The 121,896-nt window shown below is 52.5% G+C and overlaps 2 protein-coding genes across 6 annotated transcripts; both read left to right on the top strand.

Annotated features, from left to right (window-relative positions):
- The first annotated feature begins 12,036 nt into the window (after nucleotides 1–12,036).
- On the top strand, nucleotides 12,037–69,450 carry DNAJB6 (DnaJ heat shock protein family (Hsp40) member B6). Of its 4 annotated transcripts, none has more exons than XM_057549489.1 (10): nucleotides 12,037–12,196; nucleotides 29,939–30,030; nucleotides 32,168–32,277; nucleotides 34,189–34,248; nucleotides 35,075–35,185; nucleotides 45,880–46,011; nucleotides 47,325–47,466; nucleotides 47,951–48,021; nucleotides 63,810–63,953; nucleotides 68,217–69,450. In XM_057549489.1, exons 2-10 carry the CDS (start codon nucleotides 29,966–29,968, stop codon nucleotides 68,297–68,299), a joined length of 918 nt encoding a protein of 305 aa, XP_057405472.1. In that variant the 5' UTR covers nucleotides 12,037–12,196; nucleotides 29,939–29,965; the 3' UTR covers nucleotides 68,300–69,450. The 4 variants fall into 4 exon arrangements, with proteins under 4 accessions (XP_057405472.1, XP_057405470.1, XP_057405471.1 ...); XM_057549487.1 differs by having other exon boundaries at nucleotides 63,810–64,025; XM_057549488.1 differs by lacking the exon at nucleotides 12,037–12,196 and adding an exon at nucleotides 12,526–12,547 and having other exon boundaries at nucleotides 63,810–64,025.
- Nucleotides 69,451–73,431: 3,981 nt separating this feature from the next.
- On the top strand, nucleotides 73,432–88,645 carry LOC130708551 (uncharacterized). Of its 2 annotated transcripts, none has more exons than XM_057549485.1 (2): nucleotides 73,432–82,951; nucleotides 88,498–88,645. In XM_057549485.1, the coding sequence occupies exon 1, from the start codon at nucleotides 75,707–75,709 to the stop codon at nucleotides 76,775–76,777; it is 1,071 nt and encodes a 356-aa protein (XP_057405468.1). In that variant the 5' UTR covers nucleotides 73,432–75,706; the 3' UTR covers nucleotides 76,778–82,951; nucleotides 88,498–88,645. The 2 variants fall into 2 exon arrangements, with proteins under 2 accessions (XP_057405468.1, XP_057405469.1); XM_057549486.1 differs by having other exon boundaries at nucleotides 86,094–88,645.
- The last annotated feature ends 33,251 nt before the right edge of the window (nucleotides 88,646–121,896 follow it).

Below are 121,896 nucleotides of genomic sequence, written 5' to 3'. Positions count from 1 at the left end.
GGAGTGGTAAATACATTCACCACCATCATCTCCATAACTCACCTTGTAAAATGGAAACTCTGTCCCCATTAAACACTCACTCCCCCTCCCCCTCCCCCAGCCCCCGGCCCCCACCATCTACTTTCTGTCTATGAATTTGACGACCCCAGGGACCTCATATAAGCGAATCATATAGTGTTTGTCTTTTGGGACTGGCTCATTTCCCTGAGCATAATGTCCTCAAGGTCCATCCCTGTTGTAGCAGGTGACAGAATGTCCTTCCTTTTTAAGGCTGAATCATATTCCATTGTGTGGATGGACCACATTTTGTTTATCCATTCATCTATCGATGGATACTGGGTTGCTTCCACCTCTGGGCTAGTGTGAATAATGCTGCACAAACATGGTGTACAAATATCTCCTGAGACCCTGCTTTCCAGTCTTTTTTTTAAATTTAATTTTATTTATTTATTTTTATATAGCGGGTTCTTATTAGTTATCTATTTTATACATATTAGTGTATATATGTCAATCCCAATCTCCCAATTCATCCCACCACCACCACCCCATTTCCCCCCCTTGGTGTCCATATGTTTGTTCTTTACATCTGTGTCTCTATTTCTGCCTTGCAAACCGGTTCATCTGTACCATTTTTCTAGGTTCCACATATATGTGTTAATATATGGTATTTGTTTTTCTCTTTCTGACTTACTTCACTCTGTATGACAGTCTCTAGGTCCATTCACGTCTCTACAAATGACCCAATTTCATTCCTTTTTAATAGCTGAGTAATATTCCATTGTATATATGTACCACACCTTCTTTATCCATTCATCTGTTGATGGGCATTCCAGTTGCTTCCGTGACCTGGCTATTATAAATAGTGCTGCAATGAACGTTGTGGTACATGACTCTTTTTGAATTATGGTTTTCTCTGGGTATATGCCCAGGAGTGGTATTGCTGGGTCATATGGTAATTCTATTTTTAGTTTTTTAAGGAACCTCCAAACTGTTCTCCATAGTGACTGTATCAACTTACATTCCCACCAACAGTGCAAGAGGGTTCCCTTTTCTCCACACCCTCTCCAGTATTTGTTGTTTGTAGATTTTCTGTTGATGCCCATTCTAACCGGTGTGTGCTTTCCATTCTTTTGTGTATATACCCACAAGTTAGAGTTGCTGGATCACATGGTAGTTCTGTTTTTAATTTTTTGAGGACCTAGAATACCATTTTCCCCAGTGGCTACTTAGCCATCCCAAAGGGTGTGAGGTGGTAAACAGAGAACAGGGGATTTTTGTCCCAGAGCTGGAGTCCTCTCACTCTGGCTTGTCTTTTCACTTTCATAACTGTGTGTTTTGAAAAACAAAATTTTTTACTTGTAATGAATCCAATTTATCAGTTTTTTTCTTTTATGGCAAATGCTTTTTGTGTCTGTACAAATCATCTCTGCCTATGAAAGTCTCAAAGATTTTCACCTGTGTTTTCTTCTAGAAGTTTTATAGTTTTAGATTGACATTTGGGTCTGTGATGTCTTTTGGGTTCATTTTTGTGTTTGGTGTGAAATAAGTTTTGGTTGTTTTCAGTGCCTATCCAGTTGTTCCAATATTTGTTAAAAAGTCTCTCCTCTGCCTATTGATTTATCCCGGCACCTTTGTAGAAAATAAATTGACCATATATCACATCACTATTTCAAATTCACATAATTCAAGTGGGCTTAAAGTGTGGTTACTCTGTTTATTGCTCTGTGTAGTTGGCTGCATTGATTTTAGAGAAATCCACTTGCAAACTACAAACACAGAAGGAGCTAATTTATATATAAGGTATAGTTTATCTGTAAAGCGTACCCTTCAGGGCTTGAGGAAGGGGAGTGGATTCCTACAACGAATCATGGAGCCTACTGTGCGTTAGCTCAGAAGTCTACAAATAGTGACAGTTCTGAACTTGTAAGTAGTGGCGGGGGATGAGTCTGACTGTTCCTGCAGCTCCAGCTGCATCTCACCTCAGGGTTGAAGCCCTTTAGGACCGCCCCCTCCGCCCTACCCCCCACCCCCCACCCCGCCCCAGAACTCCGGGATTCGCTAACCGGTGGCTATTTATTGAGCACCTGCCAAGCATGTCACTGGAGCTGCGAACGACATGCGGGTCAGTTGCTGAGCAAGATGAACTAAATAACAAACCACTTATGGATATTTTGTCACTTAAATTACTCTAATGCATCATTTCTGACTGCCATGATAATTGGTCAGCCAGATAGGGATGAAAGAAAAGCCTTTTTTTTTTTTTTAATATTTAAAAAAAAATTTGTAGTATAGCTGATTTACAATGTTTCAGGTGTACAGAAAAGTGATTCAGTTATACATATATATATATATATATATATGCATATATATACTTTTCAGATTCTTTTCCATTATAGGCTATTACAAGATATTGAGTATAGGGACTTCCCTGGCGGTCCGGTGGTGCAGACTTTGCCTTCCAATGCAGGGGGTGCGGGTTCGATCTCTGGTTGGGGAGCTAAGATCCCACATGCCTCGTGGCCAAAAAACCAAAACATAAAACAGAAGCAATATTGTAACAAATTCAATAAAGACTTAAAAAAAAAGATATTGAGTATAGTTCCCTGTGCTATATAGTAGGTCCTTGTTGTTTACCTATTTTATATACAGTAGTGTTTATCTGTTAATCCCGAATTCCTAATTTATCTCCCCCTTTCCCCTTTGGTAACCATAAGTTTGTTTTCTATGTCTGTGAGTCTGTTTCCGCCTTGTAAATAAGCTCATTTGTGTTGTATTTTAGATTCCACATGTAAGTGATATCATATGGTATTTGTCTTTCTCTGTCTGACTTACTTTGCTTAGTGTATGATAATATCTAGGTCCAGGGAATTCCCTGGTGGTCCAGTGGTTAGGACTCGGTGCGACCACTGCCAAGGGCCCGGGTTCAGTCCCTGTCAGGGAACTAAGATCCCACAAGCCTCGCGGTGCGGCAAAAAACAAACAAAACAAAAACCAAAACTTTAGGTCCATCCATGTTGCTGAAAATGGCATTATTTCATTTCTTTTTACGGCTGAGTGATGTTGCATTGTGTGTATGTACCACGTCTTCAGCCATTGGTGTTAATAACAGCCTAAAGAGAATGTTTAGCGTCGGCTGGCTTTTGTTTCTAGGTTTGGGGTGTAGTGTCTTTCTGTGGCTCTTCACAGCGATGCTGAGTGACGCCTGGAGTGAGTGGAAGACGTTTCCAGGGCAGCATGGAATCGCTTTGTGAAGGCATCACTTACTATCATCCTCACCGGATAGCACCTGGTCTCCATTGCTGGGCAGGTGTTCTGAGCTGAGGGGCAGACCCTGGGGAGTCCTGGGACATAGGCCCGGTGGCTCCTTCCTGGCAGGAGCTCCAGTTTCTCCATGAGTGTGGGAGGGGGGCGTTACCTGCCACAGGGCCTGAGCGTGGATGTGGGGTCCTGGTTCACGGGAGCTGGCCCTCTGCGTGTTTCATATTCAAGGAAACCTGCTCAGGTGGGACAGGCCTGTCTGTGAGGATGTCAGGGAAGGCAAGGCCTGAGAAGCAACGTCACGGCTCATGGCTTATCTGGTTTAAAGAGCCCTGAGTCAGCGCAAAGCTGCACAGCACGGCGCCGCGAGCGGGCCTGGCCCACTTTCAAGGTCGGCAGACAAAGCACACTTTGTCGCCTGAATCAGGAAGTACGTCACCCCTGACGGCAGACATTTCGCGAGTGAGACATGTGCGGTCGCGGGGCCCGGTAGTTACAGGGACTCCTCTTTTCCCAAGTCTGTTTATCCTCGACGTGGGTCCATTCTCACTGCCCAAGATTCAGACAACCAGGTGGACGGATTGCCTCTCAGGTCTTCTGCTTCCCAGGGCCAACCTCCAGTAGTTTCCTCCTCCTGTGCACCCCTCCCCCGCCCTCGCCTCCCCCGCACCCTGATCTTGTGCAAAATTTATAAGCTACAGAAAAGTTAAAAAAAAAACAGTAGAGGGCTTCCCTGGTGGCGCAGTGGTTGAGAATCTGCCTGCTAATGCAGAGGACATGGGTTCGAGCCCTGGTCTGGGAAGATCCCACATGCCGCGGAGCGACTGGGCCCGTGAGCCACAATTACTGAGCCTGCGCGTCTGGAGCCTGTGCTCCGCAACAAGAGAGGCCGCGACAGTGAGAGGCCCGTGCACCGCGATGAAGAGTGGCCCCCACTTGCCGCAGCTAGAGAAAGCCCTCGCACAGAAACGAAGACCCAACACAGCCATAAATAAATAAATAAAAATTAAAAAAAAAAACAGTAGAAGGAACATTTTATACTTTTCACTTAGATGCATCAGTTCTTACCATTTCCCCACGGTTCCTTTGCCTCTCTCCATATGTACGGACACACGTGTGCTGAGTCTGCAGCTCACTTCATGGACCTCCTCTGCTCTCCTTTCCTCCGTAGAACCAAAGGCGACCACTAGGCGACCACTAGGCGGCCAGTGTTGCCACCTGCAAGGAGAGCATGCTACTTAAGAGGCTGGGTTCACCTTCTTAATCCTTTTTTAAAGAAAAACAAAATACACACAAAAACTCAAACAGTATTTAAGTACAGAAATGCCAGCCAGCCCCAGCACTCCTCTCTCCAGGAGTCCGCACGTATTAGTTTTACAAATAAATATGCTCATTACGTTCTGAGCTGACAGTACCTGTGGACTCGTTCCTTGTTGTTTCCTACAGATCTACCTCTTTAGTGTTTTATTTTATTTTTAAAATTTATTTATTTATTTATTTATTTTTGGCTGTGTTGGGTCTTCGTTTCTGTGCGAGGGCTTTCTCTAGTTGCGGCAAGTGGGGGCCACTCTTCATCGCGGTGCGCGGGCCTCTCACTGTCGCGGCCTCTGTTGTTGCGGAGCACAGGCTCCAGACGCACAGGCTCAGTAGTTGTGGCTCACGGGCCCAGTCGCTCCGCGGCATGTGGGATCTTCCCAGACCAGGGCCCGAACCCATGACCCCTGCATTGGCAGGCAGATTCCCAACCACTGCGCCACCAGGGAAGCCCCTAGTGTTTTATTTTTAAATTAGTTTCGAAAAAGTTTCCATAAGCAATACATTCACATAGTTTAAAACTCTAAATAGAGAAAGTATTCAGGGAAAAGTCTCATTTTATCCCAGGCACCTCCCTCTGGGATCTCCTCCCCATGCCCAGTGTCCAGGGTGTGATTCTAGAGTTGCTTTTTTTGTTTTTAAAGATTTATTTTTAATTAAGTAATTTGCTTTTTATTTATTTTTGGCTGCGTCGGGTCTTAGTTGCGGCGTGCAGGCTCTTTGTTGTGGCGCAAGGGCTTCTCTCTAGTTGTGGCGTGCAGGGTCCAGAGTGTGCGAGCTCAGTAGTTGTGGCGCGCGGGCTTAGTTGCCCTGCGGCATGTGGGATCTTAGTTCCCTGACCAGGAATCGAACCCGCGTCCCCTGCATTGTAAGGCAGATTCTTTGTCACTGGACCACCAGGGAAGTCCCCGATTCTGGAGTTTCTAAGTACAAGCTGTTCTTGTTCTTCCCTTTTTACACAAAAAGCAGCACGCTCACACTGTCCCACAGTTTACTTCTTTTCCAATTAGCAACATGTCTTGATGTTAAGATAAAGTGATTTCTAAGGACATACATTTAGGTGGGACTGAATAGTTCTGTAATTCAGTGAAAGTTTCTGTTTAATGTGTTAGATGTACCAGAAATTAAGCTACTATTTCTAATACAAACTGTGGGTAACTTGTTTTGAAGGCAGGAAATCTAAAACACAAACCATTTATTTATGTAGGATTCTTTGAAGGTGATGAAATCTGGGGTACCCTTTGAGATTTTTTTTAATTGAAGTAGAGTTGATTTACAATATTGTGTTAGTTTCAGGTGTACCGCAAGTGATTTGGTTATACGTATATACCTGTATATATCTCTATTCTTTTTAAAAATTATTTTCCATTATAGTTTATTACAAGATATTGAATATAGTTCCCTTGTTTTTTATCTGTTTTAAATCAATATATAGTAGTGTGTATCTGGTAATCCCAAACTCCTAATTTATCCCTCCCCCACTTCCCCTTTGGTAACCATAAGTTTGTCTTCTATGTCTGTGAGTTTATTTCTGTTTTGTAATTAATTTGTATCATTTTAAAATACAAATGATATATACATATATCATATGGTATATCATACGATACCATATGATATTTGTCTTTCTCTCTCTGACTTACTTCACTTAGTATGATAATCTCTAGGTCCATCCATGTTGCTATAAATGGCATTATTTCATTCTTTTTATGGCCGAGTAGTATTCCATTGTATATATGTACCACATCTTCTTTATCCATTTATCTGTCAATGGATATCTAGGTTGCTTCCATGTCTTGGCTATTGTAAATAGTGCTGCTGTGAACATAGGGGCGCATGTATCTTTTTGAATTATAGCTTTGTCCAGATATATGCCCAGGAGTGGGATTGCTGGATCATATGGTGGCTCTATTTTTAGTTTTTAAAGGAACCTCCACACTGTTCTCCATAGTGACTGCACCAATTTACACAGTCCTACCAACAGTGCAGGAGGGTTCCCTTTTCTCCACATCCTCTCCAGCATTGGTTGCTTGTAGACTTTTTGATGGTGGCCATTCTGACCAGTGTGGAGATTTTTGATAGACACACGTTCCTGTGGGGCTTTGAAGGTGTTTTGATTAGAGAAACGTACACTAAAAATGTATGTGAAATAGCACATTTCTCATACAACACCTTGTGGTTTTGTGATACCTTTTATCTGGGGATCGCAAAGAACTAATTTTATAAGTTCTAACGCACATACAAGGTACAGCAGCTATCATTACTCCTATTTCACAGACAGGGAAACCAGCCTCGTGGTTAAGTCACAGCATGGTCAACATCGACGTTTTATTGGGCATCCTGGGGACGCAGGGCAGAAAGGTAAGTCTATGCATCACGTCCTCATGGTCCCAACGTAAAAGCAGCCGGTGTTCCTTCTCGGGCCTCGGTGCTGGCACTCTGTTCTCTTTCCACTCACCCAAAGACCCAAAGTGTCCTGAGGCTTGGCAGTGTGAAAGCTTTCAGAGTTCACAAGTTCCTCCCTATTCCTTTATCTTTCAAGATTAAGGACCTTCTCTATTGCTTGCCCTTTACACGTGTTAAATACGTCCTGGAATCCCAAACGCTCCCCACAATTGTCCCCAATCCATCTGTTTCCTCCTCTGTGGAGGCTGAGGAAGGGAGTCCCACATCTGAGTCCTCTGTCTCTGCCTCCTTTACTTCCCGTCTGTTTTTAAGGGAAGGTATAAATCCCTCCTATTCAAGGTGAGTTCCTCTACCTTTACGCTGGGTTCCAATCCTCCAGACTCCTTGAGAATGACTTTAACCTTCTCTTTATCTCCAGCATCATCAATTCCTTTTCTGTCCATGGGCTCTTTGATTAGAAACATGCAGGAGTGTCTTCAAGGTAACAACCAGAAACAAACACAACAAAACCAGATAAACGCCAAGGCTTCACTTGACTTTCCCTTGCTGGGTATTGTCTTTCTTCCCTTCTCTGTTGGGGACAAATCTTTCTGACTACTGCCTGGGTTCCCCATAAAGCACCCCTCTGTAATCCAGTCTCCTGCAATTACTCCATCAAAGGCCACCCACACTTGAACCATGAATGTTTCTCAGCTCTCATCCTTTTTCTTTTATCACTTGATGATGTTAACCAAGCTTTTTTCGGAGATTCCTCTTCTCTGAGTGCAGCACACACCATTTTCTAGGGCCCCCTACTGCCTGCTGTTCCCTCAGCTTCTCTTTCTTTTCCCACAGCAACGAGGCTCTTAAACCTTGATTTGCAGCTTTGATAGGTCTTTGAAGTCCCAGGTAGCCGGTGACAATGTCTGCTGGGTACTTTCAGCAGATCCCCACTGTCACCTTTCTCCCCATGGCCGGCATCCTCGCTCTCTCTTCCCCACCCAGACTGGCTCCTCCTCCTGGTTAAAACCTTCGCATGGTGGAATTGAGTTTTCCTTTCCCCTTTCCTTCACCCCCACCACACCTAGTCAAACACAGATGCTCAAGATTTTTCTTCTATAACCTGGAAACATTTCCAAGGTTTCACAGTCACCGTTTCCTTTCATTGTCCAATTAAATAATTTGAGTCTCCCTCTAAAGTGACCGCAAGAAGTCCAGAACCCATCCCCTCACAGGGCTCCACTTCTAGGGTCCCCAGGCTGAGACCCGTTCAGTGGTCACTGCACACAGGCCCTGCACACAGGGTCTCCTGCACACAGGCCCTGCCCCTCCTTCATTTCTCAAGGCTACCTTTCACACACACAAAGATACCACCAGACTGTAAAGGCTGATAAACATTTCTGAAGACCTGAGATGTTACAAAAGGAATGAAAACTCTTGGAAACAATGCTTTATAATTGGACATCAGCGATCACTGCTTCTCAGGTCCCTGGGCCCCCGGCTGGGCCCTTCCTGCAAGGCTGCACCTGCCAGCCGTCCTACCTTCTCAGGCCTCTACTCCCCCACCCCCAGGCCTTCGGTCTTGTCCAACTTCTTCAGTTAAAACTGTCACAACTTTTGCAAAGATGCTCTTCTCCACAAAGAAGTCTCACCCATCACACGGTCCTTCAGTCTGCCTCTCTCTCCTCTAGACCTTGTTGATATCCTTACCTTCGCATAACCAAAAAAGAGCTTTCCTTCTGAAATAAGAATCTTGTTGCCATTCCTACAATGTGGAACAGCTTTAGTTTTTAAAATAGCACTATTTACTTATTTATTTATTTATTCATTCATTTATGTTCTTGGCTACCCTTGGAAATGTTTCCTCTGTCTGGAACTCTCTCCATCCATGCAGGGCTTCAAATATTAATTCCTACTTATCTTTCAAAACTCACTCAAGATTGGCCTCTTCTGAGATGCTTTTCTTGATCTGTCCGCCCCTCCCCGCCGCCCTCATTCTCATCCTGGTTTGGATGTCTCTCCTCTGGGCCTGGAGGCTGTAATCTTAGATCTTAATAGCTCTGGCTACACAGCCCTGGAACCTCCGGTTTATGGACCTGTCTTCCTCACTGGACGGGAATGTCCTGGACGGAAAGAGTCCTGCCTTCTTTTATGTGCGCCTGGAGAACAGCATAGTGCTGGTATACAGTAGGTGTTCAACGTATGCGCACGAAATGGGGAAATGAAAATACACTCATGCTTATCTCACCGCTGTATTTCAATCTCTCACCACTTCACGCCACACTACTACGGAGTTCTGGAGGACTCATGGTTTCAACTTCATAAACGTCATTTTATTAGTTTTGAAAAGTAATAAATAAAAATGTTTTATATGTAACACAAAAGTTCAAACAATACTTAAAATCAGAAAGAAGACAGTGAGAATTATGTGAAATACTCATTATTGAGTATTCTTCCAGTTTTCTGTGCGTCTAGGTTGAAGTAGCAGAATATGCCATCACAGAATATGCCTCTTTGGCATAAGGATTACTTTGAGCCATTCTTTTTTTTTTTGAGAAACTGCAGAAGCAGGAGAAACTCTGAGAACAGAATAGAAATTTACCCTTTTGTAGGGAAATTTACATTTATAAGGGAAATCTCCATCTCTAACACATCTCCCCCTCTGTACCCGGAAAAGGAGGACGATTCGAAATCACAGAACCGCTTATCCAAGGAGAAGGCAGCAGAATGAAATCTGCATAACAACCTTACCCTTGTTTACTGTGCTTTTCCTTATAACCTCCCTTAACTGGCTCCCCTCCCCCCTTCCCCCTCCCCCTACCTCTTTGTCTTTATCTGAAGATGGTGTTTAAAATGATGGCTTGGATACCTCCTGGAGTTTACTAAATTTTCCTGGTGTCTCCCATGCATACCTGAGGTATACATGTTAATAAACTTGCATTTGTTTTTCTCCTGTATCTGTCTTTTATTATAGGGAGTCTTAGCTAAGAACTCAAAAGCAAAGAGGGAAAATTATATGTATATGTTCACACACACACACACACACACACACACACACATGAATACGATTTTACAAAAATGGGATCACTATATCAATAATGCATCTTGGATACATTTGATGTTAATAAGTATAACTACATTATTATTTTTATGGCCTGCAGAGTATTCCTGATAAGGAGGAACTGATTACCTGCAAAGTTGTGATCAATAGGGCTTCCCTGGTGGCGCAGTGGTTGAGAATCTGCCTGCCAGAGCAGGGAACACAGGTTCGAGCCCTGGTCTGGGAAGATCCCACATGCCGCGGAGCGACTAGGCCCTTGAGCCACAACTACTGAGCCTGCGCGTCTGGAGCCTGTGCTCTGCAACAAGAGAGGCCGCGATAGTGAGAGGCCTGTGCACCACGATGAAGAGTGGTCCCCGCTCGCCGCAACTAGAGAAAGCCCTCGCACAGAAACGAAGACCCAACACAGCTATAAATAAATTAAAAAAAAAAAAGTTATCAATAACCTTGCATGTACTTTTTTCTTTCATTCTCTGTTCTTGCATTTATTGCCTCAGGGCAAATTTTTACAAATGTTTTTCTTCGATCAAAGATAAATTTCTCAGTAGAGCAATAATTGCTAAACTGTCATTTGGGACCTTCACCTTTGGTTCCCGGACTCACAGGTGGGCTTGGCAGGATGTGTGTGCGTGCACGCCTGTGTCTACAAATTTCCTCCTATCACTTGCACGTTTTGCTGGGGAGAAGTCCATGCCTTTTAACAGTTTCTCCGAGAGGCCATGACACAGAAGAGCTGTGATTTACTGAGTATCTCTATGTGCCAAGCACAGAGCCAAGCACATACAATTAACCTTCACATGAAGCCTTTATCCCCATTTTACAGAGGAGGAAACAAAGTCACAGAGCCTCCCTCCTCTTCCAGACATTCTGCAAACCACAGATTCGTCGCCGCCTGGCTTCCCTTGCCTGTCAGGTAACAGCCCAAGGCCTTTCCAACTGTCTTCCGAGGCCAACCAGCCTCCCCACTTCTCTCCAAAGGCCTTCCACTCCAGATCAGATCCTTGCGGTCCCATGTTGAAGCGACTTCCAGCGGAGTAAGTTTCCAGCAGCACCGCTATCTGGGCTAACGCTAATTTTGGAATAAGTCTTTAATCTTTGAAGATCTCCTCTGTTGTCCGCAAAGAGCTCCTTAAATGTGGAGTATTATCTAATTTTCAGGGTGTTGGTTCCCCCGGAACGCCGAGAGACGCCCTGTTGGTACTGGTCGGTTTTTCTCCTGACACAGTTAACTCACTGCACTGACAGATGTTTTAATAAATAAATATTTATTTTTTGGAGGAAGACCAAGCTATTCGTGGCTGGCCTACTATCTAGACTCCACGTCTCTGTGCTGCCTGCTTTCCGAGGTTAGCTCCCACTTGCATTGAGTAGGGACTCATTTACATGTGAGCTGTCACACGCCAGCACTGCCAACCCCGGGAGGGAAAGAAAACCCCGGGGACCGGCCGGCAGGTAGGGCTGCGTGCGGCGGAGCCAGGTGCGCAGGCGCTGAAGGAAATTCCAGCCCCGCCGAGGTCATCTCAGCTTCCCCAGGAGTTGCTAACACCCAACACCGCTGTGCCTTCCCTGACCAGGGATTTCTATAACCTACCAAAGGAGGGAATGGAGAATTGACTCCGAGTAAAACAGTTTTCTTTTGCTAACTGGTCACCTGCTAAGAACTAGGTGCGTAACACAGGGAGGGTTTACACAAGAAACGGCTCCTCAAAATACGGTCTCTGATCTCAAGTGGGAAGAACAAGACCCACGGCCCCCCCGGCTCTCCAGGGGCCCAGGCGAAGGGCGGGTCAGCGGCCCACCCCTTGGGCCCCGGGGACACCCGCCGGCCGCGCAGACCCACCGACGGGACCCGACCAGAGCCGCCGTCGGGCGGCGGCGACGGGGCCCCGACTGCGCACGCGCGTTGCCCGCCGCGTCCCGGGCCGCGCAGAACCTTCGGGAAGGCGGGGGCGGAGGGGGCCGGGGCAGGGCGCATGCGCGGCGTCAGGGCCGGGCGGAAGTGTCGTCGCCGCGCCGCCGCCGCGTGACGCACTTCCTGTTTGTTGTTGGAGAAAGGAGAGAAAGGAAAGCGCGAGGACCGTCGCAGTCCAGCCGCTACCGCCAGCCGCGCCGCCGTGTCGGAGCCGAGGAGCCCCGGTCGCCGCCCCGCCGCGCCCTCCTCCGCCGGCTTCCGCGTCCTCGGTGAGGGCCGCCAGCGGCCGGGGGGGCGGGCCCGGCGGCCCACCTGACCCGGGCCCTGGCCGCGGCAGCCCGGGGGCCGGGCTTGTGTGAGACCGGGGTCGGGGGCGCGGGGGCGCCGGGGGCAGGCGGGGGGCAGGCCGGGGGCCGCGTGTGGGGCCGGGGTCCAGCTCGCCCCTCGCGGCCTCCTCCCCCGGGCCCCTCCTCCTGTCCTGGGGGTTCCCCTCCTCCCGGCGTCCTGGGGGCCGCGCGCCGGTTGTTGCGGGCGGGGGCGGGGGCGGCGCTGCCGCGTGGGAGGCTGCGTTTTCCCTCGGTTTTAAGGCCCTACATAGACGGCCTTGAAGCCAGGAGGAGGTAGGTGTGCAGGAAGAGTAGAGGCTCGTGGGAGGCCGCGCTGCCTAGTGCGGAGACCGGGAAGCGGGCGGGGGACGCGAGGCCGCGTGTCGGGAACTCCCCGCTGGCTTCTCCGAAGTGTGTCGGAGATGGAAATGAAACGCCTGGCTTTTCGGCTTACAAGGCCAGTTTGCTGGGTTTTGCTTCGGGGTGCACCGCAGTTTATGTAGCTGAAGTTTCTATCAACTTTTGCCCAAGTAAGGAAAGAACTGACGCAAGAAGTGGAAATTGCAAACTTGTGTTGTCTCGCGAAACGTTTTCACAGCGTGTGGGTCGCTTGTCGGACGCGTACCTCTCCCGGCTACGCGGGAAGGACACGGCGGTGGTGAAGAGATCTCACCACCACCCGGGGGGCTGCCTGGGAAGGGTGGACTGAGCGGCGCCCTTTGTATTCTCAGCGTTTTTAGTTCCGTTGTGGATTCGCAGTAAGACTTTATGGCTAGAATCTTTTAAGGCAGGTAATTGACTTAGTGGAAGAGTTCGGCCGAATGACCAAAAAAGGAAAGAGAAACAAACTCTTAGCATTTGAACTTGTGTGCTGCTCGTTCAGGTTTTACTCTTTTTCTAATAGTTACGCACATCCGAATGTTTTCATGGTGTCTGAAAAGCATTTTGTACTTCTTTTCTCCGCCCTCTCCCTATACCACACCCTCCCCGATTCCGTCTGGGAAGTTTAATCCAGAATATTCCTGTTTCCAGGAAACTTAGCTCCTGTGGGTTTAGGAGTTGAGTATTTGTACGGGCTGTAGTAGAAATATGAGTGCCCTTTGTGCACACTATCCAGGGAGCTGTGGAATTTTGGGGGTTATGCAGAGTCATGAATTTGGGGGTGAATTGTCTCGGTCTAGGTGTGGATGACTTGACAGGAAGTGGGAGGAGAACAAAAGGGGATGAGAAGTTGGTTTTTGCCTAAGCAGGCTTTGTGTGGTGCTGTGCGGGGCTAGGAAGTTGGGAATTTAAGGGCTTTCAAAGACTTTGACATGTGTCCAGCATCCTCTTCAAAATATCAGTGTTTTAAATTTTTCTTGTCCTCAAAGTGGTAGATTTGGAAAGTATTTCTGGCTGCAGGACCGAGACTCACCTGGAGGGCTGAGTGGAGAGTATTATTTGAGTAATACTCTGAATACTAAGTCAGCGTAGGGCATTGTGGTGTGATATCTGCAACCAGTGGCATGCAATCGCTTTCCTCTTCAAGCAAACCCATTTTTTTTTAGGTGGTAGAACCCAGGGTAGAACCATTTTCCCTTGTATCAGCTCTATTTTGGACAGTTCCAAACAAATATAATTATCCTCCTCACCAGCAACGACAGTTTTCAGCCTAGCAAACTCAAATACCGAGTTTGGGGTGGAATGGTCTGTGCCTTTTTTAGCTTTAAAGCGGGCACGGTTATTTTCAGTCCGGCTTTTCGGCATCACAGTGTAATCCTGAGCGTGTCATCTTAGTGACGTTGGTGTTACTTCTTGCCTTCCACTGGGGTGCCGTCTGTGTATGACTGCGTGTTCAAGGTCAGCTGCTACCATGGTTAACGCTTAAAGGATGATTAAATGTCACTTCTGGTGTCTGTTGGTAAGGATTGAGTGCAATCAGTCTTTTGATATTTTAAAGAATTTTTAGAAAACTTTTTTTTTTTTTTTTTGGCCTTTTCACTTCTTTGGAAATGATCTAGAATTTGGGACGGTGTTCTGTGTTAAAAATCTTTTTTGCTTAAAATTTGTCCAGGACACCACCCAGTGGCGAGAGCAGGTTAACTGCAGGCTTATTAGTGAATTAGGATGGGATCAGTGGCAAGATGTAAGAAGTGCTGTAGTTTCTCTTGGGTGAACAGAATTTGAGAGAACTTCAAACTTGAAAAAAGTGAGGTAAGTGAAGAAAAGTGAAGTTGGTGAGGGTAAGAATAGTGTATAGAAAGACAATTTTAAAGCCTCATTGGAGAAAATGGCTTCCTGGATATGTCAGCTAGAAAAAATTTGATGTTTTTATTGTAGATTATAATGTGTTTTTCAGACTTTTATATTCTTAGCGAGACATTTGATTCCTTTTGTTTCAATATCCTACTTAAGAGAGAAGTAAACTTTGGAGCGTGTGCTCTAGAGTGTGAGCTCGCGCCTGTCCATTCTTTGATCAGAGAGTAAAACTTTTGTTTCTGAACTGAGTAAATCTTTTAAAAACGTGGTTTTTAAGGTGGGGGAAATTTCTGAAGAAAACAATAAAAGTAGTTAGAAGGGTTGCAATGTACATCAAAGTAGAAAAGGTTCTGTCTAATTTATATCTCTCTCTTTACTTCAGAAGTTATGTTATTTAGGCATAGTTTGGCTTTCTCTTAAAATTGTTGTTCTATGTAAAATTTGTAAGGACTTAACGGCCATTTTGAGTAAAAAACACCAACCATTGCATATGGCCATGAGGCAGAACTACTAGTTGTATGTCAGAATACTCCAGGTATTTTAGGGTCCCTAAGCTCGTTTGCAAGGATCAGTTGTCCCTGGAATGGTGATTTCCTCGTGCAGCGTGTGATTCTGTGCGCTCTGAAATTGTCATCCTGCCTTTTACCAAGAAAGACATTAAGGGCTTGCCTTGTGCGTGTGATGGTGCACTGGGGCCCTCCTGTGAGGTCCTTTGGGCAGGCCTGGAATTGTAATTGTGTTCCTTTGTGACTATAGCATTGTCCTGGACCCAGAGTACTCAGAAAATGTTGGTTGAATTGGATCCTTTTTCCCGGTCTCTCTGTTCCCTGATTACTCTCTGTGGTTAATAATGGAATCCAGAGTTTAGGAAGGTTGGACAAAAAATACAGATAGCATACAAATTCAGTTCACAAGTACCAGGACTGAGTACTTCGCATGTATTTTTTTATTTTAATGAAATGAAGTTAGTCATGCCCTCACGTGTCTGATAGGTGATGATTGCCAGTTGAAAGAATGGTCTTGGATCCTGAGTTATAGAGGAAATAATTTCCCTTGTTTGTTATTTTTTATTTTTGGCTGCGTTGGGTCTTCGTTGCTGCGTGCAGGCTTCTCTAGTTGTGGTGAGTGGGGGCTACTCTTCGCTGCGGTGCACGGGCTTCTCTTGTTGCGGAGCATGGGCCCTGGGCGCGCGGGCTCAGTAGTTGCGGCAGGCAGGCTCAGCAGTTGTGGCTCGCGGACTCTAGAGCGCAGACTCAGTAGTTGTGGTGCACGAGCTTAGTAGTTGCTGCGTGGCATGTGGCATCTTCCTGGACCAGGGCTCGAACCCATGTCTCCTGCATTAGCAGGCGGCTTCTTAACCACTGCGCCACCAGGGAAGTCTCCCCTTGTTTCAGGAATGCTTTAAGGCATATTGAGTAAGAACAAACTATAAGTAGATGATCTGTGATAAGGATTGGTAGTTCATCTCTGTTTCTCCCCCTACCTCTGTGTGTGCTGGGAATTCATCAGATAATGAAATGATGTGTAGGAAACTTGGCCACGTTTATCCTTTATTTTTTTTTAAACTTGCCTATTTCCATTATATTAAGCAAGTAGTATTGCAGAAAATTAGTTTCATGTCATAACATGAATTCAACATTTAAACGAAGATGTTTAAGATTTGTCCTTTTCTAAGTTAGAAGTAGTGAGTATTTTGATTTTCTGGTTTTTTAAGCTAAAGACAAGGAATGTCTTCAATGGACAAATTGCATTATGTAAAACCATGTGCAATATAAATAGCAATCTATGGGGTGGAAAATAATGAAAAGCTTTCTGGAAGGAGGAAGGTGGATTTTCCCCCTTCAGCTCCATTTTCAATATGGAGTCTCTTGGATTGGGAAGGAATGAAGGAGGATTTTTATTGCAATCCGAGCAAGGTTTCTTAGACGTTAGATGGAGAGATAATTTGAGAACAGATTCTTGGGTGGAAAGATGGTTATTTTAAAAATTTTTTAATCTTTTTAAAATACTTATTTGGTTGCGCCGGGTCTTAGTTGTGGCTCGAGGGCTCCTTGGTTGCAGCAACTGGGCTCCGTGGTTGTGGCATGCGAACTCTTGGTTGCGGCATGCGTGTAGGATCTAGTTCCCTGACCAGGATCAAATCCGGGCCCCCTGCGTTGGGAGTGCGGAGTCTTCACTGCGCCACCAGGGAAGTCTCTATTTTTAAATCTTTTATTTGGCTGCACCGTGCGGCATGCGGGAATCTTAGTTCCTCCACCAGGGATCGAACCCACGTCCCCTGCAGTAGAAGAGTGGAGTCTTAACCACTGGACCACCAGGGAGGTCCCAAGGTGGTCAGTTTAGCCCAGTTACACACCTTACTTGTGTGGATGGCCAAGATTTGGGACAGAGTAGCCAGAGGTCTCAGAATCACAGCAATCATGTTGGGCACATATATTCTTTTTTTTTTTTTAATTTTTAAATTTTATTTATTTCTTTATACAGGGAACATACATTCTTTAAGTGTTGTTAAGAACATGGGGCATGTGTAATGACTTGGAAATTCTCCTTTAGATAACTCATTAAAGTCAAAATTTTATAACTTAAAAAAGGGGCCAGTTAAGCTGTTCAAAAAACTTGGGTTCTTAGAGCTGACTCATCGAGGAGCACCTCACACTCTAGATGGATATTTGTGTCTGTCACCTGAGGTGCTTCTTTAAAATCTTCTATGAATATTTCAGGAGGAGGGGAAGTAAATGCTTCTACTGAGTTGGCCATTTTAAGTTGACTTCACACGTCCATCCTGACATGCTCCTTAATCGTTGAGACGAGCAAGGCCGAGGAAAGAGAGAGTCTTGCACCTTGGAGGGGTTTACAGCTGCCGGCTCAAGTGTTTTGCAGTGTTCTGGTGCGTGTGCCCGTGTGTGGGCATTTCCAGATGATGGCACTTGGACTATTAGACTGAGACAGGTTCACCCACTCTGTGAAAGAAGAGTTTCTAGGTTTCCTAGGAAACCTCTCCTGAACTGAAATGGCATAAGGTGAAGAAGCAGTTACCTGAGGACCTGTCCTGCTCGTGGACGCACACGATCAATCGAGATGAAGCACAGGTGCTCACAGACACGGCTCACAGCTCACGTGGCGGCTGGATGCTGAGATGCGGAGCACGGTTCCGGGAAGGAGCTGGCGGGGCCGCTCTCACTGCTGCGGTGGGCGCCGCCTCGAATGCTTCCTTTTTCTGTAGAAGTGAAAATCCTGCTCGGATTTCTTGGGCTGGCAAAACCAAGGTGTTAATGTGGGTCTTTCTTAAAGGTGAAGTGTTGTAAAGAGAACTCTGGAAAAGCAGGGGACACCTGTGTGAGTAAACTGGTCACGGAGTAAAAGGCTATGCAGCGAGTGCACGCTGGAGATGATGTTTGCACGGAGCGACCACCTCTGTCAGTTGTGAAGGAGACTGTCTAGGCTCTCTCCTTCCAGTGAGCCTTGAGATGTTAGCTAATTATGATGTGAAACCGTAATGCTTGGTAAGTACATACAAGTATTCTTAGTTTCATCATTTATGATTTTCTTTTTGGTTTTGATGTACATAGTAGTAGTTCAGGTACAAGCAGACCTCGTTTTACAGCGCTTCCCTTTATTGCACTTTTCAGGTACTGCCTTTTTTACAAATTGAAGGTTTGTGGCAACCCTGCATCGATCAAGTCTATTGGCCCCATTTTTCCGACAGCTTTTGCTCACTTTGTATCTCTGGGTCACATTTTGGTAATTCTCGCAATATTTCAGATTTTTTCGTTATTACGTTATGGTGATCAGTCATCTTTGATGTTACTGTTGTAATTGTTTTGGGGCCCTAAAAACCCCACCCATCCAAGACAGCTCATGTTCTGACTGCTCCACCAACCCGCCATCTCTCTCGCCCTCCTCCGGCCTCCCTGTTCCTGAGACACAACAGTGTTGAAATTAGGCCAGTTAATAACCTTCAGTGGCCTCCAAGTGTTCAAGTGAGGGAAGAGTCGCATGTCTCTCAGTTTAAATCAAAAGCTAGAAATGCTGAAGCTGAGAGAGGAAGGCGTGTGGAAAGCTGACAGGCTGAAGGCTAGGCCTCTTGCTCCAAACAGCCAAGTCGTGAAGGCAAAGGAACGGTCTTTTTTTTTTTTTTTTTATATATATATATTTTTTATTTTTGGCTGTGTTGGGTCTTCGTTTCTGTGCGAGGGCTTTCTCTAGTTGCGGCGAGTGGGGGCCACTCTTCATCGCGGTGCGCGGGCCTCTCACTGTCGCGGCCTCTCTTGTTGCGGAGCACAGGCTCCAGACGCGCAGGCTCAGTAATTGTGGCTCACGGGCCTAGTTGCTCCGCGGCATGTGGGATCTTCCCAGACCAGGGCTCGAACCCGTGTCCCCTGCATTGGCAGGCAGACTCTCAACCACTGCGCCAGCAGGGAAGCCCCCAAAGGAACGTTCTTGAAGGAGATTAAGGTGCTGCTCCAGTGAGCACACGAATGGTAAGAAAGCAACACAACCTTATTGCTGTTGAGGAGAAAGTTTTAGTGGTCTGAACAGGTGATCAAACCAGCCATGACATTGCCTGAAGCCAAAGCCTAATGCAGGCAAGGCCCTAACTCTCTTCAAGTCTATGAAGGCCGAGACAGGTGAGGAAGCTGGAGAAGAAAAGCTTGAAGGCAGCAGAGGTTGGCTCGTGAGGTTTAAGGAAAGAAGCTGTCTCAGTAACATAAAAGTGCCAGGCGAAGCAGCACGTTATCCAGAAGATCTAGCTAAGATCATTAATGAAGGCGGCTACACGAAACAACAGGTTTTCATCGCAGGTGAAACAGCCTTAGGTTGGAAGAAGGTGCCACCTAGGACTTCCATGCTAGAGAGGAGACGTCGGTGCCTGGCTTCCGAGCTTCGAAGGTCAGGCTGACTCTCTTGTTAGGGGCCAATGCAGCTGGTGAGTTTAGTTGAAGCCAGTGCTGAGTTACCATCCAAAACTCCTAGGGCCCTTAGGATTATGCTCAGTCTGCTCTGCTTGTGCTCTGTACGTGGAACGACAAAGCCTGGATGACAGCATGTCTGGTGACAGCATGGTATACTGTGTATTTTAAGCCCACTGTTGAGACCCACTGTTCAGAAAAAAGATTCATTTCAAAAAACTACTCCTTGACAGTGACCCAAGAGCTCTGATGGAGATGTACAGTGAGATTCATGTTGTCTTCATGCTTGCTAACACAACGTCCATTCCACAGCCCACGGATCAAGGAATAATTTTGACTTTCAAGCCTTGTTATTTAAGAAATACATTTCGTAAGGCTGTAGTTGCCATATATGGCAATTCCTCTAACGATCTGGGCAAAGTCAGTTGAAAACCCTCTGGAAAGGACTTACCATTCTCAATGCCATTAAGAACATTTGTGATTCATGGGAAGAGGTAAAAATACCAACATTCACAGGAGTTTGGAAGACATTGATTCTAACCTTCATGGATGACTTTGAGGGCTTTAAGACTTCAGTGGAGGAAGTAAGAGCAGATGTGGTGGAAACAGCAGGAGAACTAGAATTAGAAGTGGAGCCTGAGATGTGACTGAATTGCTGTAATCTCAGGATAAACTTTCACAGAAAAGCATTGCTTCTTACGGAGAGCAAAAAAAAAAATGGTTTCTTGAGATGGAATCTACTGCTGTTGAAGACGCTGTGAAGATTGTGGAAATAACAAAGGATTTAGAATAGGACGTGAACTTAGCTGATGAGGCAGCAGCAGGGTCCACGAGGACTGAGTCCAATTCTGAAAGAAGTTCTACCATCGGTAAAACGCTACCAAACAGCATTCATTGCATGCTGCAGGGAATCAGTGTGACAGGAAGAGTCAGTTGATGCAGGAAACTTCATGGCTTCGTTTTAAGAAATTGCCACGGCCATGTGGCCACCAACATGGAGGCAAGATCCTCCACCAGCAGAAAGATACGAAGGGCTCAGATGATGCGTAGCATTTTTTTTAGCAATAAAGGTTTTTAAAAAATTAAGGTATGTACATTGTTATTTTCGACATAATGCTGTTGCACACTTAACAGGTGACAGTATAATGTAAAGTAACCTTTTATATGCACTGGGAAGCCAGAAAACTTTGTGTGACTCACTTAATTGGCTTTATTGTGGTCTGGAGCCGAACCTACAATATATCTCTGAGGTGCCTGTATATAAGTATGTGCACATGTCCTGGGAAGGTGTACACTTTTCTACTCAAGTGGTCCGCACATGAGTTTAGGTACCATGAGACTTAAGTGTGTGTTCTGAAACTCCTAACATTGAAGGCGAATAAGTTTATTGGAAGAGGCAGGGTTTGTTTTTGTTTTGTTTTGTTTTTTTGGCTGCGTTGCGTGGCTTGCGGGGATCTTCGGTCCCCGACCAGGGATTGAACCTGTGCCCTCGACAGTGGAAGCGTGGCGTCTCAACCGCTGGACCGCCAGGGAAGTCCCAAGAGGCAGTTATTTTTGGTTAATGGGTATTAGGCTAGTTAGTGGCTTTACTGAAGAGGCAGAGTTAACATTTTTTTACTTGATATTAGACCTGTTTTGTTGGAAATTGCATAGATTAACAAACTAGTCCTAAGAAACATTCTTTTTTTTTCTTAATTGAAAATCTAAAGCATTGGTTTTCTCTAGCTTCCTTAACATACAGATCGTGTCAGTGGGAATTTAAGAACTTTGATAATTGTAGTTAGAAATGAGCATCTTCCCACTCCTCACCCAGATTCCCCTTAAGCCTGAATCGATGTTTGTTAGGACCAGCCCTGTCTGTCTGAGAACTCCTGTTCCACACTGGTCCTCTGCAGGGTGGGTGCCAGTAGTCACACTGGGGGCTAAGCACTGGAAATGGGGCTCGTGCGACTGAGGGGCTGAGTTTCCAGTGCTGTTTAGTTTTAATGACTGTAGGTGTAAGTGACTTTGTTTGGCTTGCGGGTCAGGCAGCTCAGTTTGAGGTGGTGTTTGCCGGCAGCAGTTCCCACCTGCCTGAAGTCCTCGTGGACACTTGCTTTTAAAAAAGTCTGTGTCTGCGTTTCCACGCAGCGTTCTGTCACAGAAACCGTGCCTCATTTTCCGCGGCTGAGGGGGAGATGCGCTGACCCCCGGGTGCGGGGTGTGGAAGCACGCTGCTCCCTGCATCCAGGGCGATTGAGAAGGGAAGGCAGGTCGAGTGGTCTCAGTGCCCCAAGGGCCCGTGTGTTGTGGTGTTTCCTGTCTCCTGTAGTGCCAGCTGAGCACGGAGATGACGGGGATGGAGGTGGGCACTGGAAGTGTTTGGGGGGTCCAGGTTCTCACTCATCCTCCAGCCTTACAGTTTTCTCTGGGGAGGAGGACACTTGGCCAGTCTGAGGGGCTAGGTGACGGCCACTTAAAATATTTAGAAATACTGAATTCTGTAGAGAAATTCCTGATACAAGTGTGTAAGTGGCTGTTTTGTATTGTTGTTTTTCGCTTGTGGGATCTTAGTTCCTCGACAAGGGGTTGAACCCAGGCCACCAGTGAAAGCACGGAGTGCTAACCACTGGACCGCCAGGGAATTCCCATAAGTGGCTTTTTCTTTTGTGTAAAACTCCGGGGTTAGTCAATAGTAATTTGAATGCAATTAACCTTCTATGGATTTTGTCAAAACTTAGATTGTTTCTTTTATGCCTGATTATTCTGAAGCAGCAAGAAGTGAATTAATCTGTGGCTGACACTGCAGGGTGGTGGTTGTGGGATCAGTACTGAAGCCAACTTCTCAGGTTTCCGAGGAGGTGCCCTCGGGATAAGGGACCTCGTTTGGTCCTCTGTTTCTAGACCTTGGGGTATTGTCACTTTATTGTCTCTAGAGCACGTTTTAATTTGTTTGTGTTAAAATTTGTTAATCTTATTGGCACTGGTTGAATACTAAAAAGGTAGTGTTGATAAGAGAGCGTGTCCATAGCGTCAGGTACCTGAGCCCTGCACTCGCGGCACGGCCTGATGGCGCAGGCTGACTCCATAACCTCCTTCTTTGCCCCACTGTCTCCATAACCTCTCCCCAACGCTCTGTTCATGCTTTCTTAGTTGTATGTGCCTAACTTGTTTACAGGTCTGTCTTTTCCTAAACGTGGTGACTTGGTCCCAAGAGTATCATGACTGTTTTCAATATTAAATTTACATAGTGAAATTCACTCAGAATTACAGCGTTGTTTTTACTGAGAGTGAATGCGTTGATGGTGTAATTGGTATCCAAAAGGGTTGATCATTTGGGACGATGGGCCGCCATATCCAAGGTGGAATTTATGGGCAAAAGCTGTGAACTTCACTTGTCTGAAGAGCCACAGTCGTACAAAGTGAGTAATAGGAGGCAAGACAGTGACTGCAGGCTCAGAAAGACCACAGCTTAGCCAAGTCTGTGTTGGTCATCGGGTTCTGGTGTTTCCTAGGGGAGTTGAGAGGGAAGTGCGGCAACGGTGGTCTTACTTTTTGTTGGTGACGGCTGGAGCGTGTCCTCATTATCAGTGTTGGGTTCTGGGTACCAAGGAATTGCAGCTTTGGAGCTTGCTCTCGGCAGGGACCAGGGTAGTGTTCTTAGGCGTTAACTGCAAAGAAATGTGAGGCTGTATTAGCCTAGAGAGTGAAAACTGCATGAAGATAAAGCCCTTGAATGTTTGAGGACATCTGTGTGGAGGAGAAGTTCAAATGCCTTATGTAACCTGAACAAGGACCTAGAGGGCCAGTTCCCTGCAGGCTCCACTGTTCAGAAAGAAGAGGTAGCCGTCCAGAACTAAGGGCTGCTCCCAGAGTCTGTTGGGGCAGCGAGAGTGTGGACTCGTTAGTGTTTATTTTAGTGGGAAGGCTTTATGCGGTGGTTTGAACTCGGTTTCTTAAAAGGCCATTTTTGTTTGACAAGACCGGGTTGATGCTGCTGGGCCAAGTCTGTGCTTTGGGAATCGTTGTGTTGGGGGTTTCACGATAATAGTGTTTTCAAAATCCGGCATTTCTTCTGCATTTGTGTGCTGGAATTCATCTATAAAAAGAAGGTTGGCTCATCAGCTATTTGGTTTCACACGTAGTTTGCATAGGAAAGGCAGTGCAATAAGTGCTTAATTTTTTTTTTTTTATTGCTGTTATGTATGCTTTTAAAAAATTTTTTAATTTTTTTGGCTCCGCCTTGTGGCTATGCAGGATCTTAGTTCCCTGCAGTGGAAGCTCAGAGTCCTAATCACTGAACCCCCAGGGAAGTCCCTGGTATGTGTACTTTAAATGCACAACAGTCATTCCAGTTATAAGAGAAATAAGTAGTAGGGATTTGATGTACAATATGAGAAATATAATTAACACTGTTGTGTGTTATATGTGAGTTCTCATCACAAGGAAAAAATACTTTTCCTGTGTCTTTTATTTTGTATCTATATGAGGTGATAGATTGTCTCTAAACTGATTGTGATAAGCGTTTCATGATGTATGTAAGTCAAATTGTCATATTGTACACCATAAACATGCATAGTGCTCTATGTCAATTATATCTCAATAAAACTGGAGGAAAAAAATGCATGGCAGCCATTCTTTTTGATACTCAGAATCCCATCTGATCTGTGGATGTTTCCATTTTGCTCCGATGTCGTTTTGACATGGTTGTACTTTTTTCTCTTTTTGACTGACTTTTGAACTTTTTACCTTGAAACCATTGTATATTTACAAGAGTTGTGAAGATAGTACAGGAGTTTTCCTGTATACGTCTTAACCTAGCTTTCCTTAACATAACAAATGTAACCCTGGTGTTTATCAAAACTAAAAAATTATGTCGGTACAGTACTGTTAACTACAGACTTTATTCACATCCCACCAGTTTTCCCCCCGAAGTTCTTTTCTTGCCACAGACACCAGTCCTGGAGCCCAGATGGCACTTAGTTATCATTTATTCTTAGTCACCTCCAAGCTGGCACAGTTCCACAATTGTGTTTTTCTTGACCCGGCCTGTGCTTTCTGCTGGCATCTTTACTTTGATTGACAGCATATCCTAGGCTCATGTGGTACCTTTGCTGTCCCAGACCTAGCATTAGCTAGCGCAGTGAAGTGTCACTCCATGACTCCCCAGGGGAGCTGACAGTGTCCTTTAGAGCTGGCTTGTCTGGTGCTGGACAGTAGGTAGTGTCTGTTGCGATAGCATCTGCATATTTATAGCTCATCTTGGCTGTGAGAAGGAGGCTCCCACAGTATTTCAGAGTAGGATATCTGGTGCCACTGGAGATCAAGAGAAGTGAAGGGGTTTGAGGTATTTTGCAGGTAAGCCAGGCAGGACCGTGGATTAGTTTGTTGTGTGTCTGTGGCGGCGTAGCAGTGTTGGTGATGGGGAAGGTTTCCAGCCAAGCAGCTCGGGGTAGAATTAATAGGGAAAGGCCAGGTGTGGGAGTGGGGAGGACCGAGAGTTAAATTTGGTCATGTTCTATTTGGGATGTCTTGTCAGACGTCCAAGTGGCTACGTCAGTAGCCATCTGTCTGTTTGTGTCTGAATGCCAAAGTGAGATCTACGATTGGAGCTAACGTTAGGGAATCATTGCTACATAAATGGTATTTAAATAACATAGTGGATGAAAACACAGGAGTAGGGTGGGAAGGGGGCTTTGAGCCCCCGGCGTTCCCACTGTTTATTCACAGGCCGATTGCGGGGAGCAGGCGGGCAAGAGGTAGGCAGACCAGGAAACCCCACAGCCGGAAAGCCCGTGGGTGCTGAGGGCTTCGGGAGGTCAAACAGCGTGAGCCCTGAACGTGCGCGTTGGACGTTAATGGGGGAAGCTTTTCCTCTTGACGTTATATCAGAGTCAGCTTTGAGCGGTGGGCTGGAGCTGGACAGGACTGTAGTGAAGGCAGTGTTTGTGTCCAGAGTTGGCTGCAGACCGGGCGTCTGATGGGCGTCACTCAGTTCATCTGCATTTCCTTCTTGGGGTAGTCTCCATTTAGAAAGGAAGAAAACAGCCAGCATCCAAGCGTGGCTTGTGTCCCAGGCGCTGTTAATTGATGACGCTCATGTGCTCCTTCAGTCCCTGTGACGGTCCTGTGGGACAGATGAGTCTTCCCGGGGGGTGTGGTAGGTGGTTAGGCGGTCACAGCGTTCACCACTTGGCGGGCACGGCTGAGTCTAAGCCCATCTTGCCATGTCTGCGCCGACTGCCTTGAGGATCTTGCTCTTCCCCACCATTGTCTGCACAGACACTGGCACGTTCTTGCAAATACAGGACACATCGATTGGACTTAGGAGAACATGAGCTTTGAACTGGGAGCAAAGATGTCTAAGCAGTGGCATCTGACACACCGGTGACCTCTGGTCACATGTGGCTCAGGCAGTGGTTCAACTGTTAGGGGAGGGCAGGTTCATCCTGAGACTTCTCTCCTTGTCCCATTGGTGACAGTGGTCTGGTAGGGTTTCCCAGCATTTTTGTCATTGCTGGGCACTAAGATGTCCCCATGCAGCAGTAACTGGAGCTCGAAAGTGAAAATACCTACAGAGAGTTAATTAGTAGCCCTCTGAAGTACAGATGAAGGGATGCTGGCTTTCTGCTGCTTTGTGGATGTTCTTGCCAGTGGTCAGGTTTTTGGTTCCAGAGATGTGAGGTTGCTGTGCTCCTACTGGCCATCTATTCTGGGTAGTAATTTCCAGGTTAAATTTGCCTTGTGCATCTTGCCTGCCTCAGGAGTTTGAATTTTTTTTGGTCTCTCGAAAGAGTGTACAGTTGATCCTTGAGCAACGTGGGGCTTTAGGGGTGCTGACCCCTCGCAGTTGAAAATCTGTGTATGACTATTGACTCCCCCAAAGTTAACTAGTAGTCATTGTTGACCAGAGCCTTGCCGATAACAAAGTTGATTGGCATGTACTTTGTATGTTATATGTATTATATTGCTGTATTCTTACAGTAAACTAGAGAAAATATTAAGAAAATCATAAAAAAGAGGAATTGCATTCACAGTATTGTATTTATTGATAACGTAAGTTTACATCATATTTTTACAAGATGAATTGTCTGTTAGTATCTACGTGACAAAAATGAAAAGATAATGTGAATGAAATTCACGTTTGTTTATAGGTATGATAATTCGTACATCAGTAATGAAACAGCAGCAGTATGATTGCTTTATGGTAGCCTAGTGTAATCGATATGATTGCTTCACGATAGCCTAGCCTATACACTAATGAATGAATCATAATATTTTTGTGACATACAGTATTACACTCATTCATAATACAGTATTGGAAACGTTGTTACATTTTTAAAAAACCACTTGTGATAAGCTGATACTGGAGGGAGAGACATACTGTGTGGTTATGTAATTCTTTGAAAACAAAGTTATAGAACGAAAACTAAAATGTTACTAATTTTGTATTAAATATCACTCACCTTATATCTATGTAGGGATGGACTGGTATATATCTACATTACATCTTTTGCATTCCTGGTTTACCTAACTTTTTCTTAATTTTTTCAGTATTTCTAGGCTGCATGGTTCTTCTGTTTTTTCAGATTGTTTCAAATCTCCAAAAAATTTACCAATGCTTATTGAAAAAAATCTTCATACAAGTGGACTTGTGCAGCTCAAACCCATGTTATTCAAAGGTCATTTGTAGTTTTTTTAAAAAATGCAATTTTAATAAAATTAAGGTGCATGATGCACATCTTAAGCTTACACAAGGTTGTATGTCAGTTGCATCTGGATAAAGCTGGAAAACAAACCAGATTCAATTTTAGGATATCTTTGATCTTAATTTTCTTATTGTTTTACTAAAGTATTTGCATTAAATGAGTTAATGTTTATAGACTACTTAGAATTTAAACACTTAGAATTATGCCCACTATACCTGTTTTGTTAAATTTAAAAGAATTTTAAAGTCCTGTTTTGTGCTTTCTCACAAAGATGCCTGTGCACTCCTCCCTCTCATTGATAAGGTTACATTTTATTTTTAAATTTTTATTTTAAAAAATGACATATAATTGATTTGAGACATGTTGATTTGAATCATCTATGTCTTGCAGTGTGATTGCCACCTGAGTTAGCTAACACCTCTTGCATTATGAAATTAATTTTTTTTTTTTTGCGGTGAGAATGTTTAAGATCTAGTCTCTCAGCAGCTCTGGATATATGACACAGTATTGTTGGCGGTAGTCACCACGCTGGGCGTTAGATCTCCATAGCGCATTGAAAAATCTCCACAACGGTCAGACATACACAACGTGGGTTGTAGAGGTACTTGTTTCTCCAGCACAGCCCTATTTGCCTCCCCACCCTGGGATAGTATTTGGTGGTTTTGGAGAGCTTGGAGCATTGCGGGTTAATGAAGGTAATGGGATTCCATTCTGCAGTTCCAAGGCTTAAGCCTTCGATTCTCAGGGGTGCTCCCTTTCCTCTCCCTTGCAGTTCAGTGGACAGTTTTTCTCGTCTCTCTTTCTTGCAGTTACAGCCTTTTTTTTTTTTTCTTTTAATTTATTTATTTATATTTATTTTTGGCTGTGTTGGGTCTTCGTTTCTGTGCGCGGGCTTTCCCTAGTTGTGGCGAGCGGGGGCCACCCTTCATTGCGGTGCGCAGGCCTCTCCCGTTGCGGAGCACAGGCTCCAGACGCGCAGGCTCAGTAGTTGTGGCTCACGGGCCCAGTTGCTCCGCGGCATGTGGGATCTTCCCAGACCAGGGCTCGAACCCGTGTCCCCTGCATTGGCAGGCAGATTCTCAACCACTGCGCCACCAGGGAAGCCCAGTTACAGCCTTTTGAGGAGCCTAAATTATGGATTTTCATTGCAGCCATTAGTGCCACAAAACCAAGTCCCGTCCTGAAAGCACAGCAACAGCCCCGCCCCCTCGGGATCCCCATTCTTGGTGTAATTAATTCTCTGTTTCTGGCACTTTAACTGCTTCAGCTCAGCTGCCTCTTCCGATGTGTTTGTTGGATTTTTATCTAACATTTCTAGAGATTTTTGAGGTGGTAGGAGGGGTTTCTATTTTTGATTCTCCTGTGATATCTTTGAGTTATTTTTTGCACGAAGTCCGTGGACTGGTATGGAGGGGCTTTTCTCTGTGTGTGCTTCTTCCTGACCCTTGTACGTGGAGTGCTCTGTAAATGTCCGACGAGGGCTGCACAGGCTGATGTGCGCACCTACGTGCTGAGTCACGGTGCAACACGTTTTTTTTACCATGGGTTGCTCCCCAGTGTTGAAAAGTAGAAGTATGATACAAGTGTGCATCCTGTTTGAGATGGGGATATTTCCCAGTTGTGACATTATTTAGCCCCAGCAAAGGGGCCTCAGGGAGGTTGTGATCTCATGTATTTGTTTACAGTCAGAACATTTCATTTGAAAATCTGATCCTAGAATTTGGGGGTAGGCTACTGAAAGCCTAGTTTCAGTTTTTTTTTTTTTTAAACTACGCTAATATTTCTTTGTTTGGTTTTGTTTAATATTTATTTACTTAGGCTGTGCCAGGTCCTAGTTGCGGCATGCAGACTGCCAGTTGTGGCATGCGGGATCTAGTTCCCCGACCAGGGATCGAACCCGGGCCCCCTGCGTTGGGAGCACGGAGTCTTACCCACTGGACCGCCAGGGGAGTCCGCTAGCTTCAGTTTTGAGCACAGCTGCTTGACAGAAGAACTTTGCTTTATCGGGTCAAGTTACTTTGTACTCTTGTGTGGAATAGGCCTGTTTCATGTAGGTTTTTGGTCACTGGCTTAATGAGGTGACTTAGACTTCACATCTTGAGAGGGAGCAGATGTGTAGGTTGTGTTCGGTTTGTGGGACCTGAGGCTTGATCCTGGGGGGGGGGGGAGGGGGGGGCAGCAGGGATTCGTCATCCTGTGCCGTGTAGTGATGGGGAGAAGGCACTGCAGGTGTCCCCTGAAGGCCTGCGTTTTTGGGTGCCCTCTCACTAGGACTGCCAGCAGGGGGACAGTGTGTTTGTTTTCATGTCCGACGGATGGGCACGGGAGGCCGGAGGGGCAGCTACAGGAACAGCCCTGAGTCAGAGCTGGGGGCCGTGGGAGGGTGTTGGCTGGTCACTAGCGAGGGCTGCCCGGCTGTGGAAGGTGTCTGCCGTTCCTGTGTAGCGTCCCCAGGGCAGGGACAGCATGTTTGTCAGGTGGCCGCGGGCTTGCCCAGTGCCTGGCACGGGAGTGCAGGGCGTGAGGGGGGGGGGGGACCGATGCCCTGGGCTGCTCAACAGGGGCCTGGCAGCTGGTGGCCGGCGGGCCCCAAGGCTGGTGCAGAGTCACCTGTCGGTTTGATTTAGTTGAGACTATTCTTAGCTCATTTCAGAGCGTTTTTTCCTACGTCGGGAAGGGTCTTCGGGTGTGAGCCTTGGAATCAGCCCCCAGACGCGGCCCCGGCCCAGCAGGCTGGTGGTTAGCGCCCAGGCAAAGCGACACCCCTCACCCCTGCCCTGTCCGCCCCTGCCCCCAAGACGAGCCCAGCCTTGGCAGTCTTGTCACTGACCACGTATTTCTGGTTGCAGGACTCGTTTCCAACAGCCGGTTGAAACATGGTGGATTACTATGAAGTTCTAGGCGTGCACAGACATGCCTCAGCCGAGGATATTAAGAAGGCGTAAGTAATCGTATTTCTGAATGAGTAAGTCTGTGCACTCGTGTGCTGGTCATTTGCAGTGTAACTTTATATCGCCCCTAGAAACGGCACTTCAGCTGGTGTGAGTCTCTGCTGCAGTCTAGTTTGAATTTTAGACAGCATTTAACAGGTTAGCTTTTGCCTCAGACCTAGGCCCACCTTACCACCTGTCATTCAGGGAGAAGAGGGCACTTGGTTTCCTCTGTCACTTTGTCTTGGGACAGTGGATTCCATTTCTGCTGGAATTAGATCAAAAACTTACTGAGGATGTGAAATCAGCCCAAAGAACTTTGACGCTGGACTTGGAAGTGGAGCTGCCTTGGCGCTCGTAGGGTTGTCACCATAACATCCTTGGTGTAGCTGCTTAAAGATTCCCGTTGCATGACCCTGTCCTGGTCCATGTTCACACTTGAGCCTGGCACTATTGTCTGTCCTGGCTGAACCTTTGTGATCAGGGCCTGGCCCACGGGAGGCATCTGAGGCAAGTCTCAGGTCACGGGCAGCTCTCAAGGTAAACTGGGGTCAATTTAATTCAGTGTTAATGTACAGCAGAAGGTTGATAGATTTTTAGCCTAGCTCCAGACTAATGCGTAAGCCTGGAATAATAGGGAATCAGGTTCTGGTTTGTGTTGTAGGAGCTAGCTTTTCAAGGCTTCATGAAGTTGATACTACTAGACTCAGGTGTGCAGATGGAAATGAAGTATTTTTGAACCAGGTCGTTCTTTTAAAAATACTCAACTAATTCAGCAGGTTGACTGCCGTTGGGCATACCTGAAGCTGCTTGCAGAATATCCCTGTGTCAGACCTGGGCCAAGAAACAGTGGGGACCAGGCGGCCAAGGACGTACCTTAGAGCTGTGTCACCAGTGGGCTGTGGGGTTTCTCCCGCTCGCTCACGGTTACAAGCAAGAACACCTTGGTACAGTTGGAAGTAATTGTACTGTTCTTAAATAAACGTAATATGTGCACAGTACTTGTATTAACTGATGGAAAATCATGGCTGTATTGTGACAGACACGATTAGAGCACGGCGTCTCTGGGTGACGAAAGCAGTGGAGTGGAGAGGGGAACGCGTGGTACCCCTTAACTCACTGTGTTATACCTTGAATCTAAGGAAATCTAGCAGTCTTCACAAGGCATAGATAATTGAACCTTATCCTGGATGCTCATACGTTTCTTCACTGTCACACAAGCATGCTAGTGCAAACCAGTTCTTTCTCTCTTTAGCTGTTTGTATGGTTTGTCTTTTTTTAAATGGAGGGTTTGTAGCACTTGAGGGGTTTTGGTCTGCTACTGCATGGTTAGGTCCACAGTGATTTAATAATAAAGTACTGTTTTATCATTAGATTCCAGCTTTAATCCGACTTTAATAAGTTAAGCTGAGGTTTTTGATTAAAATGCTGAAATTAAATTGAACCACAGCAGCCTTACATTAATAACTTGCCAAGTGTTAGAAGGACTGTCGGTTTGTATTCTGGTCATAGATTTTTAAGGAGCACGCCCTCTCCCTGTCTCACGTCCCCCCCACCCCCCCTTTGAAATGTACACTGCTTATGTGTAGCTAATTAGAAAAGAGGATTTTTTTTTTGTTTTTTGGAAAGCATGTACTTGTTAATGTTAATTGGAACCACGGAGCAGACCGACCTTGGTCATGGAATCTTCAAGTGAATCTTGAATTCAAATCTCAAGTCGTGAAAGATGCTGGAATATTCCACCGTGCTGTAGCCAGTGGCCCACCTTCGCCCACTGATGCGAAAGTAATGGGCTGGTCAGGCGATGGGGACATAGGGATAGGGACAGTCACGTTGGCTCTTTTCTCTCAGGGAGGAAGGCCTTTGCACGTGCTCCATTTTCTCACCCTTAGCACCATTAGTGCACGCTGCCCGTACTTCGGTCCTCACACATTTTAAAAACGTTTTTTTTATCTCTAGAGGTGGGTTTGTGTTATGCTGTCGATTTTGGAATGTTTTTCTTTCACTCTGGCAGAAAGGGAGACGTTACAACAGAAACTAAGGTTAATCTCACTAGTTTGCAGCTGTCATTTTTTTGCTTAATTATGTTTCGAAGCCCACTGGCTTTCTGGGCATTGGATTGATCAGTACCCTTTTACTCCTTTTAAGATATAGGAAACTGGCACTGAAGTGGCATCCAGATAAAAATCCTGAGAATAAAGAAGAAGCGGAGAGAAAATTCAAACAAGTAGCTGAGGCGTATGAGGTGTTGTCAGATGGTGAGTAGCCCAGCATGGGGGCTGTGCCCTCCCCAGGGCCTGCAGACTGAGGGATGGCTGAGTGAGGTTTGGGACAATGAGAAGGAGGTTTTTCTTGTGCAGATTTGACATTCCTGTTCCTGGCAGCCACTCGGTAGGTTAGCCTGAGTGCTGTGAGGCACCCTGGCCTCCAGACTTCTCCTGGGGTGACTCTTTTAAAGCAGTCCTGACCCCTGGTCTGGGGACTGACGGGACAGGTCAGGTCGCGGCAATCTGTCTGGGTCACTGTGGGTGCGCTGGAGGCGAGCTGTGCAGTTGGTGTCGTGACCTCTCATCCCCGTTGCCCTACTGAACACCCTGTGTGAATGTGCTGGCTTCTGCTTGGAAGGATCTCCTGCATGTCAGGAAATCTGGCATCGCGCGTACAGCTGAGGTTCAGACTTCGCAGCTGGTAGGTTTCCCTCCCCAGGTCTAGAGCTTAGGTATTGAATGGAACTGAAAGTAAGATCTGCTGGCTTAGTTTCAGGGGTCACGCGGAAGGTAGCTGTCAGCCAGATAGATTCCCCGGGTTCTTGGTAAGAGAACCGTTGTGTGTGGGCCGTGTGGTAGGGAGAAGACTGTGGAACTTTGTGAGAAAACTGGAGAACTGCTGATGCCACCTTGCCAGGAAGCGGTACTCGAGGGCCTGGTGTGAGTCGAGGCGGAGACATGTAAAAGATGAGAGGCAGACTCACCGACCACAGGGAGTGGACCCTTTGCTCCAAGTGTTGCTACATGTGGCCAGGTTCACTGTTAAAAGAGAGTTTTGATTTTAGAACCAGCTCCATGTGACCGTCACCCGTGTTGACACCCGTGTTAACACGGGACCATCTTGCTTAGGTCCTAACAGCCCCTCCGCCTTTATTTTGAAGGAAGGCCTAGTCGTCCTATTTCACAAGTGACTTTTGTCCTTGTTACCGTCGTCATCGTCCTGGTGTGTGTGTGCTGGTCCAGCATGCCCAGATTTGTGGATTTCACGGACCAGGAGCATGAGAAAAATGGAGGACTAAAGTCAAGCTTGATTTTTGGTAGAAAGAGAACCTTTCAACTCCCATAAAAATGCTGTTTTTTTGTTTTTGTTTTTTTGGTGAGGGGGAGTGTATTTTTCACATTCTCTTACTCAGCCTTCAATCCCAGGAGTTACCTTCACAGATACACAGTGACTGTTCTTACAAGTCTCTGATTACCAGAAACTGGCTGTAAATGGTTTGCTTCTACACTTGTTTCCCCCATAAACCCCTGTTGTTTTACCACACGATTTTGTAGAACATGAGATTTTAGGGGAACACACATCGTGTATCAAAAGAACCTATATGTCTGAGCAGGGCTGCATCGTAGTTGTTTTTATTCTAGAACGTAAATGATAAGATGACCAGGGATAGTAGACCATCATCAAGGCTTGGGTGGGCTCTTGCCTTAAACCAGGGTGATTAAGCTGTAGGCTTTGGGTTGGCTCTTACTCTGGCTGTTATTTAGTTCATCTCTTTTCTGCCCTCACCAAGACCCTGTCCTGTTTCTCTTTGTGCCACAGATCTTATCCCCCAGTTGGACTTTGTAGTAAGAAGGTACATGTCTAGGGTTGGAATCGTTTTGCAACTTTCTATTGGGGTTTTGATGTAGTATGCATGGGCGCGGTGAGCAGTAGAGTGAAATAAATGTTTTAAACTTGACAGTACTTAAAAACGTTTCGAGTTGTTTTTAAGGGAGAGAAGCACTTAGATGTTCCGTCTTTCACCTTTTCATCTACAGTAAGGGAGGCCTAGCTCTTTAAAACTGATCGTGGAAATTGAGAACCACAGTGGGTCTTTGGTTTACAACTTTGGAAACACTTTATTGAATTTTGAGGAAAAAGAACAACTTGGTCTTTACTGACTTGTCTTTTTAAATTTATAGCTAAAAAACGGGACATCTATGACAAATACGGCAAAGAAGGATTAAACAGTGGTGGTGGAGGTATGTGTGTACATGTTGGTCTTTCTCTTGGCCTTGTAGTGACCAGAGGAGGTGGTCTGATGGCAAAGGGTCTTACGGGGGTTCAGTGTGTTATTTCTCTTGGACACTCATGTTTCAGTAAATACGGATGCAGTCTGGAGGGTGGGCTGGATGGGGGAAGGAAGGAGAAATTGATAACACGGAAAAAGCCTATTGAAAATCTCTTTGTTATACTAGGAAGTGTATATTGGTGTACATTTTGTAGATAGGAAATACTGTAAAACCTCGTGTCAAGAGTTTGTACCCTGAGAGCAGTACCTGATGTGTCAAAATATCCTTAGGGTTTAAAAAAAAAAAGATTCTTTCGAAAAACTAAATAACCACCTAAGTAACTGCCTCTGGTGGTGAGACCTAGACGTGTGTATTTTTGATGAAAAGTTCCTGCAGTGATCTGCTGTCCTGCCGGCTCCACAGTCGGCATTTGGACATTCACGCTCCAAACCGACCGTACACACGTATGAGTGAATGTTTATGTGCTTGGTTTACGTGAAGTTTCACAACAAAGAATAAAAGTAGTGTAATATTGTGTGCTGATGACACATTTAGAGATGGTGAGGAAGTCCTCGGGTGCTGTGTGCAGCTCAGGAACGCTGACGTCCAAGCACATTTCCCAGCTCTGGGCTCAGGTGGTTTTGATCTCGGTAGGGCTTGAGAGAGCCTCAGGTTTATGAAACATTTTCCTTTTTTAGATCATGGTTTGTATTGAAATATAATGTCCTGTAGACAAGTGATAGTGTGTCAGCTGCGAGCAGGAATCCATAACTGACAGCTGTGCTTGCTTCTGTAGGTGGAAGTCATTTCGACAGTGCGTGTGGGTTTGGCTTCACATTCCGAAACCCAGATGATGTCTTCAGGGAATTTTTTGGTGGAAGGGACCCATTTTCATTCGACTTCTTCGGTAAGTTCATCGTTCTGGGTCGTTGGTTACATAATGTGTCCGTGACTCTCGAAGACAGACATACCCATTCTGTTTAATCACAGTTGTAGCTTGTCCTTAAACTTGCTGTCTGAGCAGTGCAGGAGTTTAACTAAACCCCTTTTCCTTCTCCCTTCAGAATATTTTTCTGAATTTACACTTTGCGTGTTTACATAATAAAGGCTTTAATGTACTCATTTCCTTGGCTGTGTTTGCCTCTGATGAACTACCTATGCAATGGGAAGGATGTGGACACTGGGGGCTCAGAAATGCTGTTCCTGGTCGGACAATGCATTCTATGTGAATTTGCCGTGTAATAGTCTGGTTAAAAACACTAAGCATCGAGGCAGATGTTGTTCAGAAGACATTTGATCTATAAACTTGTTTTTGTTTTTCTAATTGTGGTGTTAGGACTCTTGAGTATGCAGTTTTTGGAAAGAAAGGACACCTCTAGAGCAAGGCATCACAGATGTTCATCTTTGAGAGAACAGCTTTGCCAGAGGAGACTGTGCTGCTCTAGCTGCTGTTTCATTGTAGGAGAGGGTTTCCCATCCGCTGCACCTTTGGTCCTGGTGCCCGACTAGTGGCAGAGTGTTGGGAACTCATGTTAGGGTCTGGTGTCGGGAACGTCCGGTGCGCTGGGCGGCTCGAGAGGTCAGGGTTCATTCAGCGTGTGCTGCTGAGGCCACTGTTGTCTTTGGCTCCTGGAGGGGGAGACATACCCTGTGTTTGCTCCCTTCATTGCCTGGAGCCTGGTTGAGAAGACTGAATGCCACCTGCAGCCCCTCAGGAGGGAGACAAGAACAGCAGTTCTGTCTACAGCTAACACAGGGGCACCAGTGGACCCTGCCCATGCAGGCATGACGAGGAGTAAGGCGCTACCGTGTCTGGTAGGTGGTGGGCCTTTTACATGGTGCAGTCAGTCCTTCAGTTTGTTTCAGCTGGGGATTCAGAGAGACTGTCCTTATTTATTTATTTTAACATCTTTATTGGAGTATAATTGGTTTACAACGGTGTGTTAGTTTCTGCGTTTCCTTATTTTTTACTATTTTATGGCTTTACTTTCTAAGGAAGTAGCTTATGGAGGAAAGGTGTGTATGTATACTAGTGTATATTAGCGTTTTTACGGACAAGTGTAACAACAAAAGCTAAGCAGGGGAGTGTTCCAGTGGGATGGGGCAGGAGACTATGTCTTTTTTGAAGACTTTATTTTTTGCATTAATTGCTGCTACCATAAGCAGAAATATGTATTGGGAAGGCTCCCTATAAATATGATATGAAATATAATTATGTCCTTTATTAATTTCCCCTTATATTGGTAAAATATCTTACTGTAAGAAAAATACAAACAGTTTTAATGATCTTTCCCGTCTTAAAATTACCTTGTGTCTCGTTACAACCTTCAGCGAGCTCCAGATGTGTTATTTTGGGGGAGCAGGGCAGGTGCTGGGTGAAATTGGCCCGGTCTCTGCCACCTCGAGCTGTGAGGGGGGTGGCAGAGAAGGCAGAGCAGGCTGCCCTCGCCAGGGCTGTGGCCGGTGGCGGCTCACACGTGCTGCTTCATCACTCACAGGGCCTCTCAAGGGAAGAGCCCCTTAGTGCTTGAACAGTAGCCAGGTTTTGTTTTCCTTGGGAAAAAATCTGACAGGCCAAGCTTTCTCATTAAAAATGATTTTCCTTGAGCCGCTCTTTCTAGAGTAGAGAAGGGATAGAGATGATAATCAGATGTGGATGAGTTAAGTAACATGTGGTTCTTACCCATTATGAGTACTGACTTCCACATCTTCTGAATTGAGGTTTGTGTATGTAAAGAAATCTTTATGTGCATCTGTAATTCACTTAGAAGAGTTACAGATTGCAGGATGTACGGTGGAAATTTCTTCCATTGGATTCAGAGTCCAGTTTAGGAGAGACCTAGTCTTCCTGTAGATCTAGACTCTCAGGCCCTCTGTTTGAGATACTGCGTTGCTCACATTTTAGCACGAGGCATTTCCCATATGTTTCTCGTGATTGGTGTGGCAGTGATAACTTGTCCAGCCCATTCTTGTAGGTGTTCTAGGTGACTTCCGTTTTCAGGCTCTCAGGGTTTGCACACAGGAAGAGGATCTGCGCCGCAGCTACTGCAGGTATGACGTGACAGTGCACCCCGATGGCGGTATGTTCAGTGCAGAGCTGAGTGAACGTAGGGTTGGGGGTTTTCTGCTTTGGCAGTGATTTAGTTGATGTTTCTCAGTATCCACATCAACCCGGTTATAGCGTCCATTTATAGTAGTGTGTTATTTTTTCATCTTAATTTTTCACACGACCAACTTTTTTGCGCTCCCGTTTTCCAAAAAAACCAAAAAGAGTAGCTCAAAACCTGTAAAAAGACATTCTGAGCTTCGCTTTGCGTTTATCAGAGTATAAAACCCTCTTGACTTCAGACTCCCCAGATGAAAGAGGAGGAGGCTTGAAGAACCAGAGCTGGTGGGAAGGACTGAGGCCTGAGGGGTGCTGCACGGACCGCCACACTGCAAGGACCGTTATGTGGCGGGAGGAGGACGTGGGCCTGCAGGCCTGCAGAGAGACGCAAGCCTCCTCGACAGACGCCTTCCCAGAGAGGGAGGGGAGAGCATTTCTAGGACGCCGAAGACTGGCTCTGCAGTGTAGGATGCAGGCCGACCTTTCAAGGCTGACTTTGCCGAATGTAGAGCACGCACAAAACTAGCCTTAGGAGCATGTTAATTGGAAAAAATTAATGAGTAGGGATTATACTAATGTGAATTAGGATGATCCCTTCATTTGTTTATTACTGAAGGATGCCGTTACTCGGTAGAATGATGTTCTAAGATAGGAAAGCTTTGACCATTACAGGCCTAGCAGGAAATGCTGTCTGGGAGACATTTCTCCCGACTTGCACCGTCTGGTTGGATAGCCAAAACCAAGCTCTGAAACCGAAAGCCTCTTCCCGAGAGCGAGAGTGAGAGTGAGTTCACTTCGGTCGTGTCCCCTCCGCGCACGGGCTCCGGTCGTGCATGCGCATGCACCCGGCGAGGAGGGGAGAGGAGGGGGCGTGGGTGCAGCACAGGCAGGCGGGGCTGCGGAGGGAGGGGCGCAGCCAGGCGTCGGGGGTCGAGAGCCGGTTGTTCCGGTTGTTCCCTCTTCCTCCAGGGCCGGGGAGGCGGCGCACGAGCAGCTGGCGCCTGCGGAGGAGGCGGTGCAGGAGGGCAGCGAGGCGCTCGAGCCCGGCCGGGCGGGGCGGGGGCGAGCTCCCCAGCAAGGGCCTGGAGGCCACCTCCAGTGAGGACGGGCCCCCGGGGGCCCGAGGGGTGTGAGGACACGGGCCCGAGCTCGAGGCCCCGCTCCTGCCCCGGCGGGCTGTGCGGTGAGCAGGGCGCTGACTCCCTGCCCACGGTGTGTCTGGAATAAAGACTTCCTGCTGCTAGTGCCTGACGGCCCTTGGGCAGCTCCCCGCGGCCGTTGTGGAGGTGAGTGGAGATGCACAGGGGCCTGGGACGCCCTGCAGGCCACCCTCCACGCGGAAGCCGTGTCACAGCCCGAGGCAGCGCCTGTGCTAGTGTCCAAGCGGCGGGAACAGCAGACCCCGAGGTTGGAGCCTGAGACAGGGTGCGGCCTGGCTGGGTCCCTCCCCAGGCCTCTCCCAGCTTCTGGTGGCCTCAGATGGTTCTTTCTGTGTCTTCACATCATGTTCCCTCTGCATGTCCAGATGTCCCTTTTTATAAGGACACTAGTGACATGGCATCAGGGCCACCCGAGAGAGCTCCTTGTAACTGGATCGTCTGCAGAGGCCCTACTTCCCGCATGAGGTCACGGTCACTGGCCTGGGGGTTAGGAAGGCCGCACCGATGGGGGTCCCGTTCACCCTATAACGTGTGAAGACCTGGTCTGTGGTTTAGGAGCAGCACATTTTGAAAGGGGAAGCCTTTGAAGTTAGACACGCCGAGAAGCCGGACGTGGGAGAAGCCGGACGTGGGAGAGTGTAGCCTGCGGCGGTGGGAGAGGCCCTTGGGAGAGGCAGGGCCCGGGTGGTGACCCCCCCGGGTGGGCCTGAGACCCGGCGGCCAGCGTGCCCCCGTCCCCGTGGGCCCAGGCTCCGCCTGCACTGACCTGCACGCGAGGAATTGGAAAGGCGGCAAGGAGTAAGGCTGTCCACACCAGACAGCGTGTGAAGTTTCCTGCTAAAGGAGTTAAAAGAAAAACACTTTCCACGAGACTTAAAACGACTATGAAGCCCCTGTTGAGCCCCTGGGCGCCCCCACGCTGGGGGAGGGGTGCTGGGGCCAGGAGGGCCGGAGGGTGGCTCTGTCCGTGTTTGGGAAGTCTTCCGTCGGAACGGGGAGCAGGCGTGTGAAGATAGCTGGGCGAGGGCAGGTGCCGTGCTGGTGGGCCTCGTGTTCCTCTGACCCAGACCCCGCCCCGGCCCAGCCCCAGCGGGAGGGGAGAGGGTTTCCTGAGAAGGTCGCGCTCGGTGGTTTTCTGGGCCACGAGAGCAGCAGCGCGAGGTTCGGATCATCTCCCCCGGGGAAGCCAGCACCTGCCGCGAGCTGGTTTTGAGGGTTTTAATGGAGCTCCCGGCGCCACCCAGGGCAGAGCTCCCCGAGTCCGCGTAGGGCTTGCTCTCCTTCCCTGCCTCCTGGAGTGGTGCTCCCCCGGCCTCAGGTGCAGGGCGAGGGCAGGGCGCTGGCTGGCTGGCTCCCTAGAGTGGTTTGGGAGGGGACGGGTGGCGCCAAGAGAGAAGGGACCCTGGCGAGACGGGCCACACGCTGACCCTCACAGACTCTGTGAGGGACGGAGAGTCTCAGGGAGCCCCAGACCTCTGCTGGCGTCTGAAGTGGGACGATTTGGGTCCAGTGTGTGTGTTTGGGATCCTTGGCTTGGACAGCGTTCTGTAATCATTAGAAACTACAGTGCTGCTACCAGACCTGTGATGTAACTAGAAACTGCATTTTGTAACAAAATAGTTGTATGCAGAGTTGAAAGTGTGATGTTCATTTGGCATATATTATCTGCTTACTGTTCAGTGCCAGGCACCACCAGATGCCGGTTCCGCCACGGAGAGGTGTCCCAAACCCATCCTCCCCAGGGTTCCAATCTTGTATCACGCTATGGCTGTGTTTCTGATTTGTTCCCGTTTCTGTTTCAGATTCTTTTCAAATATCTTATTTTCTACTTCTGAATATGTGAGAAAAAAACATTTTAAAGCTTGAAGTTGTCGTGAAAGGAGTGTTTTGGTTTTTGTTTGTGGTGTTGGGATTAGCTGGGAGATTATCACATTGAAATCTGTCTGCTCCCCTTTGCCTTTGAATTGCAAGTGTTTCCCCTTTCCTAAGGGTTGCTGTAGTTGAGCTTTGAAACTGTAGTACAGTGTGATTTTCCTTTGTTTGAAAGGCCCAGGATGCTTTTTCGAGTTTATGGTGTTTTCCTTTTTTGTGCGGTTTTCTGTGTGTGCCTGGGAACTTGATGGCGTGTGGCCATAGGAAGGGACTGGCGGCTGCCCTAAGTCACCAGTGCAGGCCTCTCCCTTGCTTGGGTTTTGTGTTCACTGAAATGTTTCCTTCAGGACAGAGGGAGGAGTGCTCATAATCATGGCACTTGGCTTTGCTTCTGTTGGCGTTTGGTGTGGACTTCAGTATTTGGCTTGAGTTGGTTTCAGCCAACTGTTGTGGTGTGGTTACTGTTCTATCAGATACTGAATTTTGGTAAAATTTAAGGAAATGCATGGGTCTCAACGTCTTTGCACTTAGCTTTTTCCTTAAGTCTTCCTCTGTGTATGTATGCGTGTAAACGTTTGTTCCATTTTGCGCTTAATTTTTTCACAGCATTCAGTGCAGTGTATTTTTTGTCGTAAGTTTGACATCGTTACTTAGGGTGTTGGTCAGTTTAGTGTTTTGCAAATGTCACCTTCAGGGACTGTTTAGTACTTCTGAGAGAAGAGCAGGATCTTACCAAGTTGTAGAGGTATGTTTGATCCAGGATGCCTAAGACACTGAAAAGAAAGAGTTAAATCATAGGATAGGTATGTGCCTGTTTCCTGTAATGTTTGTATCTCACAGCACAGCATTGTTACGGGATAAAGACCTGGCTAAAGACTCTCCTAAAATGACCAAGGATACAGAATTTAGAAAGTCTTTTATTAGGTAGTCCAGAGAGACAGATCCAACAGGGTGTGTATGTCTGTATCTCTCTCTGAAGAAATTTAGTATAAGGAATGGGCTCATTTGATTATGAAGATGGACACTTTGAAAATCTGCAGAGCTGATGCCCTAGTTTGACTCCATCAGGCTAGAAGTGCCGTCAGTGTTCTGGTTCAGAAGCCGTCAGGCAGGAGGATTCTCTTGTGTTTAGAGGGGTGGGGGTTGGCCTTCTGGTCTAGTCAGCCCTTTGGCTGATGGGATGGGGCCCGCCCACCTTGGGGAGGCCAGTCTGCTCTGCTCACTGGGCGGTCACCTCACCCGAGAACACCCTTGGAGACGCCCCCAGTAGCTGGGCGCTGTGGCCCCTTCAGGTTGACACACAGAAGCCGTCCACTCCTTCCCAGCTCGGCACCCACGCTCGTTATCTCCTTGAACCATGCTTTATCTCCAGATAGAGACAATAGCAAGATCATAATCGTGCCTAACGAGATGGCTGTCCTGCATGTAATCGAGAATGTGCTAACCTTTCTCCCAAATAGGAGGTCAGGTCCTGGAACTTACCTTTCTCCTTGGTGCCCTATAGCTGAAACACTGTGATACAAAGCCTGCACTTGATGTGATGTGATGTGATAAGGGGGTAAGAGAGGCAAGAAAACAAAGTTGTGCTTAGTATTTATGAATAACATGTATGCACAAAGTATTCATAACGAAATTAGGAGGAAATACACCCGGCAGTTCCAGCCTTTGTTTCTGTAACAGGGCCTGTGGTCGTAGCTGCTGTTTGTAACTACCTCCTTCTTCCACCTGGTCCATATTCCCTTTGCCCATCAGGCACCTCGGCTGGCTGTGTGGTTCTGTATCCCTGGGGGAGTGAAAGTAAAAAAGTACTTGGTAGAATATTTGGTTATGTTGACATGTCTTATTAAAACTTATTTCTAAAGTAAATGCAGTATTTGCCCCTTTTAACCTCAAAAATAATAATATAACACAGGCTCAACGTAAGAAATTGAACAACGTAAATGAGATAAAAGGAGGGAGGGGGGAATCAACCTTTGTCTTACCACCAATTGAAAGTCCACTGTCAACATTTTTCAGATATTACAGTTGGGATGTGTATATATATATATATATATATGTTCTCTTCTGCCTTTTTCTAAAGCGTAAACTTGATGACCATTCAAATACTTGCATTTAACATGCTCTCCATTCATTTACTCTTTTGGAAAATTAGGTAAGTTTCAGTTTTCACTATAAATGCTTTGGACTCCTTTAGTATAGTAAGTTATTTCCATGTTTGATGAGTTGATTTCCCTGAAGTAGAATTGAATTGCTGGATTGAAGGGTCTTTAAAAATTGTATTTAGCTTGGGGGGCTGAAGATCGTAAAAGCTCATGATCCATACTCCCCAAACCAGCAGCAGCCAGTGACGGGGAGCTCTTAATAAGGATTTGCCTGATCTCACAGTGGCACCTGTTAACAACACATCGCTGTAATCATGACTTTTTTTTTTTAATGTGTTTTTTGGTGTCACCATGACTATTACAAATGAGACTTTTCATTTTTAGGGTTAACTGTAGTATCTGAAATTACACGTTAAAATTCGGTGACTACTTGAATTGTAGAAAGTCATATTTAGGCTGTATAATAGAAAAATATGCAAGATAAAAGATTTTAAAAATAAAAGAATACAAAAGTACAAGAAAATGTAATTGAAAAGCTAGCTGGCCTTATTCTTACAACATACTACTCAACCATCTTTTGAAGTAGCTTCTGAAGAAGGTGATTTTATAATTATGAAAGGCTTAATTTAGCTTCATGTAAACAAATTAAAACCGTTTGTTTAGCGGTGGTATCACATGGACACTGGTTTAAGTTGGTCTCAAAAGCCCTGTGAACAACCTTTAAAGATTTAGTTGCTGTATGAACCTTAAATTGTAACATAACTAATTGTTACAGCAGTAATAAAAGGAACATTGCAGAAGGACACAAACAACATGATTCAGTGTAAGATAAAATTTTAGAGCATGCAGGACAACACATCGTTTAGGAATTCGTATATGGATAGTGAAAATCTAAAGCTGGTCCTGTAGATTCTTCTTAACGGCTACTTCTTGAAAGAGAAAATTACTGCGCTGTGAGTTTAAACTGTACTTGTTGCATTATGTTTCTGTGTCTTAACGTGGGTGGTTGTAACATAAGAATGTGAATTATCTGCCATCTTGTAGATCGAATCTATAGAGAATGTGTCACTGCAGGTGTGTAGGCCATGATAATAAGGTAAAAGGTGACTTAGTAAATAGAATGCTTGTATTTTATTTGAACAGGATAAAGTCTCTGAAGACATTTACAAAATGTCTCCAGCTCTAGATAAAGTTTATGGTTCATTTTTCTACTTGCACTTCTAAATATGGTAATAATGGGACTGTAAGCCCTGTTCACAAGGTAGCTGGTAAATGAATTTCTTAAAATTGTGTTTGAAAACGGTGGCGTCTACTGTGGAAGTGGGAATTAAGCCAAGACCAGCAGGCCCTGGGGCTTCCTTGTTCACAGCAGCAGCCCTTGCCCAGTACTGCCGGGGGCTCGGGTCCCCTGTGGGGCGGTGGACCTAGTCTCTGTGCGGACATGTTCACTCCTCCTCCCTCTAGCACTGCCTTCTTTCTAGATCTCTCAACAGGCCACCAGTGACCAGGTTTTCTAAATGTTTGCTTCTTCAGGCCTGTTTTCGTGTACTTTGCATAGCTTGCTTATTTAAGAGAGGCCTTGTAGGTTTTTTTTTTTTTTTTGCTTTTTAAAAAAATTTTATTTATTTTTGGCCGCGTTGGGTCTTCGTTGCTGAGTGCAGGCTTTCTGTAGCTGCGGCGAGCGGGGGCTGCTCTTCTTGCAGAGCGCGGGCTCTAGGCGAGTGTGGCCATGTCGTTTTGCCACCCCTTTCCTCGCCCCCATTCTGAGCGTTCCTTAAGCTGCCTTGGTCTTGCCTGGCCCTTGGTCATTCCTCGGGGTCTGTGACCAACAGCGCACGTAACCTCTCGCACATCCTTTCAGGTCACTGCCAGTTACCCTGGGGGTGTGGTACGCTGCTCAGGTCACGTTTGTCTGTAAGCATGAGTGCACCATGAATCTCAATTTCTACTTGGTTTCGTGCTCACTGTGTGTTAACTTTTCTATTTACTTTTATTTTCTTTTCATTTTACTACTCAAATGCATTAACTTCGTGCTTTGGTCACTCTTGCCTTGTCTTAAAAATATGCCGTGCTGATTCTGTAGTTTGTGTGTCATGGGTTGCTTTTCTCTTTCCCCGACATGCATTTCTACCTTACTCATCCATCAGGAGTCCTTGTTTTTATTTTTCTTTTTTCTTTTTTTTCTTTTTTTATTTAAAATTAGCTATCATTCTTAATGGACACTTTTTTGTTGTTGTTAATAAATTTATTTATTTATTTTTAGCTGCGTTGGGTCTTTGTTTCTGTGCGAGGGCTTTCTCCAGTTGCAGCGAGCGGGGGCCACTCTTCATCGCGGTGCGCGGGCCTCTCACTGTCGCGGCCTCTCTTGTTGCGGAGCAGAGGCTCCAGACGCGCAGGCTCAGTATTTGTGGCTCACGGGCCCAGTTGCTCCGCGGCATGTGGGATCTTCCCAGACCAAGGCTCGAACCCATGTCCCCTGCACCGGCAGGCAGACTCTCAACCACTGCGCCACCAGGAAAGCCCAGTGAATTTTTAAAAAAGTTTGCATAATTCATGTTTTCAGTAGGTGCTCACTGATTGATGATAATAACCAAAAAAAGCCCCTGAACTGTCAAGGCTAATCTTATTTTTATTTTCAGGAGCATTTTGGTATCTCCAGTAGTAATATGATGCCTATTCACGTTAGTAATTTTCTATTAAAGTATAATGTAGTGTCTGCCAATTAACATTTATTCAGATTTGACTTCAGCTAATCCTTTCTAAAATTTTTTTGAGATGTCAGGCTTACAGAAAAGTAAAAGGGATTCCTTAGCACTTGGCCCAGAATCACCAGCTGTTAAATTTTGCCTCACTTTGCTACAGCATTCTCTTGCGTTATAAGTAAATACGTTAGAAGAATCCATTTTTGTTTTTATTCCTGGATGACTTTGGAGAAGGCAGCCCAGACTCCATGCAGCACGACTACTTAGGTGTGAAATCATCCTAACCTTTTAAATGGTGTCAGCTGGGACAGTGTCTACCAGAACTTTCAGTAAAAAGCTGTGTTAAAACAGCTCTCTGTCCAAGTCTGTAGTGCAGATTAATGACCTTGAGTGTTATATTTATATATAGTGTTGTGTTTTTTTGTTTGTTTTAAATCCCCGATGTATTCTAGCTTTAGTTGCATTAAACAAGTAAGTAAAAGTGCTGGTTAGATGGACTTTTGGCTGCTCTGTCGATAGGCTACATTGTTGTAATTTCTTGGTAAGTTTTTTGTTCCTAATGGAACAGTGTATCATAAGGCATTAACCCTTATTGAAGCTCTCCTGTGAAAAAGCAAAATTGAATCAAGATTTCACAAAGCACTTCTGTTTGTTTTTAGAAGACCCGTTTGAGGACTTCTTTGGGAATCGAAGGGGCCCCCGCGGAAGCCGGAACCGAGGCACGGGGTCGTTTTTCTCCGCTTTCAGTGGATTTCCCTCTTTTGGAGGGGGATTTTCTTCTTTTGATACAGGTACTAACTAAACAAATCTGTGCTTAGTAACCTACATTTTTCCCCTAATCTTCCCAAGAATGTTATACTTGAAAACCTACTTCTGATCTTAACTGTTAAAGGCGGCCAGCATTTAATGAAATTGCTGGTTAGAAGGAGTAAGGTATTTTGAGATAAATAACTGTGAGATAACCCACTTAGACAATCTCACTAAATCCTTTTTTATCTAACCTCAGCAGTTAAAAAAATTCCAGTATATCTTAGGAGAGTCCAGGTTGATGGGGTCAGGAGGTGGGGCTTTAATGAGGTCTGTGTGTGACCAGAGCCAAGCTGAGTCCCCAGGTGAGGTGTGGTCACTTGTGTTCGCCCTGCCGCACGGAGCTTAGCTGTTGATGTAGAGGCCGTCCACCAGCTGCAGTCACATGCACACGGCCTGATGCAACCCTGTGTTTCACCTGAAGAATTGTAACCTTAGCTTTTCTTTGAAGCTCGCCCAGTTCCTCTTAACAGAGGAGCTGCCGTGTTTCTGGTGCTCAGTTTTGTTTAAATGCTCTGGGGTGAGCACTGGCTGTGCTCCTTGTACAGGTCCCCACACAGCGCACCTGCGAGGGCCCTTCTCCTCAAATGCCGGCTGGACTTGGTTACACAGGGCAGGTGTCTGTGCACTTCCGTCCAGCACATCCTTTCGTTAGAGGCCATGTAATGTGCTCAAGTGTAAGGGAGAGTAAAATAGAGCTGGTGAAAAATACCACAACAGTACTTCATGTAAGAAATGTGTGTGGGACGGGACGCAGTCCTTACCTTTAAGGAGCCGCAGGAAGAGTTGTTAGGGAGTGTGGGGCGTGTGCTGTGATGTGGACCTTTGGGAGTGGGACAGGTAGGTAAGTTCTTTCAGCAAGCAGGCAGTCGCAACGTCGAAGTTGGCTTGCTTTGGTGTGGCTGTGGAAGTCAGTGTCCGTAGTCGATCACCATGTAATTGAGAATTAGTCCGTGAACCGCAGACCCGTGCTATTCCAGATAATTCTTTGTGGTATTCTTTCTGAAGTTATTTCAGCTTTTTAATAATTCAGATTTTTATTCCCTGTGGTCACAATTACAGGGAGCAAGTCAGAAGCAAGTTGGGTTTGCCCATCTGTGGCGGGAAATTCGCTCCATTCCTGTGAGATGCAGGGCACCAAGTTGCTCCCCTTCAGTAGGGTGAAGTGCAGGGAAACCCAGCAGAACCCTTTGTAAAGGGGGGGGTTCCTCCTGCCCTGTGGCTCTGATGAAAATGTGTGCATTAAATCAACAGTGGACGTACTAGTCTCTAATCTTTCTTTCCTGTTTTCCTACAGGATTCACTTCCTTTGGTTCACTAGGTCACGGGGGCCTCACTTCATTCTCTTCCACGGCATTTGGTGGCGGTGGGATGGGCAACTACAAATCTATATCAACTTCTACTAAAGTGGTTAATGGCAGAAAAATCACTACAAAGAGGTACTGTGATCCTCTCTAGTTCATATTTCGAATAAGTGGGTGTGGTGTTTCATTGGTGCCACATTTTCTTTGCACACCCTCCAGTGTGTGACATATGGGTTGTATGTTAAGTCTGTCTGGTACCATGAGAATCTTAATCTCCGATTTAGAGCTTTTCCTTCTGAATTTTTGCTCAGTGTTACATATTAGACATCACCTTTATTTAGAGCCATGTTTATGGGTAATAGTGTGTTGGAATGGTAAAATGGAAACCGTTCATAGTGAAACCCTGACTGTTCTGACTGCTAGTGCCTGTGCCCGTGTCCAGTGTCAGATTTTAAGAAACGTCTGTCCTCAGCAGGTTGGCTTCAGCCACAAAATTAGTAATTGCATGTATATCTGTGGCAAGTCCTGTAAAAATATGCATGTATATTCACATATGTTTACTTATTTGATAACAAGATGTTAAAATGCCTCTTATTCGCCCCCCCCCCCCCCCCGCCAGGATTGTCGAGAATGGTCAAGAGAGAGTGGAAGTCGAAGAAGACGGCCAGCTGAAGTCCTTGACGATAAATGGTAAGGAGCAGCTGCTGCGCTTGGATAACAAGTAGCTCGCCGCACGTGCGCAGCAGAGCGTTCCCTCTGGCGCGCGCCGTGGGAGGATTGACAGGAACATTTTTTTGAAGATTTCACACGAACTCGACTTTCCGTATAACTGTACTTAATCTAAAGTATTTATACATAGCTCATTGGAGCCCTACTTGTCATAGACTTTTGAGTTTATTGTTGGGACCACATGATAGGACCATTTTTTTTTTTGTCTTTAAAATTGTTGTAAATCTCTGTATGCACTTTGCTTTTTTATTAAACGTAATCCAAGGTGGCCGTGACTCTTGCGTACACTAACACCAGCACGGACCTGCTTTTCCATTGTGTTTGAAACATGAGCCAAGTAGTGTCAGCCTGCTGTGAAGTTAACATCGCCAGGGCGAATCTTCCACAAAAGTAATTTGAATTTTTTTGAGTATTTAGTAGTGAAAGATATTAATGCATTAATGGTAATACATTTCTGGTTTAATATAAATTGAGGATGTTTTCTAGTTGTGCATGAATGCTGGCAACTTAGTAAGTTTTGACAATTGTTTAAATATGTAATGTGTTAAGCTTAGGTTTAAAAAGTTAAGCTGGTAAACTGGGTCTTTGTCATTTGCTTAAAAAAAAAAAAAGAAAATAAATGCAAATGTGTTTGGTGCATTCTTTCCTGAGTGGGGCGAGGCCTCCTGTGTGTGTGTGTGTGACTTTGTGCCTGGGCTCCCAGAGTCCTTTCATTCCTGCTGTGTCTGGTCACTAAGGCCGATGCTGGACATCAGTTACGTGTGTTCTTTGGTGTATTTGGAGTGTGTATGAAAATTTTCCTATCAGTGTTGGATAATGATTAGCAATTTATTGAACATTTCTTCGGTGAGGGAGGAAACGGCTGTCCAGTTTTCCATTCTTCAGAATATATTGTTGTTTTCTAGGTTATGTTTGATGCCAGCTCATTTAAAGATAATATGCATAGTAAAGTCATGGAATGATACAGGTGTGGGCAAATATAAAGGTGTTTCTTTTGTTTTTCAATCAGTATAATCTGTCACGATAACCATTGATAACTAGAATTCCAGCCAGAGGAATATGAAACAAGAGTTTGATTGTATTTATACTGCCCCACTCGAGTTTGTTTTGGAACTAAGCAGTGTGAAACTGCTAGAAGAAGGTGTTAAAAAAGACATTGCAAACTTGAATGTAAGTATTGGAAGACAGCTGGACCAGGGAAGACAAGGAAAGGGGCTTCCGTGCGCCTGCCGTCTTAGCTCGCAGAGCCTGCGGAGGAGGAGGTGTGGGCACACCGCACGCCGGGAAACCACAGTGCAGAATCTGCTTTCACAAACTGAAACCCTAGTACCAGAAAGTCTGCTTTCGTTGTTGCCGTCAGGATAGGTGGTTTCTCTGTTACTACGTGAGAAGCTCACAGGAACAGCTGCCAGTTCCCTGACTTGGAGATTATATATATATATATTTTTTTAAATTATTTATTTATTTATTTATTTATGGCTGTGTTGGGTCTTCGTTTCTGTGCGAGGGCTTTCTCTAGTTGCGGCAAGCGGGGGCCACTCTTCATCGCGGTGCGCAGGCCTCTCACTGTCGCGGCCTCTCTTGTTGCGGAGCACAGGCTCCAGACGCGCAGGCTCAGTAATTGCGGCTCATGGGCTTAGTTGCTCCGCGGCATGTGGGATCTTCCCAGACCAGGGCTTGAACCCGTGTCCCCTGCATTGGTAGGCGGATTCTCGACCACTGCGCCACCAGGGAAGCCCAGAGATTATATTTTTCATTGATGGGTGGAATGAACCGTTTGGTAGAACAGGCTCGATGGCCCCCTCGGGACACCAGGTCAACGAAGAGAAGTCTCATCCGGCCCCCAGTTGTTAGTGTCCCAGGACGCGTTTCATTGGAACCTCGGCTTTACACCTCTGAATGTCCTGGGACGGTCGGGTTTAGTGCAGCCCCAGTTGTGAGCAGGTCGCTCCACTTGAGGGCGCAGGTGGAAGGTGAACCTCTTCTGGTGACGTTTTTTTGAGGGGAGCGTCACAGCCACATGTTCACCGTTCCCGCCTGTGAGAATTGCCATTATTCTGCACGTCCGTTAATAGGAACGTTAATGAAATGGGATAGAGAGCTTTTGCTGTCGGGGCTTGTTCCCTGAGTACTTGGAAGCAGTCGGGTTCGTTCCTGCAGCCTTGAGTCCGGTGTGCTGTGAAACAGCTGTGAGTGGTGAGGTGAGTGTTGTTTCCAGCACTGGTCGTATCACCCACAGAAGGAGTGACTTGGAACAAGAGCATTTAATTTACGTTACCGGTCTGGTCATTTGTTAGTCCCTGTACTTTCTGATTTAAAAAAAAAAAAAAAAAAAACCTTTCTGTAGCCCTGAATGCCTTTGCAGCGGGAGACCAAGCTCCCCACAAACTGCCGGTGCCCACTGTCCGGGTGAGCCCGCCGCCGGGGCTGCCGCGTCATGTGTGTGCTCGTTGCCTCCATGCTCAGGGGGTTATCGTAACAGTCGCTCAGGATGGAGGTCTTCTGTTGAGTTCCCCGGAGCACAGTCTTGAGGGGGCAGCAGTGTGCTGTGCTTTTCTCACTTACGCTCTGTTTTCTTGTTCCCTGTAGTTCGCACCTCCGTTGCTTTGATGTAGTTCAGTGATGGCTGGTTGCCTCATTCCTGTCTTTTCGGTTCAGGTTTCAAAGGTTCCAGGTTTGCTTTTAGCAGCCCGGTTACTGCTTCTTTGTGATACAGATGATACCAGTGGTCACACCTGCCCCGGTAGCTCATCTTTCTTCCTCTTGAGGGTCCACAAAGGGCACATTGTAGAAGTTTGCAGAGAAAGCTTTAGACTTACCTGAAGTTACTCTTGTAACCTGTGTGTCTGGCCTGCTGGAGTTTTCAGTACAGATGTGGGGAAGCTCCAGGGACGTTATTCGTGGGACAGCACCTTTCCAGTCAGTTTTCCCTTTGTTTATTGTCTACTGAAGCCTCGCCACTCCTGCTTGATTACCCACTAGCTGTCCTCAGCCTCTTCAGGGGCTGCTCTTCTTTCTCCTTTCAGCACTACATACTCACATGAAAATATTTTTTTTTTTTAGAGAATCCAGCAGTAGTTTGTAATTCATTTAATTGTCTCTGCTATTGCTTCTCAGTGGTTAGCCATCAGCAAGTTCAGTAATGGGATAATTATTACTATTTCAGGAGGTTTTCAAGCACAAAATTGTGGAGTGAGTTTGAGCACTTGGTATGGTGTGGTCAAGTGGAGGTTGAACTGTATGACCCAGTGGTCTTTTTTTGTTTTTTTTAATGAGGTACGAGATTCTGCCTCCCTTTGAGTTATTTTCAAGGTGATTGGTACTTTCAGAGTGGGTGGTTTAATGCTGCAAGTCTAGAAACATTTGCTTGAATAATTAGATTCTTCCTCAGTCACCTTTTCTTGCATCCTTAAAGTTAGTCTAAGGCTTCTGCTTTTAGAGCTGGTCACATGGGTGACTTTTGATTTTTGTCTCAGCACCTTTGAATCTGCTATTCCTTGCAATTCTAATGAATTGGGTTAATTAGATGGAGATTTAGTAGAGTATGACTAGTGGTTAAAATGGGATAAGACAACTTTTTTCCTTTCTTTTTTTTGGTGACTAAATTAGTTATTTCATCTTGCTACTTGAACAGGTCAGAGGAGGGAAGGTTACAACAGCTGTTTCTCTGTCAGTCAGAAATCTAGAAATCATGGTGATCATGGATTTCCAAAGACTAGACCTGGCTGGGACTTTGGAGAGAGCCTTGTTTGTTAGAAGTGGAATTGGGCATCAGAAGACCCGGTGCTTGTTCTTTGCTTAGGTGAATCTTTGTTCCTTGCTTCATGCACTCTGTAAGTTGTTCTTACCAAACTACATACAAAGGCACTAACTGAGGTTTTGGACCCAGGTGAGTTCTGCACTTTGAGGAGAGCCATGACTATTTCTCCTTTTTCCTCTGACCCCAGCATTCAGGGAACAAAGACTCCTCTTCTGCAGTCCAACCTCCATAGGAATACAGACCCCACGAGGGCAGGATTTGCCCATTTTCTTGCTGCTTCTCCCTAGCCTGTGGTGCTGAAAGCATTCCCTAAGTATCTGTTGTATAAATCATCCCATGGCTCTCATTTCCACTCTGCCCCTGGAATGCTGCCCTTTGAGCCTGGGAGCACCGTATCTCCCAGTCCGAGTGTACCGAGTAACCACCAGGTCTGGTTTGGGAGGACTGGGGGGTGCTTCTTGGTTTATGACATTTCTTTGTTCTTTGGACCACTGAATAGTCCATGGTGGTGGTAAGTTTCACAGTCTAGTAAGTAGAGCAGCTTATTACTTGTCCTTTTCTCTCCCAATAGGGTTGATTTGCTTCTTGAAAGGAACACAGAGCACAGCAGCGTCGTGCTGTTCTCCCCACCCCTTCCCTTGTCCTGTCCTGGTCCCCAAAGGCATTCAGGGCATTGGTAGGACATCACGAGAACCGGACTTTCTTACCTAGAGCATGTCCCAGGGCTGTAGGACCCAGAGCTGGGCATCCTGTAGCAGAAGCAGTGTCGCATTCTTTCTCCCGTTGTCTCATAGGGAAGACCACATTTGCTTACCGTGTGATGCGGGGAGTTCCCTGCCCTTGCGGAGCTCCACTCAGCTGGATGGCAGAGTGAGCCCGCGGGCAGGGTGTGGACGTGCGTGAGAGTACTGCAGGCGGTGAAGCCAGGAGGGAGAGGTGGCCTCTTTGAGGCCTTCCTGGAAGTAGTGGTCAGACTTTGGTCCTTCCAGGGGCCGTCCCAACATTCTGGTGGCCGTCCCTCCACCCCAGGTGGGCGCAGCGGGCGGGTACAGCGTGACCACAGTCTTCAGAGACTAATATTAGGCTTGTTCCCCTAGTTTTTTTTCAATAATTGAGATGTATTGGTTGTTTTGAGGATCAGTACACAGGACATTGCAGTTTGCACACAGTTCTTAATGTATGTACCAAAAATCTAAAAAGTCATGTAGATATTATTCTTCTTGAAACAGTAATTCCAGTGACTTTCCAGCTTAAATTCTGGAGGTAGCATTTCCTTAAGAGGGTATCAAGTACCAGTATCTTCACATGTGGACAAGCTGTTACACCCCGAGTTCCACTGTTGCACAATTTAGTATCATATGCACTGTACCTACATACATACATATGTTAGCCGACTCACTAGGGAACCTGGTTGGACGACCACCAGCACAGGTGTCCGAGGACACTGAGTTCTGACTGGGACGGCCAGCATCAGGCACAAGTCAGCGGGGAATAGAAGTCATTTAAGATATTCAAGACACGTGAACTGTATGAGTGGGTTATATTTGGTTGCCGTGTGTTACGACGTGTACTACAGTGTACAGAGACCACACCCAGCATCTTTGGAGTGTTAGCTGAGACCCATTCAGAAACCACTCTTTTCTGGTTGTACCAAAAAAATACTGCCAAACCATTTCCCTTCTTCAAGTCGTTTATACTTAAAAATGGGATGACGTGGGATTTCCTCCTAATTAAAAATGTTTCTGGAGTTCCTAAAAAAATCTTGCGTTTACCAAAGAGATGATACATACGCCCCTGTGACTGCACAAGGGGGAAGACGGGGGCGACCCCCGGGGTGCGGCTGCGCCCCTCCAGCCCAGTGCAGCCAGACGCCCGAGCGTCCGGGTGAGCCCCTTCGTCCCCTGGGCTTTACAGCTCCCTCTCCCTCTGGTTTGCATTTGCTTCGAGGGAGGAGTTACCCTTTCCTGCTGCCGTCTTTCCACTTTGGGGGAACATTTTCCCCTCCACCGCCCCTCCGTCAGCGGCAGTGAGGAGGCACCCAGAGCCTTCACCCAGCTGGGCTGCCGGGCTGCGCTTGCTGCCGTCGGCCCCACGCCCAGGCCGAGGGCTCTCACCTGACACACCGGCGTGCTGGAGGTGCCGCCAGGGCTCTGGTGGCACGGGATCCCGAGCCGGACGGGCAGGCGAGGTGCTCTCCGCGCGCGACGTCTGTGCTTCCCCTTTCCGTGGGCTGCCTGAGGGGTCCGCGCACGGTTGACCCGTGCTCGTGTGTGTGAGGAGCGTGGCGGAGGGTTCCTGTGGCGGCCAGGTGCTGGCCGCCTGCCGGGCGGGGTCTGGGTTCCCGCTGCCTCTGGAATGGCTGTGGTCGCGTGTGCCTGGCTGGGGCGGCCGTGCAGCCCGTGGTCTGGGCTTGGGGCTGCTGGCGCCCGTCGCAGCTCTGGCCTGAGAGTCCCGTGCAGCCCGGGAGCCTCGGCGTCCCTCTGTTCCTGTGATCGTTGAGGTGTCTGGGTGGCGTGCGTGTCCTTGTAGGAGTGGCTCTGTTGGGTCGGGGGCCTAGAGGAGGTTGAACAGCCGGGGGGAGAAATGTGTGCATTTGAAGCTGGTAGTCATAAGTTACTTTCCACCAAGAGTACGTGCCTACCAATGTACTTGTTAATGCTGTCTGTTAACAGTTGTTAAAATTCATGTTTCTGGTTTCTGGATGAGGTGGAGCCTCTTGGTTGGTGATGGCGGGTATCCCTGTTTTCCTGCGGTTGTTCCCTAATTTCACAGTCCCCTGTTACATCATTGTTTATGAGTCCTTTGCTCTGTTAAAGTGATTTTCCTTTTCAGTTGTCATGTGTTCATTTGACGTACTGTGTGGCTTTTGGGGTGGCCTTTTGTTTAATGTCCTACATGTTCCACAACTAAAAAATTTCCATATTTTTTTCATGTACTTTCACTTATATGTTTGCTTCTTTAATTTACTTGGAACGTTTGTATGTGTTAAAAACACCCAGTTTTCTCCCAGATTTCTTGCCAGTGTTAATACCTACTAAATCTCATTCAACACGCGACTGTTCAGGACTTGTGTTCTCTTGTCCTTTGGGTCTTCTTTTCGGCCCGGGTTGCACTCTGTCATGTGGTGTCCACTGGTGGAGTGCTTTGATGAAACAACTGCGAGTTCACGGCACGTGGCCGCTTAGTCTACATAATATGGTTTTTTAATAAGTCTTTAACGGATGTCAATATTGAGAAGAAACTAGAATCACTCGAGATTTTTATGTGGATTAAACTGTGTCTTTAGGAAAATAAGATTTTGTGAATATAAGATCCTACCAAAATTAGAATGTTTATTCTTTTTGATGATTTATTTCAGTTACTGTTTATTACGACAGCCTTTGGTCATTTTTTTTGTTTTTGTTTTTGGCTGCGTTGGGTCTTCGTTGCTGCGTGCGGGCTTTCTCTAGTTGCGGCGAGTGGGGGCTACTCTCTAGCGGTGCACGGGCTTCTCATTGCGGTGGCTTCTCTTGTTGCAGAGCACAGGCTCTAGGTGCGCGGGCTCTAGTAGTTGTGGCACGTGGGCTCAGTAGTTGTGGCACACGAGCTCAGTAGTTGTGGCTCGTGGGCTCTAGAGCGCAGGCTCAGTCGTTGTGGTGCACGGACTTAGTTGCTCCGCGGCATGTGGGATCTTCCTGGACCAGGGCTGGAACCCGTGTCCCCTGCATCGGCAGGCGGATTCCCAACCACTGCGCCGCCAGGGAAGCCCCTTTGGTCATCTTGATGGAAGTCGTGCTTCAGCCGCGCGGTCGGGTCCCTGCAGCCTGAGTGAGGACTGAGCAGGAAAGCTGGGTGGCTCGCCCCTCAGGGCCGGCCTGTGTCGTGCGGGTGCTCAGGGCATCAGAGCGTTGCTTTGTCCTTTATGGAGCGGGTGGTAGGAGTGCCCCCGACAGCACACAGCCCTCGCCCCTCCTTCCTCTCCGTAGATCCTGACCCTCACCCTGCTTCTCTCGGGGCCCTTTTTAGCCAAGCAGGCACGTGGCCCCAGAGACAGTGGTCTCCGCCGGAGGAGTGGGGCCTGGGGCTCTGCGGCTCCTGAGGGCAGGGTACTGGGGCCCGACCCGAGGCCGCCTACGCGAGAGCAGAGTGACATGCTGGGGTCGGGAGGCCAGGGCGGTGGCTGGCTGTGCCTCTGCCTCCCTGGGTTTCCATGTCGTGATTGTTCTCGAAGCGTACAACCCCCGGGGGTGTGTGGCCGTGAGATCCGAGCTCCAGGCGCTGTTGGCCAGAGCTGTGACACCCCTACTTTCCGGGTGAGTGCGGGGCCCCATCCACCCGAGCCCGGCCATGCCCTCCATCCCGGGGTGCTGTGGTGCGTCAGGAACTATCCCCCCACCCCCACCCCCCGCCACCGCCCCAGGAGCAGGTTGCTGAGCTGCCCTGCCCTGCAGCTGTCTCCGCAGACAAACGAGCGATGCCTTAACCCGCCTTAACCCACCGGGAGAGGCGGGCGGGGGAGGCGGGCGGGAGAGGCGGGCACTTGCGGGGCTGGCGGGCGCCTCAGGGCAGGTTAAGGGGCTCCGCCCTCTGTGGTGGTAACACGAAGGACGCTCTAAGCTGTGGTGCTGGTGGGGAGGCCAAGCCCACCGGCCCTTGACAGGAGCTTTTGACCCTTGGTGTGGATTCTGTGCAGGACTTAAGTTCAGAGGGGCTCGGACAGGAGAGTTCCTGCTGTTGTCTCCTTGATCTTTACCCTCGGTCCGTGTTCCTCCCGTGTCCGCACGGCTGCAGCCAGCACCACCGCCCACCTCCTGCCAGAGCCTGGGCCCCTCCTGACTCGGTCCCCCTTCACGTGACCGCCTTCTCGGTCCACCTGATGGTCAGTATCATGCATCGTCACCGTGTCGCCTGCCCGCAATCTGGCAGCGAAGATGAAGTCGCTCCCTGCTTAGAGTCGCCTGCGAGGTGCTTTAGACTTGGCCGTGTGCCGCTCTTCCTGCCTGCTGTCCCATCCTTGACGCCTGCCCTGCCGCACTCAAGTCACGTCGTGGTCGGTGCCGCCTCCCGAGCTTTCCCCGCGTGCTTGCGTGCCTTGCTTTCCTCCCCATCCTGGGAACAGCGTGCCTGCTCTTCCTCGCCTCTGCCCCTGCTTTTGTCTCTGCGTCCTCCGGCCGTTGATCTGCGTGGGCCTCGTCCTGTCATGCTTTTCTGTTTGCGTGTGTCCAGCACTGAGTCCCTGAGAGCGAGGCAGCATCACATGTGCCAGGCACTTATCAGGCCCTGAATATTTGAATCCTCTCTTGGGCCAGTGATGCATTTTTGGATGTCTGAGTCATCTACATTTGTGTCCGTGGTATGCATGATAGGAAGAAGTGTGGGATTAACTCCTGCCCCGACCCCTCAGAGAAGGAAAACAGCAGCCACAACCAAGGCCTTTTGGATTGTACGTATTTGGAAACAAGTGATTCTGTTTTTACATAAGGAAGTTGGCTTTCATTTGCATGTTATCAGCCAGATTCCTACTGCGTATTCGGACTCCATTTGGGGAAAGAAGTGGAGCATTTGGGTTGGTGATTGTGCACATGGGACGGCGGCTGGGACATTCCCCTCATAGTTCCTCGGTGACTTCAGTGAGCTTGGGCACAGGGGCACTGGCAGGTTGTGGTTTGTATCTGACTTGGTGCTAGAAGGCAGGATGTTTTCTGTTTCCCAAATGAAAAGGATGTTTGAATTGTATCCCACGTAAACTTTAGTGAATTCATGTGCGTTAATAGCTAGTTTCTGCAGAGGAAGAGGTTAGCGGAAATTATGCCGAAACAGTAAATTCTGTTTGGGTTGTAAGAGTGGATGTGACTTACTAATTTTTCTTCAAGTGATGTGTTTTGCCTTTTTATAGTAAATTGCTGAAACAATTAGTGAGTTTCCGTAGAAGAGGAATGTTTCAGCAGTTAACAGAAACGTATGGAAATTTTGGAAAAGGCTGTAGAAAGAAGCCCAAAATGTGGTTGGCTTTCAGAAGGCGTGATGTTGGGAGTGGGGGGATGGGATGGGAGTGGCGGTCATCGCTTCCTGGTGTTACCTCCTGGAAGTCGAGGTTGTCCCGAGAGGCCCCACGTGGGTCTGTGGGGGTGGGGGCCTTCTCTCCTCACGAGGGGGGCGCCTCCTGTCCTTAGCAGGTGCTGGACATCGCCGTCACCTCTTCTGACTGACTCAAAGCGTCTGCCGTGTGGTGGCACTTGGCGTCCCATGACCCTTGGTGGGCAGCGCGCTTTTTTTGGAGAAGGTTTTTGTTCAGAGGAGAGCCAGCCCTGGGACGCCCACCCCACCATCCACATGGGGCCCGGGGGGTCTGGAGGCAGGAGGGGTCCTGTGAGTGCTAAGGCCCCCCCAGCCCCTCCCTGAAAGTGGGTGCCGGCCGATGCTGAGTTTAGCAACTGAGCATCGCAGAGCCCAAGGCTCCTTCTTCAAAGCGGAGGAGCTTTGGCTGCAGGCGTGTTCTGGGGCGGGTGGTGGAGGCAGCCGGGCTGTCGTCTGGGTGTCGGAGGGGTCCTGTCTTCAGGGAAGATGTCTCGTCGAGGAGAGCCTCTGTGGGCCTCCTGGGCAGCGCCCACCCTGCTGGACACCATCAGGGAACCTTCCTCTCCGCGTCGGGAACCACAGGCTCAGGAGTTGTTTTGGCGACGGGGCTTAGGGGCGGCCGTGTCTCCTCACGCAGCTGGACTCACAGCCCATCCTCAACCTGGGATGGAGCTGGGCTGGTGGCGTGTGTCCCTCCTTCCTGCCGTCTGAAATCAGGGCCCCACATGCTTAGCCAGGGTGGCTGGGCCTCAGAGGACGGGCCGCCTCTTCCCTCTCCGCGTCCAGGACCCCCTCACCCGAGGCCCGGCCTCCCCGCCACGCCCTTGAGGCTCGAGATGTCTGCGCTGCTTCAGCAGTTATGTCCCACAGCCGAGGGTGCCTTGCTGGGGGCCGGGGAGGAAGGGGGTCTGAGGGCAGAACGTGGCACAGGCCGGCTGGCTCCTCTGCACGCCCACACCTGCAGGGGTGGGAGATCCTGGGCTCTGCGCCGCCTTCAGGGAGAGGCCTGGTGGGTCCTTGTCGCGGGTCACGTGGTCCAGCCCCCTGGGCCCCCCGACGCGGGACGGACGCAGCCCTTGGAGCTGGGGTGGGTCTTGTGGGAGGACCTGGGGCGTGAGGGAAGCTGTGAGAACGAGGAGCCCCAGGCGGCACGGCAGGGAAGCCCTGGAACAGACTGGGACGCACTGGAGCCGTCAGAGCGGGTGCAGGCGAGGCCACCAGCAAGGCCTCTGTGGAGCCCTCGCCCAGGCGTCAGCTCTTCTGCGTCTGTCTCGGGAGCTCCCGGTGCTGCTTTTCCCGGGGCCTCTCACGTCCCCTGGAGACGCCTGCCCTCCGGGGGAGGGGCTCCCCCTCCACCCAGGTGCTGGGCAGGGGAGGGCGGGGTACTGGCATTCCGCGGCCCCGTCTGCCCTGAAGGCAGAGCCGCCTCTGCCCTGGACAAACCTGCCCTTGAACAGGCCCGAGGGGCGTCTCCGGGGCCTGGCTTCGGGGTGCACACGACAGTCGCTGGGGGCCGTTTACAGACCTCTGCCATCTGCGTCCTGGCGCAGTTAGGTCAGCTCCTGGGGCGAGCCGGGCTGTGGCGCGGGGAGACCCGATAGAGGCCTGTGTCGGTTCTGAGACGTCAGCTGTGCCCGGGGAAAACGGGGGGTGGCGTCGGGGCAGGACGGCCTCCTTCCCTGCCCTCCGGGGCTGCCCGCTCTCCTTCACACACCGCACGTCTGCCGAGCCTCCCGTGCCCCTCGGCTTCTCGCCTCTCGCGCTCAGGAGCCGTGGGACACAGTGAGCAGCACGGGTCCGCTCACTCCCCCCCTGTGTGCAGTGAGGCCAGGCCCCTGCAGGGGAGGCAGCGTCCTGAACGCTTGAAGTGGCAGGAGTTGACTGTGCTGATGGTCCTATTCAGACCGGCAGCAGCAGCGGGTCGTCTTCTCAGACAAGGGGGTCCTGTGTCGCCCACAGCTGGTCGCACTTCTGGGTGTGGTGGCCTCCTTTTCTGTCAGTCTGTCAGTGCCTGCTGTTGTTCTGCGTGTGGTGCAGTGGGTTCAAAATGAGCGCTTGAATGAACACGTCGAGGGATTCCTTCCAGAAAGTGTCCAGCGGAAATACTCAGATAAGCTTCTCAACATCCACCTTTCTTTCTTTTCCCCAAATCCTTTTCCTGGTACTTGAGACATGGAAGAGCTTTATGGGGAACCTTGTGGGGTCTGTGGCTTGATCGTCGTGCTCCAGACCCCAGGGCCTCCGGGGCTCATGATGTTGGAGGGGGGCCTGGGGGCACAGGGGTGACGGTGTCTACCAGGGCCAGCTCGTGGGACAGTGGCGCCAGCGGCGTGTCCGTCGCAGCTTCTGAAGGGCTCGCCTCGGAGCCCAAGCCCGAGAGTCCGGCTCTCAGCTGTGGCCCCTGCGTCCACCCCTGGACGGCGCCTGGTCCAGAGACGGTGTGGCCGGGCCCGCAGGGAGGGCGCTTCACAGAAGCAAGGCCGGAGGTGGGAGGGTGCCAGGGTTAGCCCGGGAGGAGGGTGCAGGGGGCCAACCAGGTCCGCGCGAGCCCCTCGCCAGAGCCGGCCGTGCCCGGGGCGGGAGGGGACAAGGCAGAAAGAAGCACGGCTGCCGGGGGAGGGGGTCCCCAGCACCCAAGAATGTCCCCACCTTTGCCCACAGCGGGTCCCCGTGTTCGGGGAGGTCACCAGACCCTGAAGGCCTGGAGTGCGTTCTGCGCGGTGTGCTGGGATTTGTTCCGGAACGCCAGGAGTAACGTCTTAGTGACCGTTTCATCCTCTAACCAGACGGCAGACGCAGAGCGTGCCCAGCGGCCCTGAGGGCTGGGGTGGCCGGGGCCCGGGGACGGGCTGGTGTGTGCGGCCGGGGCCCGGGGTGGCAGCACGGCTGAGGGGGCACGCCGGGCGGATGCGGGTCCGACGGGAGCCTCCCGGCCGGTGCGCTGGCGCCACTGAAGACGGTCAGGGAGCAGAGCAGGCGACCGTGCCGTGCGCGGGACACAGCCGGCGCTGTCCGTTCACCGGGCCTCCCGCGGCCGGCCTGGCAGGTAAGTGTCGTCTGTGCCCGCGGCCGTGCGGTCCTGCGGGGGGGCTTCCCTGAGCGGAACGGGGCAGGGGGAGCACCGCCTCTTCTGTGCGGCCGACAGAGACCCAGTGGGTTTGAGCTGACCTGAGGTGAGTAACACAGCGGCGGCCGGCCCCCGGGGAGCCCGGGCCTCCTGGGACGCCCCCCGCTCCCCACGTCCAGGCCCGTCGCGGTCACGCGGACACGCTGCTGTGTGTGGTCCAGCACCTGGGATGCTCAGGCTACGCCTGCGGGCGACGGCCATCCTTAAGGTCACATCAGAGCCGCCGGGCGCGGTTGCGGCTGGAGCCGGGGAGGGGCCGGCTGCTCCCCCCAGAGGCCCACCCGGGCCGCCGCCGCCTCCCCAGGTGGAGACGAGCCGAGCCTGTGCCTGGGCTGCTGGGTGCCGAGCTCCCCGAGCGCAGGGGCCGCGAGCCTGCACGACCCTGCGGCCATGCTGGGGCTGCCCACGCTCCCCCGCCTGCCGCGTCCAGGGAGGACTCTGAGGTCAAGTCGCCGGGGTGGTGTTTCATTAGCCGCGGCCCCGTGGGGCCCCCTCCCCTGGGAGGGCTCCGTGGATTTGGGAGTCATACCTGCGTCTCGACCCCGCAGAGCCCCCGGGGGGTGGAGTGGCCCTGAGTGCTCCCAGCCCTGGCCCTGCCCCGGGACCCTCGCTCGCGCACCTTCCTCCTCCAGACAGGCGTGTTCTGGGAGCGCCCTGCTCTCGCGTGAAGCCTGCGTCGGTGCCAGTCGGTGCCTGACGACCCCCTTCAGCGGGCACAGGGGCGCCCCTGCTCGGGGGACGGGGAGCAGATGTGACGGCCGCGCCCAGGGCCTGCTTCCTCAGCTCGGCGGTCCGTTTGACTCTGAGAAGCCGCCGTGACGGTGGCCATAGGTCCTCAGGGGACGGCTAGGGGTAGCATCTGGTGTGACGGTGGTCAAGGCCACGAGCGCTTGGTTAGCTGGCGGCACAAGCGGCTCGCGCATGTCTCTGGGAGAGAGGGGATGTGCTGTTGGGAGAGACCATGAGCCCAGGGCGCCCTGCCGAGCCCGTGCTGGGAATGTCAGAGGGCCCTGCAGGGCGTGGAGAGCCTTAAAATGCACGCCCGGGTGCTAGGCCGCCCGAGGTCACCATACTTCTTTGCGGTGTCAGAGGAGGTATCCTCTGCGGAGCGGGGGCGCCATGAGCTCGGGTGCGGTGCGCGGGGTGCGGTGAGCGCGGGGGCGGTGCGCGGGGGGGGGGCGGTGAGCGCGGAGGCGGGGGGGCGGTGAGCGTGGGTTCGGTGAGCTCTGGGCAGTGAGCGGGGGGGGGGGCGGTGCGCGGGGTGCGGTGAGCGCGGGGGGCGGTGCGCGGGGTGCGGTGAGCTCTGGGCAGTGAGCGCGGGGGGGGGGGCGGTGAGCGGGGGGGGGGCGGTGAGCGCGGGGGCGGGGGGGGCGGTGAGCGTGGGTTCGGTGAGCTCTGGGCAGTGAGCGGGGGGGGGGCGGTGCGCGGGGTGCGGTGAGCGCGGGGGCGGTGCGCGGGGGGGGGCGGTGAGCGTGGGTTCGGTGAGCTCTGGGCAGTGAGCGGGGGGGGGCGGTGAGCGGGGGGGGGGCGGTGAGCGCGGGGGGCGGGGGGGCGGTGAGCGGGGTGCGGTGAGCGCGGGGGTGGTGCGCGGGGTGCGGTGAGCTGGGGGCGGTGAGCGGGGGGGGGGCGGTGAGCGTGGGTTCGGTGAGCTCTGGGCAGTGAGCGCGGGGGGGGGGGGCGGTGAGCGGGGGCGGTGAGCGGGGGCGGTGAGCTCGGGTGTGGTGAGCGCGGGTTGGGGCCAGTACTTGAGCTCAGGCGTCTGGAGGACATGGAGGGGAGGCCCCACGCCTGTTTCCCGCACTGAACCTGGCGCTCCGGGACGTGCAAATGGTGCGGAAAGGATTGTAATCGCGCACACCCCTGAGAGAGCAGGTCTTCGTTACAGGGAGCATCTCTGCAGGCCCGTCGTCCTCCGCGTTGGCGGGGTGGGCGGGGCCGGCAGCGATGGCGGGAGGGTCTGCCTGGGGAAGAGCTCGAGTGGGCGAGCGTGTCGGGTCACACTGGCTGTCGCCTGCTTGGGGCTCAGCGGTGTGCGCCCTGGACGTCGCGGTTTGGGTGCCGGGCCCACCCACCGTCCAGGGAGCAGGGTTGTTGAGGCACAGGAAGGCTACCGCCTGGTGTCACTGCTCCCGTCGGACCGGTTGTGTCCTGCGTTGTTACTGGGTTTCTGACAGCCTTTCGCTTAGGCCCCGCCGACCCCCCACGTGACTGCTGATCAAAAACCCCCCAGAGAATGAAATTTGAAGTTATTCGGTGACTATTATCATTCGTTTCCTAGTTTTATTGCTAGTATCCAGCAAATGTGCAAAACTTATGTTTTTGAAAACACCAAGAGAAACACAACCTGGAGAGCAAGGAGAAATGTTCTTGGCTGTGCGTCCGGTGACAGGTGACCGTGCGTGCGGGTCCCCGGCCCAGAGCTCGGAGCCGCCCTCTGGCACGAGCGGGCGGGAAGCCGGGTGGCCGCCGCCTCCATCACCGCAGGTCTGTGCAGGTCCTGGCATTGCAGCTGCCCGAGAGAGAGACCGATGGCTGGCCCGGAGCCCACTCCTCCGGGGTGACACCCTTGTGCCGATGCTGAGGGTGAATTTGTCACGGGCGCCCCGCCCTCACTCTTGAAGGTCGGGTGTGCTTTCAGGATGCGCTGCCGCTCCCCTGGGGCCTACTTTGGTTTCCTCTGTTCTCTCTCGGAAGATCCGGTTGAGGCCCTGCTCGAGCCGGCCCGGTGCGAGATGAGGGCCTCCTCCTCCCGCCCCGGGACCTCGCGCCGCACGGCTCATGCCCGTCTCCGTCCTGTGCTTTCAGGTGTGGCCGACGAGGACGCCTTCGCGGAGGAGTGCCGGCGACGAGGCCAGCACGCGCTGCCCGCCCAGCCCGCCAGCACCAGTGCCCGCCCTCTGAAGTCCCACCGGCCAGCCTCTGTGCCCAAACACGCGCCCCACCCCCCGGGTGAGGACGAGGACGAGCCAGGCCGGCACCGGGCCAGCAGCAGCTGGGAGCCCCCGGCCGCGTTCCCCGCAGGTGTGCACGGGGGGTCTGCCGCAGAGCCTCCCCGCGGGGCTGCCTCCCGGCCTTCCCGGGGCCCCCGAGGACCGAGATGGCACCTGTGTTGCTGCGTCCTGGCCTGACGGACGGGCGGGCGGGTGGGAGGAGGCCGCGTGGAGCCCACACTAAAGCGGGGTGCCGGTCTCCCACCGCGGCATGCCATGTGTTGTTTTGGGCAGCAGCTGAGACCCTTTGTGTGACTTTCAACTTCATGCTGGGGGTCTGGTCCCGCAGAGCGGGCGCCCGCCCAGCCTCTCCTGGGGGCCCTGCGGCTTCAGCCATGCCTCCCTGCCTTGCTGTTGAGTTACAGGCAGAACCTGACACCCGCCCCAGGGGTCCTGTGGTCAGGTGGATGGGTGCTGACCCACCCTTACCCCAGGGGACGTGTCCCACCTCTGGATGCACTGAGGCTTCGTGACCCCCTTTCTCCAGACCCCGCTCTGCCCTCTTCCAGCTTCTTGACCTGTAATTTCTTAGAGAACCCAGATGGGTCTTCGAAGTGTGTTCCCTGTAGAAAGTTCTGGATTACTTCTGACGGCATGGCTGTGCATGCAGGCTGACCCTGGCTGAGTCTAAAGGCCGATGTCAATCTAGTTTGAATTACTCATCGGTTTGAAGCGTCTGTGCCCGTCTTGGTTCTCAGCACTGGAAGTCGCCAGGTTGATCACAGCAGGTTATGTGGAGGAAGACATGGATCCTTGGTCCCTTGTTTCAGGGCGACGTCTCGGTGTACGTCGTGAGGTTACTTCTGTGAACCTAGGGCAAGAAAGCATCGTCTGCGCAGGGAACTGAAAGGATGAGGTCTATCCCTTTCTTCTCCCAGAACTTTCTATTGGGAGCTCTGTCCCTTCAGTCCCCTTCTGGCCCTTTTCATGTGGAGCAGGGTGTGTGCTTGGGTCTTGAGGAGGACAGGGGATTTGTCCCATCCACCCACCGGAAGGCGGGTGTCCTGGGCTCTGAGCCAGGGTGCAGAGCCCCGCGGGACTGCGCGGACCTGGCCACCGGCTGCCAGGGAGCAGTGCCACCCAAGGCACATGGGCCATCTGGGAGCGTTAGCCTCTTCCCATGTAATTGAAAGAAAAATAGAGGTGATTGGAAGTGGAAGGGCTGTGCGAATTCAGAAGAAACTTGTTCTGCCTTGAATGGGCGTGTGGATGTTTTCCCCAGATTTATCGTCACCTCCTGGTCCTGACTGCTCGTTGGCTGGACTTGGCAAGGGGCAGGGCTGTAGATTCAGTTTCCCTGAACAAATACCATTTGAACAGGGACCTTACGGGCCGTCCCTTTGGTTGGAAGGTGACCATAAACCTGGGTGTCTAAACTGGGTTGGGAATACCCCAGTTCCCAAGAGTGAGGCGTGCGGGCTCAGGCCTGCCTGGAGGAGCCTTGTTTAGGCATCTAGCTGGCTTCCTGAACAGGAAGTGGGCCTGGGGTCACAGCGAGGCCCGTGGTGCTTCTGAGCACCAGAGACCAGGGCTGTGGATGGAAGGAGAGTAGCCACTGCTGGGGAATCATCAGAAAGTAATTCTTCTTTGTGAAATCTTGTGCTTTGTCAGTTTTAACCATCGAGTCCCTCCCAGGTGTTGTTTCCAGGTGGGGAAACTGTTGACTTATGAACTCCGCACATGCTTACACACGAGGGCGAGCAATGGCCTTGTGCTTCTGCCGAATGCTTCTTCCTGCCCGTGCTCCACAGCGATGTCGGGCGGCCAGGGCCCGGCCTGGCAGGTGCTGGGCGCTGCGGAGCACACTTTTTTTTTTGTGGTTTGTTTCCTTCTTTCAAATCAAGCTACGAGGCCTTCAAAAGAGTGTCAGAATGAATCACCAAAGAATTAAAGATATGCTTTTTACATGACTATAGTGAGCTCGTTTGACTTCTTATCGAGAGATGACGGAGCTGCTCCGGAGGAAGACTCCAAAACTGGGAGAGCAGAAAAGGCCGCTGGGGTAACAGGGCAAAGCTAGGTGCCCAGTGGGTCAGGGCCTCCAGGGAGCAGAGTGATGGGCACCTGCCGGGCTGCTCCCGCTGCCCCCGTCCTGCCCCGCCACGCCTGCCCCTCCAGCGGGCGCGCTCCGCGTGGTCTGGAGGCCCCCGCGGTGACTTCCTGCCAGGCTTTCACATCGCGGGCAGCTTTCTTAGAAGTATGTGGTGAAGGGCTTGGTTCCCTACAAAGTGTCCGGTGTCCCCACTTGGTGCTTCAGCCATTTGAGCAATCGGCGGGCTAGGTGCCCCCGGGGCTGGCGGGGTGGGCAGTGGCCTGGCGGGTTCTGATGATTTTAGGCTAAAAACGAGCTCTCGCTTGCGATGCGCTCAGGGCTCAGAACATGGGCTTGATTGCTCCTGGGAGGATCTCCCGTGTTGACGGTGCGGCCCGTGTGGTTCAGGGTCAGGGTGCGGCTGGGGGAGCCTTGGCCCGTCTGCGGGGGGAGTTGTGTGTTCAGCCCGACGGTGCCTTCTTGCCGGCATTCACTGTGTTGTTAACCTGCTGTGAGACGGGGTGACCGCCCCGGCTTTATTTCAGAGGACGCGTCGCACGCCTCTCGGAGCCTGTAAATTAGACGGCGAGATGTGGATAAAGGATTAGTGTTTTTCATTTATGGATTCCACACACGCTGGAGGTCTATCGAGAATGTGTAACTGTTAAAAAGGAAAATTAAAATTATTCAATGTGAAGAAGAAATTCGCGAATGAAAGGATAACATTGATCCTTTAACTTCCCAGCTCTGCCCGGTGTGTGCCCGGGGGCCCCTCTGGCTTAGGGGATTCATGAGTGGAGATGGGGCCGGGGCCTGAGTATGAGGCAGGAGATGGTCCCGGCGCCCCCGTGGCCCCCTCGGTCGGTCGTCGTGGTCGAGTGTGAAGGGACAGCTGAGAGGAGTGACTTCTGGCCGGAGCAGCGTGGTCACAGGGGCGGGGCTGCTGTGCGCTGGCGGTGGGTTCGCAGGTGTTTCTCTTCCTTCCTTTTGGCTTATTGTGTAGGTAGCCGGGTCAGGCAGGAGGACGCTGGGCGTGAGGACCCCCGGGGCCCCTGCCGCGGCCCCCGTGTCAGGGCCACTTCCGTACAGCACCTGACCCGGACGGCTGTGCTGATGGGAGAGCAGGCAGGACACAGGCCGCAGAGCCCTGGGGGCCGCGCCAGCCTCCACCCTCTGCGAGCGGATTCCAGGGGCGTTTGAGTCGGTGGTGAGGCTGGGAGGCCCCGGCAGCCTCGTCCTGTTGGAGGCACGTGTGTGTCCTCAGCTTCCCCCCCCGCCCCGCAGCGGGCATCGTGATCAGGTCCCGGTTGGCTGTCGGCGCCCATCTAACTGACCCCCGGGCCCGGCCCACCCAGGGGTGGTTCTGTGTGGACACGTGTGTCGTGAACAGACTGGGTCTGGGTTCCGTCTGGAGAGGAGATTGTGTTCTAAAATGGCACCTGCCTCCTAATTTAAAGTCTCGAGGATGCTTTTATGTGCTCTTTTCAGCAGGCTTAGGGGCCCACGCGCATTAGGTCACAGGCCTGCAGTGATCCTGGCCTGGTTCTAGGCTGACCGTTCAAAACGATCTTCTGTTACCAAATTCAGCGTCCCGCTCCTCCGCCCACGTCTGTGTGCACTAACGCGACGCAAGGTCCTGAGCTGTTTTCGCAGAAATAACCCGGAGCTCTTCTGGCTCTTCCGACAAAATCTCAGGAGGGTGAGCGGGTCACACCCGCCTCTTTCTCCCCCGGCTTCGGGCAAGCACACGGCACAGGGGGAAAGGTTGGAGTGGGGCATTGGTTGAGCCCTGGACGCTGTAACAGCTGGGCTTCTCCCTGCAGAGGGGCCCCCGGGGAGGCCCATCCCCCGAGGCGGAGCCTGCCCTGCCTTGTCTCCAGGTGACCTGGGGCTGGGTCGTGGGGACAGATGATGGGCAGCCCCGCGGGGCTGGCTTGGTGGGCGGAGGGCGAGCCCGCAGCCTCCGCGGGGCTGGGATGCTGGTCGGATCATGTTAGAGGTTTCCATCGCCAAGTTTTAAGTCTGTCCATGTTTTTGTTGAGCCTTAGTTGTGGAGCAGATAGGAGTGAGGACACGTAACTGTATCGCGAGGTTTGTTTGTTTTAACCGGGGGGATAGCTAGAGACACGTCTGCCTCTTGGTGGGGCCCCAGCTGCTCCTCTGCAGTGTTTCACACGCCTGTTTCCTTAGGATTCAAAGAAGGTGGCAAGAGGAAGAAGCAGAAGCAGAGAGAGGAGTCGAAGAAGAAGAAGTCGACCAAGGGCCGCCCGTAGACGGGCCGCAGTGGAGCGGCGGGCGGCCAGCCGAGGGGCTGCACACACGTGCCGGGTGCCGCACCTGCTTCTCCGCCGCCCCGAGGCCACACCTGCTCGGCGCTGGGGACACTGGGGGCACACCGGTCAGGGCCCGGGGGGCGGGAGCACAGAGCCGCGGGCTGTCCCTGCTTCTCCAGCTCTGCGCCCGCGCATCCCCCCGGCGGCTGAGGCCACCCTGCTTCCCTGGCGCACACCTGCGGAGATGCTTGCAGCTTTGGCCGTGTGGCGCTCCCGACGGCGCGTGCATGCTCGCGACACGACCTTCGCTCCTCCGCTGCGTGTGTGAATCTAGACTCAAGTTAAGCACAGGGCGACGTAAAGGTGACTCCTGGCCCCGGGTGACCTTCTCTTCGGTTTCGGGGAGCCAGACCTTCACGGTGACCTGGCCGCTCGAGGTGTGGAGCCCCTTCGCGTGTATGGTTTTAATTCTAATCTTCTCGAATAGCCCGTCTTTCCTTGGATCTGTAGTTGTTTTGGCAGGGACACAGGAGTCTACAAAATTCTGTTCAGTAGTAGCACCTCTGGCTCTTAGGTTAGGCTCAGGCTGGGGGGAAGCAGACGAGCCCCTCCCACATGCAGCTCGTGAGGTACTGAGCACAGGCGCTGAGCCGGGTGCGGGTTCCAGCACCGGCTCCTTCAGAAGAATCGCTTCCCTTGGGCCGGGGTCTCCCAGCTTCCGGCAGCGACTCCTCAGCAGGACCGAGGCCCCTAACCCCCTCCCCGCCCGCTGTCAGGGCCCCTCCTCTCACTCCTGCACCCGCCTGAGTCCCCTTGCCCTTTGCCCCCAGGCACCGAGGGCATGGTGAAAAGCTTGGATGGCATTTTCAAACGCCAGCAGCTTTCACCCAGCAGCGTTGGGAGTCCGGGCACTGGGGGCACAGCTTTCATGGCCGAGCCGCGGGCTTGGGCGCCGGGAGCAAGTGTGACGCGTGTGGTTCTCAGGTGACTGTGCAGTTTGCTCCGTGTACCTGGTTGTAGTGGAAGGTGGTGTGGACTCTTGGGTGAAGAGTGGACTGGTGTTTGATGCTTAGTGTGGACAATGTAACCATGAAAGCATAACGGATTTTAAGTGCTACCCACGTAAATAAACTGTAAGCGTTATTGACTAACACTCACTTGCCGTCATTTATAAACATCAGTTATTAGTAATTAAAAAGAAAAGCAGTTCTTCTCTGTCATTTCAGTTATGAGAGATCAAGTGGTATTTTGGGGGCAAGAGTCTAGATTCTGAGATGCATTACCGTAGAGTGGGAATGTTGTTTTAAAGACGACGTCGCCCCTGAATGTACGACGTGTGAAACCAGCGGCCTTGCTGACACCACGGGAAGCACGGAGATGAGCCGGGCATGCCTCCAGACTCTGTCTTGGCCGAGGACAGCGGTCACGTCCCGGGGCCGTGAAAGGAGGGTCACTCGGAGGAGTTGGAGCCTCTCCGAGGGGCGACCACCACACGCGACGCCCTGACTTGGTTCTTCTCAGCCCTCACAGCCCAGAGCCTCCCCGCTGTGGGGACGCAGGGGGAGGGCCGGCCCGACGCGAGGAAGGTTTCAGGTCCTCAAGGCCGGTCACCCAGGATAGGACACGGTGTCCGTGCCATGGGGCAGAGCCCCGGCGGTCATCAAGCTGCTGGGGACCCCACGTCCGTCTTCACACAGCCCTGCCCTGCAGGCTGCTCCTGAGTGAAGAGGGGAGGCCCCTGGAGGGCAGGCCCACAGGTGGGTCCCGCTTTGGAGGGGAGGGGAGAGGGGGCAGAGCCAAGCCAGCCCAGGGGTGGGCACAGAGCTTGTGGGGCTGACGCCACCTCTTCCCCTGTGTTGGGAGGGTTAAGGGCTGCCAAGCTCACGTAAGAAACGTTCAATCTGAAATGCATACACTTTCGTAGGACATGCCGTGTCCCGTCCCCAATCTGATGGGGCAGCATTGAACCGGGAAAATGCTGTGGAAACATCCACAGGGAAGCTTGTCCAAACTCTCGTTTGGAGCCTTCAAAAAGTGGGCCATATAACATTAATAATCACGCCTGATTTTTTTTTTCTTTCACTTTTGCCAAAATGAGGTTTTATTTTGAAGGTCGTTTGGCCGTCGGGAGACCTAGGATTCACCGGCTCGGGATCCAGGGCACGTCTGTGCTCACGCAGTGGTCCTGGTCACCCCTGGTTGCTTCCGCGGAGCTTCCGCACCAAGTAGGAGCAGACACGGCCCCTCCCCCGGCGCCGGCCCCTCCCTCCTTCCCCACCACCTGAGTCCGCCGCCCGGAGGCCACCCTTTCGGGTCGTTTGGTCCGCAGTTGCCCACCTGGAGGACCCCTCCGGGCGTGTTCCAGTCTGCGGCGCCCCCTGGTCCTCAAGGTGTCGTCCTGGGAACCTGAGGATGGCCTGGGGCCAGAGTGGACGAGGACCGCTGGGGCTGTGGCTCTGCCCCTGCCCCGCCGCCCCCTCCGTCCGGCACCGAGCAGCCGGGCAGCTCTGACCACCACCCCGGCGACGACGAGTGCGGCGGGGCCCCCTGCGCGTGGCAGGCAGTGTGCCCCCCTCCTCGCGGCCGGAAGAGCAGCCGGCACCGCTGAGCTGACGGAGGCCCGGCCGCGGGGCGCGGGTGCCCGGGGTCGGGAGGGGCCGGGCAGGGCAGCCCCGTGGACGGCCCTGGCTCCAGGTGGGCCGGAGGGAAGGGCGGCTGCGGAGCTGCGTGTGCCCAGGAGGGCGGGTGGCGGCCCACTTGGTCCTGCTGGTGGACGGGCTCTTCCCCCGCCCGGTGCGCAGAGGCGAGACCAGGTTCTGGAGGGTTCGGTGCTGTCTTGGCACCGCGCTGCTCTCTGGGGGGCCCTCCCTTTCCCCGCGGCTGCTCCCTCGGCCCAAGGGCGGTCCACCCGGCCCTCGGCGCGCTGCCACCTCACGGGAGAGCCCGGCTCGCTCGGGGGCAGGTGTCCCCAGGGCCCGCCTCCCGCTGGGCCTCCGCAGAGCCCGCTGTGCTTGCCTGGCCTGGGACCTGGGGACAGACCCCCGGGATTGCGGGCCGTCCAGGGAGGCGGCCGGTGTCCTCAGCCAGGTGACTGCCGTGAGCTTTGGGGACGCCGCAGGCGTGTCACCCCAGGTTGAGAGCAGGGGCCCGGGTCCCACGCAGAGGTCCGGGCTGCCGGCCCCCGCCCCACAGGGCCTGCCCAGAGGCCTTTGGCCACACGGAGAGGGGCTGTCCCTTGGGACTCTTCCCCCCACCCCCGGGAGCCGCTCCCGCTTGGGTTGAAGCCTGGAACGTCCAGAAGATGCACGGGACCCGCTGGCCTCCTCCCCTCGCCAGGCCCCCGGCCTTGGCCAACAACTGGAGACCACGACAGCCCTGCCTTTACCGCGGAGACGGGGAGGGGGCCTGGCCCGGGGACCCTCCCCAGCCACCAACGTCCAGCCCATGCTTTGCAGGGAGGCTGCTAAGTATGTGTGTTTTGAAGAAGTGAAGAGGCTGAGGAGGGGGCGCCCGGGCCCCCGGCCTTCGGAGGAGCAAGCTCACGGGGAGGCTGGCGTGGCCCCGTTACCACCCGTCCACAGCTCTGCCAGGAGCTGCTTAAGATGTCGTGTTTTCTAGTCCTGGTGAAATGCGGAGAACATACAATGGACCGTCTGAACCAGTTTTCATTGTACAGCCCAGGGATATTCAGCACAGTCCCATGTTCGGCCAGCATCGCCACCGTCACTTCCAGCACTTGACCTCATCTTCCCAAACTGTGTCCCCGTGAAACATGACTCCCGCCCCTGCCGCCCCCCCCCCCCCCCCCGCCCCCGGGTCCTTCCTTCTGTCTCTGATTCGGTGACTCCAGGACCTCGTGCGAGTGGGGCCACACGGGGTTTGTCCTGTGACTGGCTTGACTCACCCAGCATCCACGTTGCCGTGGGCATCAGATTTCTCGGCTGAATCACATCCCGTGGTGGGTGACCACGGTCCCCGGAGGGGTGGACACTTGGGTCGCTGCCGCTGTGCTGCGTCCGGCCTGCGTCCTGATGTGTAAGCAGCAGAGGGTCCGACCTTTTGGGGAACGTCCCGTCCTCTGGCGAGGCGTGTGCTGTGTCAGCTCCCGCCCCGCACGGTGCCTGGCGGGCTGTTCTGTCGTCTGAGGGACGGGGCAGCCGGAGTGGACGGGCCCCTGGAGCGTCTCGGGCACCAAGCAAGCCCGAGGCTTGGCAGGAGCCTGAGACACAGGGCTCTTGACTGGGCCCAGACGGCAGAGCCTCCCCTGCCCGGTGCCTGCTGCCTGCGCGCGGCTCCTCAGGCCGCCTTCTCCCCGTTTCGGGCGGGCCTCACGGCAGGCCCCTGACTTCCCCCTGCCCACCTGGAGCTGCTGAGCAAGGCCGGGCAGGGAGGGCGTCCCGGGCCCGCAGCCGGGTGGCTTTGGGTGGACGTGAGGCACCAGGCCCCTTCCTGGGCCCGCCGCCCTGCCCCCTGCAGCTCGCACGGGCCCCGTTGCCACTGACCACCCTCGGAGGCCCCCTGGGTTTTCCGTTCACCCGTGCCCGTGCCTGGGCCACCTGGGCACCTCCCCACACCTGCTGCATCCACCTGGCTCTCAGCTGAGTCTGCTTGGGATGGGGGTGGTGGGTGTGGACACCAAAGGCGCCCCAGTGTTGGGTGCAGGACAGGCCCTGGGGTGGGTGTTAAGGTCTCACCAGGCACGGTTACCGCCCGGGGCCGAGGCCCCCAGCCCAACTAGAGACCCGCTCTTGGTAGAAGCCACGTGAGGGCAGAGGGGTAGTCCAGCTCGGCACCTGGACCAGGCCGCTGCCTTGGACCCCACTGCCGGGCGGGCGCCCAGCTTCTCAGATTGAGCCCAACACTGTGAATATTTGTTAGAAAATGACTCAGTGTTTGTTTCATCTGAATTCCCGACTTCTTCCCCAGGAAGACGTGGAGTCATCGACAAGCGGGTCCAGCAACTCCGACCGGAGCCCCGGGGCGGGGGCAGGTTGGCGGGTGAGGCCGCGTTCCCAGCAGCCGGTGTGGATGGATGGCGGGCGCCGGGCGCTGGGCTGGGTCTGGAGGAGACCCCGGTGCCGCGGGCCGCCCCGCCTGGCGCGGCCCCGCCACTGCGGCTACTCGACGCCGGGCGGCAGCCGCCGCGTCAGCGGATTCCTTGCCTCTGTCTCTGGGGTTTTCACAGGTTTCGCTTGATCAACAGCATTCATTCTTAGTGGACAAACAGAATTCAGTCTTGTGGCTTAGAAATTATTGGCTCTCTGGCCAAGTAGCCGTTTAAACAGTGACTGGGTGGCCCTGGGTGACCAGGACGATGACTCTGCCTGTTCCTGAGAAGGCTGACGTCGTGCGTGGGTGTCGGCCAGGCGTCTGGGTCTGGAGTGGAGGCAGGCCTGGCAGAAACCCTGGCAGGAGAGGGCGGGGCTGCGGGAAGCGGTGAGTCCCTCAGTCCACCGGCCAGGCCTCCGAAACACTGCCCGTCCCTGGGGCGGCACTCACCAGGCCCCTGCCTCTTTCCTTGTTCTCCCCTGAGCCCAGGTCGGGGTCCGCCCGCCCAGAGGGGGGGCGTGTGGCTTCCCAGGGCTGGCGCTGCGATGCCCCCGGGATGTGTCACCCAGGTGCTCTGGACTCCTGGCCGTCAGGTGCCTGGCTGTGTCCTTGTCCTTTTACAAAGGAGACCACAGGCTCCAGGATGTCAGATATGGTCCCTGATGTCCACAGAGAGAGGAGAGCTGGGCTCTGAGCTATGTCTGTTTGACGTGAGGTTTATGCCCCGACCCACCTGGTCGTGCTCAGCCAAGACCAGAGGTGTTTCGTGCAAAGCTGGGCCAGCTCGCCTGTCTTCAGGGTGGCTGGGGAGACAGCCTCCCCAAAGCATCGTCACCTCTTTACGATTCCCTTCCGGGCGGGAGTGGTTCTGGGGGTCTTGAGCCACCTGCCCTGCCTGTGATGTCGCCCACCAGGCCTCCCCACTGGGGGACGCCCGGATAGGCGGCCTGGGCTTTATCAACCCAACTCGGGTGCTTTGAGGGTGAAAAGGGCTCAGGACTAACTTCGCCAGCGTGTCGGGGGTGTGTGCCTGGCTCCGGGCACCTCACGTACCAGTTGCCAGGGAGCTGAGCATCCTGAGTCCTATTCGGCTTTTACTTTTCTAACTTGGTAGTAGGGAGGTTTTCCTACAGAAAAGTAGCTAGATTTGACAGTCGTGTGTGGGTGTGTGATTCGCAGACCATTTTAAAGTAAATCAAACACTTCGTTCTTAAATACTTCATATGCATCTCTAAAAAGATCATTCTTTACACAACCTCGATACCATTATCACACCTCAGAAAATTAACAGTAATTCCCCAATGCCACCAAACTCCCAGTCATTTTCAAAATGATTTTTATAATGTTTTAAAACCATGCTTCACTCAAGACCACATCCTCCTTTGTGGTTATGTTGCCTAACTCTGCATTCTTACCTTTTATGATGAGAAGTCTTCATCACGTGCAGTGTATATGTGAATGGACAGAGTGCGTGGCACCTGTCTTTCTGTCTGGTCCAGATCCTCCCTTCAAAGCCTGGACATCCTCTCCTTTTGCCTCTGAGTATCCACCGCGGTCTCCTTCTGTGTTCTCAGCTGGAATTCTATGAAGGCGGATTTTCCCAAGCCCACTCTGGGACCCTGAAGTGCAGTTTGTACAGAAAAGGCCTGATAAGTGCGGTGTCTTTTCCCTATTTTTCAGACCTCAGAATAATGCTTGTTCTCTGACTTCCTCCTCGGACACCCAAGGTGACCAGTTACTTTCTCTTTTTCGTCTCAGATATCTTTCCTGTGTTTGGTCCATTGAAGCCGTTCTCAGGAACGGGCAGATTCATCGTCCTGGTCACCCAGGGCCACCCAGTCACTGTTTAAATGGCTACTTGGCCAGAGAACCCAGGGCGCTCTGGGTGATTGTGAGGGATACGTGCATTTAACCAAGGGTCATCCCAGGACTCAGAGTAACTCTGGGGTGCTGGGCTAGGCCTGGTGTGTGTGTGTGAGTGACAGAGACAGAGACTGAGGCAGAAATGCCGCAGGAAGCTCTGGCCTGTGGACTGCCTTCCTCAGGAGGGCACCGTGGCCCCCCGCAGACTGCAGAGGGGTGGGGTGCTGTGCTGTGAGAGGGAGGTCCATTTGTTATCAGGGCCCTGAGATGTTAAAATCCTTTGGGAAAAGCTCACAGGGCTGAATGGATGGGATGAGAAGACAACACGGCCTCTCCCGTAACCCAGAGTAGCCCAGGTGGGAGGAATTGCAGGCTTAACTTCCAGTGACCAACAGAGGCCGGGCCCAAGGCTGCCCTTCTTCCTTCCTGGGCCGGCTTCTGCCGCCAGCTCCTTCCAGATTCCCACGGCTGTTGGTCGTGGAGGAGAGGCCACCAATGGTGATTGGTCCACCCACCCACCCCCATCATCCATCCATCTATCATTCATCCATCATCCATCCATCCATCATCCATCCATCCGTCCATTTTCCTTCCATTATTCATCCATCATCCATCCATCATCCATCCGTCCATCCATCATCCATCTTACATCCATCCATCATCCATCCGTCCATCCATCATCCATCCATCCATCATCCATCTTACATCCATCCATCATCCATCCATCCGCCCACCATCCATCATCCATCCATCCGTCCATCTTCCTTCCAGTATTCATCCATCATCCATCCATCATCCATCTTACATCCATCCATCCGTCCATCTTCCTTCCATTATTCATCCATCATCCATCCATCCATCATCCATCCATCCATCTGCCCACCATCCATCCATCCATCTTCCTTCCATCATCCATCCATCATCCATCCATCCATCATCCATCCATCTGTCCATCTTCCTTCCATTATTCATCCATCATCCATCCATCCATCATCCATCCATTCATCATCCATCCATCCATCCGCCCACCATCCATCCATCCATCCATCTTCCTTCCATCATCCATCCATCATCCATCCATCCGTCATCCATCCATCCGTCCATCTTCCTTCCATTATTCATCCATCATCCATCCGCCCACCATCCATCCAGGGCATACCAGTCATGCATCTGGCATGTGCAGGCTTGTTGGGGGCACAGCTGTACGAGCTGCAGCCTGCCCTGCAGATGGGACCACAGGCAGGAGGAGTCACCCCCGGTCCTGCCTTCTCAGGCCCCATCCCGGCAGGGGGCTCAGACAGTGCAAGAGGAGCTCCGAGGAGGGACATCTGCTGCCGGGGGGCTGAAGGAGTGTTGTCGGTGGGTGTCGGTGTGTGGCGGTGGGCAGATGGTCCAGGTGAGAACTCGTGGGAAGGAGGGTCTGGGCCAAGTAGGACGGGGGGCAGTGGGGTGGGGGAGCCAGGTCGGGGCAGCTTCCAGGCCAACCAGAGTTTGCGCTCGGCACTGAGCCCAGCAGAGCAGGCCTGGCCTGAACACGGCCGGCCGGAGGAGAGGGCGCCGGGCTGACTTCTGCCACCTCCCTAGGCTCGTGCTGCCTGCCGATGGGCCAGCGATAGGCCTGCCCTGAGGACCACGTGCGCCCATGGTGGGCAGGGCAGGCTCGCCCCGTGAAAGCCCCTCCCAACGTCAGAGCAGGCCCTTTGAGCTCAGGCCTGAGTTTGGACCATGGAAGCAGCAGGAACCGGGGATGGCGGGGGCGGGGGTGGGGGGGACAGGGAGACTTCCCGGGTGCCCGCTCGCTCTTGCAGGAAATGGCCGCTGCTTCAGGACTGGAGCCATCTGTGTCTTCTGGCAGCCTTGAAGTTGCCACCTGCCACTTGACGGGTCATTTGTCACTTGACAGGGATCGACTCTCACCTGACAGGACCGCCTGCCACCTGGCAGCTCAGCCCTGGCCCCAGGGGCGGGCCCTGCCCCCAGCCCCCTCTCCTCGGCCGTCATCCCTGGACGCTGCGAGAGGTGCCCTCTCCCCACCATCTCGTCCAGCCTCGAGCGGCACCGAGCGGGCCTGGAGGACGCTTGCACAGGAGGAGTCCAGCGGGAGAACTGGGATGTGGGGCAGTGCCGAGGACGACCGCCGGGCAGAGCAGCCCGGGCACAGGACCAGTCAGGCCACGAGCATCCTGCGGCCCATGGCCACAGCTGACTGCCCGGCCCCGCCGCCCAATTCCCGGAGACCCCACGTCCCGGCAAGGGGGTCCACGTCCCAGCCCGGAACCTGTGAGGAAATCGAGTCTTTGCAGACACCGTCCATCTAGCTAAGGATCTGGTCTTGCGGGCTACGGTGGCCCCAGTGCAGGGGTTGGCGTCCTGTAAGACAGGGAGGATGCCTGAGGCTCAGACATGCTGGGAGGAGCCCGGGCGGGAGCTGGGGGCGTGGCCGCCACAGCCTGGGTCACACCCTGGCCCCATCCATCCATCAGTCCATCCATCCATCCGTCCATCTATCCATCCATCGCCTGCGGACGCTGCTCCGGGAGATTCAGCTTAGGATGCGGTTTCTGTGATGTAGCACTTCAGCATCTCAACTTTAAAAACCCACATCAAATATTTTCTGAAGACTCCCGTGTGTCTGTGCAGTTTGGAGGGAATTTTTCCTTATCCAGGGTCTTCAAGGAGAAAGGTCCGCGTGGCAAGATGGTCTTTTATGGCGCAATATTTTCTGTGGCCACAGGAGGGCGACTCCATAAAGGAAAACAGAACTGTGGGCGGGAGCCCCACCTCTGTCCCCTCCCACATGCACCTGCACATGCCTGCACACACGTGCACACAGGCACACATGGTAGAGTAAATCGGTCGTCCTTAAACTTTAATAATGTTGAAGTTAATCGAAGCTAAAGTGAGTTGGAGGGGGAGGGGACCAGAGTGGTTTCCTCTCTCCTCGGTGGAATAAAATAGCTTTACTGGAGAGCTGGAAGCTTTCCTTGTTCAACATTTACCCTCTAGTCTCATCATGTTATAAATAACACGTCAAAGGATTCACAAGAACACAGCTTTAAAAGATAAAATTAGGCTCTACCAATAGCTCCAGATTTTTTTCCTATACTCACACTCCTAGAACATTTCTACATCTTTCACTCAAATAACATCTGACAAACGATAATTTGTAGTTTCCTGAGCTAATAGAGAAAAATAAAATCTGTTGTTAATATTTCTAGCACCTTCTGGCTAAAATAATCCCATGACCTGCTGAAGCCTGCACTGGTCCCCCACTAGTAGGTGATGGGTAGGAAACGTCAAGCCTGCCCAAACTTGCACCAGAGCCCGGCCATCCCGGTTGCCTGGGAGCAAATGGGAGGCATTGCATCTCTGCCCTTGAAAAAAACCCGTCTTAGAATTTAAAAAAAAAATTTTATTGGAGTATAGTTGCTTTACAATATTGTTAGTTTCTGCTGTACAGCAAAATGAATCAGCTATACGTATATAATCTTTTTTGGATTTTCTTCCCATTTAGGTCACCACAGAGCATTGAGTAGAGTTCCCTGAGCTATACAATAGGTTCTCATTAGTTATCTATTTTATACATAGTATATATGTACGTAGTGTATATATGTCAATCCCAATCTCCCAATTCATCCCACCCCCCCTTCCCCCTTGGTATCCATACGTTTGTTCTCTTTGTCTGTGTCTGTTTCTGCTTTGTAAATAAGATCGTTTATCCAATTTTTTTTTTCAGATTCCACATATATGTGTTAATATATGATATTTGTTTTTCTCTTTCTGACTTACTTCACTCTGTATGACAGTCTCTAGGTCTGTCCAGGTCTCTGCAAATGACCCACTTTTGTTCCTTTTTATAGCTGAGTAATATTCCATTGTATATATGTACCACATCTTCTTTATCCATTCATCTGTCGATGGACATTTAGGTTGCTTCCATGTCCTGGCTATTGCAAATAGTGCTGCTGGGAACATTGGGGTGCGTGTGTCTTTTTGAATTATGGTTTTCTCTGGGTATATGCCCAGTAGTGGGATTGCTGGGTCGTATGGTAGTTCTATTGTTAGTTTTTTAAGGAACCTCCATACTGTTCTCCACAGTGGCTGTATCAATTTACATTCCCACCAACAGTGCAGGAGGGTTCCCTTTTCTCCACACCCTCTCCAGCATTTATTGTTTGTAGATTTTTTGATGATGGAGAATTGTTTTTGAAGCTCTTGATGCGAACATGCAGCTGTTTCATTAATCCTGACTTTTACAATGAGTCATTTCTCCAAGGTGTGGTTTAACTTCCTAATAACTAGTGGAAGTCTTCCTGTCCCCTAGCCGCATGATGTGACACTTTGTGACGTCAAAGAGGGTGACATCTAGTGTCCCCTGTCCTCTACTCCCTACCAGACTGTTATTGAAACCGAGGTGAAAAACAGGCTGACGGAAGAAATAAAACAAAGGGGAAGAAGGCAGCGGCCAAACCCGAACTGCCCCAATCCTGATAACACCCATGAGAAGTCATCGCCCCTCCCCGTCGGTCCCCATTTAAAATGCACAGGGGGGAATTTGAAATACGTGCTGTGCTCTGACATGCCTGCTGCAGCCTCTTCCTCAAAACGACCCCCTTGATCCAAACTCAGACCTGAGAAAACCTCCGGGGTCACCAGCCAGTCTAGGAAACGACATCCTTCTAATAGATTGGCTTCCATTTTGATGCAAGTCAATTGATTTATGTGACTCCTTTGTGAGCTTCAGTCTTGGGCTTAAAGGGTTTATTGTTTGCGTTGGAAGGACAGCGTATGACAGTAAGCGTGGGGTTTCCAGTGTCCTTCCGTGTAGTTGTAAAAACCTCGCGTCAGTCTATCATCCAGGTTTAGGAACTAGGAAATACAGGTATGGTCTAGAAAAATTCACCTCTCCACCCCTTTTATGTGCTCTTAAATCTACTTTCTTTTCATTTTTAGCTGCATTGACAAATACTTTGCTGTAAGTCCAAGCTTCTTGGGAGAATATAAATATTAGTCAGATCTGCCACCTAAATACCTTTCATTAGAGCCAGGCAACCAATTTCATTTCAGAGTAAGAGGCTGCCTGCAGATTTCTGGAATTCTATTTTTTATATACAATCTCTACCGCGTACATATTTTTAATGCAATGTCTGTTGCCCGATCAGAATAACAGGACTGACCCGGTGCTGATTACCCGGTGGAAGTGAGTTTCCTCGCGTGTGGGTCTCACCTCCGGCTGTGCTATGGATTTGCCAGAACTGACATTATGATCTCCTCAGCACAGTTTATATTTATCACAGCCAGTTTAGAAAGAGTTGGAATTAATTAGGGAATGTTTCAAATGTCAAATCGTTAAATGAAACTGTAAAAAGTAAGTTGTGGTCTTTGGCAAGCAAGTATTTCATAAAATAAGATCCCTGGAATGAAATGGTCATTGCTCTGAAATATATAGTTTTATTACCACTTTTAGGGACACGGATTAACAATCCAAGAGTTTTAGATTTGATACGAATAGTGATGTCTTATAGCTGCCACAGGAAGTCATGGGGTTTGATGTCTAAGACATCACCAGAGACTCGAGGACGTATTCAGTCAAAACGTGGCGTAGTTAAGGGTGTGTCTGCGTGTGGGGGGCACCTGCCAGTTGTTCGTTGCATTTTGAAGGTCATTTACAAAGCGTTCAGAATGATAGATAATGTAGAAAATATTGAAAGCTGAAGTTAACAAATACAGGAATCTTCTTTGAAATAGATGATCAAGCCGCTGGGAGGTGACCTGGGGCGTCCAGCAGGAGGGACACTGCCTGTTCACCGGCTGCCTCGCCTCTGTCACATGCCATCTGTGGTGACTAATGAGGACCACGGGTACCAACAACTTCAGAAATTCCCCCAAACTGAGAATCTTGTCTCCTTCCTAAATGTGGTTCTGATGACACAGAAACAGTTTCTGTTTCGATGCGTTGATGTTACAGCGAACAAGCTGTGACAAACGAGTCTGTCGGGGAGCACTCACGGTTTTTCTCTTTTTTTTCTGGTTGTTTTTGTTGAAAACACTTCTTTTTTCAGTGTGAAAGGAGCTGGTAAGGAGGTATGAACAGCCAGCGTCTGTAAAAGCGTCTGCTGGTCTTGAAGCCGGGAGCCAGGACGTGAATGTTCGCTGGATGGTGCACACGGTCCGGGGGCGGCAGGGGCCCCGAGGCTTTTCACAGAAATGCAGACAGACGAGGCTGAAGCCAAGAAGCCCTCCTCACGGTCAGAGGGAGAACTTCTGTCCCTGGGGGGCAGCGTGCAGACTTCTACGTGGAGACTGTAAAGCCCTGGCCTGCAGTCATGTCTGTGATCAAATCTGTCTGGTTGGTCCGAGCCGACGGCCGCAGCTGAAATCAGTCCACTTTTTTTCTTTTTTTTAATTATATATTTATTTATTTATTTTTGGCTGCGTTGGATCTTCGTTGCTGTGCGCGGGCTTTCTCTAGTTGTGGCGAGCGGGGGCTACTCTGTTGCGGTGTGTGGGCTTCTCATTGCAGTGGCTTCTCTTGTTGCGGAGCACGGGCTCTAGGCACACGGGCTCAGTAGTTGTGGCACGCGGGCTCTAGAGCGCAGGCTCAGTAGCTGTGGCACACGGGCCTAGTTGCTCCGCGGCATGTGGGATCTTCCTGGACCAGGGCTCGAACCCGTGTCCCCTGCATTGGCGGGCGGCTTCATAACCACTGCACCACCAGGGAAGCCCTCAGTCCACTTTCACGTACGAAGTTCTCACGCTCCTCGGGGGTCAACCCGACACTGGCCTTTGGCTGCGTGAAGTGAGCAGGTGGGAGAAGCGCACTGCAGACGGCACGCCGTTGCCATAGGGAACCGTGGTCCCGGCGTGGTCATTGCTGGATGGTTCCGGAGGCCTCTCTCTGAGATGGAGAAGCAGGACCGGGCTGACCTCCAGGCCCTTGCTTTACCGCGGCGTCTCTCGCTGCACTGCTGCCTGGACGGGAGGCGCCCACAGCCCCTGCCGGTCCCAGCCCGTGTCCGCGAGTCTCGTGCACGCACATGCAGTCACGCGTGTTACACATCCAGACGTGCTGCCCTCAGAGCCGCCCCCTTGGGAGGGGATGTTTACCCTCTGATGCACAGGGAAGATGCTTTGGGGGGCCATGGTGGGCTCTGCGCTTTGGTGAGAGTGCTTGGTCCTGGGGACAGCCAGGAGCTCATCGGGGAGGCCTGGTGTGTGGAGGGGGGGTGCGGCCGGATCGCGGCCGGGAAGTGGCCGGGAGTCACGTCCGGGTGAGCTGCCGGCGCTGTGGGCGCTCGGGGGGTGGCCCGTGAGAGGGAAGAAGAGATCTGACCCGACCTGATCAGCCACGACACTGGCTTCTCCCAGACGGCCCCTGAAGTGGGAGCCCACAGTGCCCTGTGTCCCGTGTCCACCATCCGCCACGAGGGGGCACTTGTGCAGGAGAGCACATCCTGGTGAGCGCCGACAGGCGTCAGACATTAACTTGATGTGTCACAGGCGTGGCTCAAAAGTTCAGCCACACGCGTGCGCGCGCACACACACACACACACACACACACACACACACGTGCTCTCGCTGCCACTGACTCTGAATCTTCCCCCGGCACAGGGTCTGGAGCAGCTCTGCCCACCAGGGGGCCCCCATCACAGCATCCTGTCCGGAGACCAGCCCAGCCTCACTCGTCCCAGCCTTCCTGAGTCCTCACTTGCCTTCACAGACGGTCCGGGCCGAAGAGAGGTGAGGAGAGCCCCCGGCAGGGCCCCCCGGGGGAAGTGACTGCAGGGCTGGACGCTGGCCAGGCCGCCAGACCCTGGTGGGGGGACAGGTGCAGTGCCACGGCCAGCATCCGGCGCCCCGGGCGCCCCCGGCTCACGGCAGCTGGGAAACCAGGTGGCCGCTGGCTGGCCTTGGAGCGGGGCCGGGCCCAGGGGGTTAACACCCTTTTCATGGAGGAGCGATACCCACGCCAGAAGTGCCCTCAGCAAGGGTGTCACGGTGACTTTTCACGCCCGCACAGCCAGCACCCGGCCCCCCCCCGGCTCCCGCGGGATTGCCGTCCTGACGTCTGCCCGCGCCCCTCGCTGCGTGAAGCTCGCGCTCACACCCACACGTGTGCCCCTCGCAGGCCTGTGGGTGAGGAGTCGGGGCGCGGCTGGGCCGGCGGGCGCGTGGAGTCTAGGTGTCCAGGAGGAGGGCGCCGAGGCCGTGGCTGGTCCCGTCCCGCAGCCCCAGGACGGGGGTCCCACTTGGCCCCCAGCGGCTGCAGGCTAGCTGGCCTCGACCTCCCGGCCTCTGCTCCTGCCTCCCCCCTCCCCAGCCAGAGGAGGCCGTCGGCCTTCCAGGGGAGCGTCCTCGGCCCCTCCTGTCCGCAGAGCAGAGGCCTCTGCCCGGGGTCCGCAGGCTCCGGCGCTCAGTGGTGGACGTCTCTGGGGGCGTTATGCCGTCACCACCGCTATGTGCCCGTGTTCGGTCACTGCCAGGGGCACTGCACACGTTCCCAAGTGTCACTTGGTGGAGACGGGACTCCTGCCGGGCGTCACCTGGGGGTGGGCGGCCCGTCCCCCGTCCTGGGCAGTCACTGCAGAGGGGAAGCGGGGGGCCCGGATGGAGCGGCGTGGGCGCCGGAGGAGTCGGGGGGGCGGAGGAGCGGGGGGCCGGGCCCAAGGGACCCACGTGTGGCCTCCGTCAGCCGGCTGCGGGCAGCCCTGCACTCTCCTTTGGCCACTTTGGAAAGTGTAATGAGAGCGAGAGAGAGAGGGGGGGGGGAGAGAGAGAGAGAGAAAGAGAGAGAGAGAGAGATAGGGAGAGAGAGGAAAGGAGAGGGAGAAAGAGAGAGAGAGGAAGATGGAGAGAGACAGAGAGAGAGGGAGGGGGAGAGAGAGAGAGAGAGAGGGAGAGGGAGAGAGAGAGAGATAGAGAGGGAGAGAGAGAGAGAGAGAGAGAGGGAGAAAGAGGAAGGGAGAGGGAGAAAGAGAGAGAGAGGAAGATGGAGAGAGACAGGGAGAGAGAGAGGGAGGGGGAGAGAGAGAGAGAGAGACAGCGGGGGTGGGGAGAGAGAGAGAGGAAGATAGAAAGAGAGAAAGAGGGAGAGGGAGAAAGAGAGAGAGAGGAAGATGGAGAGAGGGAGGGAGAGAGAGGGGGACTGAGGGAGAAAGAGAGAGAAAGAGACAGAGGGAGAGAGGGAGAAAGAGAGAGAGAGGGAGAGAGAGGAAGACGCGGAGAGAGACAGGGGTGGGGGGGAGAGAGGGGGTGACTACAGGACCCGAGGCTGGGCTTGGTGGGTCAGGTGGCCGGGAAGAAGCCTCTGCACCCCTCTTTGCTCATGAACTGTGGATGCCACCAAGGGGGCACCCAGCGTCCCCTGGCGGAGATGCCCACACCTTCCGGGGAGCAGTGTCATCAGTAGGTGTCCTGTAGGGGCGCGCCCGCCGGCTGCCCTCTTTCCACGGGTGCTGCCTCCCCCGGACTCATGGGTGCCCTGAGAGCAAGAGCTTGCACACAGGGTCAGAGCTTGAAGGAGGCTGTCCCGAACTTCAGATGAGGGTGACCTGGTCATTGGTGAAGCCAGCAGGGTATGTCTGTGGGGAGACCGGGACCCTGGAGCCCGCCCGAGGACACGGGCCAGCACAGCCATCCCTGTGAGCGGGTTCAAAGCGGAGGGGCCTGGAGAGTGCCCTGGCTATACCGTGTCCCCCAGTTTCTGTGTCGAGGCCCTGACCCCCGTCGGGCCTGGAGGGAGGTAATGAAGGTCAAGTGGGGTTGTAGGCTGGGGCCTGATCCCCCAGAGTTGGTGTCCTCCTGAGGAGAGAGACGCCACTGTGTGCACGCAGGGATGACCACGTGGGGACCAGGGAGGGTGGCCGTCTGCGAGCCCAGGGGAGAGCCCTCGGGGGGCAGCCGGGCACTAGACGGGAGGTGCCGGTCCTGTCCTTCCGGCTGCCTGGCCCGTGGGGTGCGTTAGGGCAGCCCTCGCCGGCTGATACGAGAGCCCGGGGGCCGCGGCTGAGGCCCGGGCAGGTGCTGTCGGGAGGAACTAGTTCAAACTTTGACTCCATCTGGGTTCTTCCTGCTTCTTATGCTGAGGCCCCAGGGGTGGATGGAAGGAGAGATTAGAGTATTTCTAATTATTTAAAATTTTCTTTTTAAAAGCTGATGCTGTTCAATAATTAACTTTCTCTAGATCCTGCAGTTTCCTACATGGAAAATTAGAGGCCAACAAAAGTGTTGAAAAGAAAGCAAAATCAGCAACAATGAAACCCATCCAGTGAGCCCCCTCCAGGTTACCCGAGCCAGGCTCCCCCATCGGGTCCCAGGCCCTGGTCCCCTGGGGCATCCAGTCTGGGCAGACACCTGCCCTGGACGCGCTCTGCCCAGGCCGCGCCGCCTGGGCCTTGTGCCTTCACACCCAGACCTCAGCTTGCAGGGCTCTAGCTGGGCGGGGGGCCCCTCGGGGAAGCAGAGAAAGCCCCCGGGCACATGGAGCTCGGTAGCTGGCAGCCCCCTGCTGACGGCCGACCACTCATTTCAGCGTCTGGCATGGAGCTGGCCCAGAGCAGGGGTTTTTTTTTTTTTTTTTTTTTTTTTTTTTTTTTAAATTTTATTTATTTATTTATTTATTTATTTATTTATGGCTGTGTTGTGTCTTCGTTTCTGTGCGAGGGCTTTCTCTAGTTGCGGCAAGTGGGGGCCACTCTTCATCGCGGTGCGCAGGCCTCTCTTGTTGCGGAGCACAGGCTCCAGACGCGCAGGCTCAGTAATTGTGGCTCACGGGCCTAGTTGCTCCAGAGCAGGGGTTTTAATGAGTGTTTGGACACCAGAGACCTGCCCTTGTGTCCACGCCAGAGGTAAAGCAGATGGAATCTTTTTCTTTTTCTGGCAGCGCCGTGTGGCTTGCGGGATCTTAGCTCCCTGACCAGGGATCAAAGCTAGGCCCGCTGCCTTGGAAGGGCGGGGTCCCAACCCCTGGACGGCCGGGAATTCCCAAAAGCAGGTGGAATCTGGATGGCCACTTGATCCAACCTCGGTGTGTCCAGACCGAAGGCCGGCCTCTTGGTCCTGGCGCCTAGCCTTTCTGCTGAGGCCTCCTCTGTCCTTTCGGGGCCTCGGTCTCTCCACGTCCACACACCTCGTTCCTCCTTCGAAGTCCCTGACAGTTTAGATGAGCAGGACGTTGGCTACAGGGCACGTTGTCCCTGCCCATAAATCCAATCTAGCTCCACCTGCCAGGAAGGCAGAGGTGAGTCCGACCAAGCCTGAGGCTTCCTGGTCATGTGACAAAAGGGCGCTGGTTCCTGCTGGTTCCTGCTGGTTCGGGCACCCCTGCCCGTGCTGGCACACAGGGAAAGCTCATCCCCTGCTGCTTGTGTTCTAGTGGCAGAAATGAAACTGTTTTGGCTATTCTGGGTCCCTTGAAATTTCATATGAATATTAAATCAGCTTCTCATTTTCTACAAAGATATCAGCTGGGATTCTTACAGGGATTGCATCAAATCTGTAGATGAGTTTGGAGAGAATTGTCATTGTAACAATATTATGTCTTCTGATCCATGAACGTGGGATGCTTTCTATTTATTTAGACCTTTAGTTTCCTGTGACAATGTTTTGTAGTTTCAGAGTGTAAGTTTTGCATTTTTTTGTTAAATGTACTCCTAAGTATTTTATTCTTTTAATGCTATTATGAGTGGAATCATTTTCTTAGTTTCATTTTCAGATTGCTCATTGCAGTTGTACAGAAATACAATTGATTTTTGCATATTGATCTTGTATCCTACAACCTTGTTGAACTCATTCATTAGTTGTAATACTTTTTGAGTGATTCCTTAGGGTTTTCTATGTTCAAGATTATGTCATTTGCAAATAGAGTTTTATTTCTTCCTTTCCAGTTTGGATGCCTCTTATTTCTTTTCTTGTCATATTACCCTGGCCTGACCCTCCAGCAGGACGTTCAGTATTGGCAGTGAGAGCGGACTCCCGTGTCTCATCCTGGTCTTAGGAGGGGAGCCTGCAGCCTTTTACCACGTGTGATATCAGCTGTGGGTTTTTTCTAGATGCCCTTTATCAAGTGGAGGAAGTTCCCTTGCATTCCTAGTTGTTTTTTTTTTTTTTGAGTATTTTTATCATGAAAGGGTGTTGGGTTTTGTCAAATGCTTTTTCAGTAAATAAGATGATCATGTGATTTTTGTTTTTAATTCTGTTCATCTAATGTGTTACATTAATTGATTTTCGGATGTTAAACCAATCCTGTGTTCCTGGGATAAACTCCACGTGGTCATGGGGTATGATTCTTTTTCTATGTTGCTGGATGTGGTTTACTAGTATTTTGTTGAGGATTTTGTTGTCCATATTCAGAAGAGATATTGATTTGTAGTTTTCTCGTGATATCTTTGTCTGATTTTGGTATCAGGGTAATACTGACTTCATAAAATGAGGCATATTCATAAAATAAGTCTCCCAATCTGTGAAGTGTCTAGAATTTTGCTAGGGGGTCGACATGAAGTGTGCAGGTCCTAGAATCTTCAAGCCAGTTTTTTGGCTTTGAGTTTCCATTTGCAGATTAGCTTTGTCACCTTGCAAAGACTTCCAGAGTGAATTTAGACTGAAATATTAGAACTTTGACCGTTGGAGGTGCTACATTTCACCTCATGTCCGGTGAAATATTTAATTAATGAATGAACGAGCTCCCTACCCTCCTCTGCAAATTCCAGGGTGGTCAGAACTCTGTTCACTCTCCCAACTTTTTGAGACTTCTCCCAAACTGAAATTCCCTGTCTGCTAGATGCCTGTTTTTCACGCTTTTAGTGCTACTACTAATGCCTCATGGTCACTCAGCACTTGCTGTCTGTAAACCTCTTGCACACGTGACCTTGTTTGATCTTCACAAAAACCTCTGCAGGCGCACTTTCACGGCCTCCGTTTTCTGGACGAGGAAACTGGAGATGGCAGGTGACCTGCCACCGCCCCTGTGACATCGGGTTGGGGGGGGGACATGCTGGACCGTCTGCACTCAGCTGGGGCTGGCCCACAGCTGCCCCCGTCTCCGCCCTTGTCACCCACCCCTCTGCCTGCTCTGCTCAGAACTCTGGGCCGCCGGAGGACGACCGTGTCCCTTAAGGAGGAGGAAGCATGGACGCTACTGAGGCTTCCTTGGCAACTTGTTCTTTAATCAAAACCATCACAATTTGCGCCTCCGTCTTGATTACACCTCTCCCGCGGGCACCCCTGATTCCCTGCCTCATCCTTGATTTTTTATTTAATTTTTTCCCACTCTTCGTTCTGATTTCTAGGTCAGAGACTTTGAGACTCATTCTTGCTTCAAGTGGGCTTGGCGATTCTGCCCGGCATGAGCTTGTTCCTGAGGGCGAGGGACGGTGGTGTCCGGAGGGGCAGTGGGCGGCCCCCGCAGTGCAGGCCAGGGGCCCGGGCGCTGTCCTCCTTGACCTCTCTCTCTCTTTTTTTAAAATAAATTTATTTATTTTCATTTTTGGCTGCGTTGGGTCTTTGTTGCTGCGTGTGGGCTTTCTCTAGTTGCGGCGAGCGGGGGCTGCTCTTCGTTGCGGTGCACGGGCTTCTCATTACGGTGGCTTCTCTTATTGCAGAGCACGGGCTCTAGGCACGCGGGCTCAGTAGTTGTGGCTCGCGCGCTTAGTTGCTTCCCGGCATGTGGGATCCTCCCAGACCAGGGCTCGAACCCGTGTCCCCTGCATTGGCAGGCAGATGCTTAACCACTGTGCCACTAGGGAAGTCCCTCCTTGACCTCTCTTGAACCCTAACCCCTGCCAAGCCAAGGGCCGGGGGTCATGTTCTCAGCTTCCCTGGCCCAGCCAGGCTTACCCCAGGATGCTGGGAGGCCCTTTACACGGCCCTGTCCCGGGCGGCCGTGGGAAGTGGGGTCTAGGATCCCAGCATCCGCCTGTGTTGGGAGGAAAGTCTCCTGGGGCCTCCGGTCCTGATGCAGGAAGGCTTCCTCCTGCGCCCCCGGGGTCCGCTCTGAGGGAAGCGGGAGGAGAGAGAGGACAAGACCCAGGACTGTCCTTGGCGGTGCGTCCCCCTTTGTGCCTTTGAAGGAAGAAATCAGCGTCTGCATCACCGGTCACATTGCTGCCCGTGAGCAGGGTCAGCGAGGGTCACTTCCCCTCTTGGGAGGGGGGACGGTGTTGTCTGACACCCTTTTCCTCTCCTTCTGGGGGAGGCGCTGATGGGGGGGTCACCACCAGCCTCTTTCTCCGACTGGGATATTACCCCAAGGCTGCTTTTCCTTAGCAGAATCTGAGGGGTGGTAAGGCCGTGGGGTGCTTGATGGGCCCGTGCCGAGATCCAAGGCCCCCGGTGACCCGCTTTCCTCCTTCTGCCACAGCCCCCGCCCCATTGGTTCCCAGTCCTTCTGAAAGTCCCAGCGTCCGCCAGAAGCTGCTCTCGCCACCCCCCTACCAGGCCATAATCTCTGGAACTTTCTGACCGAGGCAGGTTTCCTCACGCCCAGCCCTTGGTTAACAGCACACCCCCCATCACACATATGCTCATTCAGGAGAAGCTGGAAAGCACAGGAAAGTTGGAGGAAGGCTGTAAGAATCATTAATCACCCATCACTGAGAGATCAGTGTTGTAAAAGCTTTAGAATATTTCCTTCCTGTTCTCTGACTAGTTCACAGATTTTGAGTGCGTACAGCTTTCATTAGAAACAAAAGTGAAATCCTCACATAGACACAGTTTTGAGTCCTTCCTTCCCACTTAATAGCATGTGTCCTGGTCATTTTTCACGTCATCAACACTTTTCAAGACATCATTGAAATAGCTATAGAGCCTTCCATCCTTTGGAGGTGTTACAGTGTGCTTGGTTCTTGTTTTTTTATTTTTAAATTTTTACATTGAAGTATAGTTGATTTACAATGTGTTAGTTTCAGGTGTACAGCACAGTGATTCAGTTATAGATATACATATACATACATATATATACTTTTTCAGATTCTTTGCCCTTGTAGTTTATTACTAAATATTGAGTATAGTTCCCTGTGTTATATAGTAGGTCCTTGTTAATTATCTATTTTATACACAGGAGTGTGTATCTGTTAATTCCAAACGCCAAATTTACCCCTTGCCCACCCCCGTCCCTTTGGTGACCATAGTTTGTTTTCTGTCTGTGACTCTGTTTCTGTTTTGTATATGAGTTCATTTGTGCTTGGCTCTTGTTAAAGCTCAACATGGAAACAACTCTGAACATGGTCAGTTCTCCCAGAAACGTACTTCCAAGACGGCAGCTACACGCCCTGCTGGCCCCCTCTCTGGCCCACAAGGCTGTGGACGTTATCATCTCGAGGCACTAGATGTGTGTGCACGTGCGCGTGTGTATCTGCGCGTGTGTGTGCCTGTATGTGGTGTGTGTGCATGTGTGCACGTGCTCGCGTGCCTGAGATCAGACGCGGGCGCAGAGCTGGCGACACAGAAGTCCTTGCCTGCTTCTCTCTGGGGGCAGGAGGGTCCAGGCTTGTCTGGACACATGTCACAGCCACTAAAAGCCGACGGAGGTGATACACGCGGGCCACAGAGTCCCCTTGGGATGGAGGTCACCGGGCGCGGCTGAGCTGGGAAGGGCCGGGGGCCGTGCCGTGGTTGCCAGGCCTGCAGACTGTGGATGAGAAGCACAAACTGGGTAGCAGAAGCCCTGCTGTTTCCCGTTTGCCGTCACCGGGTGGAAGGGGGCAGTGGTGACTTTGGCTGCGAGCAGTTTCCAGAGTGAGGCTCACCCTTTCCGGGGAGCTGTGGCTTGGCTTGAACGGTCGCCTTCCCCACGTTTTGTCACGGACTAAGCACGTCCGAACTCTCTGCTCACTGTGTGATCTCATAATGACAGGTGGCTGGTGAGGATTATGTTGCTGCCCAGTTTTCAGGGTCTTTGTTTCTTTTTTAGGGAACACATTGTGATAAAGGAGAAGTGTGTAAAGTTATTTAAAATAACAGGTATCTTTGGATTCCTACTCTAAGTTTTTACCTATATGAGAGGAAAACAAATGGACTAACTTGAATTTTGTGCTCCTAGTGGCTCTTTAAAAGCCGGTGCTTCTCCCCAGAGGATGCTGCGGGAAGCAGGTACGGCGAGAGCATCCCTGCAAGCCGGTGTCTCCTCCAGCCACGCGGACCAGAGGGTCCTGGGGTTACGTTAATAAAAGCTCAGATCTGCTGTACACAATCTTCCTTCCCTTGTGGCTAATTGCAGGGCAGAAAAGATAGTTACATGTCCCGTATACCGATCTCCCCTGCAGCCTCTTGCGTTTCCACTGCAACGAATGCCTCTGAGTGTGTTGGTGTGCTTTCTTCTTCAAAGCGTGATGAGCTTCCTGGAGCCCACTCGAACTCTGCAGAAACGTAAGTGTGGCTTTAAATCTAAATCATTACTGAAGGTGACGTTTTCATGTGACTTGATGGGAAACCACCCATTTCAACAAAGAAAAAAATACCACTTATTTTTCAGAGATGAATCATTTTTGCAGTAATATTCGAAGACCCATCGGCATGAATTGAGGGAGGGGATCACCTCTCGTGAGATCTACTCTCAGGACAGTTTCAAAGGAGAGACCCTCCCACCCCCCAGAGGGGCTTTCTAGTGGGACGTGGACTCTGAGCATCTTGCGGGTTCCTCGTTGTTCCTGGCAGCTTGCCCAGGCTCTTGCTAATTTATTCAATTCACTAGAGTTTAACGTAGGGCAAGGGGTCCCCAGGTGTGGCTTGGAGCATCTGTAAGAGAGTTTTTCGTTGCTACCAGCACCTGAGCTACGCACGCAGGCCTGCGGGACACAGAGGCCTGCCGGTGAGGGGCTCTGGGCTGCCCCCAGATCCGGTGCAGATCAATGAGCTCTTCATTCAGGTAGAAGATAAACGCAGAAGGTTTCCCCTGAGCCTATTCTGCGGCCAGCATGCCCGTCTGGAGGGCATCAGATGGGCCCCTTGGAAAAGTGGTGTTTATGGCATGAGGCTGCTGGGTCGGCTTCTTTGGGTGTCTTCACGTGGGACAGGCACATTGAGTGCTCTGCCGTGGTAGACAGCACATCCTCGTAATGCCTTTGAGGGGAAGGAAGAAAAGGTGTCTGTGCGTGTGACTCAGAAGCTCGGAGCTGCAAGACTCGACAGCCAGATTCTGCTGCCGGGTCCAGAGCTGACGCAGGGGCCGTCGGCGGTGGGGCGGCTGAAACAGAACCCTTCCTGCTTTCCAGAGAACCAGTGCGGACTGCATGGCGTGAGCTTACCTGGTACTCCACCGAGAGCCGGCCAGACACGACAGTCACTGCTGCGGCGAGGGCGTCGTCCTAAAAGACAGAATGAGCCCATACCTCAGCGGCGAGACTCCCACCTTCTGGATTCAGCGGGGGCGCCTTACCTGCGTTTCTCCTGGCCCAGGGACGGGTAGTACCACGTCTGTGCGTTGGTGCAGGCCCAGCCCAGACGAGGGGTCGGAACTGAGTGGTTCTGGCTTGGGGGTGGGTATCACACAGTTAAGGGGCCAAGAGCACTTCTCAGCAGTGTTCTGAAACCAGACTGTGATTTGAAGATAAAGACGGAGGGTCAAACTAAGCTATTTTCCCACCGTCGTCCCCCGAGTGCCAACAGAGCTCTCTCTCAGATCGGCAGTCGGGAGCCTTTGTCGCAAGTCACATTATTTTTGTGAAAACTGCTTGCTAGTGAGAGATGGTGTTGTTTTAAATTTAGCAACGCGGGCTTTCGCGTCCACCAGCTAGCGTGGCAGCTACCGCGGCCCTTCGGAAAACCCAGGTCTTGCCCGGATTTTCGCTAATATTTTATGCAGCTCCAATTCTCCTGCTCGAGCCCGAGCCCGTGCTGCTCCCTCCCGAGTAATAGTTCATAAAAAGCCGATGCAGACGTGTGCCAGTCGCAGGCCCACGTCCTGTCACCGTCGCCTTCTCCCGCGGGCGGGGAGCCCGGCCCGGATTGGCTGCGCCCGCGTTGCCAGGACTCCGTTGCTAGGATGGGGCAGCCTCCAGGCCTGCAGGGAACACGTAATGAATTATGGATGGTTGGTTTTCTCCGAGAGGCCTGATCTGTAATGTAGATGAGCTCCAAGTCACCCCTTTTCTTCTGGCTTCTTAAGGAAAAAAAGAAATCAGCGTTTTAAATCAGAAGCTGGCTTTTACGAAGTCCCAGTTGCCACTAGAGAGGCTGGGCTGCCGACGTTAATTCTTATGCAAAGAGAGGGCCAGGGGTCAGTGTCTGTTATTTGTTCTGGAAAAGCTTGTAGGATTTTCACTGAACTCTGTGACCCTTTGGGGGCATCCTTTTGTGTGTGTGTGATCAGAGACAAAAATGGGACATAAACACCAGAAGTGGCATTTTCTGAATGTGAGACACTTTTCCTCTGGGCCTGCGGCGCCGGGAGTTGGCCGAGCAGTTAGGACTCATCTCTCCCTCCGCCCTCTCGCTGGACCTCCGCCCCAGAGGCAAAGGAGACCCAGGCCTTTCTCTCCTCCGCAGAGCGTGGGCGGCGAACGCCTCTGTCATGGCCCGCCCTCCTTCCGTTTCGGTTGGAGAGGGTCCTCGCGCCCTTCTCGGGGGCTGCCGCGTTCGCAGGGGCCTGTGTTGCTGAGATGCTGTCTGTATGGGGGTCTCTGTGCTGCCCACCGCCCGGCCTGTAGTGGACAGAGGGGGACCTGGGGACAGAGCGCTGGGCCCCCCGCCTGCCCTTTCCCCGCCGCCTGGCTCAGGCACTGGTGCTCTGAGTAGCATCTAAGGGCCGCGTGCTCCATAATAAAGACGGGGAATGTTCCAGAGTAAATGCCTCAGGGTTAGAGACCCCTCCTGCCCGGGGAGGGAAGGGTCCACCGTGAGCCCTGCGCTCCAGACTCACCTTCCTGCCACGTTGCCACGGCTCCCCTGCCCGGCTCTTCCTCGGAGGCAGGAGGTGAGGGTCGCGAGGACAGACAGGAGGCGAGGCATGCGGGCGTCGGGGCTCAGCACGCAAAACAATAAGCCACTTTTCTGGAGAGGCCCTGAACTCAGCGAAAATGCCTGTTATTACCTGTCCCGGCCAGCAGGTAATCTCTCACCGCCGCAGAGAGACCCACAATTATTACAAGGAAGAAAGGAGAGAGAAAGAACTTTATTTCCAAGAGGCAAAGCCTTTATTCCAGAACGATGGAAAAGCGGTTTAGGTGAAAATTACATTCGTCACCCCCGTATTAGTGTTTATTGAGAGAGGCCTGGCTTGGCCCAGGAATTTCAAAGAGATGCAGGGCCCCGAAGATGGGTGGCAGGATCGACTGAGACTCCTTCCCGAGCGTTGTGTGTCTGAAGTTTGATCTGTTCTGTCTTCTTGTTGAGCGAATGGTGGGTGGGTGTGGTTTTCAGAATTTCGGGGACAGTTTTAATGAAGGGCCATGGGTCACCTATTCTGCTCAGGGTCACCTAGAGACAATCATGGGTAATAGCCATTGTCTAAGAATTTAAAAGGCAACAAAATAGAAAAGCCAGGGGGACTTGGATCTCACCCCCGTCCACCTACAGAGGTGGTGGGAAAACGGAGGCGGTTAATCAAAAGACGCCAGCAAAATCCCAGGTGACGGAGGCAAACGTGCAGGTGGCTTCCCCCTCCCCGCCCCCACCCCCGCGTCCTCCAGCAAGTTCCCTTCGTTGTGCGTGTGCAGCCGGCCTGGCCTCCCCCCAGGAAGGTGGAGACAGGACAGAAGTCTCCAGGGGTTCCTGCAGCTCATGGAACTCATGTGATGGGCTGACAGCACCCAGAGCTGGATGAACGTGAAGGGTTCCGTTTGGGAACATCTAATGCAGGTGCGGCTTGTAGGAAAATGGTGTTTTAAAGAATACGTTTTGTGCCATCCAGTTTCTTTACAAGAAAAACAAAAACAAACAGACAAAAAACAAGACAAATAAACAAATGCCAAGGAGAATTCACCCAGGACGGAGACTCAACCCGTCTGCTAGCAGAGGTGACACTTTAGCTGAAACAGAAACAAAGCCAGAAGTGCCTCCGTTTCTGTATGAGGTAAAATCAACGCCACTTCCAGGAACCAGTGATTCTGTTTGGTTGACCAGCTCCTAGTGGTTATTATTTTTTTTTAAATTTATTTATTTATGGCTGTGTTGGGTCTTCGTTTCTGTGCGAGGGCTTTCTCTAGTTGCGGCAAGCGGGGGCCACTCTTCATCGCGGTGCGCGGGCCTCTCACTATCGCGGCCTCTCTTGTTGCGGAGCACAGGCTCCAGACGCGCAGGCTCAGTAATTGTGGCTCACGGGCCCAGTTGCTTCGCGGCATGTGGGATCCTCCCAGACCAGGGCTCGAACCCGTGTCCCCTGCACTGGCAGGCAGATTCTCAACCACTGCGCCACCAGGGAAGCCCGCTAGTGGTTATTAATGCTTTATTAATTCCGTGGACACTCTGGCTTGTCGGGTCCGCTGAGCAGGGGGTAATTGCTGGGAGGGCGGGGTCAGGAAGAGCATCGCACCTCAGGTCACAACCCAGACTAGGGGAGCACCCAGGAAACGCCCGGAGTACGAGGAGAGGCTGGGTGTGGCGGGCTTATGCATGTGGCCCGAACAGCCAAGGGTCTTCTTAGCAGGAAAGGGAGGCTTTCCGACAGAGACTCTGGCTGGCTGCACGGGAGCCTGCATCCGGGGCCGCTTCTGGTTGAATCGATTAAACTAAACATCCAAGTGATGACTGAGCTATTTGCCAGCTACCCACATGCTGTTCACAGGGACTTCTGGACACCTGGGGACCCGAGGTAGCCACCTGTGTGGGCGTTTCACATCGAGAAAGTGTTGTCGAGGAACAGGGTTAGCAGAGGGGAGGCCAGAGCCCCTGCTGCCGCCAAGGTTCTGCCTGGAGGCCGGAGTCACGAAGATGCCCAGCATGCTTTCAGGACACGACGGGACAATTACTTGGTCTCATTTTCCACGCCGGCCCCTGCTCCCCTCGGCCCCGTCCACGCTCCGGCTCTCTGGCTCCACTCTCTGCACTGGGGCGCCCTCAAGGGTCACCTGGGTTTCACCTCGTCCCTCTGAGGGGCTCAGCCCCGGGGCGTGTCCTCAGCCAGCTCTTGCTGAGCCCACCCCTCCTGTTCCCACAGGACGCGGCCCTACTAGTGACACAGTGCTTTGTCATCTCCCAGGACAGCCCTCCGTCAGGCAGGCTCAGGACAGCTGAGAGTTCGACACAGACACCTGGAGTCGAGCCCTGACTGGCGCGTTACTTGCATATTTTATTTAATCTTCCCAGCACCCTTATCCCCATTTTGCCCATGAGGAACCGAAGCACAGAGAGGTGGAGTAACTTGCCCAAGGTCACACAGCTGGTCTCCAGGACCTGCATCCCGCCTGCGCGGCTGCGTTGCCTCCATCAGGGAGGAGCAAGGACTCGCAAGCACGTCTTAAAGGGGAGTCGGCAGAGTGGAGACGGACGGCAAATGTGTGTGCTCCCGCGTGAGAGCAGAGACACAAACGAGAAAAGGGAATCGAAGTCCGGAAGCCCCAGCCTGCTCTGCGCTTCCTGAGCGCCCGCGCGCACTGCTGACCGTCACTGTCCAGAGCCCCTCTGCTTCTCGTAGGGGCCAGACTGGGAACCCGGGGGGGATAGGGTGGGGACCGACTTGCCCCCTTGATCGCGAGGGTGGTGCTGACCTAGCCCCTTGCACGGACCCTGCTCTCGGCTGCTGCTGGCTTCAGAGGCTGCCCTCTACGCCGACCCCCCACACACAGTGGGTCTCAGCCACGCAGGCCGGGGTCCAGTGCAGGCTCTTGTCTGGTAGGAGGAAGAAAAAGCCGGGCGTGTTCTGGATGCTTCTGCGGGGCGTGTGGGTGCCGGCCCCAAAGGGACACCTGCAAACAGCCCGACTCAGAGGCGGCCTCCAGAGACCACCTGGCGGAGAAGTCCTGCCGACGGCAGAGCGTCCCCCGTGCACCTGTCACCACCTGCTGGGGAGGCAGCCTGAGGTTTGAATGTGCGTAGACCACGGGCGGCAGGTCAGGAAACTGGGGAAGGAGTCTGGGCTGGGAAGGTGGCTGGACACGCGTGAGTGGACACCAGGTGTGAGCCCGCTGCCGCAGAGTAACGGCCGCTGGACAGAATCCCCCATGGGAGGAGGACCAAGCAGCCCAGACGACCTGCCCGCAGTGGCCTCTGAGATGCGCCCGCACGGTGGGCCCTGGAATGAAGTGGCCACGGGGATGGGCATGTGAATAAAGTGCCCACGGGGATGGGCATGTGAATGAAGTGCCCACGGGGATGGGCATGTGAATAAAGTGCCCACGGGGATGGGCATGTGAATGAAGTGGCCACGGGGATGGGCATGTGAATGAAGTGCCCACGGGGATGGGCATGTGAATGAAGTGCCCACGGGGATGGGCATGTGAATGAAGTGCCCACGGGTCTCACAGCGTGGACTCCAAATAGCCAAGGCCATCTGGCCACTGCCGACGGCAAAGCTGAGCCCCTGACACAGCGCCATCCCTCCCAGAGGCCGGCCTGGCTCTCGTGGGGAGCGACCGTGCTGAAGTCCTGGGACGTCCGGCCGGACTTGCCCGGCGCTCTCTCCCACCGGCTCACAGGCTCACTTCCTGTCTTCCTGAAGGCCCCGCCCGCCCGCCCGCCCTCTGTTTAGCGCCTTGGCCTTGTCTTCGCTGACCCCAACCCTGCTCATCGTCTAGGACCCGCCAGACTCTCCATCCTCGGTATGATTCCTCTCGGTCTGTGGTCCCTTCTCTGACGCCCAGGGCGTGCCCTGTCACTTCTCTTCCCCTGGGGGTGGTCTTTCTGAGCAGCGTGTGTCTCGCCCTCCACTTGGATCGAAGACCCCGCGGGAGCAGGGCCGGCGGGCGCGTGCTCTCCCCGCCACGCCCCCCGTGGGCCGTCCCGCCGAGCTCCCCTCCGGAGCCGCCGGGCCATGAGCGGGTCCTTCACACCACTCACCTTCGTCTCCTTCTCGGCGTTTTCCGCCCTGACACACAGACGGCGCTCTTTCCGCTTCCCCCCTCAACACGGAGTCACCTCTGCGTGTCACAGAAGATTTAGGAATAGAAGGATGTCTACGGCATCCTCAGAAATTCTCCAGACCAGAAAACAGACGGTCGTGCAAAACCCTGATGGAAGAGCCGGCGGTGGCTTCTCGCCTCCCCTTCCCTCCATCGCGGCTGGAACTGCTCTCGGAACACAGGGTGTGGGGTGACGACCCCTCTGGTGACAGCTGCCCCGGGACCGTCCACTGCGGTTCGGGTTCTCGGTCTCCTGCTTCCCACTGGCTTGTCCACCTCAGTCCAAATGCCAGCACAGAAGTTCTGGCCCCCGGAGCCCCCAGGATGTTTAGGAGGCAGGTGTCCGTCCGTGAAGGCTGGATGGCTCTCACGCTGCCTGCACCTCCGGCCTCTGGGCGGTTACAGGGTCCTGGTGGTGGAGCTAGTGTCCGGGGGCAGTGGGGGGCTGCCGCGGGAGCTGCCGGCCCCGGGCCAGGCAAGCGGCCTCTGAGGGTGGAGGGGGTCAGGGGGACGTCCCGGTGCCTGAGCCGCCGGTGGGTGTCGTCGGCCACCATGGAGACGAGGGCGGGAAGTGTGTGGCCCGTCTCGTGTTAACCTCTCTGCTCTGTGGCCTGGAGAAGTGATGCCTCTGGCCTCGCAGAACACAGACTGCGGGCTGGAGGTGAGGTGTGGATGCCACAGAGAGTGGAGGCCCCTGGGGCTGACACCCCCTCCACGCGGGCTTCAGGAGCCGGCGTCAGACCCGGTGGTTGAAGGTGCGGAGGTGCTTTGGACGTTCTTGTAGGACGTGGGCTCCTGTCCGACTGCAGGCAGGCCCAGCCCAGTGCCCGGGGCCGCGGGGACCAAGACGTGGGCCAGCCTCTGAGCAGCTCGGCGGCTGCCGTGGCCTTGGGGGGCAACACAAGAGCCGGTCCTGCGCGTGTCGAGAAGGGCCTGGGACACACCCAGCTGGGGGGGACGTCCCACTGCTGGACCAGGAGGAGGGCCCGGCGTCCGGCCTGCAGTCCCTGCGGTGGGTGGACAAAGCCGGCAGAGGAGTGCAGTTTGGACGGAGGGACGAGAGCTGGTGTCTGTGCAGACGGGGTCCCTTCCTCTGTCCCCTTTCCATCCCTCGTGGAGTGGGTGCTGTCAGCGTCTCTTGCCTCTTTACGACCCGATCCCCCATCTCTGGTCTCGGGGGATTTAGTAACTTACTCTCTTCTGGGAATGGCCCTGATCTCCCTCTGGCTCTGTGCTTTTCGGTGGACTGGGCAACACGTGTTCTAAACTTGGGGTTCTTATCCCCGGTCTTCACTGTGCAGCACATGCCTGGTTTATTTTTTGCGTTTCTTTACTTTCAGTTTTCAAACCATTTCATTTTAGACATGTTCTTATAAACTGTATCTGTTTTTTTTAAGCTCCAATTTGAGATCTGGGATTTCTCTCTACAATCTTATTTTGTGTTATTTATCATGTTTCTTTCGTTGCTTTTTCCCCCTCCCGCACTATTTGCTGTTGGATCCAGCAAGTTCCTTTATTCTTTTTATCCCCTCCAGGACTCCTGTTCTTCTGGAGCTACCTTCACGGTAATAGGATGCCTGACCCACACGCCTGCTGTGACATCTCCTCCGCTGAACGCACAGGCCTCGGGATGGCTTCACTTTGATGGCCCCTGCCCTTCTCCCATGTTATTTTCATCTGACATTTTAATTCCGTTTTGTTTACAAGCCTACCCTAAAAGTTAGTCATTATGATCATTGGTTTTTACAGTCAAGTCTCTCTGAGTTCCTCCCTGGTTTTTACCAAGGTTTCCATGGCTTCTGCTTCTGTGTCTCTTTGGCTTTTCACCGTCTCCTACCGACCTGCTTTCTTCCTTTTAAATTTTAAATTTTATTTATTTGTTTGTATTCTCTTATTCCATTTTTTAATTTGGAAACATCACAAACCCACAGGGAACCTGCCCAATAGCAGAGAGACCATCTTCATGACCTCCGCCTGGGCTAACTCCGTTGGTTTCACCTCTCTCTCCATTCTCTCGCTTCCTAATGTGTGTGTTTACTCACAGGTGTGTAGTTTTTAAAAAATTATAAAAGATGCCTTTTATTTTATTATTTTTTTATGCTCAACTCTCATTTGTCTTTATTTTTTAAATTTTTGTTGGAGTATAGTTGATTTACTATGTTGTGTTATAATAGTTTCAAGTGTTCAGCAAAGTGAATCAGTAATCCACATACATGTATCCACTCTTTTTTTTTTTTTTAATTCTTTTCCCATATAGGTCATTACAGAGCATTGAGAAGAGTTCCCTGTGCTATACAGTAGGTCCTATTAGTTATCTACTTTATATGTAGTAGTGTGTATATGTCAATCCCAATCTCCCAATTTATCCCTCCACCCCTTTCCCCCCTGGTAACCATAAGTTTGTTTTCTACATCTGTGACTCTATTTCTGTTTTGTAAATATGTTCATTTGTACCATTTTTTTAGGTGCGTAGTTTTTAATTGGCTAAACCATTCGTGAGATGTGGACATTATGACACTTCTAAATAACTGGAATATGTATCTCTTAAGACAAGGTGCTGCGTAACCACAATAAAATTATCGCGTGCAGGAAATCTAAAATTTTACAATACACTTGCCATCCAGCCACAGCTCAAGCTGTGCAATTATCTCAATAACTTCCTTGCGGTTCTGTTTAAAATCAAAGATTCAATGAAGCCTTGCTTAGTTTTCATGCCTAATCAGCACATTGGTTCCTTCCTTCTGGAACAGTTCATTCAGGTTTGTTTTCCTGCCGTCGGTGACAGTGACATTTGGAGAGGCTCAGGCATGTTTTGTAGAGCATCCCCTCAGATGACCCTCACGCCCTGGCCTCTCCGTCTTTCAGGGCCCGGGCCCGTGTTCTGGCCGTGAGCGGCCCGGCCGGCAGGTGCATTCGGCTCAGTGCGGCTCACCTCCTGCATCCCTCTCCCTCCACTACGGGTGCCTCACCTCATTCGTGCCTCAGCAGAACACTGAGTAATGCTTGTATCATTTTAAACACCTTTCTAGGCATTTGTTAGCAGAAAGGCTTTCCAGAACTTCTGTTTTCACAAAACAGGAGTTAAACTCTATTGGTTCTGTGAGACTCCCTGGTGTAAGTCCTGTTCTCGCCGGGACCAGGGTACCTGGCCTGGGTGCCCGTCCAAGTCCTTTTCCGCTGGGACCAGGTAGTGACGTCCCGGCCCCGGGTCAGCCCTGTGCTGCTCTCACACCGGCCTGTGACTGCAGGGGACGCCGGGTGCCACCCTGAGCCTCCCTCCTTGCCGCATAGGCGCCGTCTTCTCCCCGTGTCCTCACACTGCCGTGCCCCTGTGCACGCCTGCGTCTTGATCTCCTTATAAGGACGCCCGTCATATGGGATCTGGGCCCAGCCATGACCCACGGTTTTATCTTAATCACCTCTTTAGAGACCCCCACCTCCGAACGCGGTCACATCCTGAGGTCCTGGGGTCGGGACCCCAGCACACGACTCTCAGGGGACGCAGCTCAGCCTCTAGCGGGCACGAGCCGCTCCTCCCCTCCAGCCCCCCGCGGTTTCCAGTGGCCACTCCACCGGGTCATCGGCGCATGCGGTCCACGCGCTCTCGCCTCTCCGCCCCCCGCCCACAAGGCTTCCCTGGGCGCCGGGCCTCCTGAGGCCCAAAGGCGGCTTCGGAGCGGAGCGCCCTCGTTCCCCCCGAGGGAGCCTGCCTGGCGGGGCCGTGCCCTCCTGTGGACGCGGGGAGCCGACTCGGGCAGCCCGGCTGCGGAGGCCGCCGCCGCTTCCTCATGGACGGGGATGCCCCACGGCCCCGCGCCTGCCGGGGGTCCCCGGCCCCCCCTCCTAGCTGGCGGATCGCTGCTTCTACAGAGAAACACAAGTCCCAGCCCCGCGTTTGTCCAGGGAAGCGCCTGGTCCCTGCTGCTGCTCTAACCCCTCCCCCGCCCCTCCCCCTGGACGCAGCGGTCAGCGCACTGCCCCCCCGGAGGGGACTCCCCGGCCACCTCCACCTGAGGCTTGGGGTGGGGGAGGCAGGGTCCACGGCCCCGCTGGGACTGCCCCCAAGTCCGACGGGAGTAGCCAAGGCTCCTGGCACTTCTGTGGCTCCCAAGAGCCCCTGAGGGAGCATCTCCTGGAGGGCTTTGCAGAGGGTCTGCAGGTGTCACAAAAGCAGGAGGGAGGGAAGGGGAGAAATAGGAACACGTGGCTGGTGTCTGAGGCCCGAGGCCAGACCTCTGGTGGGCGAGGCCTCCCCAGGGTCTCCAAGGAGACAGGGCAGCTGCTGCCCGGCTGCGCCTCTGCCGGCCCAGAGCTGAGAACTGCCCCTCGTGAGTGTGGGGTTCGGGTGGGTGCCAGGGAGGGGGACCCACACACACCGACAGACCCGAGCATCCCCCCTCCTCCCGCCTGGCAGATGCACCTTCATCTTTGCCGAAACCAAAGGGGTCCATCAACAGTTAAGCTTTTTGTAACTGAAGTTTGCAAACGTCAGGGATGAATCATTACTACTTAGTGTGTCTGATGGTCTGCTGATGGGCCAGAGGTCTCTGGGTGAGACTTAGGAGGCAAGTATCATTTATAAATAGTTACATATTTATTCCAGAGTTATTCTTCTTCGCTTTATTTCAGCAGAATAACTGATAATCATTTCATAATATTTTTCACAGAGCTTATAGCCTGTTGACAGTTATGATTTAAAGAACTGACACATAAAAGGTAGTTATAGTTCAGTGTATAAAATTTGAATTAAAAGTGTAAATTAAATGTAAAAATTAAAATATTAAGATTATACATGTTTTCTAAAAAGCTTTTCATTCCAGAGTGTTAAAATTCTCTCTTAAATCTGAAAGGCTCCATGCAAACTAGAATTAATAAATATAAAAAACTTTAAATCAAAATTATTTTTAGAAATCTCAAATTTTATTTAATTTTAAAACACTTCAATCAATTAAATGGCATTCAACGTTGTTGTAAAGATACAGCTCTTCTCGATTCTTGCCCGACGGCCGTCTGGCTACCAGCGTGAGGGACCTGGCAGTTCACACACGGTAGGTCTAGAACTGCACACGTATTCAAAGCTGAGAGTGACACGATGTCACAAGTGTCCTCAGCTGCTGCGTGCAACCACCGCTAACTCAGGGTTCGTTTGTCACGACGTCTACAACTGTGCGTCGGAGCCCAAAGAGAAGCAAGAGGAAGGCTGTTTGGCCCTGCCGAGAAAAGCCTCCGAGTCCATTGCACACCTGCCATCTCGGAGGGAGGCTCAGACAGTGAACTTGTCGTGGGTCTTGCTCAGGTGGCACCTGGTGTGGGCAGGGGTGCAGCCCCGTGGTGGAGCGGCGGGGGGACCTGCCCTGGGGCCCCAGGGCCTCATTCCGCGGCTGCCCTCCCTCCTCACGCCTGAGACCCCGTCTGAGGCTGTGCTCTGCCTATCCCTTCCCGCCTGCTCTCAGCTCTTAGTTTTACTTTTAGGGCGATTCCTCAGCTTTTTCTTCCAAACATTCTATTAAAATTTTTATTTCACAGGAGTTCTTTTCGACTCTTTGTTCTTTTTTGTTTTAAATAGCATCTTGCTTTTTTTCCCCCCATGGCTGCGATATTTTCTCTTATCTCTCTGGACAGTCTAATTATATCTTCTGTGAAGTCTTCTTCTGCCTGTAGTTTTTGTTCCGTAAATAAATCCCCCAGGCTTGGGCATCTCTGGATGTGCGTTGGTTTTAAGAGTCAGGCTCTTCGCAGCTGGCTTGGGCAGGTCCCGGCCATCTCACGGTGGGGCCTCCGAGTCTATCCCTACAGACTCCTTCTCGGGAGGCCGGCGCCCTTGCAGAGGGGCCCCGGTCTTGCTCGGTGTATGAGCCTTGCTGCTCTGTGTCTGGATGCTGAGGGCCAGGCCTTTCATATCTCGGTGTGCAGGCTTTTGTGGACGGCCCCCTTCATCAGGGCTGGCCCCTGCCCTCAGCTGGTCCTGGTGTCTCAGGCCAGAGACCTCTGGGTTGCCCTCCCCGGGGTGAGGCTGTCTTGAGCTGGGTCAGGGAGGGTGGGCTCTTAGCTGTGCAGCTGAACCGGGGGGCTGCGGGGACCCCCTCCCGAGTGGAGGGCTGCTGCACAGGAAGCGCTGGGGAAGGCAGGCGCGTCCCAGCCCCGTCTGGAATGTTCTCAGCTGAGAACGCTGCTCCTCAGGGCCGCAGCTGTGCACGTGTGTCTGTGCACACGTGTGTGTGTGTGTGCGGCCCCGCCCTCTCGGCCCAGCCCGTCAGCTCTGCAGGACCATCTGGCTCCATCGCTCTCTGCTGGGCTGGCGGGGGCTCCAGTGAGACTGCACGTAGCCGGCCTCTCCCTTGCCTTTCAGGGTCACTGGCCCCACGGTCACCCCCGTACATGTCCTGCCTGCTCGGCTCCCTGGGGAATCCAGCGGGCGGCACCCCGCCCCCCCTTCCAGGCCTTACCCCAGCCTTCAGTCCCGAGACTTCCCGTGTCTGTGACTTGAAAACAGCTGCGCTGCCCCCACTGCACCCCTGCACCCCACCAGAGACCCTGACACCCACCGCACCCCTCTGTACCCACTGCACCCACTGAGGGAGTCGCTTTCTGCAGTCATTGCTCTGATGAGTGCATTCGGACGAGCGGATGAGCTTTCCAGCTTCCAGCAGTTCCTCCTCCTCTGCGTCCAATTGTCTTCTCCTCTCCTCAAGGATTAAACCCTTACAAGAGCCCCAGAGCTCTTCCAGCGCTGTTCTGAGTGGCCCAATTCACATGTCTCTCCAGAATTCACCACAATTCACCCCGGGTAACTTTGAGGGTCATGAGGTTTGGGAACTAGGGGTGCCGGGCACTGCAACCCACAACCGAGGGCAGTGCTGGATGGAAGGGGAGACTCTCCGGTTGTTGTGGTGTTTGGTGTTGTGTAGACGGACACGGGTGGGAGGTGGATAGTGGCGTTCGCCCTGGAGACACAGCCCCAGACACCGGCCTTGTGCCCAAGGGGTCACCGGGAGCAGTCCCTGGGAGGGGGTCGCAGGGGGTACCTGGGAGGGGGTCACAGGGCAGGGGTGGCAGGAAGGGGGTCACAGTGGAGTCCAGTGTCTTGAGACCGGTCTTCCCCCCGAGCAGGAACTTGGATTTACCCAGATTCTCGGCTGTCCAGCAGTGGGGCCGGGGCCCGCCCTTTCCCAGGCTGGTGTGCAGGCGGGAGAGCTGCTGCAGGGCCACCAGGACCATCTCAGCCCCTTCGGGTTTGACAGGTGCCTGGAGATGTGACCCCTTCCTCAGGCTGGATTAGACCCAAGCCCTCTGAGACGTTCCATCATGGTCTGTGTTTGCCTCACCTCGTTCTGTCCCATATTCCTGGAATTAACACCCAGTTGTTAAGAAGTCATTCGTGTTTCCAATAAATTCCATCTTGTTCTTTAGGGTTTAAATGGTAGCATTTTCTTTTTCATGAATCTAGAGCCAAATCCTGAAGGTGGGTGTGTCCCCCCCTTCTCCGGGGAGATTTTCGGATCAGGCGAGTTTGGTGACGATCTGCCCACATCCAAGGAGAGGCAGGTGGTTTAAACCAGACTTGCCCCCTTTTAAACCAAGGTTGCAGGCGTCCGGGGTGGGTGCGCCCTTCGGGATGGAGTCTCTTGAATGCCTGGAGGTGGGAGGGGTGAGAGTGGCAGGGTCACGCGGACCATCAGAGGTTGGCGGGGGAGCTTCCTCTCCCAGAATCTTCATTTCCCACTTATCTCGGCAGAGAATGACAGTGGCGGTCACTCCACACAGGGTCTGGGAGGAATCAGGAGGGCAGGCATCAAACACGGATGCCAGAGTGCAGACCCGAAGGGGAGAGGCCCTCCGACGGTGGGGTTGAGGTCACGCACAGTGCACAGATGCCCAGCGCTCTCTGCAACATCACGGCTCAGAAAGTGCCACACGTTTTGAGGGGCTGCAATGTGCAGACACATCGGTGGGAAAAACAGGAATTGTTTTAGGCAAGAACATACAACTCAATTCTGCAGACAACACACGTTCAGTGGGAAGGACAGCTTAGGATTACATAGGGTGTATGGATTTGTTTTTTAATCGCAGATGAAGTTAGTTTTTCCCCAAAGCCCTCTCTGTATGACAGCTGGGGATGTTGCGTGTGCCCCGTGGTCCACGGGACCAGCAGGCAGACGCCCGCCATCAGGATGGGAACCTCTGGTGGCTGCTGGAGATCTGCCGTGTTTGTGCCTCAGCCTGACATGGGCGGAGGGGGTGCAGAGCAGCAGGGGGACATCGAAATTTTTGTGGGCCCTTCAACGGATACAATAACTAGGTTAGAACACGCGGGATACATCTACCTAATGAACCAAATTGCAATACTGTCCCGAAACCATTGTAATCAGATGTAAAAGCCCATTTCCGTCTGAGCACAGCCCTGCCCTGTGGTGGGAGACTGGCTGCCCTTGGAAAAACCCAGAACGAGCTCTGCTCCCCCTTCTTTGATGTGATGATTCCACATCCAATCACTCAGGGTGTTATGGGCAGGGTCTACCGGCAGGTGACGGCAGACTTTGTGTTTTGTGCAAGGCTGGCCGTGGAGTGTGTGTGTGAGTCTGTGTGTGTGTGTGTCCCTGCGAGATTTTTCTGAGACAGGCTGCTGTTTCCCTGCATTCAGATACTAGCCTGATTAATTTTCATATCCGGCTGACTGTGCATCTAAGTCAGTTGGAGATGTGTCTCAAGAGGAAAGCACTAACAGGCTTTGTGCCAATTTGCAGTTTAAGTGAAGGGTGCCTCTAATAGGAGCTGGAGGCTTTGTACTAACCCCCGACAATGGAGAGAGTCCGCCTGGGTGCTGATTACTTAGCCAGCCCCCAGATACATTCACAGGCCTATTGAAATTCCAATCACTCCCTCCTACTCTTCCCACCTATATAATTGTCAACTGGCCCTTATCATCATTTATTATGCAAAATTGAATTTTTTGAAGCGTGGAGAATGAAGTAATTTCATATGCAAACAGTCAAAACTCTCATGTGTATTCTGATTCTGTACATGTTGATAAATTCACTTATGATGAGTGACAGTGTGAGATTTTGGGGTCGGGCCGGTCAATCCATGGAAGACACTGATGAAAATGATAAACTAAATGCCAGAAGTGTCCCCGACGCATCTTGGGATGAATGTGCAAAATGTCAGTCTAGCTGACGTCTATTAATAACTAAATATGATTGTGTGTGATGAGCAGAGATTTCCATGGTGATTGAAGGAGGGTTTCTTCTGCTCTTTCCAGCTGTCGCTGCTTAGAAATTCCTATTGCTTTTTTACTAATATATGCAGAATGACCTTTTAAACCTTTTAATGGTTAAAGCTCCTGTTCTTCGTAGCTCCCAAGTCGAGCTGGGGGCTCACGTCCCCTCCACATTTGGGGCCAGCGTCCTAGCCTTTGTCATAGGTCCCTTGTCCCCATTTTCCCCACCACAGCCTCCTGTCCGAGCTCCAGGGTGGACGGTCCTGGATGGCTGTCCCCTTCTGTTCCCTGGGGCCGGCTGCTCTCAGGGCCCGAACCGGTGTCACCTGTGGTCCCAGCATCTTGGGACACGGTGGGAGGGGAGGCCCATTCTAGACTCTCCCTGGGGAGAGCTCGCAGCTGCCTGCGAACCGGAGAGGAGCTCACGGAGGTCAGTCTCGGCTGCTCTGGAGCCTGAGAGGAACCCAAAGCTCACCCCACCCCCTACGGGGGCAAGGTGAACGCCAGGAGGCGTGGGGCTGAACCGGCTTCTGGAGAAGCCCAGGTCCTGGGGGAGGAGAGCCCGCTGGGAGCTGTCAATCAGAGCATCTCTGTGGTCATGGACGAGGCACATTGCCATCAGCATCATTCCACGCTGTGAGCTGTCAGTCACAGATACTTTCATGGAGCATCTATAAATGCTCCCAGTGTGTGCTGGGGGCAGGAAATGCGCAGGTGATGCGGGCAGGGTCCCCCCTCCCCAGGACAGCAGACACAGAGCAATAAAGGCAGCAAAACGAGGTGACCAGAGTGCGGAGGCACCGTCTCTACTGAAGGCCTCCCAGAGGGCTGACGGAACTGAGGGTGCTGCCTCCCTTCATTCTGAGCCGGCAAGTCCGGGTGGGCCCCGCTCTCACCCAAACGCCCGGGTCTTCCTGACGCCCTCGCTGCTCTGGCCACGGCGGGAGGAGTGGCGTCTTCCCTCCACCTTAGGGCGGCGCTTAATTCTTGAAACATCCGTCCTAGGGCACATTCCAGGTCCAAGTTCCAATACAAAGTAGGGAGTAGACCCTTCAAAATGCATGTGTGGTGCTCGATGCTGGTACAATGAACACTGTTGATGGAAAAAAAAGAAAAACTTGAAAAGTTAAGCTATAGAGATCCACGAAGGCGAAGCAAACAAAGCAGGACACAGCAGGACCACAGCCAGTGGAAGGGCGGGTGCTTCGTGGTGACGCAGCCTCCCTCCCACTGGTGCCTGCAAGGACAAAGGAGGAGAATTCAGTAAAATGCGTCGTAAAGGCATATTCCTGTGGCCAGTTGGGGGCTGAATTTTGTGCCCCCCTCAATATATGTTAAAGTCCTGACCCTGTACTTGGAAGCAGGGTCCCTGCAGGTATCACCGAGTTAAGAGGGGGGCATCCTGGAGGAGGGGTCCAGTCCAATACAGGCATCCGTAGAGGAAGGCGGAGAGGTAGACCTGCAGGGGACACCTGGCGATGGGGGCAGGGACTGGGGAGACACATCTGTGAGCCCGCCATGACCACAGAGGCAAGGAAGCCTCTCCCCTCAGAGCTGCAGAGGGAGTGCGGCTCACCCACCCGTCCACAGACTTCTGGCCTCAGAGCTGTGCGGGACTCCGTGTGCACCCCGGTACAACCCTTGCTACAGCAGGCTCTCAGTTTCCATAAGGAAGTCAGCTGGGGTTCCGGTAGGGATTGAGGTGAATCTGCCAATCAGCCTGGGGAATACTTCCGTCTTACCGGCGTCATGTCTTCCAATTCATGAACATGGGATGTCTTTCCATTTATTGAGAGCTTCGTTTCTCTCAACAATATTTTGTTGTTTTCAGAGTCTACGTTTTACGTTTCATCTGTTAAAGTTATTCATAAGTAATTTACTTTTCTTGATGTTATTGTGAATGTAACTGTTTTCATAATTTCATGTTTTAGATTGCTCATTGCAAGTGTATAGAAATATAATTGATTTTTATATATTGACCTGTATCCTACTCTTTTTTTTTTTTTTTTTTTTTTTTTTAATTAAGTTATTTATTTTTTTTGTCTGTATTGGGTCTTCGGTTCGTGCGAGGGCTTTCTCCAGTTGCGGCAAGCGGGGGCCACTCTTCATCGCGGTGCGGGGACCGCTCTTCATCGCGGTGCGCGGGCCTTTCTCCATCGCGGCCCCTCCCGTTGCGGGGCACAGGCTCCAGACGCGCAGGCTCAGCAATTGTGGCTCACGGGCCCAGCTGCTCCGTGGCATGTGGGATCTTCCCAGACCAGGGCTCGAACCCGTGTCCCCTGCATTAGCAGGCAGATTCTCAACCACTGCGCCACCAGGGAAGCCCTGTATCCTACTCTTTTGCTGAATTAACTTATTAATTGTGAGAGTTTTTTAGCAGATTCCTTGGGATTTTGTACATACCATATCATGTCACCTTTCCCACGTGGACGTCTTTTATTTCCTTTTCCTGCCTTACTGCCCTGGGTAGAGCTCCCAGCACATTTATGAATGGCCAGGTGAGAGTCGACATTTGTCTTCATGATCTTATGGGGAAAGCATTCAGACTTGCACGATGAAGTGTGACATTAGCTGTGGGTTTTCCTTTAGATGCCCTTTGGCAGGTTGAGGAATTTCCCTTTTATTCCTGGTTTGCTGAGTGTTTTTATCATGAAAAGATCTTGGGTCTGTCAAGTGCTCTTTCTGTATGTGTTGAGATGATCGTGTTGTTTTTACTTTTTATTCTATTGATTTGATGTATTACCTTAATTGATTTTCAGATTTCAACCACTCTTGCATCCCTGGGATAAATCCCACTTGGTCATGGTGCATAATTCTTATATGTTGCTGGATTCAGTCTGCTGGTGTTTTGTTCAGAATTTGTGCGTCCATATTCACACGAGACAGTGCTGTGCAGTTTTCTCGTCTTGTGGTGTCTTTGCCTGGTTCTGGTATCAGGCAACACTGGCTCATAAAATGCTGCACATTCTTTAATAACATGAATACTCCCAGTCTGTCATTTAATAAAGTGCTTTAGAATTTTGCTAAGGATCCACATGAAATTTGCTAGTATTGCAGTTGCTGAGTCTCCAGTCCTGGGACCGGGGGCAGGAGATGAGCTGGCAGGTGTCCTTTGAGGTGTGTTAAGGCGACGGTCAGCTGACGTCTCACGGCAGAAATGGTCCCCCTGAGAGGGCGCCTGGTGTGGGACTGCGGGCCCTCCCTGGTTCCGTGGTCCTGGCTCGCCTCTGCTTGTGGGAGAGGCCCTGGGCCCACGGGGGATGTGCTGTCTGCTCACGGTGCTCAAGCCCACAGGTCCCCTGTTTCTCTCCCGTCAGGGCTGGTCCCACGTGGGCGCCCCTCCAGGTGCTACCACATCCCTCTTAGGAAAAGGCCAAGCAGCTGCAGGGACGCGCTGGGGCCAGAGCCTCCGGGGTCCTGACGGTGGAGAACCCAGGACGCAGGGTGCAACCGGGTACGAGACGGGGCGAGCAGGACTGGCCCACTGGTTCCAGCCTGTCCCGGCTTCCTGCCTTCCCTGTGCCGTCTGTACATCTGGTCGCAGGAGGAAGAGGCGGCCACCCAACACCAGCTTTGCCTGATTTTCTCCTCGAGGGCGGATCCCACAGAGAGCAGAAAAACTGGGAATATGGCAGCCTTTTCGTGGGAGAAGAGTCTGGGGGGACTTCCCTGGCGGTCCAGTGGGTGAGACACCGCGCTCCCAATGCAGGGGGCCCGGGTTTTCGATCCCTGCTCAGGGGACTAGAGCCCACATGCCGCAACTGATACCCGGCGCAGGCAAATAAATATTTTTAAAAAACTGGGTTGTCTTTAAAAAAAAAAATACATAAAGCGCCTGAGGAGGCTCTTTGTCTCTGAGATAAGTGGCCTCCTAGGCTGTTCTAGGACCCGGCATCCCGGCAGCAGCCCCAACCCATCCGCCGCGCTGCTGAAGCCGGAACACTGACTTTCGTGCTGGAATCCCCCACTCCTCGCTCTCCCACCGCGAGCCACGCCCCTGCTCACCGCGAGCCACGCCCCTGCCCACCGCGAGCCACACCCCTGCTCACCGCGAGCCACGCCCCTGCCCACCGCGAGCCACGCCCCTCCGCACCGCGAGCCACGCCCCTGCCCAGCGCGAGCCACGCCCCTGCCCACCGCGAGCCACGCCCCTGCTCACCGCGAGCCACGCCCCTGCTCACCGCGTCCACGCCCGGCCGGCAGCTGCACGGCCAGGGTGACCACCTCCCGGCACCCGCGCCGGCCCCTTCAGGGGCCACCTCCCATCCCGCCTCTGGGTCCTGACACCCGGCACGTCCTCCGTCTGGGAAGCTGTCCCTGTCCCCCAGGTGGGCTCGACCGCATCCCTCCACCTCGTCCACCGCCGCCCCAGCCTCCCCGCCTGCTTCGTCCCCTCCACAGCCTCGTCGCAGCCTCGTAAGTGACCCTCCCCGTCCCGCACCTGAGTGTGACACGGCAGGATTTTGCCCACTTGCTCACGGCTGTTGTGGCCCTCTGTCCATACAGCGTCTTTCAGGTTAAGCATCCCAACAAACGCCTGCTGGATGAGGGCCCGGACAAAGCAGAAGCTGTCAGCGGGGTCCTTCGAGATCTCTGCTCCCTCATCCCCCTCCCTGGACCCTCCTGTACGGTGATCTCGTCAGAGAGGCCACGCCCATCGCTCTTAGCTGGTTTTCTTTAAGACAAGCAGCTCCACCCAGATGGGCTCCCCGGCCCTCTCCTGTGGAGCAGAGCTTCAGAATCCCGGAATTCCAGAGATGGGAAGATCTTTGACGGCATCCCGTCCAGGCCTTCTTTTTACTGGGGATAAATCTGAGTCCCGGATGCTGGAGCTGGCGGGTGGTCGCCAGGACCCTCCCATCACTCCCGCTTGGCTGGAGGTGCTGAAGTCCCTGTGGAAGTTTGCCGTCTGGGATGGACTAACTGCTTGGAAAGCGTTCTCAGGATTCGAGGTGGGGAGACACAGGACTGGGGTCTTCAGCAGATCCCCTTCAAGGAATGGATAAAAGACTTCTTGCCACCTCCTCCTGGCATCATGTATAGACCATGGGTAGTTTTTGCTCGTACCCAAACCTCCCGTAATCAGTGAGAAAACCTGAGCTTCCTGAGGATGTCTAGGGTGAAGCTGGACGTGGGGCTGAATGCATCCCCGGCACTCAGAGCTGAATACGTATTTGTTGGTTGAATGGAAGAATTTATAATTTTAAGCCTCTGGATCTCTTAGCTAATCCAGGAGTCCCGGGAAATGGGTCTTTGTGAAGTTTTGATCAAAGTATCCTTAGATCCCTCTGCAACAAGGCAGGATAGAAATAATAAGAATTGTAAAGATGGTGGATGTCAGAGCCAGGGGAAGGGGAGGCGCTCGTGGTTTCCCCCATTCAACAGACATTCACTGACCGCCTGACACGTGTGCAAGGCTCTGAGGATGCCGAGAAGAATGGGAAAATCCTGCCATAAGGCAGTTTACAGCCTCATGGGGGGAGAGGTGTAAAGAAACCTGCCATAAGGCAGTTCACAGCCTCATGGGGGGAGAGGTGTAAAGAAACCCCGGGACAGCGCTGTGGGGAGGGATGCGCGAGCGGTCGGCTGGCGAGTGTCAGGGGCTGGGAGGCTGAAGTCCCCACACGGAGCCCGTCTTTAAAGATCAGCCAGGGGTTCCTGGAGGGAGCAGGGGGGATACTGCCGTCGTGGAAACAGCGTGGAAGAAGATGGGGTCCGTGAGCTGCGGGAGTGGAGCGCGACCAGAGCACAGCCTGCACCGGGGAGGGGTGAGGGCCGGCTGAAGGGCGGCGGGAAGGGTGTGAAGGGCCTTGGATGCATTTATCAGGGGACGGGGAGCCGCTGATGGCTGAAGTGACACCATCAGATTTGACCTTGGAAAGATGGAGCCATGGCGGCATGGACGTGGATTAGGGGCCGAGGGAGACGGTGAGGGGCGGGGTGTCCCGTAAACACAGGAGAAGCAGCGAGAGGGTGGCCCCAGGCAACGGCGGGCGGATGGAGGGAGGGCGTCTGGAGGAATTTAGGATGGGGGCAACGAGGAGGATGGGGGGACAGAGAGGAAAGTCCAAGAAGACTTTCTGTGGGCGTCTTTGGAGGCAAACAGGGGGCTTACGGGGAAGATGTTCAGTTTTGCCACATAGAGTCAGGGGTGTGGTGGGTTTTAGGTGGAAAAGTCACGCGTAGCTACAGGTCGGGGGGAAGTTCGGGCGAGGACGGACACTCGGCCAGTGTGTGTGTAGCAGCTGATGTGGAGGCTTTCCGGGTGAAATGTAGCCAATTTGGAAAGGGAAACGGTGCCTGTGGTGGATGCCTGAAGCCGTTCCCAGAATCTCTATCCACATCACAACACCCCGTAGACGCAGGTAACGCCGTTCAATTTGTACAGGGTCCCGCACATCACAACACCCCGTAGACGCAGGTAACGCTGTTCAATCTGCACAGGGTCCCGCACATCACAACACCCCGTAGACGCAGGTAACGCTGTTCAATCTGCACAGGGTCCCGCACTCGTTTTATTTGTCGTTGTAATTCGATCGACAGATGTGTTTGTGTCTTTCCCGCAGCACGATCCATCAATCTCCCACCAGCCCCTCTGCGTGAAAGGACCACGCTTGACAAGACTTCTCTCACGAGTGAAGATGAGTCTCCCTGCCTGGACCCCCAGGAGCTTCCCAAGGCTCGGCCACCCTTCCAGGAACCAGGGGTAGGTGCCTTGCTGCGAGTGCGGGAGCAGAGCCTGTCAGTATAGTGAAATAATTCAATTCGTGCTATCCGGAACGATATTGCAGCAGAGGAAGATAAATCAGTAGAGATCAAGGGCATCCCAGGCAGGGTAGATGTGTGATGGCCTTGGGGGTCTCGGTGGCCCAGAGGAAGGCAGTCAGGAGAGGACTGCCCAGGTTGGGGGGCCGGTGGCTCACGGGAGGGACACGCCAGCCTTCCAGCTGTGGGCCACCTGGCCACTGTGTTGCTTCTTCTTTGTCAAGATGGCTCAGCCCAACAAGGCCACTTTGTTTACTGTGTCATTCGTCTTTGGGTAGACCCCTTAACAGCTCCCGATGCCTCCAGGAGAACTCTAAGTCCTTAGCCTGATGCCAAACCTGCATGCAGGTTCAAGCTCCCCTCCAAGCCTGTTCCCTGTTGGACCCGTGCCCTGCTCTGACCCACAGGTCTGCCCACGTCCCCCGTGTCCCTGCTGCTGGAACAGCTTGAAGCTCTCCCCAGGTGAGCAGCCCCCTGGCTGGACTCCTGCGCTTTTGCTGCCCAATCCCCTACCTTAGTTCTTAGGACACTTTTGGGTGACCTGCTCTGTGACCTCCGCTGTCACTTTCTGAAGGGCAGGAACTGTTTATTTCACTTTGAATTCTCACTACACCCAGGCCAATGTTTTGCTCTGAGAAGGTGCTTACCTACAATGAATTAAAAAGAAAAAACCCTTTAGTCGTTTGGACACTTTTCCCTCCTAGAATGAAATGTGTCGTGTCTTAACGGGAACTTCTCTAAAGTGGGGCTGCTTCTACAGACGCTCACGGGAGAGATGGGGACCGAGTCACGAGCAGCGCGGCCGCTGGGTCTGCACCACGGAGCAGCGTCAGCGGGGCCGCACCACCACCGCCCGGCCATCTACCGCCACGGACACGCCTTCTGCGGTTCCCAGAGGGGGAGAAAAAGTGGAAAGAAAACCCCGCAGACGCAGACGGAGGCAGACGGGGCCGTGTTCGAGAGGTATGCACGAGGGGCAGTTGCACTCTTTTTCCTTTGATTTAGGGATGTGTGAGTATTTGGGGAGAAGGAGGGACGAGGGAAGGATGGGAGGAGGAAGACCGGGTCTCAGAAGGCAGGCCTGCAGCCGCCCCAAGAGACACAGGGCCGCGCCGCCTCGGGGCACAGGCCGGGCTGGGGAAGGAAGGCAGGTGGGTGGGCCGCGCAGCCGCCAGCGGGTGCGGGAGGGATGCGTTGGGTCGGGGCTGGAACTCTGCCGATTGAAGGCTTATTAGCAGCATGAATCACCGTGGTGTCACTTCCAGATGCCCTCTCCTCACCTAGTTTGCTAACCCTAATTCTTTATCACACCCAGAAGCTTGGATGAGAGATGGGTGTACTAATGAGTGCCGGCTGGTGGGCTCCGCGGGCAGGGCAGGGGCTGGGAGAGGGATGTCTTCTCCACCCGACAGGATGAACTCCTCCCTCCTGCGGGCATATCTGCACCCCTCCATCCAGCCAGGGTTTGGCGGCCTGAGTGAGCCCCGGGGTTCTTCCCGGCCTCTCCAGAGGCCCGGCTCCCAGCAGCTCCCAGGCTTGCACTTGGAAAGCACCTTTGCAGCTCAGAAAATACTGGCGGCAGTGTCTCCCTGCTCACTGTCGATCTCACCGCCAACACCCTCTTTACGCTGTTGGGAAAACAGAAGGGAGGTCCACACGGGGTCTGCGGGGATGGTTGGGGGGAAGCGGGGAGAATCCCTCATGGGCACAGTTTATGGTATCGACTCACATCATTGACCCTGTGAGCAATCACCGGCCTGTATGAACGCGAGTCTATAAAATTAGGAAAGATCAGTGGCCATTGAAAACCATCACGTCTGACTCACCTGCCATAGAACCCAGACTCGGGGAGTGCAGAGGCCAGTCTTGCAGCCGTGCCCACCCTGGCTCGGCCCCCAGCCCTGGCCTGACCAGATCCATGCAAAACCGCAGCAGAAAAACAAAAAAACTGCATAGAACATTAGTAATGGCTGGGGTCCTGGACCTCCACTGGGAGTGACCCTCGGAGTCCAATGGGGGAGCCTTCCAGCAGCTGACACCCAGCAGAATGGAATCCCTGTGCAGTGCTAGCCGGCACAGCGGGGGGACATGGTGGCCTTGGCCTTGGTCCGTGTGTGATCCGGGCTGAGGGGGAGCAGGGGCGGCTCCACACGCCGGTGTCCTCGGGCTCCTGGAGATGGAAGCCGACGTTCCTAGTCTTCTTTCTGACAGAAGAGCAAGTGTGGCCAGGCTCCAGGTCAGATCTTCCGTGTCCTGGGACAGCAGAAGCCTTAGGCCCTCAGAAGTCCTGGAGGTTTGATTCTGCACAAAATCAGACCAAGGCCCCTGAGGACGTGAGCAAACGAGGCACCCGTGAGCGTCCCCTAAAGGAAAAGACCCGGCCCCCAGTGCGGTTTTGCTGGGCCAGGAGACCGCGGCCTGCCCAGGTCAGTCTACACAGCCTTCGTCGGTGGCTCTGTCTACAAGGCCTGGGAGCCGGAGGGACCTGGATAAACATGCTTTTACCGAGTCAGTGCGCGTGGGGCGGACCAGCTGTGACTCAGCAGCCGGTGCAGAGATGCAGCCGGAAGTGATCCGGGGAGCCAACCCCGATCTCCGCTCCTCCCGGCGTCAGGTCACCAGCAGCAGGCTCTGGAGCGGGCGCGCCTGGGTCCAGCCGTGGTGTGTGCTTGGCCACCTCTGTGACGGGGCAGGGCACGCACCCACCTGTCGGAGCCTCCACCTGCCATGGCCGTGGGACACTGCACGGCGGGCCCTGTGTGTGCAGATGAGAGCTGCTTCCTTTGTGTCCGGTGGACGTCCCGACCTCTCCTGAGCGGTGACTGGCCCCACGGGCCATCTGGGGGCCTCGCAGGGTCGCAGTCGCTCCCACTGGCTGGTCCATACAGCTGATTTCACTGCAGGATTGAGAGCTGGCTCTCTCCTGTGTAGACATGTCATTGACCCGCCAGCCCTCCTCCTGGGGAGCTTCCATGTTGGGAAAGGGGGCCGCAGGCCAAGTGAGAAATCATATGTAGTCCAAGTGTACGGGATTCTAACATATTTCTAGAAATTTTCTCCCTCTTTGCCCAGATGTTGCCTATGTTTTAACCTAGGAAGTCACGCAGTCCCTTTGGGCCCTGTGTCCTCGTGCGCGTGTGACGTGTGTGCACACGCATCATGGTGCATGTACGGGTGTGTGTGTGCACATGAAAGTATATGCCTATGTGTGAATACACGTATGTAGACGTGTGTGCGCGCAGTGCGTATGTATTTGTGCACCGGTGTGCACACGTGCGTATGCCAGTTGCAAGATGCCCTCCGATGGCCTTGGCAAATGTGCTTCCTTCATTCCATCGGAGGGCATCTGGCGACTGCTAGGCCTTCGGATTCTATTTTTAAAAGCTGCCGCAGCCTTGGTCCTGCTGTTGCTTTGGGACCAACATGTGATGATCATGGCAAGTTGTTTATTATCAGTGGCCTCGCATTGGTTCAGTGCTGTGTGGTTTACAGGGACTTCCCCGTAATTCGGTCATTTACTGACTCGGGTGCTTCTGACCCCAGGCTGTGACTTCCGAGGGAGCCGTGAGGCCTGAGACAGTGCCAGGCGATGGAGGACACCTGCAAGTTGCTACCTCACGGCTTCACACCTGCGCCTTTGAGGCCTGGAGGCCTTGGCAACAGTAGCTTCTATTGAGTGAAATGGTCAGGAAATGGGTCGTTTTGGTGAAATGAACAGCTTGGGGACCTGGAAGTTACTGCATTTACTATACGTGGAGCCCAAGTCTCCAAAGAGTTAAAATGCAGCTGGTGCCTTATTTCCAAACAGCAAATGTCTTAATAAGTCAGTTGTTTGAAATTCAGAATGTATTTCCTTCAGAGACAATGTCACCTATGGCGTTGCTGGCTCGAAAACACCCTTAGTGGCAGAAAACAACACTGCTGAAATATCAGGAATTGGACAAAACCAAAACCCATGGTGTAGCATGAGATTTTTCAAAATTATTTTGATCCCTGGTGGGCAAAGGAAGGATGTTGGATTAGGGGTCTGCGGGGCGAGGGCTGGGCAACACTGCAGGGCAGTCTGGAAGCAAAGGGCTTTTGAGGGGCAAGTCCCCGATCCACGGACAAGCCTGGTGCACCTTCAGAGTTATGGCTTAACTCTGCTCTGTGTAAATGATCGTTAGCTTTTCCGCAAAAATTAGAGAGGTTTGTAATTTTCAAAGGGGATGAAAGGGGAGAATGAAATGGAGCAACTCTGTATGGACGGAGATTTCCCCGAGTGCAGAGGTCAGATCAGCTGGGCAGGTGTGATTAGGAAGTTATGGCTGGAGAGACGGCCAGCGAAGGACGCCTCTTCTCAGCTGAGTTCACCGCCGGGTCCCGCTCTGGGCGCTCAGGAAGCCCACATCTTCCCACAACCTCCCACCTCCCCCGCCTCCCAAGGGCTTTGGGTGGGGCCCGGCCCTGACCTCTGGCCTCTAGAAGGTGGGCCCAAGTCCTGGAAGCCACTTCCAGGCCTGGCCCTAAAAGTGCCTGTGACCGTCCGGGTCCCTGGGACCCACAGCAGCAGTGGGGCTGCAAGGAGACGGCAGGTTGAACCCGCTTCCCTCTCCAAAGTGGGTCATTCTCACTAGACATGTTCGAGATATTTTGGCAGGTTGACTGTAATTCACCCGGGCAAGTTTTTCTTTGCATTTGTCCAGCTTGGGGCTCCTTGAGTTTCTTGAAACTGTTAAATTATGTCTTTCATCAAATTTTGGAATCTTTTTACTATTAATCTTCAAATATTTTTTGCCCCCTTCTCTCTCTCCTCTTTGTCTGGCACTCCAATAGCATGAATGTTTGACCTTGTGATATGGTCTTGCAGGTTCCTGAGGTTCTTTGTTATTTTCTTCTGCCTCATGACAAATCACCCCCAAATGTGGTATTGATAGATTAAAACAATGGGGGAGGGATACGTTAGGCGTTTGGGATTAACATATACACACTACTATATATAAAATAGGTAAACTACGAGGAGCTACTGTACAGCACAGGGAACTATATTCGATACCTGTAATAACCTATAATGGAGAAGAATCTGGAAAAGAATATATATATATTTATATGTATAACCAAATCACTTTGCTGTACACCTGAAACTAACACAACATTGTAAATCAGCTCTACTTCAATTTAAAAAACACAATAATAATAGTGAGTTATTATGTCTGCACGGTTTCTGTGGGTGAGCAGTTTACACAGGGTACTGCGGGGACCACTTGCCTCTCTCCATGGCGTCCGGCGCTTCAGCTGGAAGACGGAGGCTGGACTGATCTGAGATGCCTTCCCCGCACGCCTGGCCAGCAGTGATGGCAGTAGGCCGAGGCCTGGCTGGGCGATTGGCAGGTCACCCATGCGTGGGCTCCCGTGGCCTGGACTCCCGCACACACAGTGACTGGGTCTGTGGGTGACCACGTGAGACAGAGGAGCGGGCAGAAGTCACCTGGCCTCCAGTGTCACCCCTGCTGCTTCCTTGTGTTGGAGGACCTTATGAAGGCCTGCAGGTGCCCGCCCAGCCGGAGACTCTGGATTTTATGTTCCTGTTCATTTGTTTCAGCAGCAGCTCAAGGGTTGACCTCAGACTACAAACCTTGCCCCTGGGGTGGCAGCTCCAAACCCAGTTCAGGAGCTCATCCTCGGTCGGGCTGCTCTGAGCCTTGTGCTTGCCTCTGCAGGGGCTGGCGGGGATTGGGGCCGCGTTTGAAGGCCCCCCTTTTGGATTCCTCCCTCACGTTTCAGAGGCTGTGGTTGCCCTGGATTCCGGGATCTGGCTGCTCAGGCCAGAACAGCTACAACTGAGGCAACAGCTACAAGCTGCCCTTGGGATAAAACGAGGAACTCATTCTGTGCTGTTCTCTTGTTCAGGGGTCGACCCCCTCCAGAATCCTGCCTGCTGGATTTCACTATCTACTGCCATTGGTAGATTTTATTTCCCCCCAGGGTTTGCAGTTGGGTCTGCAGAACAGTCCACGTGGTAGGGACTTACGTGGCCCCAACGGAAGCAGAGTCCAGCGCCTTCCTCCAGAGACGGGGCACGTGAAGCCCATGCTCCAGCTCACGTCCCCACTCATGACCCCTCCCCCTCACGGCCTCCCTTCCCTGCCACGCTCTCTACTGGCCTGGTCCAGCTGCCCAGTTCAGGGGGCACGTTGACGTTGCCGTGATGGGAATTGTGCAGTGCACAACCTGCACTGCTCTCTGGGTGGCCCTGCCCACGTGCTGTTCGACCTCCTGAACCTCCCTCCTGCTTCCTTCCCCCCGAGGCTAACCCCAGGCTTCAGCCAAGTGGCGGGTCTCATCCACCCTCACGTCCAGGTTGGGGCCCCACGTGCTGCTCTCTTCCCCGCCGGCCCCACCCCTCTTATTATCCGACCACCTGGGAGTAGGATCACGTGTCCTGAGCCAGGCGGCCTGAACACCTGCCCCATCAACTGGCCGTGTGCCCTCGGCAGGCCCCTCTCTGTGCCCCGGTGTCCCCGTCGGTGAAGGGAGGGTGACAACTCACCTGCCCTGGGGGGCAGTCGTGTGGGGCACCCCGCACAGCGGCCGGCTGCTCCTGTTCCTGCCTCTACCCGCTCCCACACCGGGAAGTCGGGCCTCACCCCTCCCGGCTCGCAGCGTCTCCAGGGCCTGCTGTCGCCCTGGCTCAGCAGAGGTGGACGTGAACTGGGGGTGCTTCCCGGGGTCCCGGCCGCTCGCTGTCTATGCCCTCGAGGGTCCTCTCCCAGCCGCCGACCTGCCGGCCCCGTTGGCACCCCGCGGTCAGGGGGCTAGAGGGGGTCTCCTGCTGCCGCCCGAGGGCCCGGCCCTGATGCACACAGAGGCCGTTCTCACCGCGTCCCCTGAGAGCTGGTGACACACGGGCAAAGTCTAATGGAACCCGTGCACAAATATGACAAGTTTTTTCTTTTAACTAATAAAACAGGTTACTTATCACATGGCCTGAGTTGAAAATTACTGAGTCTAAAAATGCTGAACAGGGTTTAATTTTAGCAAACGATTGTAAACCAAGCGCTTACGAAGGGCGACTTTTTGTTCCCAAACCAAAAGGACACCCTCCGCTTTTAGATAAAAAGGGAAATTGCTCAGGGATCGGTTGTTCCAGAGCAGACCACCTCCTAGTCTGAGGGTCACCAGAGGCGTCCACACTCGTCCCCAGACCAGGCAGGGGGTCTGCGGCCCAGGAGGGTGGCGAGGGCCTTTCACCATCAGGGCCAGCAGGTGCCTCAGGGACACTGCCCATGGGGTCCTGATGCACACGGGCCGCTGCGAATTCTGAGGAGACAACCAGGAGAGAGAGAGAGAGAGAGAGAGTGTGTGTGTGTGTGTGTGTGTGAGAGAGAGAGAGACACGGGGGTGGGTGGGGGCAGAGAGAGACACCCAGAAGGTCCCTCGGTCCAGCCCCCTGCAGAGCCCTGATGGGTGGCTGAGGCTGTTGTGGGCATCCCAGCACAGCTGTCACCTGACCGCAGCCCCACGAGAGACCCCAGTGAAACCTATAGTTGAGCCCAGTGACCACCAGAATCATAAGAAATAATAAAGTGGTTGTTGTCTGAAGTTGCGGAGTTTGGGATGTTTGTTACACGGCGATGGCTGATGGGTGCAGAGGCGCCAGTGGGAAGAAGCTCGCAGGGTGGTCTGGGAGAAGGAGCTTGCACCCTGGCCTGGATTCCGGCCTCCACCTTCCTCTG

The sequence above is a fragment of the Balaenoptera acutorostrata genome, chromosome 7 (assembly GCF_949987535.1).
Source record: "Balaenoptera acutorostrata chromosome 7, mBalAcu1.1, whole genome shotgun sequence".
Lineage (NCBI taxonomy): Eukaryota > Metazoa > Chordata > Mammalia > Artiodactyla > Balaenopteridae > Balaenoptera > Balaenoptera acutorostrata.
This window is presented reverse-complemented; position numbering and strand designations above follow the sequence as displayed.

Coding starts and splice junctions, on each gene's coding strand:
- DNAJB6 (XM_057549487.1), top strand. CDS start 29,966: ATGGTGGATTACTATGAAGTTCTAGGCGTGCACAGACATGCCTCAGCC. Junction 48,022..63,809: donor GAAGTCCTTGACGATAAATG/GTAAGGAGCAGC, acceptor CTGTGCTTTCAG/GTGTGGCCGACGAGGACGCC. Junction 64,026..68,216: donor CCCGGCCGCGTTCCCCGCAG/GTGTGCACGGGG, acceptor CTGTTTCCTTAG/GATTCAAAGAAGGTGGCAAG.
- LOC130708551 (XM_057549485.1), top strand. CDS start 75,707: ATGGTGATTGGTCCACCCACCCACCCCCATCATCCATCCATCTATCAT.